At 41.6% G+C, this 144179-nt stretch overlaps 3 protein-coding genes across 3 annotated transcripts; all 3 read right to left on the reverse strand.

Annotated features, from left to right (window-relative positions):
* Positions 1-49280: 49280 nt before the first annotated feature.
* Positions 49281-80963, reverse strand: RNF212 (ring finger protein 212). The gene is made up of 12 exons (XM_019477608.2): positions 80322-80963; positions 78292-78353; positions 72835-72909; positions 70990-71046; positions 68484-68542; positions 64238-64299; positions 64076-64145; positions 61481-61526; positions 60776-60839; positions 57290-57362; positions 56797-56993; positions 49281-49994 (listed from the first exon to the last, which is right to left on the reverse strand). The coding sequence occupies exons 1-12, from the start codon at positions 80485-80487 to the stop codon at positions 49957-49959; spliced, it is 969 nt and encodes a 322-aa protein (XP_019333153.2). The 5' UTR covers positions 80488-80963; the 3' UTR covers positions 49281-49956.
* Positions 80964-88305: 7342 nt separating this feature from the next.
* LOC102566616 (transmembrane emp24 domain-containing protein 11) lies at positions 88306-99937 on the reverse strand. The gene is made up of 5 exons (XM_006267648.3): positions 95145-99937; positions 94732-94832; positions 93800-93925; positions 92149-92295; positions 88306-89647 (listed from the first exon to the last, which is right to left on the reverse strand). Exons 1-5 carry the CDS (start codon positions 95272-95274, stop codon positions 89498-89500), a joined length of 654 nt encoding a protein of 217 aa, XP_006267710.1. The 5' UTR covers positions 95275-99937; the 3' UTR covers positions 88306-89497.
* A 2331-nt stretch (positions 99938-102268) lies between these two features.
* Positions 102269-110978, reverse strand: SPON2 (spondin 2). The gene is made up of 6 exons (XM_006267647.4): positions 110804-110978; positions 109850-110075; positions 109305-109528; positions 108808-108999; positions 107282-107450; positions 102269-103400 (listed from the first exon to the last, which is right to left on the reverse strand). The coding sequence occupies exons 2-6, from the start codon at positions 110070-110072 to the stop codon at positions 103222-103224; spliced, it is 987 nt and encodes a 328-aa protein (XP_006267709.1). The 5' UTR covers positions 110073-110075; positions 110804-110978; the 3' UTR covers positions 102269-103221.
* Between the last annotated feature and the right edge of the window lie 33201 nt (positions 110979-144179).

The raw sequence follows: 144179 nt of genomic DNA on the forward strand, positions 1-144179 counted from the left end.
CAACACTCTGCATTGAAGTGCTAAAGTCTCTTTTGTGAAACTAATCTTCTGTATACTACTGTATTGTTTTCTATAGCTCAATAGAGTCCTTAAGTGGCTTATCAAAGCCTTTAGGCAGGTATTGGAATCAAGAAGAGAGCTTCAGGTTAATCACTATTGACTTTTAGGAGCAGACAGCAGCCTGAATACTAGGAAAATTGGGAATAGCCCATGGCAGAAAGGTAGGGCCTGGCATAGGGACAACAGGAAAGGAACATTAAAAGCAACCAATCTTGGCCAGAAAAATTAGCCAGGGTTTAATGTAATACCATTTTGACTTAGCTTTCTTCCTCAGTTAAGCTAAATCCAAAGCAAGATGACTCTTAGACTGTGCAATGCATGAACAGTTTGAATGACAAGGGACTACACCAATTTACACCTGATGCAATCTATTTACCGTCTTCTTTAACTTAGAACTGCCTTTATGTACACTAGGCACATAACCTGGGCACGACCTTTGAAATATCTCAGTTTATTGCAAAATGTCTTTTATCCTTACGTACCTCGCTTTTTAAACCAGCTGCATCTTTTCACCAGCTGTGGAGCTTTTCTTCAAGGCAACACTATGTCAACATGCATTGTTACATCCTCAAAACTTTGTTTCACCAACAAAAGATCAAAAGTACCAACAAGGTTTTCATTGCAACCATCAAAGAAACTTGGATTTTCTCAGTGAAAGTAGCCAGCTTCTTTCTTTATTGCCCAATGGAAAAGATAAGGGGAATTTTCTTTCTTCTGTTAGAATAAGTAAGGAACAAGAGGACAGTGGCTTGAAATGATATCTTAATCAAATCTGTTCATCTAAGAGGTTTTATTTCAAGTCTTCACCTGCATTCAGTGCTGGAAATCAATACCTCAAGCTTTTTCCCCTTCATCTTCTGCCTTTCTAACTAACAGAAGATCATTATCTTACAGAAAGACACAACTATTTTCCTCTAAAATGTTTCAATAGATCTTGATTCTGTAAAACAAGCCACTTCTCTGGCAGGCGCTCAGGTTTCTCAGAATAAGTAACCTAAATAAAAGGGTTGATAAACATTACAGCTGCTTGAATCACAATACCAGGAACAATTGAGAAGATCCAATATGTATCCAAGTAGGAGGGCTGGGTGGAACTTAGACCTCTTTTCTTTATAATACCTTCCTCTTTTACTTTACAACTTTGTTGGATTTTGCACGTGTACATCCCCCAACCACTTCCCATTAAGGAATGAACCTTTCCCAAGGTGCTTCATTTTTTGTATCAAAGCGCTGGGTTGGAGTTGGTCAGGAGTCTGGGCTGGAAACATAAGCAAAATTGGAAGTAGTTTATACCATACCTAGACCTCTGATCTGTAACCTTCCTGCTTCCTTATCCAGTGCCCCCCGTAGTTGCCAAGTGAAACAAAAGCTGCTACCTCCTGAAATAGCTCCAATCCAGGCACATCTGAGGGGCATGACCTCTTTAATTAATAACAAAATACTTGTAGGAAGCGAGACTAACAAGCTATTTTACCAGATTTCCTGCTTGCTTGGTTTGAGTGCTGCTTCTCTTTCCCTTCCTTTATTTTAGAAGTGTAAGTCCTTTGAGGCACAGACTCTCTCTTTGCAGGTTTGGGCAGTGCCCAGAACATTAGGGGTGCTGCTCTCGTGAGCAATTTAATTCATGGAAACTGTGAAGAAGATATTTACTTTGCAGTATTAGAATAGAATTCTTTCCTGTATTCCAGAAGGTGGTGGAGCAGGAGGAAGCAATAAAGAGTACTTCTAACTCCATTCTTGATAACACTTTAAATAGCACTAGATGAAAGTTTCAGTCATTGGGATTATTAACTCCAAGAAAGCAATTTGCTTGCAGAGCTGTGATAACAGAATTCTCCAATTGCAAATGGTAGGTAGGCTCTGCGGTGTTGCCTCCTGTTAGATCCTACTACAAAATAGTTCAAATAAGCACACAGTAGCTATTGAGTGGGCTCATCTACATAAGATGTGTACTACGCATAGGCTAATTAGAGTAGGTTGTGCAGTAAACATCTCACGTTTACACATACAGCTCTATTATGGTGCAGGAAACTAATTAACTCCACAGCAGGGTAGCTCTTGTATATACAAGTATGATCCTGCTGCGGAGTTTTTTCATGTGCAGCAGTGCATGTGTAGACACTGACCCAGATGGTTGGGCACAAGGGTGCTTCAGCGCAGGGGCTGCCCGCCGTCCAGCCCCACATTGAAGCATCCCTGTGCCCCAGCCAGGCTCTTCACAGCACGTTGAGCCTGGTCAGAGCAGCCCCAGGCTGACAGGCTGATCCCCTGGATCCCCTGCCAGCCAGGGCTGCTCTGACCCGGCTCAACAAGCTGCAGCCCCAGGTGCATATTCAAATGGTGCACCCAGGAGCAATAAATTTAGGCATGATATGTGCTGGAGTTTATTGCTGCTTGCTAATAAAACATGTAGATGCACACAGTGAGTATAAAATTAGTATCAGCCAGCTAATCAGATGAGCTGACAGCAGGGACAGGGCTGGGTTAAACACAAATCCAAAGTGTTTCTATTTTACTCTTTCTACATTAGAAGTGCTTACATCAAACCTGCAGCATCACTCACACGTGCTGAATTACATTTGGTGCCATGCACCTTACAATATACTCATTAATGAACTCATTTAATTACCACATTCCTACACATCACTCATATATTGTAGCAGGTGTGGTTGTACCATCCTACATACTTTCCTTATATACTGATGCCAGTCTATACTGATTCTGTCCATCTCAGAATGCTCTTAAATAAATTCCACTCTGGCGCCTTCCACTGAACTTCAGACCCGTAGGTTTTTAACTCTTACTGCTCCCAGCCTGCCTCATGGCCTACACTAGAAAGAACCCATTAGCTGCTGTTCAAAATGCTCCTGACCCTGTGCCCTGCGCTATTTCTCCTGACCCATCCTAGGCTGCGTAAGTAAGATAACTCTTGGATGCCAATCCCAACTAGCAGCACTCCTCTTCCTTTTTTGTGCAGGCACACAGCACTGCATTTTGCCCTAGAGCGAAAGCCTAGGTGGAAAGTCTCTTAAATGTCTCCTCAGTTGACCCATATAATTCTCTGCCATCTTGGTTCCTCTTTCCTTAAAGTCATATTTGGTGAACAGACTCATACTTCAGCTATTTTCTCTGCTCGCCTGATAGGTACAGCTGACCAGCAGAAGTAAAAACCAAGTGAGAAGAAATTTGTTCCAAGTGTTACAGTAACCAGGGGAGAGGGTAGAAGAATATTTTGATGTCTGTGAAAAGCTGCTTCATTACAGTAAGCTATTTCAATTATATTTTAACTGGATTCTTCCATGTATACATTTAAAATTACTTGCGTCTGAGCTTGCAGGACACAGACAATTATATTAGTGTTAAACAAAGCCTGGGCCTCTATTCCTTGAGCTTAGGAACTTGAGTGTGTTCAGAAATCAGAGAATCAAGCGCTTAATATTGCTCTGCATGCCGTCTCTTACCAAAAACCATCGAACAAATTCCTGGTGTAGTTGAAATTGCTGTAGCTGAAATTGCACCAGGGACTAATTTGACTGCTGTAGCTCACTTACAAAAAGTCATGCTACACACTCTCCTTTTGGCAGTTCCATGGAGATGACAGTGCTCTTGTACTAGCACGTGCTGTACACTCCTTTACAGAAGTATTTCACCATACATCGTAGAGAAAATATTTCTGTAGTGCTGTAAGATATAAAATATATGAAACACTCAGCTTAAAAAACAATGGGATCTATCAAAGTCAGCTCCGACAGTGACTTGCTCATTCTGCAATGCAAATGGGAGCTATTGTTTTAACACTGTGCAGGATAACTCACTTTCAAGTAGCTGGGAGCTCCAGAAGGAACAGGCCAGATCAGGTCTGAAGCTGGGGGGATTTTCAAAGAGCTATATTGACTTTAATTTACTTGCACATGTGGCAAAATGAATACTTGACCAGCTGGAAATACATAGATTGTAAAATTTGTAATTTTAGAGGATTATGGTGATATGTGGGGAGCAATTTTGGGTGGCAGTTTTGTGCAAGCCTCCTAATCTGCCCATTATTTAAAGGGAAGCCGTCTAATTCCTTGCTTCCTGTCAATGTCTTAGACATCTTCATCTTGACTTTTACCAAGTGTCCCTCCGACTCCAACATCATCTGGTCAGCCAGTGATGTTGGTCTGCATGGTCTGTCCATCCCTTTCCTGTTTCCCTTTCTGGTTTCCAAGCTTCACCATCCCATGTTCTAGTTTCCTGCTCTGTTCTTCACCTTGTTCAGTATTTATCCTTCCCTCCTACCCATTTAGAGAGTCTGATATTTGACCAGTCCACTGAAGTTCAGTGAATTGACCAGTCAAATATCCATCAATAATTGTAAAAAATTGCCAATAGGTCCAAATAATGCACAGAAAAAGCACAATTGTTCCATTAATAGGTCAAAAACAATTAAAAAATCATATTTCTGTCAACTACAAAAATATATAGTTATTTTTGTAAAATTGCTATAATCTTTGATCAGTCAAAAATATGCAGTCAATTGATAATATTTGACTGGTCAGTTGACCAGCTTGCCAACCCTATCCACTTATATGAAATGCTCTGACTATCCCATCTCACTAAACCACCTTCCTTTCCTCATTTAAGACCCTACTAAGAACTTATGTTTTCCACAATGGTCACAGAGGTGAGCAGGAAAATGGAAACACCAAGTCCATGCTATTTCTCTGCCAAATAAGCTACAAACCTCACAGGAAAGGGTTCAAGGAAAAAAAGGTTAATTACTTCTTTTATCTCTTTCAGAGCCGATGGATTCTAGAAACATGACAGCTTCTTTTACCATTTTGAAATGAATTTTCAACTACACGTTAGGGCTTACCCAAAGTAAGGAATTGAAAAAGTGATGAAACATTGTAAAGGCATAAAACTCAAGTATATCAAAGGCTTGTAATATATATCCTTCTTTCCACTTCCTGTTTTATGCTCTCTGTATTGCAGGAAAAATGTCCTGACTGAGTTTTCCAGGATCATTATTGTTTTAGGTAAAGAAGCAACTATATGGTAAGGCTGTGGGAATGAATGATTTTTTAGTTTGTTTGCCAAACCAAAACATTACAGAGAAAAATGTGGTTTAAACTGAATCAAAATATAAATAGTCCATTTTTCATCATCACCATCATCATCATAATTATTATACTATTATCATATAATCATCATACTATTATTATTATTACTACTACTGTATGTCAAATGAAATCTCCCACTCAACCCAAAATGAAATGTTTTGGGAGGCTGGACACCTGGGTCCAAGGAATGCTTAACTATATATGCAGAGAAGAACGTTACTAACCGGAGAGAATGAGAGCTCTCTCCAACACTCCCAACTATCTTATAGCACAGGGGTTAAGACACTCTTCTAGGACATGACCTGGAAGATGGGACTGAGTGTATGTTTCATAAATTTGCAGATGACACCAAGCTGAGTGGGTAGCAGACCTCTTTGAGACTATGACTGGGATTCAAAAAGGCCTGGATAAATTGAAAAGTGGTCTGAAATATATTGGTTAAAACTGAATAAGGACAAGTGTAAAATTTTGCACTGAGGAAAGAACAATCAAATGTACTGCCTAAGTTACACAGAAAAAAAAAAGATTTCAGTGTTACAGTGGACCATAAACTAAATATTGTTAGCATGAACTGAGGCATGGGTGATCATGATCAGTTCAACAGGGCATGCTAGAACAGGGCTGACCAGGAAGAGCGCCAAGGTCAAGCTAAGTATCAATCTGAGTCTGAGGTAGCAAGCCAGGGGGGCATGACAAATTTGTGGTTGATACAAACCATTGGTTATTTCAGGAGGTCCAAGCCAGGGATGGAAGTACTCAGGAACAGGCAGGACAGGAATGGAGCAATAAGGATAGGAACAGGCTGAAATGGTATCAGGAGCATAGACAGGCAAGTACTAGGCAGGGATCTAGGCAGGAGTGAGGTCCAGGTCCAGGCTAAGCAACATGCAGGCAGGAACTAGGTAGGGATACAGGTTTAGACTAGGCAAATATGCAGACAGGAATTTAGTCAAGCATCAAGGCACAGGGTCAGGGTAGGCAAGGTGCAGGTACGAACTAGGCAGGAGTGAGCAGGCATGCAGGTTAGCAGGGCTCCAGGAAGGACAGGAGATACAGCCAGGCAATCTGTTTGCTCAGACAGTAAACTGGTATCTGTATGGGGCTTATAATAAGATCTGAACATGTGAAGCCCTTTTCCTGCAGGCCCTGGGAATAACCTCCAGTTGGGGACTAGAGCTGGATCAGCCTAGATGGGCCTAGACTCATTACAACTATGAATTAACAGCGCAGTATTGTAGCACAGCATATCAGTAGCATATTGAGATGTATTACATGGAAGGTTGTATGAAAGCCACAGGACTTTGTGGCTTCAACTGGAGGACTGTGTCCCACTGCGGGCAGTACACTTCAAGACAGACATTGACAAAACTTGACAAACTCTCTCGCTGATCTCTCAGTTCTAATCCGCAAAAGGAATTTACAAAACACCTTTCACAGACGAGCCTAGGAATTTCACTTCATCAACCTACTGAGTACAAAAAATCATGGACTAAATATAGACATTGGATTTACAACACATTATAACCTGCCTAACAGCTGACTCCCCAGATAACCTCTCTACTTTTACCAGCTATATTCATCCCCCTGCCCCCAACCTGTCTCTCACCCATTGACTACCTCATTTTACATTTTCACTGACTGGCTTTCTTGCATGCATCCTGGCTTCTGGCTTCTTTACTGTTTCATCCAGGAAGAGCGCAGACCAACTGCAGACACTTCCTCAGCCTGATGAAGGGTATTTGTACCTGAAAGCTTGCAAAGAAGAATTTTTTCCAACTATTTGAGGTGGTCTAATAAAAGATATCAGATTTACCCCAAAATCTGACAAGGACAAGTAAGAAGTCCTGCACTTGGGATGAAACAATCACAGATACAAATACAGATGGGGGAAGGACTGGCTAGACTGCAGCACTGTAAAAAAAAAAAAGGGATCATAGTGGGCCATAATTTGAATATGCATCAACAGAGTGCTCTTGTTGCAGAAATGACCAATAGCATACTGTAGTAAAAGGAGTGTCATTTGCAAATAAAAGCAAGTTATTCTCTTACAATATTTGGCACTGGTGAGTACTGTGTCCAGTTTTGGGACTCTCACCTCAAGAAAAATGTGGACAACTTAGAAAGAGTCCGGCAGAGATCAACAAACAATATTAAAGGCCTACGAAGCATGACTTGTGAGACTAGGGTGAATGAACTAGGATTCTTTAGTCTACAGAAGAGAAGATTGAGCAGGTATTTGATAACAGTTCAAATACCTAAAGGGCAATTATAGAGAGGCTGGATATGGGCTTTTCTCTGTGCCTGTAGGTGACAGGACTAGCAACAATAGTCTTAAATTGTATCAAGGGAAGTTTAGGACAGATATTAGGAAGAACTTTTGCACTATGAGGGTGGTTAAGTATTGGACTAGGCAGTCTAGAGAGGTTGTGGAATATCCATCCTTGGACATTTTCAAGAGCAGGTTCGACAATAAACTTGTCTGGGATGGTTTAGGCAGGGATAATCCTGCCTAAATTTAGACTATCCTGCAGGGAGTTGGACTAGATGACCTCCTGAGGTCCTTTCAAATTATTCTATGTTGTTAGGAAAAAGGCTGGTGGTTCAACTACTTTCTGTGTCCACAGGAGACAGGAGAGAAGTTAATAATCTTTGAATTGCATGAAGGAAAAGGTAGGTTGAGGTGAGGAAAAAGAAACTATGAGCAGGTTTAAGTATTGGAACAGATTACCTACAGAGCTTGTGAATATTCCATTGCTGGAAGTTTATAAGTGCTGGGATGGGATGTTTTAGACTAGAAAGTTCCTGTCTTAAACAGAGGATTGAACTAGATTAGTGGGGGCCAAACTTTTAGCCAGATGTGCCACAAATTCAACCATACAGCTTCCCTCAGTGCCACTCCTAGCCCCTTCCCCTGCCTAAACTGTGGATCTGTTTTTTTCTCTGCTCCTCTGCTTTCTTCTCCCTGCACTGTCTGATACTGTGCTGCCTAACCCTTCCCCAATCTGTCATGTGCCACAAAGATGCTGCCTGAATCACTTGTGGCCCTTGAGCCACAGGTTGGTAATCTCTAGACCAGGTAACCACTTGAATTCTTTTCCAGCCCTAATTCTATGTTTTGACATGGCATCAAATCCCCTCTGGCAGGGTGCATCTATATGAGAAATTAAGGTGATGTGATAAACTCTGGAGCAGTTTATGCTGGAGTACAGTGCTCCCAGGCACACGTGCACCCAGGACAGCAGCACTCTGAGTCTGGGCAGAGCAGCCCTGGGCTGGCAGGGGACATAGGAACGTCAGCCCCAGGCTCCAGGTGACAGCATCAGGAGGTGGCAGGGCTGGCTGGAGTGCAGAGCCGTGTGGCTAGGCAACAGGCAGGAGTCTGGCTTCCTGCTGCCTGTGCTGACCAGGCACAATCTACAACCTCAGTCACTGGCCACATGTGTTAAGTAGCACTTAATTACTGCACTGTAAGATAGTACTGTTGAGGACAGTATTATCTTATGGTAGATTTAATTAGTTTACTGCATGTTAATATCGGCGCATGTGTAAACTGTCTACTCCACAGTAAAGTGCACATGTAGATGCACTGGCAGAGGCAGGAACTGAACCTGTGTTTCTCCATATATTGGGTGAGTGAGTACCCTGATTACTGGGCTGTTGGATAAAAGGCAGTATTGGCTCCTCCTCCTCCAGCAGCTTACTGAAGCTAGTCCCAAACATATTTCCTCCAACTGAAAGCTCTAGTAGAGAAGTATTTTTATCCCCCAATATATGGGGTATTTACCTGCAAATCTTCTTTGACATTAGGAGCTGAATGGGCTCTTGGCCTCATGCCCCACATCCATGTTTTGTTGGAACCCTCTACACTTCTGAAGAATTCCAGTCCTTTGAACTACCCGTCAGTGCTTTACACACAGCCTAGGAACCAGGCACTTGGACTCATCTCAAATGTTCCATGTCTGATTTTATGTTGAGCAGGAAGTGCAGAGCTGCCTAACATCTCAAGAAATGAAAGCATGAATAAACACACATGCATACACATAAAACCTAAGAAAGAGAATTTTCCTAATTCAAATGGAGAAGTGGAGCTCCCATGAGATGTGTTCTCTAAAAATGTAAACCATTTCCCTAAAGTTCAGTGGATTCCAGCTCTTCAAGACTTAAAAACTTAAGGGATGACTTAAAGGAAAGAAATATTCTCCTTTCATTTCAAAAAGGAAATATTCTGGAAAAAGTAGTCATCTTGTAAGGAAACCAAATGGAAATATCATGTCACTCACCAAGTACCCAGAGGTAGAAGTCTTGAGTAATTTACTAGCGTGAATGCTGCACCTGTGGTTGCTAATCAGCTTCAAAACATACATAAAAAGTACAAATAGATGATTAGGCCGTCTTGGAGAAAGGCAAAGGTAAACAGCAAATGAAGCTTTCAAGAAAAATCAAAGTCTTCACAAAACATATTACATATGTACTACAAAAGGGCCTCTATGAACTACACAATATGAACAGTAATTAATAATGAACTGGGAAAAAAGCTTTAATAGCTTGATAAATGAAATGCAAACACAGATGTCCAGATGCACTAGTTCCAAATGAATACTATTCCAAAAACAAAACAAAACAAAAAAAAACAAATGGCTGGAACAGATATTCCTTTTGTCCTTTAAAAGGAGAGATTTTTTTTTTCCCTGTAAGGAAAGGGCTAGTTACATAAAAGCACTTAGGATATTTCTATACAAATTCTTAGCTGCAACTCTGAGAATTATCCTCAACCAGCCCTAGCCACATGAGCCATTCTTCCCCTATCACATTTTACCGCCCACACAAAAGCCGCATGCTATGCTTCCTGTTCCTTGATTAGAGTCCTTGTAGGAATCAATATGAAGGCCAATATTTTTTTTTTTCTTGGTGCTTCGCAGTAAGTATAGGCAATAGAGAGAAAAAAATGAGATACAGAAGGGCTGGAAACTGTGCGATTGTTGATGATGGACTTCTTGTATTTGCAGCCTACAGTACCAGGGAAGTTGCAAACATTCAGAATGAAGGAGATGGCTAGAAAGCAAGGCTTGGCCTCTGCACTGCTTCCAAGGCTAGGCTGGCTTTCTGCCAGGAGTCAAACTTAAGGATTTTTAGATCTGATGGTTACTGATGCCCTTAAGATTGACCCTCATTAGTAATATAGACATGCCTTCAATTTAGGGTGAACATACGTCCTGGTTTGGCTGGGACAGTTCCGGATTCCATAGGCCGTTCCTGGCTGGTTGGTCAAAAGTCCCGGGCCAGAGACCAGCGGGTAGAAGAAGAAGCGTGGTGTGCCGGGCAGACAAGTGGGCAGGCAGTGCTGCTGTTGTATGGGAGAAAGAAATGTAGGGACTTCAGATATAGCATCTTAGTTAGGGTGACTATATATCTACCTGCCTTGCTTCTGTACAGAGGCAGCAGTGCCTGCCTGCCCACCTGCCTGGCACACCATGCCGCTCCATCTCCTCACTGGAGTCTGGCCCAGGACTTTTGACCAGCTGGCTGGGACTGGCCTATGGAATCTGGGACCATCCCAGCCAGACTGGGATGTATGGTCACCCTGCCTCAGATGCCATTGTCCACAAATTAGTTCCACAAACCCTTGTTCACTTGTCACCTAATCCTGAAATTGCCTAAATTCTATATCCACTTAAGCAATGGGGGAAGACATTTTATAGTTTTTGGTAATTCTTGCAGTGTAAGAAAGACAGATACATGCAGCCATTGCGTTGCAATCTGGCTCCCCTCCAGGGACTGTGCAATCTTTATTACAGCCCCCCCTCATATAGCCTGTCTAGTGGGTGTAGAGGACCAGGACTCAGTGATCATTTAACAATTATCCTCCAAAAGACCTCATGTATTACCTTTATTTATGCTGCTACATCTGTTAAACTGAAATATGAAGGTGGTTTCCAAGTTTTTGTACAAGTTTAGTATTCACAAAAGTTGCTGGATTGGATGACTCAGAAAATCATGGAACCAGGTCCTGGCATTAAGTATTCAACTGCACTGAGGACAGTGGTGTTAACCGCATTTATAGCAAACAGGGAATTTCTGTCTTCAGAAAAAGTGCAATGGGACAGCTGCAACATAACCCTCCTCACATTGTTACATCTCCATGGCCCAACCTTGACCAGAACAGACTATTTCTAAGGGCAGTAGGGTCCTCACTCTTCAATAACTCAGCCGAGACTGCCAAAAAGTGTCAACTATGTAATGTGAACACCAATTAAATGAGAACTGAATTGAAGCAACTCAGCTTTATTTCCCATATCCTGCTAAATAGCCATTAAATAACAAAAGCTTTCACTGACTATCAGGCAAGGTTGAACTTGACACAGAAACTGAGAGGGAAGCAATTCTGAATCGTGGTACCAATCCCCTGACTCATATTGTTTAAAAAAGAAATCAATTATTGGCTTGGTCAAGACATTACAGCAAATCCACGGGACAACTGGATAAATGTTGATCTCTCATCTCTGCCAGAACCACTTTTTTTTCCTTAAAAAGTACACCTCCATTGTGTGCAAGAATCTATCATTCTGGAGATTCTCTCATGGGTCCCATTGTGCAGGTTGGAGAGTCTCAAATACAATATCTCAGTCACTGGGAGTTGCAGATGTTCAGAAACAATCAAGATCTCACCTAAGGTCATAGAATAGTCTTGAAGGAGCTAATGAATCCCAGTACTTACAGAAATGCCCTATAGGATTGAATACGGATAAAAATCAAAACCATTCTTTAGAAACTGCTGTAAAAGCAACAAGATTTAATAGAGAAAAAATCCTTTCTATAGGAAGATTTAAAAATTCTATAGAAAGTATGCTATTCTCCATTAATTCCCATTGCATGATTTAGACAGTCTCCAGAATTTAACAGTTATATCCAAGGTGGGGAATTCTACAGATTAATTAATAACATTCTTTAACAAATATATTGCTTGCAATTTATTTCTATAAAATTAACACACACTTCCTTTCTTTGACCAAACAACATTTATGTTAGTTACTAGAGGAAAAGAAAATTTGTGAAAGAAAATTAGGGGAGGAGCTTTAAAAAGAAGATTAATTTAGATTAATCTATTTGGCTACTAGTACAAGTGAAAAGCAGACGGTGTAGGGGGAAAAGCTACACCCTGCTAAAATATCAGTTTAAAAGAAATCATAGAGAAAATAAACTACATATATTCATTACGACGACTGAAAACATACAAGATGTTTCTTAATGTGACAAGGGTCTCAGGCCACAAATACTATCACCGTGCAGTGATATCATTTTTAGTTCTATCTTCATTTAGCCTAGTTTAGGGATTTATTACCATTTTGGAATGGGTCAATCATCTCACATCAGCATGAAATGGCTGTCTTCTGCTGTACACAAAAAGAGCTTTTGTTCATTTTTTTTTTTGTTCCTTGATCAGAGTGGGTGCATTTAGGTGGATGTGATAAGAATACCCCTAGATGCCTTAAATATTTGATAAGGCTTTACTTTCCGTGGCTGGAAAATGGAGAGAAGGGGTACTGGTTCGTTTTCTTTGCTTTCAGGCTGCATCTGAGGAAAAAAATCTCCAAAATAGTTGTCAACCATGACAGTGGAAATGGTGTGTAGGTGTGCATACATATGCGCTTATAGATGTGCAGTAGGAGGTCTTGGCCCCATAAAGAGGCAGGTGCTTCTAAACAGTTTCCAGATGGCACTAAACAGTACATTTTATCTATCATACATAGAGAAAGTGAATCTGTCATTCAGGTAATTCATATAGGGTTCCCTTTCACAGTCCTGGGATCATATAATGGTAAGAAACCCACCAAGCAAAGTATCTGATTTCTATCAATTACAGTGGAATTTTATTTCAGTTCTGTTGAAACAGTGGCGCATTTCAAGTGAGGGAATGAAAAAGCTGGCAATCTGTTCTGATTAAAGTGCAAAGTAATTTGCTGTGCCTTGTCATTCAGATAAGGACAGAGGACCAAATCCAGTCCTGGTGTAAGTGGATACCACTTCTATTGACTTGAATAAATGCGTGTGATTTAGGAAGAGTAGAGCCTGTGTGGAAGTAGGTGAATGCTTCTGAGTAGATAAGGACTTTGGAGATAGCATCTGAGCGAAGGAGTGTGGAAACCACTCAGTGTGAGTGATGCTGCTTTGTTCATTTGGGGGGGGGGGAACAAGTAGGCTTTATGTGCACAAAGGAAGAAAAAAAGACCGGAAACAAAGCAACAACCGTGTATTCAAAATAATTCTACCACTCACATCTAGCCTCTTATTGTCCAAACAAAAAAAAAGATATGAAGATATACCACCAAGTTAGTAAGCAGGCAAACATTTCCCCAAGTTACACAACTAAAAACAAAATTATTTCTGAATTATTACAGAATCTTGAGTTTCCTTTTCTTTGCCTCAATCAAGTAGTCAAAACCTCATGGCTCAGAAGAGTAGCTAGGCTTTATAATGCATAGTCATACAATGAGGTTCATAAGGTAGTGCTCTGAGCTGTTAGTGATAGTCTGAATCATAATACTACTTAGTACTGGAATGCATGGTGTGAGGTTCCAAGAAGCTTACAAATAAACCTGTAAGACAGATACAGGAGTTGGAGGAAGAAAATGGCAGCAACAAGGAGGGAGAAGCGAGAAGAAACTGATGGAAATTTGCTTGAAGGAAAAGACTAAAAAGAGGAAGGAGGGCAAATCTAGAAGTGTCAGGAGTGGAAAATCCACTGCTCCCACCTTGCTCATTTGGGGATGATTCAGTGGGGAAGGAATTTAAAAAAAGGGCTGAGTGACAAACTGCAGAGGCAGCACAGAAGAGGTGATCCTATTTTCAACAGAGCCAGGAGGAGGGGTGAGTTAAGGGAAGGTCCACTGAGACAGAAGAAATAGAGAGAGGTAGAAAAGAGGGAGAGACAGGGATGGGTGTGAATTTACGCCAGAAAACAGAGGATAAAACATGGTTAATGCAAAAAAAACCATAGTGACATGAGTGGGGACCCAGGAGAGAAGGGATAGGAAGGTGACAGAAGGTATTCAGAAGCAACAGTAATGGGAAAAATATAAAAAATTAGACTAGAAAAAGCAAAGTGGAGATGGCACTGAAGGAGGGAGAAATGAAAGGACAGGGAGATGAAGCTTGCAGGAGGGAGGAAGTAGGAGAGGATGCGATGACAGAGAAGTCTTGTGATTAGCATCAGTGAAAGTCCTGGCAGTATATTTGTAAATAGTATTAGAACAACAGAAAATAACAAAATCATCCATGAACGCTGCAACAGACCATCAAAATGGGAAACTGAACTGTAAAACAACGATATGATGGGTTAAAACAGGTCATCAGTCAACTAAATTGCTAGAAAAATGTATTAATTTTGAAAACACAAAAGCTCATTAAAGGTTGTTCCTAAGTAAGAATTGTAGGAAAATAGCTTGGTTTTGTTTTAATGAAGTAGTCCCAGGGAGCCTTTCATAACATGTTACAATTTTATAAAATAGAAATGTTGTAAGAATATCCAAAATAGAAATTTACACAAAATATAGTGCCTTTTATTTGCATGTGGTCTAAATGATTATGTGCAATATTTGGCCATCTCCACAATAACTGCCATATTATAGTTAAAGCAACATGATTCCTTTGTTTGGCCAGGAAAAGACTATCTTAAGATAATCAAAAATTCATGTAAGATATTCTAAAATTAGGCCCCTACACACACCTCTTTGCCAAACAAAACAGGAGAAAATATTTGCCTTTGACAAGAATATTGATCTATAAAATGTTTCTTTCCCCCCCGGTTACCCATTTGATTTTCTTCCAACCATCCCTGCCTAACTCACTCTTTCTTATGCTTTCAAGGGAATTAAAGCTGCCTTTAGGATGTTGTATCTCAGAACTTAACTGTTGGTAGATTTGTCCTGATTTTCATTTACACTATAGCCCTTTGCAGCCCTCTAGCAATATAAAAGGTTTTTAAGGTCCCTTTAAGCATTGCCAAAACAATGTCTAGATGCCTTTGTGCAAATGAAATATGAAGATGTAGGGCTTTATATTCAACTTCTTTCAAAATGGGCAAAACTCCTTATTTTTGCATAACCCCTCACTTACACAGATGCAGAAGTCAAACTTTAAAAAGAGTTTTCCCTTGTTATAGGTGTCTACCCACCTAAAGAGAATCCTGATGCTTCAAATGGGGAATATTGCTGGAATCAGTGGTGTCTCCAAAGGAAAAATTTGTATGCGTGGGATGCAAGGAGCCTGATTCACCGATACTCTCCAGCTGCTAATAGTGATGGAAAGAACCTATAAATCTGGTTTAAAAACTTAAGGTTTGGGATTACTGTAGCAGCATAAAGAACCTGGAATGTACCAGTGAGTCTGGCACCCACTGTAGCAATGTTATAAAAGCTAATTTAAACCAGCTGCTGCCTCTGTACATTACTATCAGCCACCCTATATCCCTTTACACACTGTTAGGCCTTTATCTCTCCTGAGAAGAAATTCCACAATTCTCCCACTCTTAGGCCCAAGCATGGGCTCCAGCATCCTGTATCATGCTTATTCTTGCCTGGTAGCTCTAAGCTCAATCACGTATAGTTCTGCCCTTCAAGGGTGCATCCAGACGAGTGTGCACATGCCTCTTGCAGCTTCTCAAAGCCCTTTGAGAAGCTGCAAGAGGCACGTGCAAGAACAAAAAAGCGTTCCCCGCAGCGCAGGGGCAAAATTAGACCCCTGGATATCCAGGGGTCAAAAAATACCCCAGGGGAAAAAAGCAGGGCAGGGCACGGTCCAGAAAAAAGCAGGGGCACACATGGAAGTAGTGCTGCATAAAGGCCAACTCTGTAGCCACAGCCCACTGGCAGCTGGCAAAGAGGGCAGATGTCTTTACTGACTGTGCAGTCTGCTTTTGGGTCTGGTAGGTGTGCAGCAGGCCACAGCCAGGCAGCAGCCCCCACTGCCAGACGGCTGCAGTGGGTAGAGGGTGCAGGGAACAATCAGGGCTGCTTCAACAGTCCAGCTGGCACAAGGGGTAGTGTCCCCAGGTATTTGACTGGGTCCCAGAAACTCCTGAGAGTGAGTAGCCCTGAGCTACTTGCAGGGCAGCTTTTTGTACTGATGGAGCTAGGATAGGGCAGCTTTTTCTACTGCTGGGGACAGCACAGGTGCTGGCCCTGGGCTCTAGCTCCCCCTGGCTGCAGATCCAGGAGGAGTCAGGCAGGGTTATTTTGCACCAACTGGTACAACTTACACCACACCAAAGTCCATGTCTGGGCACATGCGCCAAGGCAAAAAAGCCCCAGCTCAAATTTGTACTGCTTCTATTTGAGCTGCTTCAAGAGCATGTGCCTGCTTGTGTAGATGCGCCCCAGGAGTCTAGGACAAGATTTACAAAGGATTGTTCTTTCAGCAGTAAAAACAAACCATTCAAAAAAAAAAAAAAAAAAAGAAAGCATTTTTAAACAACAAACTTTCTATATATGTCCCTCCTGTCAAAAGTCCTAACATCCCATTATGACAAACTACATAAGGTTACCTCCAACAGACATCCCATGTGTTGGAGTCTTATTTCCATCACCAGCTCTTCTACTTCAGAGAAAAAGTCCTCTAAATTCTGCTACACTTCTTGTCTACTCATGTGTAGCACATCCTGCCCATTCCTCATCAAAATAGGATTTGACAGAAGCAGTATCATTATTATGGCTAGGGACAGACATTACACATAAACCAGTTTAAATGATCAGAAACTGGTTTAAACCTGTAACAGAACAGATATTCAGTGCACATAAACCACTTTGAAAGTGGCTGAAACCGGTTTGAGATAAACGTGGCTGAATTTAGTATCAGACTTAATTGATTTGAATCAAACATGTTTATGCAATGTCTGTCCCAGGCCTCTTCCTGGTTTAAGTTAAATCAGAGGAGTCCTCCCAGCATCCCAGCATGCTCTCTGCTCCAGAGAGCTGGGCTGGCCACTCCCCTCTGCTCCCTGGCTGCCTCTCTGGCAGAGACTGCACGTACAGCAGGGTCTGCCTGGCTTCCTCCTGCTCTCCGTCTCCCCCTCACAAACTACCTCCTCTCTGCCTTATACAGACACCTCTCAGAATTAGCTAGCAGACCACATGCTGGCTATGATCCATGCTGTGGGAGATGGGACAAAGGCAGACAGGCAGCTTCGGCTTAGGACTTTTTGGAGCCAATCAACAGGTAGCTGGTAATGTCCCTCAGTTCCTTCCTTGGACAAGCTGTTTAAGAAGAACTTGAATTAATGGAGAGAGGCTGTTGTTTCTTAATGAACTGATAAGCACTCTGTTATCACCTCCCTGCTGGTCTGCTCAGGAGTGGAGTGAGGGGTCCACTCCTCAATCAGAGCATCCTTCCATGGCCTAGCCACTCCCCCGCTCAGCTTAGCACTCTGGAAGGGAAGGGAGGGCTTCTCTAGAGTCCCTGGCTTCCAGCCTGAGCCACTGCAGGCATGTGCTAGCATTTCTTCAGTCCAGAGGGGATGTCTGCATAGCTACAAACTGCTTCAGCCTAGCCAGGTTAGACTAACCTGCAAAGATTGAATCAATTCAGGCTCAGGCTTTTTGAATGTCTGAACCTAGCCCAGAACTAAGAATTGTAGTACTGCCTTTTAACTACTCTGAATTGTTTGCCAAGAGTGTAGTTCCTTGAGGCATTCTTCTCCCTGCATATAGTTCAGAATGACCTCTACTGAGTTATACTGATATAATTCTACATTAAGTATCCCAGTAACTGGGCCAATGTACAGTATCAAAACATCAGAGGAGAGTTTCAAATATATCACAGTAACATTTTAATATTGATCTTATAGTGACATGTCTAGACATGAATCAGTTTGTTTAAACAGGAAAGTTTCTTACATTTTGATTTATTTGAATTTTTAAGATGACCAAAATGGGCTTATCTTGAGCCCTTGATAGTGGTTTAAAATGCGTAATAGCAATAAAGGCAACCATACAGCAGTAGCTGACCAAACATGACATCACTGGTTCTCATCTGGGGTGCCACAGAATTCCATGTGGCACCCCTGGTACTGTGACAACCTGCCAGGGGTGCCACAACACTGGTGCTGCTACTGTAGGGAGAAACTTGTGGTCCAGTTTTCTGGAGCATGTCAGAGCTGAACCAGGAAGAGCTACAGCAGAAGCTGGGGGCCTCCCTGAACAATGCAATGCAGGCTAGCTCGCCTTTTAGCTGCAGCTACTTTTCAGTTTGACTGCGATGTGCCTCCTGAAGATTCAGGCATGCGGCGCAGTTTTACCTCTCAGCAGCTGCACTGATGGTGCTGTGGCACCCCCCTGGCCTCCCCTCTTCCTCTTCCCTCCTCTTGGTCCTCATGTTCTTTTGCCAACCTCATGACCCTCCAGCCCCTCAGTGCCCCCATGTGCTGCATGTGCAGCCTAGCACCTCATCCCTGCTGGATGGGCTGACATACCCACATTCTATCCATTAGGAGTTGAGGGGGGGGTGGCCCTGAGGAACTAAGGGAGGAACTTACCCCAATGGTTACCAATCCCCAGTGATCCGAGCCATACGTGGGGACTCCTCTACTGCACTGGTAGCAAATGTATGTTACACCAGGCAGAGCAGAAGTGGTGTGTAGTAGGTTGCTGCCTCAGGGCCTTTTCAGCTGGACTTTTGCTCCTTCCCCAAGCATCTCTCATGTAGCCTCATTCGTGTGCAATCTTTAAACCTGCTGACCTTTGCTGCCTGCAGTGCCTTCCAGCCTGCCCCAGTCACACAGTCTGTCATCAGTCAAAGTAAGCAGACCAAAATTTTACTGCATTGGAGCCTGGGATGGATCTGTTGTGGCCTCAGCCTTCCTTCCTCAGGCTTGTCCTCCTCACAGCCCACAGGTCTCTTGCCTCTAATGCTTCTCCTCCACCACCTCCTGCTGGGGTTTTTGTTTCCTTCCCACAGCTGCCGTTCTTTAGTCTAATTAGCTGCCTTCCCATAAGGGGACAGGAAACTCAAAGCGTGAATATTATATAATAATGTAATGTAATATAACATAATATCAGTTCATAACATATTTAATAAGAAGAGAAGTATAATATTGTATAATATTGTATTATAGTTTTGTTTTTTTCAATGGGGTGCTGCTAAATTCTGAGAAGTTTTAGAGGGATGCCTTCAGTCTAAAAAGGTTGAGAACCACTGCCAAAAGAAGAAATAAGGAAGAACAGCCCACACTTATACATTGTCTCTCAGGCCTTATATATTGCCCCTCACACATCTTCTCCCTGAATCTTTTCTCCTTCATCTCTAAAATATCAGCCTTACAAGAATGATTAACTTTGCATGATCTATCAGACCTGTGGCGGGCCAGTAGGGGGCACTCCTACGTTGAGCCGCCCACCTCCCTGCGCCCGACCACCTTCCAGGCTACGAGTGCCTCCCTCAGGGTGCCTCCCGTCCGGCCGAACTCGTATAGCCCCGTAGGTATGGTAAAGGCAGACTTGGCTATGGCATCTGTTCCCACATCCGGAGCTGGGCTTCCTGCTCTATAAGATCCCGTCCCACCAGGATGGGGACTGCAGCCCCTTCCAGTACCCCCATTTCCAGGTACGTTGCACAGTCGTTCCACACGACGGGGGCACGGAATACCGGTACCTTCAGGGGTGTGGACCCCACTCCTTGAATAGTGAGGGTCTTTCCCAGGATTATGTCTGCAGGCGAGACCAGGTTGGAATTAATTAGTGTCACACTGGCCCCCGTGTCCAGTTCCCCCACAAGGGTCCTCTTCTTCACCGTGATCATGGTCCGGTGGGGGGCCATCACCTCCTCTGAGTTTGTGATCCTGTAGCAACAGACACTCTCCTCAGAGTGGCTCCGGCCCTCCCCCTCATTGCTCATGGCTGTCGCACGCCTGACAGGCTTGGGTCTATTGCTTAGCTTTGGGCAGTTGGGCTTGATGTGGCCCTGCTCCCCGCAGTTATAGCACCCCCTCTTTTCCGAATTGGGTGGTTTGTCCGAATCTGGGGCCGCCTTGTGCTCTGCAGGAGGTGGCCCTCTTTCCCCTTTTTGACCTGGGCCTCCCTTCCCCCCTCTTTGGAACCCTTTTTGCTCCTTCCCAAAGTAGGGAGGCTTCTCGCGGTTTAGCAACAGTCGGTCTGCAATTTCTGTGGCCTCGTGAACATTTTTGGGGTCCCTGTCCCTGACCAGGGTCTTAACCTCTCTCGGACAGCAATAATAGAATTGTTCCAGCACCAGGAGCTGGCGTGACTTTTCTGCAGTGTCAGCCTTGGCTTCGGCTAACCATTTAATGTATGTGTCCTCCAACAGGACCCCAAAATCAGTCAATGACTTTCCAGGTTGTGGTACCGCATTCCGGAATTTCTTCCGAAAATACTCTGGTCCTAACTGGAACCTTTTAGACACTGCAACTTTGAAGGCATTATAGTCATCAGCTGCGTCTGAGGGCAGGCTGTTCAGGACCACCGCCATGTCACCCTCTTCCAGCACAGACAGGTACATCATGAGCTTTTCCTCCGGCACCTTACACCGCTGGGCTTGTCTTTCGAAATTGCTTAGGAACACTGCAGAATCGTCTCCCTCTCGGTAGCGAGTGAAGGCAGAGACGTCCAGTTTGGGGGGTTCCCCGGATGCTTGTGGAGGGTTCACGTTTCCCCCAATGGTCTGCAAATGGAGCTGAGCATCAAGCTTTTTCTGATTCATAGATTCATAGATTCATAGATGTTAGGGTCGGAAGGGACCTCAATAGATCATCAAGTCCGACCCCCTGCATAAGCAGGAAAGAGTGCTGGGTCTAAATGACCCCAGCTAGATACTCGTCTAACCTCCTCTTGAAGACCCCCAGGGTAGGGGAGAGCACCACCTCCCTTGGGAGCCCGTTCCAGACCTTGGCCACTCGAACTGTGAAGAAGTTCTTCCTAAGGTCCAGTCTAAATCTGCTCTCTGCTAGCTTGTGGCCATTGTTTCTTGTAACCCCCGGGGGCGCCTTGGTGAATAAATCCTCACCAATTCCCTTCTGTGCCCCCGTGATGAACTTATAGGCAGCCACAAGGTTGCCTCTCAACCTTCTCTTGCGGAGGCTGAAAAGGTCCAGTTTCTCTAGTCTCTCCTCGTAGGGCTTGGTCTGCAGGTCCTTGACCATACGAGTTGCCCTTCGCTGTACCCTCTCCAGGTTATCCGCATCCTTCTTGAAGTGTGGCGCCCAGAATTGCACGCAGTACTCCAACTGCGGTCTGACCAACGCCCTATAGAGGGGAAGTATCACCTCCCTGGACCTATTTGTCATGCATCTGCTGATGCACGATAAAGTGCCATTGGCTTTTCTGATGGCTTCGTCACACTGCCGGCTCATGTTCAACTTGGAGTCCACTAGGACTCCAAGATCCCTTTCCACCTCCGTGCCACCCAGCAGGTCATTCCCTAGGCTGTAGGTGTGCTGGACATTTTTCCTCCCTAAGTGCAGCACTTTGCATTTCTCCTTGTTGAACTGCATCCTGTTGTTTTCTGCCCACTTGTGCAACCTATCCAGGTCTGCCTGCAGCTGTTCCCTGCCCTCCGGCGTGTCCACTTCTCCCCATAGCTTTGTGTCATCTGCAAACTTGGACAGAGTACATTTCACTCCCACGTCCAAGTCGCTGATGAAGACATTAAAGAGTATCGGTCCAAGGACCGAGCCCTGCGGGACCCCACTGCCCACACCCTTCCAGGTCGAGACCGACCCCTCTACCACGACTCTTTGGGTGCGACCCTCTAGCCAATTCGCCACCCACCGGACTGTGCAGTCATCCACATTACAGCCTCTTAATTTGTTCACCAGTATGGGGTGGGATACCGTATCGAAGGCCTTCCTGAAGTCCAGGTATACGACATCCACCCCTCCTCCTGTGTCCAGGCGTTTCGTAACCTGGTCATAGAAAGAGACTAGGTTGGTCAGGCACGATCTGCCCGCCACAAACCCATGCTGGTTTCCCCTCAGCATAATTTGGCCTGCCGGGCTCTCACAAATGTGAGCCTTGATAATTTTTTCAAATACTTTACCAAGGATGGAGGTGAGACTGACCGGCCTATAGTTGCCCGGGTCCTCCTTCCTCCCCTTTTTGAAAATGGGGACCACATTAGCCCTTTTCCAGTCCTCCGGGACTTGGCCTGTGCGCCACGAGCATTCGAATATTCCCGCCAGTGGCTCTGCAATGACGTCGGCCAGTGCCTTCAGCACCCTGGGATGGAGCCCATCCGGGCCTGCCGACTTAAAGGCATCCAGTTCTTCCAAGTGACTCTGCACCACCTCAGGATCTACGCATGGAAGTCTGGCGCCTTGCTGCTGCCTCTCTACAACCCCAGTGAGAGACTTGTCGTGCCCCTCGCTTAGGAACACTGAGGCAAAGAACTCGTTGAGGAGTTCAGCCTTGTCCCCTCTATCTGTCACCAATTGCTTCTGCCCATTTAGCAGGGGTCCTATTCCTCCCTGGGCCTTCCTTTTACTCCCTATGTATCTAAAAAACAATTTCTTGTTGTCCTTTACTTGGGTTGCCATCCTCAGCTCCATGGTAGCTTTGGCCTGTCTAACTGCCTCCCTACAAGCACGAGCAGAGGAGGTATATTCATCTTTAGTGATCTCACCCTGTTTCCACTTTCTATGTGCTCCCCTTTTGGCCCTTAGGCTGCCCTGGATTTCTCTGGTCAGCCATGGAAGCCTCCTGGCCCCTTTCCCTCTTTTGCCTCGCTCGGGGATCGTCTTGCTTTGTGCCCAAAGGATCGTTTCCTTTAGGCACAGCCACCCTTCTTGGGCACCCATCCCATCAAAACTCCTACTCTGCAGTGCTTCCTTGACTAATCGCCTGAGTGCAATGAGATCAGCTTTCCTAAAGTCTAGCACTTTCACCCTACTAGTTACCTTTCCCACTCGCCGTCTTATGTTGAATTCTATCATAAGGTGATCACTGTCTCCCAGATAGCTACCGATTTGGAGGTCCCCTATCATGTCATTTCCCGTTGCCAATACCAGATCCAGTATGGCATTCCCCCTAGTGGGACCATGCACCTCCTGTGTCAGGTGGAGGTCCTGTACACAAGTTAGAAACCTGCGTGAGGGATGGGACCTTGCTGTCTGCGTCTCCCAGCAGATGTCCGGGTAGTTTAGGTCCCCCATGACTACCGCCTCTTTAGCTTTTATGGTCTCCGAGAGTTGCCTCAGGAGCCCCGCATCTATTTCTTCCCCTTGGTGTGGGGGTCTGTAACAGACCCCTACCACCAAATCCCTTTCTCCTTGCCCCCCATGTAGCCTAACCCACAATCCTTCTACTTCCTCAGCCTCGGATTCTGTCTTGATGAGGGTTGATGTATATTGCTCACTGACATAAAGTGCAACCCCCCCCCCCTTTCTTCCCCAACCTGTCCTTTCTGTACAATCTATAGCCCTCAATATGTACCGCCCAGTCATGGGATGAATCCCACCAGGTCTCTGTTAGCCCCACTAAGTCATAGGTGTTTAGTGCAAGCAGGAGCGCTAGTTCATCCTGCTTGTTCCCCATGCTCCTAGCATTAGTATATAGGCACTTGAGCCCTGCGACTGGCGCCTTTGCTGCCCCCCTGCTCCCAGTCCCATGGGGCCCATTGTTTCTTACCTTCTTGTTCCTTACCTGTTCTGTTGTGCTGGCCTCCCCATGGCTTTCAGGTTCCCAATGTTCTCCTTCTTCAGGCTGGGCTGTCCTTGTGGGTGCCACATGGTTTGGTGGTCCACAGCTTCCCCTGCCCTCGTACTCCCCTCCCCCCGACGAGCCTAGTTTAAAGCCCGCCGGAGGAGATCCGCCAACCTAGAAGAAAACACACGCTTACCTTTGGGGGACAGGTGAAGCCCATCCCAGCTGAGCATGTCCCTCGTCGTGATGTGCGGGTCATGGTCCAGGAAGCCGAAGCCTGCCTCGAGACACCACTGCCGAAGCCGCCAGTTGGTCTCTCTGATGCAGTTCTCCTGCCGTCTTCCTCGTCCGGTCACTGGTAGGATGGAAGAGAAAACCACCTGGGCACCGAACTCCTTCAGCACGCCGCCCAGAGCACAGTAGTCCGCCATCAAGTGATCGGGGGTTCTCCTGGCCGCATCATTAGTACCCACATGGACTAGGACCATGGGGTAATAATCGGTGGGCTTGATCCTGGCCTGGATTACCTCCGTCACATCCCGAATCTTTGCTCCAGGGAGGCAGCATACCTCTCGTGCCGAGGGGTCCTGGCGACAGATGAGTCCTTCCGTACCTCTCAGGATGGAGTCTCCTATGACGAGCACTCATCGCCTCTGCTCGAGCTTCTGCTCGAGCTCCATCTGCATCCTCTTTTCCTGGGCTTCCAGCTCCAGCCTTTTCTCCTCCAGCCGTCGTTGTTCCTTCTTTTCTTCCCGTTGTTCCCTTTCACGCTGAGCCTCGAGCTCCAGCCTTTTCAATTCTATCTGCTCCTTCTCGCGCTGGGCCTCCAGCCGTCATTGTTCCTTCTTTTCTTCCCACTCCAACTTCCTCTCTTCCAGCTCCATCCTTTTCATCTCTCTCTCATGGAGTCTCTGTTGCTCGCTCTCGGAGAATGATCTCCCAGCAGCCTCCGGGCTTGGCGAGCGGGAGTGTGGTCCTGGGTCAGGCCTAGGACTTGATGAGCGTGAAGCTGACGCTGGTCTTGACTCACTGGTACACAAGAGTTTAACCAGCTCATCCTTCTTTAGCCTTCCTGTTGCGTGAAGGCCTCTCTCTTTTGCCAGTTCCTTCAGTTCGGGCACAGTCATCCGGACATACTCGTCCGCCATCCTGACTCTCTACCCTATCCAGTCGACCCGACGTCAAATTAGAAATTGTTTGCTCAAGGGATTTCAGTGACTCTATTCCTTTCCCCAAATTATGCCTCCAATACAGCAGGGTATTTGGATCCCACCTCTGTCACCACGTGTGGCGGGCCAGTAGGGGGCGCTCCTACGTTGAGCTGCCCACCTCCCTGCACCCGACCACCTTCCAGGCTATGAGTGCCTCCCTCAGGGTGCCTCCCGTCCGGCCGACCCCTTCCCTGGAGCACACCCGCTAGCCTGGGGTTCCCGCTGCCACCATCCAAGGCTCTGGACTCACTTCTGGCTCTGCGCACCTTGGAAAACGCAGACCTGATCGTCCAATGGGTACTAGACCCAATACAAGCCCTTGGGGCACTTCCCCAAGTCAGGGGCTTATTAGGAAGCCTCCCTTAGTCCACAGACCTAAGGGGCCTCCTTGGCATAATTTAGACCCACCCCTCAATAAGTCTCCCGCACCGGTCACAAGGGAGAACTTTATTGATTACAGGGGGTAGGGCGGAAACAGGGTAAAAGGTAGAGCAATATCATAGAAATATTACAGGAATATCAAAGGAATCCCATAGAGCAAACCAGGGTGGCTGAGGTAGCCGTTTAAACACGCATCTGAGTTACTGAAGCTAAATATCTAATCGGATCTCGAGTAGCTTACTCACTCGCATCATCCAGAGGTGGTTGTTGTATCCTCTGGAGGCAGGGCACTCTTGGAGCATGCGGTGATGAGGAGAGAGCCAGGTTCAGATTCACCTGGATGACTGCATGGCTAATGGCTACCTTCTTCTTGGACCAAGCCCTTAAATAACCTCTCTGACCTCAGCAGCCCGGTCCAATCGAAGCTGCCAATACTGGCTACAAACCGACCAATCTCCCATAGCATCTCTGGTTACCTGGGCCCGCGCAGGGCCGGGTCTTTCCCCCCTGCCCAGGTGACTAGAGCATCTGCCTCCCAGGTGCCAGGCCTTTGTCATGCAGACCAGGTGGGAGATCCCCACTCTGAGGGATTCAACAGCAGCCTTCCAGGCTGGCTGGGACAGATCTCTGGAGAGGGGCACCGACGGTGGCATTTCTGCCACAAGACCAAGGGGAGGAACGAGCTCCAGCAGCATGGGGCTCTAACACAGAAAATCCTGGTAGTAGCATTTTTCCCATTTCTCAAGATGAACATGAGCCTGCAATGTGATGCTGCAGCTAGTAAAGCAACCAACAAGCTGGCTTGCATCCATAGATGCTTCTCAAGCAAATCTCGGGACGTCATTCTCCCCCTGTACTCGGCCTTAGTGAGGCCGCAGCTGGAGTACTGTGTCCAGTTTTGGGCTCCACAATTCAAAAAGGATGTGGAGAAGCTTGAGAGAGTCCAGAGAAGAGCCACGCACATGATCAGAGGTCAGGGAAGCAGACCCTATGATGACATGCTGAGAGCCCTGGGGCTTTTTAGCCTGGAAAAGCACAGGCTCAGGGGTGATCTGATGGCCACCTACAAGTTTATCAGGGGTGACCACCAGTATCTGGGGGAACGTTTGTTCACCAGAGCACCCCAAGGGATGACGAGGTCGAATGGTCACAAACTACTACAAGATTGTTTCAGGCTGGACATAAGGAAGAATTTCTTTACTGTCCGAGCCCCCAAGGTCTGGAACAGCCTGCCACTGGAGGTGGTTCAAGCGCCTACATTGAACACCTTCAAGATGAAACTGGATGCTCATCTTGCTGGGATCCTATGACCCCAGCTGACTTCCTGCCTTTTGGGCAGGGAGCTGGACTCGATGATCTTCCGAGGTCCCTTCCAGCCCTAATGTCTATGAAATCTATGAAATCTTTTATTTTCTATTTCTGAACACATCAGATCTACCAGTTATAATAGGTATAAATGCATTTATATAACTCTAACAAATAATTGTTAGAGTTACAACTCCACAAATAATTGGTTTAATGTTCATACAAATTTCACTATGTAAACTAGCTTTCAAAAATCTGTAAGAATTGGATAGTGGCCAATTAATCAACACTTTCTGCTATCTTTAGTATTCAAGGAAAGTCATTGGTCTCAAATGCTTTTCCCAGTAAAATTATGTCAGATTTCTAGGTAGGTGTCTTTATTTTTCTTTCTCTGTAATACTGACACTTGAAGGCACAGATTTTCTAAGGCTATTACTTCCCAGGCTTTCTTAAATGAATAAGTTGATTGTGAGAGTTACATCTCTTACTTCACCTTAAAATGTTGTTTCTTAATGCAACTAACAAATGGGTAATCAGTTAACACATTTATACAGTACAGAATTATCAGGAAAATTCAACAAATACATTCATGAGTTATCTGACAGGTAATAAACTGGTCATTTTTGTGAAGTTCCTGACCTCTGTCTTAATTTATATATGAAGAAACCCAATTCTTTGTAATACTCTCTTTAGTTTTTGTCTATACAATACCTTGACTATGTTTAATTTTAAGAATTATTATCTTTCACTGGCAGAGGATTTTAACAGGTTTTTTTTTCATGAATGTGTGGCGCACATGCTAAAGCCACAGATTCTTTCCCGATCCACATACTTCATTTTTGCACCTACATCCCTGTCCAGCTGGTTTCATTAATGTTCATCTTTCCTCTATAAAACAGCTTATCCCAGTTAACAAGAAGACTATTCAATGCTGCAACAGTTTTAATTTCCAAACTGTTTTGGAATATGGCCTCAAGTTCAATTAATTGCAAGGGTCTAGTCTTGAAGCAAGAGACACAGGGAGCTGACGCAAGTGACATTTTGTTGTGCAGTCGATCACTGAAAGTGCTGTATAGCTGTGCGCTTACAGGAGAGCATGACTACAGAGTGTTTTAAGGGCCCAGTTCCATGACAATCTGGATCCTCATTATATCAGGGTTCAGATGAAGGCACTCCAAAGCAGAGCACCTTCATTAACTTGTGTCAGCACACACCGGGAGCAGGGATGGGCTCCAATCCACCTGTCCCACCCTGCAGTGCCATCCGGGCAACCCTCAGACCCAGCTCCCTCCACTCCCTTCCCATTCTGAAGATAGCTCCGGGGTTGTGAGGGAGGAAGAGTGGAGCTAGGGGAGAGTGGCTGCAGACTCACAGCTGCTTAAACTGCAGCTCAATCCCCCAAATCCTGGGACCCAACAGCGCATGTCTGTTGGGTTCAGGGGATTGCTGTAACTCATGGCACTTCCTGTGAAGTGCCATGAGTTATAGGAGGGAGCTGTACTTCTGTCTGTGCCCACAGGCTCTTGTAAGGTTTTCACTGGCAAGAAAAGTTTTCAGTTACTTGACAAAGCTGTCATAGCTTTTATTGGAATAGCCCTAATCTTATTGGATTAGTTTTTGTGACCCCTTTGTCCCTATGGGTTCTTTGTTTATATTCTTCTCCAAACACTAATTCTTTTAGTACTGCTCCCACCCTCCTTGCCCCTTCCTCTGCCTCCTCTCCTCCCACCTTTTGAATTCAATTCACTCAGCCCACTTTATACACTACTCTATGCTATCCTTCCAGAGCATCTGATGCAGTGAACTCAAGTTTATGAAAGCTTGTGCTCTCTATATATCTTAGTTAGTCTATAAGGTGAATATCTACTTTACCTTCTTCTTTATGTTGACATGAACATGATTTTGTTCAAGACAAAGAAGGAAAGACGTGAGAGTTGCAAATTTAGGAGCAGTTCTAAATCTTGAAGTTTTCTCTATCTCCTTACTGTTTTGTGGCAGCATTGTACATATTTTTGAAAGATCCCATACACTTGTACAGAGGCACATCTTGTTGGATGATCTGCCATCAAACCGAAATTTCCCATAAATATGAAGTAAACCATTCCACACAAGAGAACAAAGCACATGCACAATTACAGCAATGTGTTTCTTACATTTTTTGGCAAATTACAGGGATCTGGTTATCAAATTTATGATGTTCTGCTCCTGTAATAAATAATCTGTGAAGCCATTACAACTGTGTTTCTCGTATGTCATTAACTATGGACAGACTGAACACATGTGCAAGAATAACTTCCTTCACAAGCCAGACACTGTATATCAAACTTCAGGGCTTTCAGTATTGCCTGTTTATAATATTCATAGAGCCCAGGGAAATTGAAAGTGTGCTGTATGTTTGAGACCTATAAAAACTCGGTCCAGTTCTCAAAATCTGAAATAAGTTCTCCTCTAAACATATTCATTTGAGTTTTAATACTTTTTAACATCAGACCTAAACTTGAATATTTGCTAACCACTTGTAATTGGCCCCTAAACCAACTTGATTTGCATAAAGCTGCGTATATTAGCATAATATGTTTATAGGGACTTCCACCTTCTTCCTAAATGCCACATAATTCTATGACCCTCCAGCCTCATATATGCCATTTCCTAGACCCACAAGAGTTAGTTATGAATCTGCACATTAAAGTATAGATTTTCAGCCTTTAATCAGATTTACATTCATTAGCCACGATATCAACTTGGTACCCCCATAAATTATCAAGAAAGCCAAACAGCAGAAAATCAGGGCACAAACAGATTAAACAATTTGCCCAAGGTTACACTGGAAATCAGTAGTAAAGCCAGGCATTGAAACCAGATTGCTCAAGTCCCAGCACAGTACATAAAACAATCCTTCCGCTCAGCAATAAATACTGATACTTTGCAAATATTCATGTATTTAACCCAAGAAAAATATTTCTCTGTCTGCCAGTGAACAGCATGACTCACAGCAAACCCCCCCCCCCCCCCAAAAAAAAAAAAAACCAAACAAAAAAAACCAACCAGGAAAATTGCACTCTGAGCAAACACTGGTCAACTTCTCTCTACCATGTTACCAGGGATCCTTCAAAGCTGCATTTCATCTTCAAGAAAAATGTGCATTCTCACCTGCCCCCATTAAGGTGTGCATTTTCATTTTTGTGAATATTTTTATCCAGCTCTCTTTTTTTACCAAGTTGGGGAAAGAAACTTCTGTGATTATACAAGCCATTTAAAAGCATAGTGCTTACCAAATAATCCCTTGCTACATCAATCCAACTGTTTTCTTTGGAGGGAAAGAAACATTTTTGCAAGTATAACAAATGACATACGAAATGATAAAACTGCCCATTGGGTAAATGAAAGATCTCCTTTTTTCTCAGAAACATGTAGCTAACAAGTCTAATGTGATGCTCTGCACTATGCCAGATATATTTGGAAGTTATCCCAAGTATCATTTTGAAACTCTCCCTATTCAAAAGTTTTGGCAACTTTTTCATTGATACAAAAGCTATAGCAAATTTTAATGAGTTTTGCTCTGCCAGGAAGTGACAGAGGCAGTCCAGACCACCTTTTTACATTGTCCCGATTTAATCTAATAATGTAAAGCAAACTTACTGTAATCAGTCTTGTTTTACCACTGTCATTGTCTTGCATGGAATAAGCAGAGGATCATATCCCATCACAGGGACAATTCCACTGAAATCAATAGGGTTAAATCAAACATAAATTTGACTCGAGGCCTTTTGGCCAGGAAAAAAACCCAGGAATAACATAACTCCATATGCAATGGATACAGCTAGACATTGGCAAAGCTTATATTTTTTCTTCAAATATATGTTTCAAGCTGAGAATTAACTACAGGTGTTGTGAAGATGGCTGGAATCTGAATGGAATCAAAATGTCTGGGATAACAGCAAGTGACTCAAACATATAGCAGGTAAAGAAGAACAAACAAGAAACTAGCTTCCTTTCCAGAAAGCCCCATGCAATTTTACATCCTTTCCCCACATTTTCTCCAGAGTAAAACTTTCTATTGTACAAACACACCACAGGCATGGGGACCAGGCATCTCATGTTCCCACCATTTTCTAACATGTTCCAGTCTTGATTTGCAGAGACTACTACAACTTAATGGGTTCACTCAAACTTTTGATTGTTGAGAATGCTGGTACGGGTGCCAGCTTCAGCTATGGCTTTTGTGCTGTGTCTGTCTGCATTAGGAACTGGATTGAGGCCACTAAGGCATTTCTCATAGGCCCCTGAGCAGCTGTTAAAGTTATACCTTTTGATCACAGACAAACAATGTTACATACTAATAGAAATAGCCGCTGGAACATCTTGTTACCCAGGATTTTTACAGTCCTTTGACCAAGATTGCCAGTAGAAAAAATATGTTTGGTCCTTAAGCAATGATGTAGGCTAGCTCATAAATATATGTCCAAATATTACTTTTCAAGCAAGAAAAATTCATAGCCCTACTATGTTCCACTAAATTAAAGGTTTTAATATTCATGGTATGACTAGTACAATCTTTGATAGTCAGATAGACAGCCCCCACACCCACCCCTTCCAGATCTGCTGCTCTGTTTTCTGCTCCCTGTCTTATCTGCCACAGTGCTGCCTGTCCCCTCCCCAATGTGCCATCTACCACACACAAGAACTGTCTGTGCCACTTCTCATACACATGCCATAGGTTGGCCACTCATTGTTTAGAGGGAGCCTGAGGGCATACCCAAGCACCACTCTCAGAGTCTCTGATCCAAGAGATTTTAAACATCTGATCATCTATTGGTTTGTATGCAATGGTCCAAGAGATTTTAAACATCTGATTATCTATTGGTTTGTATGCAATGGTTCAAAGACCACAAACAGGAATGTACTGAGAACATTGGCACATTTAGTCTCTCACTGTTAAGGACTATTATATCAATATACTCACATTGCCCCTCCATCACACGTGTTATTCCTAGCATAACTAACTCTAGTTAGGTCAATGGAGTTATCTCAGCCTTTCAGCCAGCATTATTTAGATCAGAGTATGGCCTATGGCTGTGAGTTTACTCAGGGTCTGCTATTAAAATCTGCCCTTTTAACTACTAGAAAGATAGACACAGATCATTCTGGCTTGTAGAAGGAAGTAGTCTGACTTGATATATAAATATACTGGTATTCCAGTCTTTCCATATGGCAAAGAATATCTATTCTGCTTTCTGATCAGACAATTTTGACACTGTGAACATTTTTGACAAAGGCAGTCTTCCTTGTATCCCTTATTCTTAACTGTCAGTATGGAACTAAGCTGGGACATAAATAAATATAACCAGCATTTCCTGTTTCTTTAATGACCAACTTCATAAAGACTTATTGGATTAATGTTGCATGACAATTTGAAAAATGGGACAAATGGCCAGGATTTGGGGTGGGAAAGTAATTTTATGTGAGCTTTGTGTAGAAGGGTGGGGAAATAAATGCATGATGGACCAGCATTTGGTCTGCTAGTAGTTAGAAAGGGAACATGTTACTCGTACACTACAGTGAAAAACTTCAGTAACACAGAAATGAATCAGGTCCTTTTTACGTATGATGGGCTATACCCTCAGCTGGCATGAATCAGAGAAGCTCCAGAAGCTTCAGGTTAGCTGTTCTGATTAATAATAGCTAAGGATCTGGCTCTTTATTTTGTATTTAGAGGTCAAAGCAGACATCAGAAATTGTCCCAAGGTGGATTCTACAGTGTGATTCTCTGATAAACAGATGACTAATGGTCTCTAATTTTCACCTTTTGTCCAGTTTGCTTATGTTATCAGTTTGCCTGATAAGTGCTGGGAACTATTTCACAATAAATAAGCCACTTTTGTGTGGTTTGTTTTGTCCCAGACTACAAGGTCTCCCTTGCATTATGATAACAGAATGCCTTTTGCAACAGATGACATTTAATATCTAGAACAACACAGCCATGAATACAAGAAATATAGTACCTACCACACGGCTAAAGGGTGCTACTGAAATGAAATTGGTCCCATGTGCCAGCTTTGCAAAAAAGAACACTTTGTTTCTGCTTGGCCTTGGCAAGCTTTTAACCCTGGCTAATTTAACATTTAAGCTACACTAGCTGTCTCAGATCCGTACTGCTAAAGCCAGCTGAATATGCCAAAAACTACAAAGAGAGAAAGCTTTTGCCTAAATAAATAATACTGACTGTCACTTTGTATCAAGGCTTAATCCTGTTAATGAGCTACAGGTGGAGCAATTTCCCGGACTGAATACATTTTTTCAGGGAGCATTATTACTTTATATATTGTATGCTGATCTTCATAAGACATATGCTGAAACCTATGCTTCAGTCTTACTCAGCAATTCATATTTACCTTATGTTTTTATTCAAAAGACATATATCTAACCATGCATTTTTATTGTAGATGGGTCAAGAGGATACTATTCCAGTTTTTGTTAAGATTTCACATGTATAATAGATTTGGGTTCAAAATGAACTAGAGCTCAGGTTCAGGTTCCTTGTTATCAACATCTTGTAAACTATTCCCATGAGATTTTAGCATAAATTGTAGCAATCGTGCAAAATCAGCTGATCTTATTCATTCCTGCCACGCTGAATTCTGGAAATCTTACTGGCCATCCATTCTTACACAATTTCTTCTGCATTTTGTGTGGATCTGAGAAAACAGACTCCTTTCAGTTTGGGGTTTGGCCTGGAGCGAAGACATGTGGATTCAAACCCAAATTTCCATGCACAAATAGAAAATTCCTCAAGAACTGATTCTGTGGAGAGGATCCCCATCCATCCTGTTTTTAAACAGAACATATTAGACTAAACTAGCAATTTGAAAATGAGCATTGGTAGGTAAGTAACAGTATTTAATCTAGTTAAATCCCAATTTGCATTAGCATATGATCATGAACTTAGATACGACGTGTGGTGTGTGATGAAACTTGTGTGTGTTGTAATCTGCCCTTTCTCCAGGGCTGTTCAATCTTTATTCTTGTCCCTGTCATATAGCCCTCTGGTCTTTTCTAGTAAGTCTGCAAGATCGGGGCTCTATATGACTATAAAAGGATGCCCCTTTCAGAAAAAAAAAAACTATTTACTTTAATAATACATTGTTTTTATTAAATAAAATAAAAGCTTTTTTAAATAAAGCTTCTAGTGGCTCAGAGACGGAGTGATTATATTAGTTCTTTTTTTTCAGTACACAAATTTTCTTCCCTGTTATGTGGGTTCAACTCCCACTGAAATCATATGCTCCATGACACTTTGTCTGTCTAAATTACCTTTGCTTGTTGGGGGGAAAGGTGACAGAGACAAAAATAGACAGAAACACTAAGAGAGATTTTCTGACCAGCTCATAGAGAAGACTGGAGAATCTGAAGCACATGAAACACCCATCCACTAACTTTCTCAACACAAATTTTGAGTTTCCAACCAAATTAATTATTTTTCAAATGAAAACCAATGTTTATTTTCTCTCTGTTTTGCTATTTGGTTTATTGATGAAACATCAAAAAAAAAGTCTGCATACAGGTAATTGTTTCCAAAAATAAAAAAAAACACCAAACAAACAATCCTTTAAAACTCCAGTCTATCAATTGTAAACCATTTTCAGGGGAGAAAAAATATAAAATCAAACCAAATCCTATTGAGTGGAACTGGGCACCTAACTTGTTTGGCTGCTTTGAAAATCACAGCCACAATTAATTTCTTTTAAAGCACTGCATTTAATTTTGAAACTAAATATTGTAACAAGTGATTTTTTTTTTAATTAAAAAATATTGGAGTTACGTGACATAAATATTTATGATGGAACAGGACCCAAAGTACTGTATATACCTGGTACCTCACCGTAATCTAATTTTCTTGTTTCTGTACTAAATCATGTTGTCAACGTTATAGTAGATTGTACTGCTTTTAGTACCCAATATTACTAAAAGAGTAGAATTAGGATTATTGGAAAGATTTCAGAGGTAAGCCCCACTAGCTGCCAAACATTATTTGTTACCTTTTTTGTTATAAGAAACTGTTTGCCAAAACTCTGTTCATTTATAAAACTTTCTGGCAATATGTATGCATAAATATTTTTATAAACACCAAGCCTGATGTGTTCTTAGATGCTGCTAGCACTGACTCCATTGGTTCACTTATAAATGACCTCTACAGAAATTGTGTTTGTTTCTATATTATAGAATTTATATAGGAAAAAAAAATATTTTTACTTTCATATAAATTTACCCACAGAACCTCTGCCCAGAGAAGTCACATTCAGTAAAATTTGCCCTTTTGCAAAAGGCCTGAATTGACTGGAAGAAAGCTAACATGGTACCCATTTTTAAGAAAGGGAAGAAGGATGACCCTACAAACTATAAACCAGTTGGTCTGACCTCGGTCCTGGGAAAAAGCATTGAAAAAATTGTCAAGGAGGCCATCAATCATAAGCTCGTAACTGGTGGGGTATTGAGAAGCAACCAGCACAGCTTTGTCAAGGGGAGGTCATGCCTAACAAACCTAGTCATAAAAAGACACCAGATAACTAACCAGCTGGACTTGGGACATGAGGTTGACACCATCTACCTAGACTTTGATACTGTTTCCCATGAGATTCTCTCAATTAAGTTGGAGGGTAGTGGCCTAGACCAGTCTACAGTGAGGTGGGTTGGCAACTGGCTCAGAGGCCAGTCCCAGAAAGTAGTAATCAATGGGATGGCCTCATCCTGGAGGGCCGTCTCCACTGGTGTCCCCCAGGGATCAGTGCTCGGGCCCGTGCTCTTTAACATCTTTATCAATGGATGAGGAAGTAGAATGCACAATGATTAAGTTTGCAGATGATACCAAGCTGTGGGGAAATGCGGGCACATTTGAGGACAGGGTAAGGATGACTTTGGCAGACTGATCCTATCGGCTGAATGCAATCAGATGAGGTTCAATAGGGACAAGTGCTGGGTCCTTCACCTGGCTAGGAAGAACCTTCACCATAACTATATGGTAGGTGGTGGCTCACTGGCTGGCACAGCATCTGAAAGGAACCTGGGGGTGACAATCGACCAGAGGATGAATATGAGCCAACAGTGTGATGAAGTTGCCAGCAAGGCAAATAGGACTCTGGCATGCATCAGCCAATGCATTGCCCATAGATCCAGAGAGGTGCTCCTCCCCCTTTATTCAGCATTGGTGAAGCCACAGCTGGAGTACTGTGTCCAGTTCTGGGCACTGCACTTCAAGAAGGATGTGGATATGCTCAAAAGGGTACAGAGAAGGGCAGCCTGTATAGTTAGGGGCCTGGAGGATAGGCTCTATGAGGAGAGACTTTGGGAACTGGGTTTGTTCAGTCTGAGTAAGAGAAGACTGAGAAGCGACTTGATAGCCACCTACAAGTATGTCAGGGGTGAACACCAAGATCTAGAGGAGCAACTCTTCAGAAAGGCACCCCTTTGGAGGATGAGGTCCAATGGGCACAAGCTAGTTGAGGACAAATTTTGGCTAGACATAAAGAAAGACTTCTTTTCTGTAAGGACATCTAAAATCTGGAACACATTCCCAGCAGAGGTGGTGGAGTCACCATCCCTGGAGGTGTTCAAGAGGAGGCTGGACAAGCACCTTGTTGATCTCATTTGAGCCCAATTACCTCCTGCCCATGGCAGGGGATTGGACTTGATGATCTTACAGATCCCTTCTGGTCTTTCTATGCTTCTACTTTAATCTATATTTTGCTGGAGTGAGGGGGATTTAGTTGTGCTTTGGCCAGGTGCTGGTCCTCTTTATTTGAGGAAATTCCATCTAGGTCTTTATAAATATCAGCTGACACATATATCCATTGATCTAGCTATGGTTATTTGTATCATATGAGGATTTACCTCTAAATGTAAAATAGAATAACTTAAGTGTTTGATTTTGTATTTTTTATAAAACAAAAATAGAAAATAAATATAGAGTGCCACAGAAAACTGGATAAAATATAAAATATATAATGGATGATCAGTGGGAAGATATACAAGTAGTGTAGTGATAGCTCATTTAAACTGATCTTTGACACAATATGCCATTAGACATGAAATGTTTAATGAATTGAATGCTGTTAAGTAATAATTCCGATAAAATGGAACACTGATTAGTGCTTTGTAGAAAAACTTTAAACCAGGCTACTTAAACTTTTGGGTTTTGATTCATGATCTTAATTAAACTTTTTGGAAACAAGCTATATTTATGAATTTTGGAAACTAAATGAAACACAGCAGAGGGTAATCTAGTTTACTGCCTAACCAAAACTATTACTCTTTTAACTGTTCTGACATGCACAACTACGTCTAATAAAAACTGTTCCCTCCCTGACTTTTTTTCGCTCCAACTTTCTGTTGCCATTTTAACAACCAATCTAAAATACTTACAATTACCTCAACAACACATTTCAAAGCCTCATTTTCTGATCCGTTTTCCTTCAATTTATTTTCAAGAGGATTTTTACTGTATGAGTTACATTTCAACTGGCAGGCAAGCTTTCAACCTATTGGCATGTGTGTGTATATATTTGTAGTGTTTACTTTACAGCTTACGAGTTCATGTATAATGTTTGTTCCTCTGTCACCAATTACTGAAGTCAGATTGTTTTCAATAAGAAAATATTTTAGAAAAATAAAATTGACACAAATAAAAGGTGACTACATTGTAAATTATTGAAATGTTTGCATGTATACTATGTATGAAGTCATCTTTTGGTCTGGCATATAATACTAGAATGGGTGATATTTTTTTACTGGCTAAATGTTACAAGTGTTAGTAAAGGACTTAAAAAACTGATCTTGAGTCCTGGAAAAGGAAGGGATTTGGTCATCACAATGCAGGACTGCAAAGGTAAAGCATCAGGCATGGGAATGATGCTCCACCTCTCCCAGATCTCCATAAAGACAGCAAAAAGCCACCCAGTTTTGAGGTTCGTGAGACAGCAAATTCCTTACAGCAGTAAAATTAGTGAATCTACTTAACATTCACAACCCAGATCCATATTATTATTACTAAAGGTCTGCCATGTGAACAGAGAGTTGTTTTGCCATTGGCATGTCCCTTGAATGCCTAACCTAATTTCAAGTTGACTCCAGTATACACGTTGGAGCAAGTGAAAGCATACCTGCAGTGGTCAGTTGTGTGGTGTGTAAGCAGACCACATAACGCATACAGCTCCAGAGGTATGAATACTAGTCTTATTTGGAACTCAACTCATGCCAAAAGTTTTCCCAGTTGATGCAGCCACTAACTATAAATTAGTAGTTGGTCATTCACTCCTTTTTTAGCTGTTGGCTACAAAAATGGATGTGCCTTAACCAGGTGAACTTAAGGGGGCTGATAGGTTTAGGATGACCTTGGTATGTCCAATAGTAGAGAAGGATGGGAATGAAGAGAAAAAAATTAAATAGCACTGTATGCATGTTTCCAGGAAAAAGGTTTCCTTATATTTCATTCACATACTTTCTACAGGAACAATAGCATAACTAGAGGTGGGAGGGTGAGGCACCAGTTCTGGGTACAGATGTAGAAGGGGCACAAGAATGGCAGCCACTATGCTGCAAGCTCTGCCACTGCTCTGAGACTGGAAAACTTGCTTGTCATGCTGCTGCACAAAAGGCAGAAGAAAAGAGCAAACATCAAGAAAAGAGTAATGAAAAGCCATATTGTCTGAATGCATTAATTTGTTTTTAGGTATATTGTCTGAATGCATTCATTATGTCTCCTTTCAAAGACCACTATGCCCAAGAACTATCACTGGTATGTGACTTTCTGCACCAGTAACTTAACAGTGAAAAGACATCACAAGGATACGAAGTCCTATCATACAACAGTGCTAGCAGCCAATAACCCATGATGTTGGAATTGTAAGTGCAACAAAAGCAGAGAATGAGAAGGAAGGAAAAAAATTGGCAGAGTATTCCTCTTCCTCAAATACACAGATGAGAAGACAGTCTGAGTCTTAGAAAAATATGCACAATGAAGTACAGTATTCAAAATGTTAGTACATGCCATGCTGACAGTTTGCTGATTCACACTTAACTAATCTGTGCACCCCATAATTTACACACACAACATTAGTGGTCTCCTGCCACAGCTCAGAAAAGATTTAATAAGAGCGCTGTAGTGCCATAGCCTAAGTAAAACATTTTGCTTTTCCAAAATATGCTACATAATATTGATTGGTATGCTATAAAATATTGTGAAGAATGGAAATTAAACTAAAATTGTGAAATAGAGTACTAAGTCCAATATGTTTGTAAGAATATTGCCTTGCCTTTAACCCTTTATTAATTTGCAAAATTCACCATTAGCATGATTTAGCAAGATTCAACTTGGGAAGATGGAAACCCTCATTCCAGAGTTTCACTTAACAAGAGGATATTTAGTGTTTTCAGGTAAACCTCTCCATTTTCTTTCCCACCTTTCAAAAGTGTAATTCCACTGGACTGCAGCGGGTGCCACGCTCAACTGAAGGGCAGATGAAAACCAAAAAGTGATTTAGCTACATTTTCAGATCCAATATATTACATTTTCAGTAAAATGCTGTGCCCTGCTGTAAGCCTTCCCTGGGGACAGGTCTACACATGCTTCCTGTAGTGAACAAATCCACTCCCAATGGGTGCAGTGGGGGGAAGCTCCAGGCTCCCCTATGGTGCTTGCTCGGGGACTGGCAGGGAGCATGTGGCAGGTACCCATGCACATGGGGCCAGAAGAGTTTTGCAGGCTGCAGCGGCAGCTGTCTCCTTGCTCCATACACATTGGGAGGGGTCCTGATGTGCAGGCGGCTGGGAGACATTTGCTGCTACATAGCTCTCTTGGTCCCCTGCACATGGGGACAAGCCCCATGCCTTGCAAGGCTTCCCTGAGCAGATAGGGCTAACTGGGAGCCAGCCCACTTCTGGGGCAGCTCCCACCAGCTCAGGTCTGGGCAGGGATTTCCCTGAGCAGCCAGGGGCTGGCCAGGAGCTGTCCTGCTTCTGGGACAGTTCCCAGTCAGCTCTGGGCTGTGCAGGGATTTCCCCAGGTAGCTGGGGGCTGGCTAGGGGCTGTCCCAAATGGGCCAGCCCCCGGCCTGTCCTCAGCAGTGCAGGGAAGCTAAGAACTCCCCAGCCCCAGTGCTGCTCCCTTTCCTGTGCCTACAACTAAAAACACAAAACAACAACAGTAAATAAAAAAGTTGCATTTATCCTGTGCTGGTCATATTTGGTCTCTGGGGTTTGCCCTCCAGGCTGTGGTCCTGGTGCCCCAGTCACCCTGCCCTGGGTGCAGTCTGATCACAGAGCATTGGCTGGGTATGGGAAGCCCTCCCAGGGACCACACCATCCACATGTCCCTGCCAGTAAGTGCCTGTCCTTCATGCCAGAGAGACCTCCTGCACAGCTGCTCCTGGCTGTTCTTGACTCCCTCTCTTGCAGGGCCAGGCCCTTCTGCCCTGCCCAGGGGGCCAGGCTTCCAATTGCTCGCAGCTGGGGGCACTCCCCCTGCTGGGACTGTTTACCATAGTTGTGCCCACCATGCCAGGTTCTGGCCGGCTGGTGCAGCCATGGTGTAGTTATGTCTGTTTCTGCGCAGGGGGTTGAATCCGTCCCGGGATGGAGGCAACACAGATGTGATCCTCCCTGCAGTAATGGGGCCCTGCCCCATTACACAGTCCTACAACATGAAACAGCAGAAGTACTGACCACTGTAAATTGCACTCAAGTAATCACCGAAACCAACCCTCACTCTCTTTGTCTCTTTCTCACTCTAATTAAAGCACCACAGCATCATGTGCATTAAGCTTCTGCACGTTGAACAATGGCTGTGAGGCACTAACTAAATCTCATTTGATGAGCTTTAGTTAAAGCATCCCAGCAGCTATGTTTAAACCCGCAGGGTCCTGTACATGTGACACCGCAACGATGCTAGAGCGTTCTAATTAGAACGTGAAGCAGACTCAATTAATCTAATTGGATGCCAGAGCGTTCTAATTAGAATGCATCGGAGAATGTGCATAGGCACCCATAATTCTCTGAGGATAAGAGCATTTCAAATAGTTAGACAAAGACTGTCTTCTAACCCAAGTTCATCTGCCTGTGTCATCTCTTTTAGGAACTTGCCTGTGGCCAGTAAATTTGAGGGAAGCCATAATTATTCCCTGGTCTTATAAGGTGGAGATGAACAATGGGTAGAGCTTTATTAGGAAGTGACTTCTCTTTCAGTCTCTTCAGAAGCCATCTGGGAGTAGAGGCACATCATACCGCTTATCAGGTACGGTGTTTTCATCTCTTCTGACTTCTTTCTAGTTTTGGTGTGTTGGGAAAGAAACAAAAATAGAGCTCTGTCAAAGGAACCGCAGAAAGAGGGAACTTGTGAGCTGCACCACTTCGGGACTGAGGGAGATTGAATTCTACCTGAGAAAGGAAGACTGTGGATTGAAGAGCAGAAGTCTAAGAAACAGGCTCTGCATCTTGGGAGATAGTGGGGGCAGGGGCCAAGTCAGCAGCAGAGGCTGAGCTCACAGCTTCAGCAGCTGCTGTTCTTGTGCTTTCTCTAGGTGGATGTCTGGGGCCAATGTGCTGGTCACATGCTGCTCATTAGGCTACTGTTGAAGTGTCAAAAAGTACTGCACCCTGATTAGTTGCCACTGTCTTGTCAATCACAAGAAACGAGTTCTGATTGGCAGAATCTGAGGTACAGAGATAAGCAGTAGCAATTTGACCGTTTAATTGGCTTGACTGTACAAAATGTTACTTGGCAAGTGAAACGGCTACGTCTTAACAGACTAAACATTTGCCTGCTGCAGACTTCCCTTGTGTTACAAAGTAATAAACAGGAGGAAGGATACCTTATATGGTATAAGAGTGTCATCCTGCAAGACAGATAAGGGAGAGAACTACAAAGTAAGTTGGCGCAGATACTGCAAACATGAGAATATGCTTAGCATATGCATATATGGTATATATTAGTTCATGTTGTGATCTTCTGGTTTGTTATAAAATCAGTACTGTTGTTTTTATTGATGGCTGTGTTTATATGCATATAAACATAGGCATCCTGGAACTCCTCACAAAATGAAAATTTAAGCTCTTTTGATAACTCCCATCAAATACGGAGGAAATCTCCATAACAGTTCTTGCAGAGATTTCTCTTCACTTTGTTCTATTGGAGCAAACGTGCATCTCCTAAGATTCCTGCGAAGCCTAAGTCCAGACTGGCTCTGTAACATCTCTGACCCTGCTCCAGTATAGTCATATAGCTAAGCCTCGTGCAGCTTGCAGCTATTCCTGGGAAAGGGAACATCTTTTAAAGGAAGATTTTCAGGGGTAGAAAAATTAGATAGACTCTGTATTCTCATTCTGTAAGTCATCCTGTGTTGGTATTATAGGGAACAACCAACTGAGCTTACAGAAATGACCCCAAACCACCCCCCCACACCACATACACACATCTGCAGACGACACAAATCCCTTTACATTGGTAAAGGTTCTGTACCTTGAATGTAGTTAACAGTTCTCCTGGGGATATGCAAACAAGAACAGAATCAAGCTTTTGTAATGGAGAAAAATTAGATTTAGGAACATGGGACTGGAAGGGTCCTCTTGGACATTGAGTCCAATGTCCTGTTTTGTCAGGCAGTCGTCAACAAAAGGAACTCCCCCCAAATCACCACTTTAAACTGTCACATAGAGCTACAGGGCACAAAACTAGGAACACCAAGAATATCCTGTTACATGCCATAAACAAAAGCAGGAGAGATCAGAGCACAACTAATACCATTCCATTGCAATACCAGGAAAGTGATCATTAATAATTTGTTAGTAAAGTAAGCAAATATATTTTGCATACATACAAAGCAGATCTGTTGGTTCAGAAAACAAGGTTAGAGGTCTGTACAAATCGATTTAGGTACACACACATTCTGATAAGCTTGCACCTTCCTGTCACCAAATATTTGTGCCACTTTTTGTTTGCAACTGAGAGTATGTGAAGGGGTATGAGACTGTTGTATTTCTTGGTTCCTTCTGTTACAGGAAAGTCCATGTAGTGGCACCAGAGGATCTGTTCCCTGATCCCAACAATCACGCCTTCTGCCATGCCACATGTGCATGGCAGGATGTGCAGTTTTGAGATTGGGGATCAGATCCCAGACACACCACTGCTACTTAGCACAGATTAAGCCCAATAATTCAATATGAAATCCAAATGAATTTGGATGAAGACCGGGCCATGCTTCAAACATCTTATCTACCTTGCATCCACTAGCAGGTGGAAGACAGCACTGTGCAGAATGCTTGCTACATCCCTTTTAAAAATAATTAGTAGTGCTACTTTGCAGTGTGTTCCCAACTGTCCCTGGCATACATTCAGCTCCCTATGTCCTGCGGAGGATAATTCACCCAGTACAGTGCATCTTCAGATATACCCAGTTGAAACAGACAACTCAAAATTAAAAGAACCCAGCTTAAACCTTTTGTAGAAGTTTTATTTATATTTTCTGGAAATACATTATAAAGAGCTGAAATTATGGAAATGTAAATAGAAAGTCGGGGGGGGGAAACTTAGGGGTCATTCAGTCTGATCTTGTACATTTTTAAAGACTGTACACTATATCATTCCCACCAACATCTTATCTCATGTGTTCTTGAATATCCTGTGATGATGCCTTGACCCCATCCCTCGGGAGTCTATTTCATTGCCAAATTACTCTAACTGTTAAGAATGTTTCCCTTTATATCTAGCCTAAATTATTTTTGTCCTTCTGGCCACTGCATTTTTCCCTGCAAATTACCAATTTTCTGCTTCCATTAATACTATTACTTTTACAGTATATGTAGAATACACTCTGGCTGCATCCACACATGGAGGCATGTGTGGTTTGTAGCACCACAGGCCTCTTTGTGGTGCCACAAATGGCACATGTTGCAAGTTAAACCATGTGCAGCACTGCTAATTTGCAGTGGAGGGGCAAAATTTGCTACCAGGATTTCTTGGTAGCAAAATAACACTGGAAAAAAGGGGGTGCAAAGCACACAAAAATAGCATGCACTGGGACAAACATGAAGTCCCTGTGCTAAATAGAGCAGCAGGATGGGGCTCAGTGTGCCTGAAGATGAGGCAGCAGGAAGCCCTAGGCTAGCTGCTGCTGTCACCACATGTTTCGGCATGGGGGCTCACTGTGTGCCTCAGTACCTAGCCCTTGCACTGAGGCACGCTCTGCCCCAGCGAGTCATTCCACTTCATGGCTGGCTGGGGCCAGTGTGCATCAATGCAGGGGCTATGCAGCATGCAGAGATCCCCAGCTGGGATCCAGGAGGAGCTGGACACGGGAGGTTTGCCCACAGTGGGACAATGTGTCCCACAACAAAGGGCATGTGCTGCAATATAAAGTAGCTGCACAAATTTGTACCACTAGTGTGTGAGCCCCTGATCGTCTGGAGATAGCCTCTGAGTTCTTTTTCCAACTACAGATTTAGTTCCTTCTTTCTAAATTCAAATCCTTGTATCCTTTAGTTTCTTCTCTGTATTTTCTATTACTTTTGCACAATTCCTAAATTACTGGGACCAAAACAGTTTATATCTTTTATATCAGCATACATCCACAAGCATACATGTATGCACTCAGGCGTGCGCGCACACACACGAAAGAAAAAAATTCTGATGACTAAATTACTCTGTATAAAGGTAATCTAGCACCCTCTGGTGTATCATTGCTGTATTGCAGATTTCATTTGAGACAAAGGTGAGTAATATCACTGATGCAAAAATATTCAGTATGGATATGCAGATGTATGAGAAGAATTTTTGGCCCGTTGTATACACTGTTTTACAGAGAACATCTTTCTTTCTTATACTTTGCCTCCATTTTGTTTTATTTTGTTCCTTTTAAGAAACTTCCCTTTATGTATTCCTATCATTTTTGGGGGTTGTATAAAACATAGAAGATACCCAATTTAAGACACTTTTATGTCTTTAAGGCACATGTTAATTCTGGTTTTTTTAAATTCAACTTCTAGATATTAGTCAGTGTTGTAAATTCAAATATTTTGAAACATTTTTTTAAAATTTCACAAAACTTATTGCAGTGGTTCTCAAACTTTTTAGACTCAAAGCACCACTTGTAAAATGTTAGCCCTTAGTTTTCATTTGATTTTTGACTTGAGAAAGATAATAGAGCAATTTCTTCTGTTACAGTGAACTCAGAAAGACCACAACAGGTTGATATGCTTTTAACACTATGGATTCCTATGTGAAATCTATGCCTTTGTCTTGTGAATCATGTGTGCACACCTAACAGTGCTAACATTGCATGGCACCCTGCAACACCCCTGAAAGGATCTCAAGGCACCCCATGGGGTCTCATCACTGTGTTTGAAAATCACTGACTTAGTTATTATCTGACTTAGTTATAATCATTGCTCGATTAATTTGTGTGCACAATTTATGTGTTTGTGTCTTCAGCTGCAGGAGCTCAGTAGAAATATTTCATAATTTAGAACTATTTTGGTCAATTCTGTTTCTTAAATCAAGGAAAACTAGATTATCCTCTCCTAGGTCTTAAATTTATAATCACTACAGTAGGCCCTCAAAGCTGTGGGTTTTAGGGTTTTTTTCCCCTCAGGGTTAGGCTGTCAGACACAAGGTAGACTGGATAATAAGAACAAAAGAATCATCATACAGCATCCTATCTCTGAAACTGGCAAGTAGTAAATACCTTTAGAGGAATAGTATACAAACAGGATATGCCTAGAGAAGTCCAGCCTCCACCATACCTACCCTGCCATCGACCATCATGAGTTTAGGGATGCAAGACGATACGTTCCTTGCTGTTCTGTTCAATAGCTCCCAGTGGACCTGTCCTCCATTAAATTGTTTAATCCTTTTTTGCACCTAGCTATACTATCTGCCTCTATAACCCCCTGTGGCAGCAAGTTCCACAAGTTAACTATGCACTGTACAAAAGAGTGTATCCTCTTGTTTGTTTTATACCTGGTAACTTCAATAAGTACTCCCTACTTTTTTGTATTCTGGGACTTTGTGAATAATTTGTTCCTTATTCACTTCATGCATGCCCTTCATGATTTCATAGGCCCTATCATATCCCCACTTAGCTTTCCAAACTGAAGATCCTTTTGGTAGCCCCTGGTATGGCAGTTGCTCCATACCTCTGATCAATATTTGTTGCCCTTTGCTCCACCTTTTCTAATTCCATGACATCCCTTTGCGAAGTAGAGACCAGAACTGCACAACATTCAAAGTGTGAGTGCACAACATAAAATTGGGGTTGTTGGTTGTGTTCTATGCCTGAAGAAGGGTTTCATGTTCAAAAGCTTGCAAGGAACAATTGTTCCAACTATTTAGTTGGTCTAATAAAAGATATCACATTTACCCAAAGAAACTTGTCTAACATGAGCTTATGCTGTGGCATATTTTTTTTCCATTTTTTTCCCCGGTGCCTTCTGAATGATACCCAACATTATATTAGTGGGATTGGAACATTGGGTTACAAGAAACCCCCCGGGGGTTACAAGAAATCCCCCGGGGGTTACAAGAATCCCCTGGGGGTTACAAGAAAGCCCCCGGGGGTTACAAGAAAGCCCCCGGGGGTTACAAGAAACAATGGCCACAAGCTAGCAGAGAGCAGATTTAGACTGGACATTAGGAAGAACTTCTTCACAGTTCGAGTGGCCAAGGTCTGGAACGGGCTCCCAAGGGAGGTGGTGCTCTCCCCTACCCTGGGGGCCTTCAAGAGGAGGTTAGACGAGTATCTAGCTGGGGTCATTTAGACCCAGCACTCTTTCCTGCTTATGCAGGGGGTCGGACTTGATGATCTATTGAGGTCCCTTCCGACCCTAACATCTATGAATCTATGAATCTATGAATTGTTATAACTGTGATGGTCCAGGAAATGTGTGTGAAGCAAAGAGTTTTTTTGGTGATATCTTTTATTGGACCAACTATATAGCTGGCAGAGATGCTAGTCAAGTGTTATTGTTCTTGCAACATTTGCTTCTTGAAACATTTATTTGGCTTTTTGGGTCATTGCTGCACACTGAGCTGATGTTTTTAGAGATGCGCTGGTTGCCCACTGCCCCTTTTTTGCCCATTTATTTAGCCTGATGAACCTTTGACCAACTTCCAGTATTAAGTAATTTGCAGCATAAGCTTAAAAGAATACAAATACCCCTTTCTATGTCCAATCAACTGAGCATGGCTACAGGTGCAACTAAAGTGAAGATACAAACTTCGAGGCTTATTGCTCCAGAGTTTATTGGTCCCGGACATGCCATTTGAATGTGTGCCCGGGACTGCAGCACATTGAGCTGGGTCAGAGCAGCTTCACCTGGCAGGGGGCCCCCAGGGTCAGCTTGCCAGCCCGAGGCTTCTCCCCCGGGCACAATGTGCAGTGGAAGGGCTGACTGGAGCACAAGGTAGGTCCAATAGAGGGCTAGCTGCAGGCAGCCTCTGCACTGAAGCATCATGTGCCCCAGCCAACCAGGTTAGCATCTACACGTGCACTACTGTGGAGTAAAAAACTCAAGCAGTCAGACAGTACTTCTACAAGTACTACCCTGCTGCAGAGTTAATTAGTTTATTCCAGCCTAATAGAGACACATATGTAGACGTGTGCCGTTTACTGAGGAGCTAATTCATCTACTCCACAGTAAATGTCTAATGTAGACCAGCTTTGTATACTGATGAAAAGTGCTTGGGAAAAGAAAGGTATTATTTTTACTAATATTCCTTCAAATGCTCCTTCCCAGGCTTCACCTCCCAAAAGCCCTATTCCAAAGAGAGTTTTGAACTGAAAATGTGAAGTACCAGAGACTCCCATGAAGTCTGCCAGGGGCTTCCGTATTGCTATTGTTTTTACATAGAAGGCAGGTAGACTACATTGCTAGGCAACACTATAAAATCCTAAAATAAACAAAATGCTAGGAAATCAGGATTATTTTTCCAGTGCAGGATTTTTGGTGCAGAATGACCCATTTTTATTAAATAAATTTCTGTTTAGAAACAGCATTAAGATTCAGAAATAAAAGTCAATCAAACTCTAAATTCAAAAAGTGTGCATAAACAGCCTTATAGGAGCTGCCATCCAGGAAAGGAGGAGGGAAGAAGGACTTTGGTCTTCCTCCCCCAAATTCCTCATGCTGTGTGAACTTTATTAGAAATGGAGCATTATAAATCAGAAGTAGGATCTACGGCTCCTATTCAAAGGACAGCACAGAGAGAGACAGAACCAGCTTAGCTGAATCACAGTTTATTTTTGCTATGAAATGGTAAAATGGTTATTTTCCTCCTCAGCCATTCTGTTCCCAGGATGAATTTAGAGACACATCTGCTTATTTTAATGATAGCAGTAAGTTTAACTACTTTTAATTACTGTCAGCTCTGTAGAGCTAATAGCGCTAGAAGAATGAACTGGATTCTTTCCCGGTGTGTACAACATCAAACAAACTATTAAGTGAATTTCACTTGTATGGCCCACTGTGCAATCTCATGCAGTTCAAATCGTATTTTCAGTTATGCAAGTCCAAAGACAGTAATAGAATTCAAAAAAACGATTGATGGCAAAAATTACTTTTCAGGAACCATAAATAAACTCATTCCTTTAGATCTTGGGGTGAGTTTGCAAAGAAATGAGAAAATAAATCTTTTGCTCATAATCTGAACAAGCTTGATATGGAAAATTTTGAGAGTCAAAGGATGCGTCTACATGAGATGCTGACTGCGCAGTAGCCCAAGACTACTGTGCAGTATCGCTGTGTAGCAGAAACTGTGACACGACGTGACACTACTGTGCAGTAATCTCAGGCTAGTGCACAGTCAGTGTCACAAAAACCCCGTTTGTTGGCACTACTGCACAGTAACTTGGGTTACTGCAGTCATTTAGTACCTGTTTATACAAGTTTAGTACTAATACAGGTACTAAATGAGTAACAAGTGTGCAGTCAGCATCTCATGTAGATGAGGCCAAACAGTATCAAAAGTTCTTGATTACTTTTTTTTTTCATTTCATGTTTGAAAGCTTTTATAACTATTCTTGAGTTTGGAAGTTAGGAAATTGTTTTTTTTCTATAATCTTTTGTTTTCATATGTTCATAACTTCCTAAATGTTTCTATTCTTAAGTAAAACAAAACAAAGCAAAATACAAATGTATGAGCATGTCTACAAGTAAATAGCTGAAATTATGAATCTTGAAACTTGTTACAGACATTTAAGTCCCATCTGGATTCACAAATTAGGTATTTATCCACCTTGCTACTGCAGTATCCAACGCAGTGGGCATTCTCACAGTGCATGGATGGGTAAGATCACACCTTACCCAAAACATAGGCAGAAGGAGGAGGTAATGGATTCAGAAAAAAATATTTCAGATGAAGTAAAATAGTGTATTCAATATAAAATTGTGTGTCACAGTTTGGGATTGACTTCCTTTACTTTTTAGGTTTTTTAATTAAATTTAGAAAAGCATGTAATTTTTTTGTTTCTCAAAACATCATTTTGAAATGAAAAAGAGCACTTTATAATTAACAATGTAAATATTAAATGTTCTTGCTTTTCCAATTTTTCCAAGTATTATTTAATTTTGTTTGTGTTTTGTGGGATTTTTGAGCTGAAATTATTCACCCAATTTGAATCAAATTATGAATGGTTCCAGGCAATCAGGAAATGCAATTTTAATGAATAAAATATTTTACAAAAATAATTTGTTGAATTCTGGATCCAAAAACAAGGTTGGAGTCTCATAAGAACTGTAGTTCTCATACTGAAATCAAATGGGATTTGCAGTTTTGATTTATCCCCATCTCTAATACGGAACATGCATTATAGTGTCCAGATGCACAACCATTTAAACACAGATGCAATAGGCAGCTACATGCACAGCTATTTCAGCATTTCAAAAGATTTATTAGCACTTACAAACAAAGATATTTAAAAGAAGTACTTATTACATATATAATTATATTTAGTCTGAATGCCTCGTTACAAAAGGCCAAATGTTTCTTCAATAAATTCTAAGAACAGCAAAACTTTTCCCGCATTAGTATTTAAAACTATTGTGGGTATTAATTAACAATATTGGTCATATCTTAAAGAATGCTTTCATTAAGCTGTATAATTTGTAATCTTATTCTAGTCTGATGTGTATAGAAATTACATGTTCTGTTTGAGATTGCTAAACCGGTGGAGGACTTCTCCAGCTGCTTACCAAACAATATAGATTTCAGCCACGTGCTTATCTTTCTACAGAATGTCCTCCAAGATTAGTAGATCCTAAAAAAATGGAAAAATTAAAAATAGAAACACATAAATATTTCTAAATAAAATTGAAGTACTTCTGCATTCTTTTGTTTAAATAATTTTGGAAATGCATTCTATTAAGAAAAATAAAAATAAGAGAGCTGAAAATAAAAAAAAATCATAAATATAGAAAAAACAACATAAAGGGACTTGTGAATTTTAGCAAAGGTGTTTCTGTGTATGCAAGTGCAAACATGGTAAGTGATTTTACAAAATACTTGGCAATAATCATGTCTTTGGAAAACAGGAATGACCCCCATAATTAGAATTAGCATCTACTTATATAAAAGAAATTAGGACCTGATTCTATCCTAGTGTAAATCCAAAATTAGCGTATGACTCCACATTCTGGTTACAGTGAATTTATAAGAGCGTGATTGAAATCAGATCTTTGTCACTGTAGCTGAAGATTAAGATAGCTACTCATTATTATTAACCCTAGTTTTCTACCACATCCTCACAATTTTTTCAAAATGTGTCGTGCTTCTGTACTAGTCAGAGTCAGCCTTAGGGAAAATGACACCCTTGGGGAACTTGTATTTTGGCATCTCCCCCACCACCACCACCACAGTGCAGAGGTCTCTGTGCCCCACTGTGGGATACCTGTCCCTGCCCCTGCCCCTTGATAAAGGTCCTAGACTCATGCGAGGACCTAGAGCGGAAGGTAGCAGCAAGATGTATTTCTCCACCAGCTGTGCCTGTTGCACTCCCTGGCAGAGGAGATCACCTGGGCAGCTCAGCAGCACCCACAGGCCAGACACCTGCAGAGCACTGGCCCACACCACAATACTGTGGTGGCTCCTTGGTGGTCTGAGTCTGACTCTGCATCCCTGTAGGCTTAGGCATACCCCTGCAGCTGGGCTGCACCCAAAGGAACAGGCAGGCAGTGCTCAGCTTGGGCTAAGCCTCGTACCATGCTGCCCCACTGCCTTTGTCCCCTGGCCCCACCTGGATGCTACCTTCAGCTCCAGGCTCCCCCCAGACCAGCAGCAACCCTGTGGCTGTAGGCCTATGTGGGCAGTAGGAAAGAGCTGGTGCCTGGTGCACAGCAATGAGCATTGCAGGAAGCCACAGTCCCCTTCCTCCCCGCAGGGGCCAGCAGGAAAAGAGAAAGCACAAGGGGTACTGCCCAGGAAAGCAGCACAGGGGTCGGAGAAGGGCTGTGGAATGATTCATGCTGGGAGAGCCCTCAGTGCTCCCGGCTCCATCCCCACTTCTCCACAGCTCCAGGTGGCAGTTACCTTAAGTGCCACCATTGAGCAGGGAAGAGCAGGGAGGGAAGGGGCTGGTAGCATATTGGTGGGGGCCACTGCAATTGGAGACCTCCCTCCCCTATCTTCAGGTCAAAAGCAACTCGACTGCAGGCTCATGTCCCACAATCCCTGCACAGTTGCAGGTGTCACCAGAAATTGCACCCAGGGATCCCCAGACTATATGTGTATGGGTGCACATGTGTATGTCTGTGTGTGGTGCCCTCCTGACCATAATACCCTGGGCAGTCACCCAAGTTGCCTACCCCTGAGGGCGGCTCTGATACCAGTTTATATATCAGATCATGGGTGAAGGAAAACATTTCTGAAAAATTTGGAGTAAAATTTAAAGGACTTTCTCAGCATATGAGTTCAAAGTTAAGGTCAGTTTAATTTTTTGGGACAGTTTTTTCACCCCCCCCCCCCCCCCCCCACTACTTGACTTCCAATTCCAAACTGTTCTGGTCATGTGATTCTTAGATAATGAAGTGACTTTTAATAGCACTGAGATGGAAGGTTTGTAAGTTCTGACTAGCATTTTAGTTTTGTTGTACATAATAATGTTGTCCTTTGCGATATACACTTCCTGGTGTCAAGAATTTATCTTCCCCAAAGACTATTACCTTGACCACATGGATACACCAAATATACAAAAAATTCACTAAATGAGCTGGCTTTCATGCAGCTGCCCCTGCAGCAATAATTAAACTACAGATTCCAGAATACACAACAGTAAGTGCTCATAAGTACTATAAGATCCCTTTAATCAAAATTTATAGGGAACATAAGACAAGGAATTTCTATAAAGTATACATTTTATATTTATCATAAAATATAAACAATATAAATATTTATATAAGACTAAATTGTGTTAATGTAAAATCTGTTTCTCTTTTCTTGCATTTTCTCTTCTTTCATTTTTTATTCTTTACGTCTTTGTTTGGTCTCATCCTGTCCCACACAATCCATCAGAGATTCGCTTTTCATAGAATCATAGAAAAGTCGGGCTGGCAGGGACCTTCATAGGTCATCTAGTCCAATCTCTTGCCTGAGGCACAATCATCCTTATCCAAACCGCCCTATACAAATCCATTGTCTAACCTCTTAGTAAAACTACACAGTCAACCTGGACGCAAAACGCTTTAGTGGCAACCAAGACATACACCCTAACCCGCAAAGGGTAAAGCAAGGGGACCACAACAGGCAAAGACCTGTTGCTGTAAAGCTTGTTAAAAACCACTTGAGAGATTCCAGGAAAAGGGACACACCTCTTTCTACAGAGGAAGGCAAAGCCCTCTGCAGTCCATACCAATCTGAGCATGGGGTGAAGTTTCTTCCTGACTGCAAATATTGTTCTAATGCTGAATGAAGGGACAAGACCCTCTAACCAGTAACCTACAGCTTTAAGTTCCAGTCAAAATTCCCAGCTTTAGTTGTAGCCAATGCCCAGTGCTTCTGAGAGAGACTTGAAAAAAAGCAAAACCCTGATACACATATAGCAGCTTGAGGTGGCAGGGGGTGGGATTCTCTCCTGGCCCTAGGCAGCAACCGGCAAAGTTCAGAAGCATGGGGAAATAGCCATAGCAGAACATGAGCTACGCCTAGATCATCCATGACCAGTGGCTGTCCAGTCTCTCCTCAAACACCTCCAGTGATGAGTCGACAGCTTCCCTAGGCATCTATTCCATTGCCACATGGTTCTAACAGTAAAGAAGTTGTTTGTTTGTTTTTCCTGGTAGCCAGTCTAAACTTATTTTGCTGCAACTTCAAGCCATTAGTCTGTATCCTACTCTGCACCAGGAGAAAAGAGGTGGCTTATGGCAGCCTTTCAAATATTTGAAGACTGGCATATGTCCCCTCTTAAGCTTGGTTTCCTTAAACTGGTCATGCCTGGCTCCTTCAGCTTTCTCTTCATATAACTTGCCTTCCAAGCCCATTTCTTTTTTTTTCTCTTTCTTTTTTTTTTGAGAGGAAATTTCTTGCTCTCATTCTTTTTCTTTATATCCATTCTAAATTTCATTTTTTGCTCAAATTCTCTATCTTACATTGTCCATTCTCCTTTCATCAATTCTATCACCCTTGCTTTATCATACTCAGTCCTGTGTGTACTCTTTTTTCCTCTCTTCTCCACTTACATATTGCTTCCCTTCCATAATCACCCTTTCTTTTCCTACAGAACACCCCAATTTCTTTATTCCCTTGGTGTCCCCAGGACTCTTCAACAGCCAGGAAACCCTCTTTCTATCCTAGATTCTCTCAAGTTCATTGTTCCAGGTTCACAGCTGAAATTCACCCCCATCTTCTCAGACCTGCCATTTAGCCCCTTTTAGTTCCCTTATTCTCCCTGATCCTCTAGTTCATCCTTCTCTACTACATTTATACCTGTAATTGGTTCGTTCCTCTTCCCCTGATCCCTAAAACCATAGCTAGGGAACCCCTAATTTCTCTTTTCCTTCCCTGGCCTTTATTACAAGTGAGGCCTTGGAAGAAGAGAAACTTCCATGTGGCAGGCTGGCCAGTGGGCTCACCAGCAGCCTGATTTGTTAACTTGAGTCTGAAATGGCTCAGACTAATTGGTGGGGCTAACCCAGGAGCAGGGTGAAGAAGAGGACCTGCGGGGGAACTAACCCCTCAGGCTTTCCTATTGGTTCATTTTCAATCTGGGGCAGAGAATCCAGAAGGGGTAAACACCAACATGCCCAAACACCCACATAGGTGGCTTTGACAAGGGAAGATGAAGAAAGGCTGAAGAAGAGCTGGTGGAGCCGACCAGTGGGGCAGAGCAGTTGCCCCAGAAGCACTCTGAAGATGCCATGGCCTAGCTATGGAAGGAGCCACAGTGTCAGTGAATGGGTCAGTGCACAGAGGGTCCGGGAACTGTTGGGATCTCAGTGGCTGCACGAGGCAGCATGGGTCTCCAGCCCTGCACGAGACAACAGGAACCCTCAATGCATGGATTGGTGCACAGGGCTGGAGTGTTGGGACCTCAGTGGCTGCACAAGGTAGCATGGGTACCCAACCTCGCATGAGGCAGGAGCCCTCAGTGCACATGTCAGTGCACAGGGCTGGGGAGCTGAGCTGAAGGAACCTCGAAGGCTGCATGATGCAACACCGGTCCCCAACCCTGCAAGCGGCAGAGGTCCCACGCTGCATGGATCAGTGCACAGGGCTAGGAGAGCTGAAGAAACCCCCATGGCTGCATGGGGCAGTGCAGGCCAACATCCCTGTAGGTGGCAGAGGCTCTGGGGCACCGGAGGTGCTCCATCTGAGGGAAAACAACCATCAGCATACATACAGGCTTGGTGGTGACAGCCTGACTTGCACCATGGCTGGGAGTAATGATTGACCATCGCACGAATATGAGCCACCAGTGTGAGGCAGTGGTCAGCAGGGAATATAACATGCTGGCATGCATCAACTGATGCATCTTGTGTAGAACTAAGGAAGTGATACTCCCACTGTGCTCTGCACTGGTGTGACGGTAGTTGGAGTACTGTGTCCAGTTTTGAGTACCACTCTTTAACAAGGATGTGGAAAAACTTGAGAGGGTCCAGAGAAGAGCCGCCCATATGATCAGGGACTTGCAAGGTGAGCCATACAAGGAAAGGCTGAAAGACCTGAGCCTCTTTAGCCTAAAGAAGAGAAGGTTGAGAGGGGACTTGATAGCAGCTTACTGCTATATCAGAGGAGTGCATCAGGAGCTTGGTGAACAACTGTTCACTAGGGCATCCCCAGCGAAGACCAGGACCAATGGATACAAACTCCTAAAAGGTCACTTCAGGCTTAATACAAGGAAAAAACTCCTTCACAGTCAGGGTGTCCAGACTGGAATAAACTCCCTGCAGAGGTGGTGCAATCACCTACCATAGAGGTTTTCAAGAGGAGACTAGACAGTCACCTTGCTGGGGTCACTTAACCCCAGTTGTCTTCCTGCCTAGAGCGGGAGGGCTGGACCCGATGATCTGCAAGGTCCCTTCCAGCCTCTAACAATGTATGCATCTATGAGAGTGTGTAGGCCCTGGTAGTTGCATGAGGCAGCTTATGCGTTTCCACTGCAAGCAGTTGCTGTTAGCATTGTCCCTTAGGGGTTACCTGTTTTCCCTTTGTGTATTACTTCTCCATGCAGTGTGATTACTGTGCTTTTGTTGATTCCAGATGTAACTGTTAAGATTTATGTAATCGTTTAAGGTTTCCCTAGGTCCATATATATGCAGGGTGGGTTGTAAGTTGTATTTTTCCTTGTGAATTTATTTAATTCAATATTGTATTATAAGATGTTTACATATTGCCTTGTTCTGTTGGCTACTTGGTCAGCAGCTAAAATGCTGTGGAGGATCTTGTGATTATCACTTTGGATTTAAGTGGCTGCTATGCCGATGTGTGGCTTTGTATTTCTGAAACCTTGTTTATGTACTCTAACCATTGTTTACTTATTGTTGGGTCCCATTTAGTGAACCATTGCTTAACCTGGTGCCACTGTTGCTTGTTCACTTGCCAGCAGCCTGCGCGGCTTGGGAGTGTAGAGGCTATACCCTAATAAGAAGCCCACTGGGAGTCAAGGTTTACATTGATAAAGTGCCTCTGTCTGTTATATCCACTTTATTTCTGCCTGTGTATTTGAGTAATAAGATTTACTGCTTTAGTATTATAAATTTTAAATAGTTCTTGGAAATATGTATATGTTTAATAAGTTTTATGGGTCCTAAAAATAAAGTTCTGTAAATAGTTAAATTCTACTGGGTCACCACAGCCTCTGCTCTGCTCTGCTCTGCTCTGCTCTGCTCTGCTCTGCAAGGGAGGAAGGTGAATTGGCTTAGGCTAAGCAGCCACACTGCCATGGCGCACACACATACCTCCTAACATCCCTTCAATTGAAGAGGGAAGACCAGCCATGTACCACCCAGTTACATTTATAATGCCACTAAGCATGTCAGGGATAATGAGGGTGCCAGCTGAAGATGGACCATGCAGAGCCTCATGTTGCTCAGCATCTAAGACCACAGTAACAACTCAAATTCAAGAGTACACTATGAAGACTAAACTGCAGCCAACTAGAAGCACTCACTCTTGATTATGTCTATGTGATACATCTGCAATTTCTTCCAGATGTTTACAGCTTTACAAGGGATTAACTAGGCAAAAACAGAACTGGCAACAGAAAAAAAGTTTCCATAACAATAGTTTTTACCAAACTAGGATTTTGCCTAAAAGTAAGTCTTAATGTTATTAGATTTAAAGTGTTTTCTAAATCTTTATTAAAATATAAGAACACGACCTAAAGCAAGAGCAGTATTTTCAGGTACACTGGATATTGTGTAGAATGATGAGGCCACATATCATCCAGAAACACTAAACTCCTTTATAGCATATGTATACATGTTGTATTTACAGCATACCCCACATTTTCTAAAACTGTATCTTGTGCACTGCACGATTTGTTTCTTTAAACTCTAGTAATTAATTTGTATTCTACACTAAGTGTACTTCTAAAAATAAATAATTCATTTTTCACTGATTTTACTTACCTAGACGTTGCCTCTGCAGAAGACTGGCGATGGTGATTGGTGGTCTTGTTACAGATGACTGTGAGGAAGGTGGTGTAAATGGATACAGCTGAGGAGTTCTGGAACTGGGAGTATCCCACATGCCCAGCCTACTACTCTGTGATCCATAAGTAGGAGTAAAGGAACATCCATTATATGGTATTCTTAGTGGTGTTGACCTATTAATGAAGTTAAAAGGTTGACAGAATTTGAGACTATTATAATCCTTCAATAGATTTCGAAAACAGTTAAAGAAATTGTCAAAGCTCGTATTTTAATGGAAAGTTCTATAAACTAATCTGCACTAAATTATAGTCATCTTGCAAAATAGATTGTCTTCTTTAGAAAGATAACATACAAATACAGTCTTTGGACTGCATGGATACAGATTTATTATGAAGCCAGTCCAAATTTAGATTTCACTTTCTTTTCAAAAGTTGTAGCACCTCGAAAAGCACGAGCCGCATTTAGTTACCTTACAGAGCCTGGTATGCTATTCTGACTTGCTGCTAGTCCATCTGATTGAGAACCTTTGTGGGAAACACTACCTATAACAAATTATAAGTTTAAATACAGTATTAAATATTAGGTACATTTTATTTAAGGCATCATTTTGGAAACAAAGGGAAGAATTTAGCTGACAATTTGACTCAAATTCATCATCTGGTTATTCCAGATAAACTGTGGTGGAAAACCCTGCTGACAGAAATGTAAGGAGGTGGCCACAGCTCCTCTTATAGGAGCATTATATATATTAAGGGTCAACATAGCCATAGAAGTGCTAGATAAGAAGTGGGCACATCTACAATGTTTATTTATATTTTTCTACAGGAACAGCTACAATTCCCCAAAAGGACTGAAATCTCTCCTATCTTTTGTGCAGAACTCCAAAAAGCATATAAGGATTTTTGTGGGTGATATTTTTTACTGGACCAGTGGTACAGTGATACCCTAAAGTTTGGCTATTTCTCACCCAACTATATAGTTAGTCTAATAAAAGACCTTTGCTTCTCCCATTTTTCCTGGACCATCACAGCTACAATAACCCCCCAATGCTCCCATAAAGGTGAAACCAATTCCTGAATTTCTCATAAGTGAAACCTTCAAAAACTACCTGGTGTAAGATGGTTTACTTTGCACCTTTCCTGCAACAATTATTCTCTATTTGGTCCAACATCTATAGTAGGTTTTTTCCCTTCTCTTATTCATAAAATATCATTGAGCTGCTTCAATTCTGCAGTTATTATTCCACCCATCATTTCTTAAAAAAACTCTTTTTAATATGTCAAGAAATGGCTCATTGTTCTGATCTTCAGTTTTGTAACACTATACCAGTGTTACCAGCTTGTTTGGACTCCCTAGGATTTGTCCACTGGAAGCATCTGTTTTCTTTGGGCTTGAATCTTCAGCATGCTGAGCACTTAATTATATTAAAGTTGTACTCACAATATTGATACATACTTTGAATGTTTGTTTATATTTAAGCACCATGAAAAAATGTTTATCTTAGACTGTGAGTATTTTGTGATTTGTAAGTTTAAAAGCAAAAACAAAAGCATAAGAGGATATAAGTATTTAAATCAGATACAAAATAGATGATAAAATATTTATGGCTTACTGAGAAATGGGAGAGAAATGTATGTATATTACATTTACAAAGAATGTGTATTGCATACAAACCAATAAAGAACTGAAGAATCTGGTCTTTACCTTTGAAAAACTAAACATGTACAGGTTTCCCTCACTTTATGCTGTACATGTGTTCCTGGAAAACAGCACATAACTCAATTTCACATAAAAGGAACCCACTTTACAATGTAACAAATAGGGATACGTGCCAAGACTTTGACTGTACTGACCCCAGACCCATTTCTCCCACTTTTACAAGACAATTTTGGTACTCACCAACAGCAGACAGTGCACACAAGCACAAGGCACTATCATGAGGATGGCAACTACAGAAACACATGTTGCAGACAACAAGCGAGGAGCACAAATCCACAAAGGAGACTATATTTCGGTGCACATCACTCCCGCAATGCACCACACAAAGCAGCTGACCGTGGGCTTCCACCACACTGATCACGTAAGAGTAAATTTACCTCACATATAACAAATTTTTGGTATCAAAAGGGTCATCACATAAGAGCAAATTTGCATGTACAGAACCCGCATAAAGCGAGGAAAACCTGTACTTAACATTCAGCAGGGGAGGAACCCATTGAAGCACTGGGGTGTTGATCCCTGCTCCAGCTCACTGAACCACTTAAAAGGGCTGGAGTAGTGTAAAGGGGCCATAAGAGCTTAGGTTAGGAATTGTAGAAGCCTGCCATAAGGTTCTCTCTTGAGCATCTCCCCGTGAGCACTGATGTAGGAGCATCCTGTGCCTAGCCAAGGGTCAAAGAAGCATATTATTAATGAGGTGCAGCATGCAGATTCAAGGAAGTGCTGCAACCTATAGAAAAATTCAGGGTGGTTGTTGTAACACAGTGGGCCTTCCAGGGTTGTCTAATGTATGTCAGAGGTTTTGCTTAACTTCCAAAATAGTACAGTATTTTGTGTAAATAGTCAACATAGCAAATCCCTGGTATCCTCACCCTACCCTTGTGCTGTAAGCGATGATCTCCAATGAAATGGAAATATTTGGTTCCCATTCTGGACCATCTTTGTTTTGTCTTACTTTTAGGCAGAAAGTTGTCTTGATGATATCAACTTGTACTGACAGGTTCAAGAAAGGCATGAGCTTTCATAGGCAACAGACTCCTTTTTCAGCTGCTATTATTTATTATCATCTGATGAAGTAGGCAGCTGTCTACAAAAGCTCATGCCTCTCTGAACCAGTTCTCCTAGGCTATCATCTAAAAAAGTAAATTGTTGTCTACAAAAGCTTATTCCTCTATGGACCTGTTAGTCTCTAAGGTGACACCCTGCTCTACATTCTGCTGACTTCAGATTAATGCAGCTAACCACCTCTCTGGTCTTAGTTTTAGTTTCATTACCTCTGCCCCCCTACTTCAGATGTTTAAAATAAACTTTGTGTTTAATAAATAATACTCTAATCAAATAAAACATCAGTGTTAACCCTCTGTTATACACCACAATTAAATCACATCTGTTCCTGACACGACATTAATCAAATTGTTGTGCAGCCATTAACAGTGGTTCTTCAGCTAACATTATTCAGGTTATAGGAGAAGAGGACAGAGCAGACACTTTTTTCATTCATGTTTATTTACTGTTTCCTCCTCACTGGACTGACCTTTACATGATACCTTCCTTCCTAGCTGTGAGCAAAAAAGGACTCTATGAAGCAATTAATGTCTATTTAGCAAATCACTTAAAAAATTAAAAGATAATAAATTACTGTATTTTCTCAACACAGCTCAAATTAAAATACACACATTATTTTAGAAAGTCAGAATGAAAAAAAAAAAACCATAATTTTTCCAGAGTTATGGATGCATAGAACAGGGGCAGAAACTAAGTTTCTGCTGACTTATCCTCACTTTTCTGCTTAGTTAAAAGGTGGAAACTTAGCTGCTACTAAAGCATGGAGTCCATGGGTGGGTCTATGATTTTGAAAAGCTCTGAAGAGTCTCCAGGGCTGTGAAATAGGAGAAGAGAGATCAGAAGCAGTTAGCGGTTAGAAAAATTGTCCCAAGAAAGGTTAACTTGATTAGTAGGACACCAAGAGCATAACAAGGACAGACAACTGTTAACATGTGCAGAGTGAAGAGCAAGGAGTTATTAAATCAACTGAATCCCACAGCTGTCTGAATAGTAATGTCACACTGACTGAACTGTGGGGTAGTAACTCAAACCAGGGTATTTCTGCTGTGGGCAGATTAGCTTCCCAGTTTATGACACAGCTTGAGGGGAGGGAAGGGAGGCTATGTTTTGGGGGGGACAGTGCATGTGATATATAAGTAAATATGATATGACTATTGTGGAATTTACTTACCCATACGTCCACCTTGAGGAGGGCTTATCAATGACAATCTTGCTGGACCAGTCACTGTCTCAAGCTAAAGGCATGGAATATTATTAATAATAGAGAAAAATGTGTTTTTTATTTCATTAAGGTATTTCAGAAAGTCAGTTATAATGCTTTTATAAAGCATGAAAGTAAAACATTTTAAATACTTTGATTCATAGATGTTTGAGTCAGAAGGGACCTCAGTAGATCATCAAGTCCAACCCCCTGCCCTGGGCAGGAAAGAGCATTGGGGTCACATGACCCCAGCCAAGTGCATGTCTAGCTTCCTCTCAAAGACCCTCAAGGAAGGGGAGAGCACCACCTCCCTTGGAAGCCAATTCTAAATTCTGGCAACCCTTACCATAAAGAAGTTCTTCCTAATGCCCAACCTAAATCTGCTCTCTCAGTTTGTGGCTGTTGTTCCTAGTCACTCCAAGGGGTGCCCTGGTAAACAGAGCATCTCCTATTCCTTGCTGGACCCCACCCCGCCTATGAATTTATATTGTTCAAATGTCAATCTCACTCTTAAAAATAACTTCATACATATCAGTATCTGTTATCTAGCATTCATGACATTAGAATACAGGGCAGGACACTGACTTTATTTTTACAAATAAATCTTTACAAAGAAACTTTTACCCCAACCAGGATATAGAAAAACTGAGTTTTATATATGTAAAATGAACTCACTTTCTTCACTGGGAAAGGTACAGGATCAATCTCCATCTCCTCCCCCCTGGGAATAGAAATCAAAATATATATGTATATTATGGGAAATATATTAAAATCAAATAAATGTATTGAAAATGAAAAATATTTGTCATATTTGTCACAGTACTGTGCAATAGCACCAGCGCACGGCTTTTCAGTGATGCTAACTGTGCAGTAGTCAAATATTACTGTGCAGTAGGGCTGTGCAAAGCTTCAGTCGCTGATTCAATTTAGAGGAAATTTGACCCGATTTGGAGGCTGAATCTCCGAATCCAAATTGAATCAGGAGACCCATTAATCTCTCCGAATTGAATCATAGATTTCATAGACATTAGGGCTGGAAGGGACCTCAGAAGATCATCGAGTCCAGCCCCCAAGGGGCAGGAAATTAGCTGAAGTCATAGGATCCCAGCAAGATAAGCATTCAATTTACTCTTGAAGGTGTTCAGTGTAGGTGCTTGAACCACCTCCGGTGGCAGGCTGTTCCAGACCTTGGGGGCTCAGACAGTAAAGAAATTCTTCCTTATGTCCAGCCTGAATTGGTCTTGCAGCAGTTTGTAACTGCTTGACCTCGTCATCCCTTGGGGTGCTCTGGTGAACAAACGTCCCCCCAGATACTGGTGGTCACCCCTGATAAACTTATAGGTGGCCATCAGATCACCCCTGAGCCTGAGCTTTTCCAGGCTAAAGAGCCCCATGGCTCTCAGTCTGTCGTCGTAAGGTCTCTTTTCCTGACCTCTGATCATGTGCATGGTTCTTCTCTGGACTCTCTCAAGTTTCTCCACATCTTTTTTGAATTGTGAGGCCCAAAACTGGACATAGTACTCCAGCTGCGGCCTCACCAAGGCCCAGTACAAGGGGAGAATGACGTCCCAGGATTTGCTTGAAAAGCATTATCTTGTGGTCAAAGATGACCCCCAAGTCTCTTTCTTCCGTAGTGCTAGCCAGTGTAGCACTGCTGAGCCTGTAAGGATGCTGCAGGTTTTTCCTCCCAAGGTGGAGAACATGGCATTTTTCAGTGTTAAACACCATCAGGTTCTCATCCGCCCATTTGCTAAGCCCGTCCAGGTCAGCCTGGATCGCCCTCCTGTCTTCTCGTGTGGATGCTTTGCCCCAAAGTTTGGTGTGATCGGCTAACTTGGCCAGTCCACTTCTGACTCCAATTTCCACATCATTAATGAAGATGTTGAACAATATGGGTCCAAGGACAGAGCCTTGGGGGACCCCACTGGTCACAGGGCACCATGACAATTGACTTCCATTAATTACTACCCTCTGGGTCCGACCACAGAGCCAATTTCCCAGCCAGCGGATTGTGGTGGACCCAAGGCCACAATAGGCCAGTTTCACCAAGAGGTGATCATGGGATACCAGATTGAAGGCTTTTTTGAAGTCAAGATATATGACATCAATCTCTTCTCCCTTGTCCAGGTGATAGGTCACCTGGTGGCAGAAGGAAATGAGACTGGTCAAGCAAGACCTATCCGCAACAAAACTATGCTGGTTATCCCTCAAGATGTTGGCATCAGCCAGTCCATTAAGGATGGCCTCTTTAATAAACTTTTCTAAGATCTTCCCCAGGATAGAGGTCAAGCTGATAGGCCTATAGTTTGCTGGATCCACTTTCCTCCCTTTCTTGAAGATAGGCACCACGTTGGACTTCTTCCATTCTTCAGGCACTACACAAGAGTGCCAAGAGTTTTCAAAGATCCGTGTCAGTGGCTAGGCTATGATGCTCACCAGCTCCTTGAGTACCCTGGGGTGTAGATTGTCAGGGCCGGCTGACTTGAAGGTATCCAGCCTCTCAAGGTGTTCCTTCACGAGGTCAGCATTGATGGAGGGCAGGAGATCTCCCTCACCTGGACCTCCCTGTCCTGTAGTGGGCAGAGGCGTCCCATGAGACTGATGAAAGACCGATGCAAAGCATCCATTTAATAGGTTGGCTTTTTCCTCGGTGCTAGTTGTCAGTTGTCCCATCTGGTTCAGCAGGGGTCCAATGTTGCCCTTGATTTTCCTCCGGCTCCCCACATATTTGAAAGCCTCTGATTTGATTCAGAGAGATTCGGAGAGATTCAGTGCTTCGGACATTAAAATAGTAAATAGTAACCAAGGGCCAAATTCTATTCTGTGCAATCCCACTGATGGGAAACAGGTAAGAATTATGACCTTGATTCAGTAATATTTAGGCATGTGCTTTACTTTAAATGTATTTTCCTACTGAGATTAACAGAATTATTTTTGCATTTAATGTTAGGTATGTGCTTTAAGACATTACTGAATTGAGGCTTATTCCAGGAAAATAGTAATATTTACTGCTTAGTTGGAATCACAGAATGAATGCACTGATCACTGCAAAGGGTCTAATTTCTTCTCCTTTATTTCACTATAGAGGGGAAACTAGATGTCAAAATTAGAAAATGCATTGTTATTGATATTTGGATTCACCACCAAAAGGATACACATTCAACTTAAGAAATAGGTACGTGTAAATTTAAAAGACATTGGATAAGTGATAATTGCAAATCTTTTACCAGTCTTAAAATTTATACTGAAAATTAATGGATCTATACCTACATTTCAGAGGTTGATGGGTGATTGAGATGAAGAGAGTATGAAGAAAATGCATTCTGTTTTGCTGAAGAAACTAAAGTAATTAATAAACCAAAGGTAAGAGCACTGTTACTATCAGTGATTTTGCATTTTATATTTAATATTTTAAAACAGTATTTCTCTTACTAGCAACTGGATTTCTACGTGGAGCGGACACTGATGGTCTAGCAGTTTGTTGAGGTCTGATACTAAATTCAAAATAAAAAGGAAGACAGAATATAGAGTAAACAAAAAAGTTTGCTTAATTAAGTAGTTTCTAATTATCAAAATTCAGTTACCTATCTATAGTTACCTATCTATAGTTCTTATTATAATACTTCAGTTCCCCATAAGACAAAGAAATACATATAGTTAGCTATAAATAATATCATATGTGTGTAGCACCCACACGCACATTTAGTTGCTGTATATTGTGTTTTTATGTGGGCAAGATGGCCCTCTCACATGGAAAGCTGGGGCCTGTGTCTAGGTAAAATATGTAAAACCCTCTGGCCTCACTGGGCAGAGGAAGCAGGGGATTCTTCAGGCAGAATAAGAGAAAGATTTCAGTGTGGCACTCCCTGATTGGACAAGGCCAGGGTGATGCCATGCAAACAGAGAACAGTTAAGAAGCTCTAAAATGTATAAGCACTCACCATCTCATAAGTAAACTAGCATTTGTTTCTACACGTGTGTCATCAGCAAGAAGAATATCAGGGAAAGTGTGGGTCCCTTACTGAATAGGGGAGGCAACCTAGTGTCAGATGATGCGGAAAAGGCTGAAGTATTCAATGCCTTTTCCGCCTCAGTCTTCACAGGCAAGGTCAGCTCCCACACTACTGCACCAAGCAACACAGTTTAGGGAGAAGGTGAGCAGCCAACAGTGGTTAAAGAACAGATCTGGGACTTTTTAGAGAAGCTTAGATGTGTCAAAGTCCCTGGCTCCCACAATGCATCAAAGGTTGCTGAGGGAGCTGGCTGATGTGATTGCAGAGTCACTGGTCATTACCTCTGAAAACTTGTGGTGGTTGGGAGAAGTCCTGGATGATTGGAAAAGAGCAAATATAGTGCCCATCTTGAAGAAAGTGGAAGAGGAGGATTCAAGGTACTACAGACTGATCAGCCTCACCCCAGTTCCTGCAAAAAAATTACAGAGCAGGTCCTCAAGGAATCTCTTTTCAAGCACTTGTAGAAGAAGGTGATTAGGAACAGTCAGCATGGATTTACCAAGGACAAGTCCTGACTGACCAACCTGATTGTCTTCTGTGATTAAATGACTGGCTCTGTGGGTATGGAGACACCACCAGCGGAGGTGATACATCTCGATTTTAGCAAGGTCTCCAACAACATTTTCACTAGCATACGAAGGAAGTATGGGTTGGGTGAACGGACTGTAGAGTGGATAGAAAACTGGTAATTAGTCTCAAAAGGAGCCCACCAACACCAATGACTCAATGTCTGGTTAGCAGCTGGTAGGGTCTACTTAGCAACAGGGGTTGGTCCTAGGACTGGTTTTGTTAAATATCTTTATCAACAACTTGGAAGATGGGATGGCATGGACCCTCGGCAAGTTTTCAGATGATGCCAACCCGGGGCGGGTAGTAGATATGCTGGAGGGTAGGGTTGGGATTCAGAGAGATCTTGTCAAATTGGAGGACTGAACCAAAAGAAATCTCATGATGTTTAGTAAGGAGAAATGCAAAGTCCTTCTTAGGATGGAATAATCCTATGCACCGGTATGGGCTGGGAGTTGGCTAGCTAAGCAGCAGCTCTTCAGAAAAGGACCTGGGGGTCACAGTGAACAAGAAGCTGAGTATGAACCAACAGTGTGCCCTTTTTGTGATGAAGGATAACAGCATACTTGCTTGCATTAGTAGGACCATTGCCAGCAGATCAAGGGAAGTGATTATTCCCCTCTATTCAGCACTGGTGAGGCCACATCTGGAGTACTGTGCTCAGTTTTGAGGCCCCCACTACAGAAAGGATGTGGACAAATTGGAGAGAGTCCTGTAGAGGACAATGAAAATGGTGAGGGGGTGGGGCATGTGACTTCTGAGGAGAGGCTGAGAGAACTGCATTTATTTAGTCTGGAGAAGAGAAGACTGAGAAGAGATTAATATCAGCCTTCAACTACCTGAAGGGTGGTTCCAAAGAGGAGGGAGGTAGACCTTTCTCAGTGGTGGCAGATGACAGAACAAGGAGTAACGGTCTCAAGTTGGAGCAAGGGAAGTTTAGGTTAGATATTAGGAAAAACTTTCTCACTAGGAGGGTAGTAAAGCCCTGGAATTGGAATTGGTATTGGCAATTTAATACTGATCTGATGTAATTCACAGTTAATCATTTAACTTAACAACATAAAAAGGGATCTGATCTTAAATTCTTTAAATTTCCCAGGAATCGGAACTTGTGGTAGAGGTGATATCTTTTGTTAGATCAACTAGATTTTTTTGCAAAAAAACTTTAAATTTCCCATCGAATTATTTGCCATAAATTCTACCTTGTTCTGAGAGTGAACAATGCAATAGCTTGCTGCAGAATCTCCATAACAAATCAAACTTCAAGTTTCTAAGCCTTACTATTTTTTTATATCAGAATTTAAAGAGAGAAAGAGACATAAATTCTCTAAATAGACTTTTGCCTGGCAATCAAACTCCTTGGCATACCTCAAAACTCCTGATATTCAAATTCATATTCTATCTATCACTTCAGAAACTCACCTGAAATTATTGCAAAATAATATAGTCTGGACACTTTCCTTTATACCAAATTATATTTTTTAATAAGGGGGGAAAATGTCACTAATCCAGGTTAAAACAAAACTTATTTCTTAATGATTAGAACCATTATATAAATAGACTTGCTGGGGCCAAGTTCAGATGTGGTTATAGAAAAAAAAATCAACTTTCCTTTCCTTCATTAATGCAGTAATGACCAAAGGTGAAACTCCATTTAATTTATTATTTGCTTGTTTTTAGCTACCAAATGCATGCACAGTGCTTTAGTATAGTCTCAACTGGTTATTAGAATAATGTTCTGCACTTTGATGCAAAGAAAAAGGGATTTTAATAAGGTATCCTTCTGCACCCAAATAAATCTTATTTTCTTACGCACATAATATGACATTCTTATGCCACACACATTGTTTTTTATTGGAATAAAGACACAAAAGTTTGGATGTTCCAGGTTTAGAAATCCTGCAAATTCACTTTTTTCAAATTTATACCATGTCCCAAGAAATCACAATGCATGTCTGAAAGTTTGCTGACTGAATGAATGCAAAACTACTCTGTCAGCATGTTAAGGCTAGTAAATATTGCTGAGACTGCTCTTCTTGCACTAATTTCAACCAATTTAGCAATAATGTGGTATATACTGCAAATCTGCAAGCAGAATACATGATGATTCATCTGGCTTTGAATGCCATATTGCTGCAACTAAGACAGAAGAATGTGCTAATATCCCAGCAAAGTTCTCCAGGGTGTCTCTCTAGAAGCAGAGAAAGTCACAGTTCCCTGCTTACAGAAATGGGCCTCCAGCAATTTCTGAGAACCCTGGAAATTGCTGGGGGCATATCTCTGCTAACAGGGAACACACTGCCTATCAACCCGCAAGATCAACGGGCAGGACAATGGGTGAAAGGGAAACTGGCATGACATCAGAAAACATTTTGGTAAAGCTAAAAAACATAGTGGGTCCATTTACACACAAATACAGAACATGGAATAAAAAAACCAAATAAAAGTAGAATTTCTTGCATTAATTTAAACTCTATACATTCATTTTAGACCAAGGGTAGACAAAATGGCAGATCCAGCTGGCGGTCAGACTTAATTGCCCAGCAGCCCTTGTCTGTTGCTTCACTTGATTTCCATAGGGACCCCAGGAGCAGCAGGGCTGTGACAGCATAGGGCCAGGGTTTCCATGGAGATTTACCAAAGAAGTTCTGGCAGGGCATGCAGCTGGGTGGGGAGCTGCTCTGGGACCAGGGCTGAGATTTTGTGGTGGTGACAATGTGGTTTAGAGCTGGGGCAGGGCCATGATCTGCTGCTGCACACCTCTGCCTGGGGTGTGCAGGCAGTGGATTAGAGCTCTGCCCTAGCTCTGGTCTGCACTGTCACTGCCACAAGATCCTGGCCCTGGCCCCAGAGCAGCTCCTCACCCAGCAACACACCTGCCAGCACTGTTTGGACAGGTCTCCATGGAAACCTTTGCCCTGCACCCTGGTCTCCCATGGAAGCCAGCTGCAGCAACATGGGCAGAGGCTGCTGAGAAATGGAATTTGCCGCAAGTATGATCTCGCCCGTGGACCAGACTTTGCCTGCCTGTTTTAGATTTAAATTATTTGGAAATACTCTTTGTAATCAAAGTATTGTTGCTATGTGAAGCCTCTTACCATTGTGCTGGATGTATTTGTTGCATTGCCTTCTTTAGAGATTCTTCCAACTTTGCAATCTGCATAACATATTCCAAGATGTAATACAGTTCAGTTAGTTTAATATACAAAGTGATTGTCAAACACCTAATTTTATAAAGAAGTTATTGGTTATGTCTCGGTTATTTATTTTTAGATATTATACCCATGTCAGTATATTATGTGCCATATATACCATATTCCATATACCATATTTCAATATACTATAACATGCCCAGCAGGTAAACTGGGAGGGAAGGGGAGGGGGGGCAGATCAAGGCCCCAGTGGTCAGGTAGGAAATGGAGCGGGGCATTATCCAGGGGCATGGAGGCTCCCATTTCTGTGTGCACCACGGTGGAGGCCCTGGGGGTATGTCCCCCTGATCTGCGCAAGGGGTGGAGACAGCTGCCACTGCATGCTTGGCTTTGTGCCCCACTACCTCAAGAGCCATGCAACACCATGTGTGTCCCACCAAGGGGCTGGCGGGGGGTGTGGCACAGCCCAGCAGCAGCAGGCACATGGTGTTGCACTGCTCCTGGACCAACTAGAAGCACACAGATCAGGGGGCATGTGCCCCCTGGGCCTCCGCCAGGGTGTGCACAGTGGTGGGACCCCCCCCCCCCCACGCCCCTGGACGAGCAGCCCTAGATCCAACTGTCCCACCCTAGCCTGGCCAGGTCCCCATTCATCCCTGCCCCTGCCCCACTCCCTCACCACGAGGGCCTTGATCTAACCTCCACGCTCCTTCCCCGTCGGAGTAGAATGGTACTTGCCATTGTGTAGTATGAATTTTTGCATATTAGTTATTATGTTTAAATGATAATAGTATTGAATTAATCAACCTCTATGATTGTATGAACTACTAAAACGCCATTTTGTGCTTTTCCCTGCTTGACATGAATAGATGAACTTCTTATGCTCTGTGTACGTGAGTGTCTGTATGAGAGGGTGAAAGAATGGTAACTATTTGCATGAAAACAGAAGAAGATTTAACTGATTGTGTAAGCAACAAGGCACCATTGTATAAGTTACCAGACAGTAAGCTAATTCATGGATGGCTGAAAAACTCATCTGTGATCAGGTGCAAAGAAGATAGTTAAAAAAAGGAATTTTGCACATCCTGTCATTTGAACTACACAATACTTCAAGGTAGAGATACCAACTACAATTCTTCAAAGGCACAATACTTCAAGGCAAAGATCAAACTGATATACCAACTCTGAAATAACCAACTTTACTAAAATTACCTCATCGAAGATACCAACTTTACTGTACTGACCTCAAGTTGAGATAACCAGAAGAAACAATCTCTAAAGACTGAGCATGGAAAAATCCCAATGCTGAACAAAGAGTTGAAATCTCTGTAAGCGAGATGCAGACAAGCCAAGATGGGTAATCCACTCTCTGCAACCTCATGGAGCACAGGCATGCATGTCTGTTCTTCCCCCACTTCTATCACCCTCAATAAGCCTGGACCTGGCCATCCAGTGCTAATATCGAGTAACATCTGCTGGTAACTATGACAATTGGAATCAATGGAAGTGGAGCAGGGAGAGATGGCACATCAGTGATTTATAAGCACCTGTTCCCTGCAGCTGTGCATCGCTTGTGGAGTGATGTCATAGGCCCGCGCCCAGAGCCAGATAAAAGGGAAGGAGTGGAGCCATGCAGAGAGGGAGGGCAGAGCACTGTGGCTGCAATAGACCCCAATATGTTGGATCCAGGAAGGAACTTAGCTGGATCCCTAGCCTGGAAACCCAGAGGGGTTTCCAGCCACCTCATGACCCAGGATCATTTGGAGGGAGACTCCTTGTGGATCCTGGCACCCACTATGTAGTGCTAGCTCTAGTCTCCCCCAATGCTCTAGCTCTTTGACAGATCTATTTGTCATCCCACTCTACTCATAACACCTGTACTTGTTCCTAGTACAGGATTCTGTCCTTTCCCCAATCCCTCATTCAATATTGTTTCCCCATACAACTGCCTCCTGGCAGTACCTGTTCTGTTCCAAGTCACTATCAATATGCCTGCCATCCCAGACTCCTTGCTCAGCCAATCCTAGCTCTTTTTCCTACTTCTCATCCTTCAGTGCCAGGCTCAAATTTTTTATCTTTTCTCTGGCATTTAGATCAGGCAGCTTCCTCCTCTATGCTGCCTGCATGCCAACTTGGGGTTACTGATACCAAAAGATGGGGCCAAAGCATTAGAACTTTGCAAAGAAGAAATTTCAAGAACGAACCTGTATAAAACAAATGCAAAAAGAATTACCCCATTTTGGCTGTAATCTTCCCAAAGAATGTACTGTAATGCCGACACGCAGCATGAAACAATTCAGCCTATACAGTTACAACTGAATGAAAAAGATCTTATAATTGGAAGGGTCAGGCAACCTTAATAACAGGAATCAGCTTCCCTAAATCAGCTTCTAAATAAAAGCCAAAACAATAAGACAAACAAAACAAGCAAGCAAAATCTCAGAAATCAAACCTTTCCTCTGTAGTATGCTAATAACCTTCTTCTGTGTCTTTCTTGAAATTCTGAAATCTAAAAATAAATTGTGGGTAGTAGCATTATTAGTGCATTTGTTATAGTAATTTCTATAATATCAACAAACAGAAGCAGAAGAAAAATGTTTGATGCAACTCACATTCTTTTTTATAAAAGTTCATTACAGCCTTTAGGTATAGATCCCAGGGAGATCTATACATCCAGGTCAGCATCAAGGAAACAGCTAAGTATTACCACATCTATATGTTTGAATTTTGTCTCATCTACCCAGTAGCTAGTAAAGTTATTTTACTGAATCTTTTTTAAGACTGTTTGACATTAAGCAAGAGAAAAAAAGAGGGGCAGTTTGCCTACAGTGTTTGAAAGCCATGAATTTATTCAGAAGAGAGATAAGCACACACACATACATACACAAAATCAATGGCAATATAAAATGTATTGTGTCTTATTGTCAAGTATAACTTGTCTTATAAAATATTTAGTTAATTTAAAAAAAGAAGGATTGCAAAACACAGCGGGTGATTATGACATTAGTATATAGTAAGTACCTCCCGCTGAACTCCTCAGTATAATCTCCAACTACTTGGAAAGAGGTATAATTTGGCAAATTTGAAAAAGTAGCAAGTTATAAACTCACACGTCAGGTTATTAATTTTATTTCTACACTTGATTAAACACATTATGCATTTTACAGCATCTGGAAAGCTTAGCTATAACTACAATGATTTCATTCTGCTTGCTACAGAGTATTTTTTTTCCCAGGACTCTTGGAGAGGCAGTAAAAAGAAACATAACCTTGCAGTTAATTTCATAATTTCTATTTATTAAAATAAACTTTCAGTCCAGGCTTGGCAAATACAATTGTGCAACTGATTATGAGCTTAGGATGTGGTCTGTGGCCTGCAGGTCAGAGGTATGAGAGTAAGAGAGGGAGTAAGAGAAACTGCTGATTGATCATTTCAGCTGGAAGAGAAATGAGCAAGCCAGATGTTAGCTGATTTTGGATGTGTCAAAGTGTGGCATGAGGTGTGAAACTTCAGTGACAGGGAAACAAATGCTTGGGAACATGTTAAAGTGTGATTAATAAACAGATTGTGAATATAAAATAGAGGAAAAGAAAGGAATATCCTGTACAATAAAATCCAGACTGCCAGTATCTATTCCACACTACCCAGCTATGTGACATGCCGTAAATAAATAGGTAAATAATTTTATAAGGAAAAATCTAGACAGTCCTTTTTTAACTTACATAATTAGGAATAAATTTCACGTTGTACACATACATACTTTATTCATCTAGTCTACACTTACAAACTTCTGTGAGTTTTTACATACTATTATTTTATTCTCTCCCTTAAAGTTTAATTTTTTGCCATAATTTGTTATGACCATAGTGATTTAAATCGCCTTGTTTAGATTTACGATAGATCTAATATTCTATACCTTTTTTTGCATTGACAAATATTTGTTCATTATTAAAATGACCATAGTGGTAGTCAGTAACACATTTGAGAAACAATAGCAGCCCTCATGGGGAATTTATAAATTTCTAAGCATCTCTGAACTGAGGACTCAAAAAAGCAAAAGGGGAAAATGATCTAGTCATACAATTTTGCCATTTACATTGAAGCCAATGGGAACTGATGAGTACATTTACAGATCAGTTCAAAGACAGAAATATATAAAATCCTTTAAAGACAAAAGACAACCAATTTTACAAAGGAAATCTCAGCTTCTAGGAAAAAAAATAAAAGCACAAAGTATCTGGATTCTGACTGACAGATGGAACTCAAATCTTATAAACCATTTTTTCACTAGACTCACCTGGGTAATTTCTCTTGAGTATTTCTTGCACAACATTTCTACTCCCATAAACAGTGATTGAATATCGGTATTTGTCTACAGAAAAACAAACAAACTAATATTACCAAAATTAGTATTGATATTTGGAAAAGGTTTAAATACAGCATTGTTTAAAATCGTTAGATAAGTTAGAAAGTGATTATCTTGTTTTTGGATATTTCATCAATTGTGTATTTGTAAACTGATACATAGATAAAAATTAATCCAATACCATCTAGCTGTGTAACTGTTTCAAATTAAAGCAGTATTAGGTCATCTCAGTGCTGGATAGCTGACTTCAATTTTCCTATATAAGAAAACAAAGTTTCATTGAACAGTAGCCATTATAATAATAAAACAGAGTATGTGTCTTCAAGATATATTTAAAAGGACAGGCTATAAACTCTGTTCATGGGTATAGCGAAAAAACAAAGACACTAAATTAAATTCATAGGAGAAATATACTAAAGATGTAAAAGCCATTTAGAGGTTCATTCTTAGGTCAAAAATGTTAAAAATAAGAGTTTGTAACAAATGTTCAAATTATGAATTATTGCACAGAGCACTATTGGTGTTAACATCATATCTTAAAATAATAAACAATGAGCCCTTGCTTCGGCAATGTACTTAAACTATTCTGAAATAATCGCTTAATGACCTGTATGAACACCACATTTTTTCTGCTGATCCTTAATCATCATTATAATTTAGGCCTGTGTGAGTTGGCAGTAATCTGATCTGGCTTTGGATCCAGCCACTTTGGATGGCAGCAATCCTTTCCAGAGCTCCGGACTGGGTTTCCACCTCAATCCCGCCGAAGTGTTTCCGAAGCTTTGGAGCAGCCGCGGAGATCCAGTCATAGGGTATAATGGGAAATCAATGAAATATCTATTACTTTGTTTTTTCGTCTGATTTGGATGAAACATACCGGGATGGTAGCCTCTGCTGAGAGCATGAAACCTGCCAAGTTTCAAGGAGATCGGTGCAGGGGCTTGGGGGGAACTGCCCCTCAAGCTGCAGACAAGCAAAACTCGTGCCATGGGTGACAGTGTGTGTGTTAAGGCGCAGTGGGGTGACAGCTGCAGGGATGGTGGCCTCTGCTGTGACGCCTGCCAGCTGTCAAGGAGCTCGGTTCAGGGGGGTTCTGGGGCCCTGCATCCCTAGCTGCTGACAGACAAAACTCATGCCAAGACTGTGTCTGTCTTGGGGCAGTTGATTGTCTGTATTGATTCTTTCCTCTCCTTACCCTGGTTTTGTAGGTGCTAATTGATGCTCGTTAAGTCATTATGTAGTAGCTAGGTCCTGTGTATTGAGATGGTCCCTGAGTCCCTGGTCCCTGAGTGAATCATGATTGATTGATTGGTAACTGGGAACACAGCAGCTTAGCAGCCAGGCCTGCAGCTGTCTCCCCCCTCCCGGCCCCAAGACAGTCAGTCCCACAAGCACCCAGGCACGAGTTTTGCTTGTCCTCAGCTTGAGGGGCAGTTCCCCCCAAACCTCTGCACTGATAGTCTTGAAACTTGGCAGGCTTTATGGCCTCAGTAAGAGTTATCACCCCTGCAGTTTTCACCCTGCTATGTTTTAACATTTAGACATGACATGAGTCTTGTTTTCAAGAATTTGGGGTGCTGTTCCCCCCACAAACCCCTGCATGGATCTTCTTGAAACTTGGCAGGCTTCATTCTCTCTGCAGTGTCTACCATTCCTGAAAATTTCATCTAAATCAGACAAAAACCAACAAAGTTATAGCTATGTTATTTTTTGCCCCAATATACCCTATGGCCAGATCTCTGAGGCAGCTCCGAAACTCTTCGGAAGCTCCGAACCGCTTCAGGAAGCCGAACGAGGTCAGCGCTTCAACCCAGATGTGCTGCTTCGGACTGCAAAGCATCTGAAGCTTCTCCAAATCCAAAGCTCTGTCCGAAGCCTCACACAGCCCTATTATAATTTACTTGTTTATTTAAACAAAGCTTGCAAATCACTGTTAAGTGCCTTCCTAAAAGATACAGTAGTTTCTTAAATTCCTGTCCTCTAGAAGAGTAACAGTTTCTAATAAAACAACGGTTTTTTTATTAGTAGCTCAGCTATTCCATTCGCAGACTCCTTAAAAAGCTTGATTTAGATTGTATCAAGTTTTGATGACATATTACAAATGAATATTGAAATCCTGGTCTCACAAAAATCAATAGTAAAACTCCCTTGATCAATAACATAGTGAAGAGGGGGGTGACCAGAAAGGTTGTGCAAAAAAGGCAGCAGCTGAGCTGCCAGAATTGCTACCGCTACGTCCGTGCTAGCACAGTTGCTAATACTGCCCTGTGCATGGCTGCTACATGGGGCACCCAAGCATCCAGTTATGCTTCTGCCCTTGATAGCAATGGAGACAGAATTCACTGTAACTTATTATTAGCTTGTTCCAAATCATCTTCTTTTCCACTACAGCCCATTTTTGCAGCAGTGTAACACTGTGTTAAGCCTCAGCTCTGTATTCTTGAGCAACCCTGGCACAGGATGCAGTCTGTCTGACTCACAAAGGACTCACCCCCCTCCCTCCCCTCCTCTACCTAAACAAAACTGATTAAAATGCAGTGAGAGACGCACCTAAAACTCTCTAGATAAGGGTGATAAGAGTGAACAACTGCCCTAGGTCTCATTTACATCCGAGATGGAACCAGATGACCATTCATTTACATGAGAGATGGAAAACAGAAAGCCTGAAGCAGAGATTGCAGTGAATTCTGGGATCAGAGAAGCAGGAGAGCGCTGCATGATGGGGAATCTGTGCTTCCAATGTTAATCAACCCATGTTCACACACACCCAGCTCAGCATTTATCAGACCAGTTCTAATCTGGATTTGCTAAGGACTCCCCCCCCCCCCCCCCCCCCAGACACACACACACAGCTCTAAGTTTAATAGGCATCTCGGGCCGTACATTCCCCGGTCCCACTATGGGAGGCCTATTTAAACTTGATTGACTAAAACTCGGTTGCCGGGTTAGGGAATGCTGAGGCAAGAGACCGAGTCAGAGGGGGTATGGGCAACATTTGAACAATGGTTAAGGGTTCATCACAGCATCCAGCCTGCTGGAGCCCTAATCCCAGGTGTTGTCGTATCTTTCCCAAGACGACTGGTGGGAGTCCTCTCCACAAAAGGTTATGAGCACCCCAATAATTGCTTTAAGTCTTTTAAAAGACTATAGTAAGATCTGGAAAAGTCATGCTAAGCTGAGGCTTGTGCACAAGTAAAAATCCCAAATCCTGATGCTGCAAGCTATCTATTGTTCCTGAAGAAACCATGAGATATCCCATCAGTATATCTGCCATCCATAGGAATTTCAAGCTGGCTCCCAAGTATTTGGGTTACTCCCTAATCTTAAGTGTTTCCTGATTATCAATCAGTTTCCTGAGATGGTCCAAACCAGATAACCCCTTGTCGATAGAAAAGACAATGATTTACACTACTGAGGGTGCTTCAAAGCAGCTGAACTGAGGGCATAAAAATCTGTAAGTGTGTGTGCTTAAAAAAGGAGAAGAGAGAAAAAGAAGAAGCAGGAGGAAAGAGGGAGAAAAGGAAAGAAGAAGAAAACTCCTGTGCTGACACCATCCCCTGTCATTCTTGGGACGCTGGAAGAACAGATCATCTCTCTCTTCGAGGATTGTGCTACAGACTGTACCTGTCAGCTTTGCAGCCTGCGTACCGTGGACTAGGTGAGATTCCCAGCATTCTCTCTCGTCTGTCTAGGCATAAACTTCTGAACCTGCACTGTATTAGTTAAGCTTGAGCTAAGTTTCCCCAAATACTTAGTGAAACCAGAATATTATTGTCATTGTTTGTGTTTGTTTTTCTTTTGCATGTCTATTACTACTAGTACTATTATATATTTCATATGCTTAGCAATAAATAACTTTTATAGTCAAACTGGTAGTAATTGGGTATATTTTTCCTTCTCTGCTTCTCTTTCCTCTCGTGCTCTGCAGCAACGCTTCTTTTACCTATGCTAAAGATCCCTGTGAAGCCTAGATTATTGTGGGGTTTGCTCATCAAGAGGCCAAAGATTGGGACGTGCTGAGTTTGAAACACATAAGGGGATCAGCTTGTACAGGCTGATTGACCCAGTTTGACTCAGACGTGCCCTTATGAACTGAATGCTGGCCCATGAGGGTGTCAGCTGGACACCCAGCCGGATTCAGAGGGATTCTGTTTACCTGTGTGCTTGTGTTTGACTGCATTTTATTGTTGCTCTTATGAACTGATTCTTGGCATATGAGGGTGTCAGCCTGTCCATGCTGATCAGCCTGGCCAGGTCAGGCGTGTCACGTTAGTGTGTGTGTGTTTGTGTGTATGACTGATTTGGTGACTGGAGGAACCCAGTCCCATTGAGATTGAGTCCTGCAAGATAGCTCCACTGGGGGTGAGGGCTTGCAGAAGGGAGAAATACAGCTCCATATAGTAACACAGGCAGCACATTGACAGAATCACCAAGACCCTAGAAACTATCCTTTAATAAATGAGCACACCCCAAAGTAATGGGCAAATTTGGTAACAACTGACTTCAACCTTTGCTCCAGCATGTCTTACCAAGGCTGCCTTTTTTAATGATCACAACCTCCCAGATGGGCTCGTGGCAACAGTTTTGGATCCACTGTGAATGCTCACTACAATCCCCTTACCTGAATGGAAATTACATGTGTAACCTCACTGGCAAGTCAGTCAGTCAGGGAGCAAAAGTAATGTGCTTCCATAGATACCATTTAACTAAGGAAAAGAAGTTGCATGGCTTGGAGGAGGAAAGATTAATTTTTCTGGCACCTTCTTAATACAAGAATGGAATGAGGGTTGTCCAGTTCTTTGGTGAAATGAAAAAAAAAATCCCAATAAATGTTCCTGTGCAATCCTCCAGCACAACTGAAGGTAATGCTGGGGGTAGGAAACAGCATATTTTTTTTAAGAAAGTGAAAAATATTTCCAGCACACACATAAACCGTTGAAGCTGTGCATGATGACAAGTACAGGGAGTACAAGGACGACAGTAAGTCATGCAAGCTGTGCATTTTTACTGGGGTGTACAGATAATCCAATCCCAGTATAATGAACTGTAAACCATAGGAGGAAAGAATTAATTGATTTGAGGTCTGGTCATGAGCAGGGTCTTTGTATTTTTGACAGCAGTCAGCAAACTTCTGTCATAACCAACAACCAGTTTCTTGAAGGTCCATAAAGTCTTGAAACCTCAGATACCTACATATAGTTGTTTGAAGTAGTACATGAATATATGCCCTGTATAGTTAAAAGAAAAAAAAAAAGCATCTGTGTCTGCTACTAATAAATATCCATGGTGCAAATGACAGACAGAACGAAAGTGTTTTGTGTCATAATTCTGGTATAAAAAAACCAACTAATAATGCAATTGCTACTAATACTAAAGCCTTAAATTTACCTGTTTTGAAAGAAATATTGTACGGCAAGCAGCTCTGCAGATCAAACATTCATTATCTTTGCCTGTAAGACAAATATGGATATAAAGTATAAGTCTTATTGAATGGCAGTTGTATTTATATATCATAGAGATTAGTTTGGTGCTTAGACTTTTGGTTCAAAGCTTATGCCAGGAACTGAAGGATGTCCATACTTTGCAAATAAAGGGATATAAAGGATTTGATTTTCCAGAATGTAAACACGTGATTGTACGGGGGGAAAATGTGCAGTGGGAACCAGGTCTGAATTCTGCAATTGTCTATCTATCATGTGAGCAACTATACACCAGTAGTCCAATTGAAATCAATTGTCTATTGATTTCAGTGGGGCTACTCCAGTGCTTAAATTTAAATGCATAGTGAAATCCTTTGATGGAGCAGACAATCAGAAGTATAACTGTTTAAAATGCCTTTGGCTTAACTTTGCTCGCATTCAAGTCTGTAGGTAAAATATGTAAAATTTGGACTTTAGTAGAAACCACCCCAGGATTTTTGCCATTAACTTCAACTGACTTAAACTTTTATTCCTGAACATCATGTCCTCCTCATTTTCTAAAATACATTTTAGCTTTTGCAAAAACACTAACAATCATTATAAATATTTACCCCAAACCATAATATTGATACATATGTGTGTATGCATGCATGTTTGTGTGTGTAAATGTGTGTGTGTGTGTCTGGATATATCTTCCTTGTTAAATAGGCATATCTTGTTAAAAAATGCAGCGCTGTTAAGTTTTGATTAATGTTTATAAACAACTTTGGAGATGAAAACCTAAATTGATATTATTGTGATTACTGTTTGAGTTACAGCAGATTTTCTTTGCAGGAAGGGCAGTCTGATTCACAGTAAGTTGAGCTTCCCACATTGATTTGTATATATATTCAGAGTGGGATGTTTACTGTGATTCTTGTTTGAGTTTTCATTGCATGCAGCATTTAAGGAGAGAGAGCAGCTGCAGGTCACCTTTTTGGATTCTGCAAGCTGTGTTTAAGCAAAAGGGCTGCACTTCATCTACTTTTTGTTAACTAATTCCACTGCCAATACTAGTTAATTCCTGAAGATTTCTTTTAAAATTAAAAATACAAATTGTGTTTTTTCCATAGGCCCTGAAGAAAACCAGATCTGTTGAAGTGACTTTGCAGTTAGACAGAGAAAGGGAAGAACTGCCATATTTGGTGTCTGACATTCATAGGAACCCTGGAGAAATCTCCTGTCTCCTGTCTCTCTCTCATATTTCAAATTAAAGTATAACTCATACAGCTCTCAAATCTTTGCTACATTTACAGAAACACAATGTGAAGTCCTAAAATGCTGCTTCTATTCCCCTGCTTTTAGGGGTCCTGAAATATTCAAATGGTCACAACTTGAAGAAGTGAAATGTCATAATAATCAAGAGTTTTAAAATGTCTGTAACAACTAGGAAAGCTAGATAACACATCTCCTATACTTTGAAACCTGTTCTGAAATCCATGGACAAATGGAGAGGGGAGAAAAAGCCTTTCAAAATGAGGGAGACCTCTCATTTTATCTCCGTGGGCATACCCGTCTAGACTCCGACATATTAAAATCTCAAGTTCTACCAAAGTCTAAGACCTGTTTCCAAGGTCTCACAGCTTTGTACGCACTGTAGTATTTAAAGCCAAAAGAAGGATTTCTTAAATGGCATTTTATTTTAATTACAACCGCAAGGCTTATTCCAGAGTAAAAAAGTGGGGAGATGAGTAGGAAACACTCAGGCTTTTATCGGTTTTCTATACTGAGAAATAGGACCTGGATTTAAGATCTTATGCTCACGTAAAAGGGGCAGTGGGTGAAATTTGTGGTACTGAAAGCCCCGGGCAGCTACGGGATGCTCCTTCCAGCGACCCGATTCCTTCCTGTCCCACAACCATTTGCAAATTATGGCCTGAGGAAAATAAAACTCATGAGGTGACTTTGACAGACTGAAACCTGCACAGAGCGCACGGCCTGAGCCCCTGAGTGCATTACCTTTCCGGAGACAAAGCTCACAGAAAACATGGCCGCAGTTGGTGAGGCCGAACCTGGGGGTTGCCTTTTGGGGCTGTCGGAAACACGCATTGCAAAACACCGGGACTGCCATGTTGGTTGGGCCGCTGAGGAAGTAACACATCGAAAGAGCCCAAACAAGATGCATGCGCTCTCTCCTCCCGGTTTTGGAGCTGCTGCAGGCAGCGATGGCCGCCGGCGAGATGGCCCCAGCCCTAGCAGAGCAGCGGCCGCTTGAGGTGTCAACTGAGGGGCAGGTATGAGGGGAGGGAAGCTCAGGGGGTTTCCATGCTGCCTCCCCACACTTAGGGACATGAGTGTGTGAGGGGGATTTCCTCTCCGCACCCCCTCAGCGGGGCAGTGTGTGTGGCGCTCACTCCCCTCACTGCGGATGGGAGGCTGCAAGGGGTCCCCCCGCCATGGCACAGACAAGTGTGTGAGGAGACGTCAGCTCGCCCACGTGTCCATCACCCTCCCAGGGCCTCCCCACAAAAAGGAGGTGAGCTTGGGAGAGGAGCAGGGGTGAGAGGGGGAGATGGACTGCCAGCCGGCTGTTGGTTCAAGGGCTGTTCATAACACCTGGAACCGCCCCGTCTCCTCGGGGTGCCAGCGCGGTGTGCGCATTTCTACGTGGTAACTGGCAGAGCGCCCGGCAACAAGGAGGGGCAGGCGGCGGGGACGGAGCGCCACCACCCACCGCCCCGCGTCCCGCCGCCACGCGCAACACCCCCTGCTTTGTGTACACCTGACACACTCACACGCACAGCCACATGCCACACCCACCCAACCACACACACACACACACACCCAACACACAGAGCCACAAACCACAGAGCCACATGCCACACACACACCCAGCCACATACTGTACACACACATACCACCCACCCATCCACATGCCAAATACACACACCAAGCCACTAACCACACACACAGCCACACACTACACCCACCCTGCTACACACCACACACCCACACCCAACCATATGCCACACACACCTCCAGTCACATGCCACCCCTTCCCCCCCACACAGTCACATGCCACACACACAGCCACATGCCAAACACAAACACCCAGCTACACACACACAGCCACACACCACCCACTCAGCCACATGCCACAGCCACAGCCACATGCCAAACACAAACACAAACACCCAGCTACACACACACACACACACACACACACACACACACACAGAGCCACACAGCACCCACCCACCCAGCCACATGACACACACACACACAGCCACATGCCATACTCACCCACACTCCCCCACCCACACACCACACACATACAGCCACACACCACCCACCCACCAAGGTGCATGCCACACACACCCAGCCACATGCCACACCCACCCACAGACCCCACCCACCCAGCCACACATGAAACACACACACCCAGCTACACACCACACACCCACACACCTAGCCACACACCACCCCCACCCACACACCCAGCCACACACCCACACATACAACCACATACCATACCCACCCAGCCGCACACCACACACACACACGTACACACCAAATACACACACCCACCAAGCCACACACCACAAACACACACACACACACACACACATACCTAGCCGCATGCCACACACACACACCCAACCACACACCACACACACATCCAGTCACATGCCACACTGACCCCCCCACACAACTACTCACATACCACACCCACCCACAAACACACACACAGCCACATGCCCCGCACCCACCCAGGCACATGCCAAACACACACACCCAGCCACACACCATACACACACACAGCCACCAACCAAGCAACACACCACACACACACACACACACACACACACATGTGCCCAGCCACATGCCACACACACATCCAGTCACATGCCACCCCCCCATACACACACACATTCAGTCACATGCCATACACACACACACACCCAGCCACAGGCCAAACACACAGAGCCACAAACCACACACACACCCAGGCACACACCACACACACACACACCACCCACCCAGCCACATGCCAAACACACACAATCACACACAACACACACACACAGCCACATGCCACACACACATCCAGCCACACACCCACCACACACACACACACACACACCACCCACCCAGCCACTAACCACACACACACCCACCCTGCTACACGCCACACACACACACTGCCAACCACACACACCTCCAATCACATGCCACCACCACACACAGTCACATACCATACACACACACACCCAGCCACACACCAAACACAAACACACACACCCAGCCACACACATACCCACACAGCACACTCCCAGCCACACGCCATACCGACCCACACTCTCCCACCCACCAGCCACACACCACACACACACACACACACACACACACAGAGTCACATGCCACATGCAGCCACACACCCAGCCACATGCCACCCACTCAGCCACACACGAAACACATACACCCAGGTACACACCACACACCCACCCAACCAGCCACATGCCATACCCACCCAGCCACACACCACACACACACACACACACACAAGTACACGCCAAATACACACACCCAGCCACACACACACACACAGCCACACCCACCAAGCCACACGCACACACACACACATATACCTAGCCACATGCCACACACACAACCAGTATCATGCCACACACACACCCAACCACACACCACACACGCATCCAGTCACATGCCACCCCCCCACATCCCCCCAGTCACATACCACACACACACCCAGCCACATGCCACCCACCCACCCAGGCACACACCAAACACACACACCCAGCCACACACCACACACACACACACACACACACACACACACACACAGAGCCACCCACCAAGCCACACACCACACAGAGATACATACACAAGGCACCCCCCCATGCACAGTCACATGTCATAAACACATCCAGTCACATGCCACCACCCCTCCCCCACACACACAGCCACATGCTACCCACCCACCCAGGCACACACCAAACACACACACCCAGCCACATGTCACACCCACCCAGCCACCCACCAAGTGACACAAACCCACCCATCCACCCAGCCACATGTGCAACTCTTAACAGAAACTGAGCATACAAGTCCTGATTTTGTTCATACAGGACAGACAGACCAGTAACCACATATTGACACACTAACGGCTAAATGAATTTGGCTTTACATGTGCAAGTGGTGCATATATAACCACACAGCTGCAGTTTTTGGCACTTCTTGTACAGTGTAGAATTTCATTCCTCCCTATGGCTCAATAATAATTTCCCTGAGTTTATATTTGCAGTAAGTAAAATATAGGATGAGAAAAAAGAGGGTGGCCTTTCAACCTTTAGCTTCGTAGTTTGGGCATTTCACCAGGAAAGGTGGTTTTCTAGGCCCCTAGAGGGGGTTTTAACCTATAGGTCCTACTTCCCAGAAAAGTGCTTTAACACCAGTCTAGGGGCTAAATATTAGGAGGTTCTTCACTGGAAACTGGTCCTCTACACCTGGTGTTTACTAGTCATAGGATACAATGGAAAACTGGTTCTGAAAAAGGTGGTGCTCTTATATGCAGCATATTCTGTGCAACTGTATCCTCCCGAGACTGTTCTTGTGCGAGTCTGAGGGTGAGACTGAGCCTGAGTTTGTGACAGAGTGTCTGAAGAATAGTGATGAGAAGATGTGTGAGAAAGAGAGATACTGGTAAGACAACCGATCCTGAAAAGGACAACAGTCGTTCTGGCTGGCTGGTGAACTAGGTTTTCCAGAAGCCTTCAGTCCTGAGCGTGGTGCACCCGCAGCAGTGTGGCAGCTCACAGACTTCAGGTTCAGTCCCCTCTGTTCAAGCTCAACTGCAAGTTATCAGCCCTCCCTTGCTTCCAGACAGATCTCTCAGATATAGCTCTCCAGGATTCATTCTCTTTTTCCTGACCCGATTGTTAAATTAAGGTATTTTGGGGGTTCAGTTACAACTGATTAATAGGCTGTGCTAGTGGCTCTAATTGGATTGCTGTATTATAGTTTTTAATGTTGTATATAATCAATTCCGGTTATTGTAAATTTGGTTGTTGCTGCTTATCTGTTCTAATACAAGTTTTTAAATTGTCTTCAGTGTGCTTGTCATTTTTGGTGATAGTCTTTAAAGACACAAGTGTGGCCACAGTTGAGGTTGCATTTTGTATGGTGTTAGGCCCCCAGTAGACCCTTGGGTGACAATAATTAATTATGGCTACTTACTGGTTGGATAGGCTACTGCTCCCCATAGGCCTTGAAAGATTCTTAAACCTCATTACATATTACCAAATCCTAGAGATATTAATAATACTAAGTTAAGTATAAAAAATTATCAAAACATTATCAACTGATTATTAAATCAACAGTGGAAACAAACTAGTCTCAATCTTGGATTGGAGCTAAATTAATACTAACATTAATAGTATTAATGACACTTATTGATCTATATTTAACTTTAAGAGGGAATCTGTCCATTTGGTTATTAGTATTTTAATACAATCAACCAGTGTAATAGTTTAAAACTAGGTAAGCAGTTTATAGTTAACTATAGGTTATACTTAACTAAAGTAGCTATAAAGCTTCTTCCTTAATTTTCATTTTTAAGTAGACATTTACCTATCAAAAGAGACACTGTAATATGGATTTTAACAGAACACTCTACAACAAGTAATTTAACAAGTTTTCTTTACCAGAAATTACAAACAACATTTCCAAAGGCTCACAACCCTGCTCTGCCTTCTTCCTGACTATTAAACAGAGAACCACTTCACTGAGCACTATATGAGATTTTATTGAGATCTGTTTAAATTGGAGAACTTTTCCTCCTGGCCATACTTTCACTTTAACACCCTAAAAGTAAATGAAACAAAATCTCTCTCTGAAGATGGACAGAAGACAGACAGACAGAAAAAAAAGGCAGGCAGACAGAAAGTATAATAATACATATAAGATCTGCAAACACTTTGGCTCTCACTATCTTCTGGAGGTGGAATAAGGAGCCAAATGGCAAAGAAAAGTAAATTTTCCTTGCAGCCGGGGATGTTTATAGTATAATGTACAATATAATAATCAACATCTACAATATCCTGTTTGTGGAAATTATGACCACCTTCAAGATAATCAGTTAGGTTATTTTTACACTGCTGTCACAGGAGGAAACTAACCACTTGACACCTTATCCATCTTTTCATGAACATTTTGCAGCCCTCACTGAGTTCCATGATACCAGCGCGACATTGCTAGCAATACACACGCTAGCCACTTTAAAGCTAGTTCAAGTATCGCTACTCTGGACTGCAGTGTAGACATGTCCTTAAAGAGGTTGGAAAATCAGTCTTCCTTCAGATGACATGTTGACTCCTAGTATGAAACATCTTGGCATGATTCTTATAGTTTAAGAATTATGCATACTCTGCCTTTCAGTACCTCCCTTCTCAGTGTTTGGATAAATCATGCAGGAGGCCCACATTGATGCTATGCAGCTGAGTCCAATCAAGTTTGAATTTGGTCATCTTGAGGGAAGTCCTCTTTAAGCAGCAGTTTAAAAATTCAGTATTTCCCATCTCACAAACTTTGTCTTCCCCAGAAATGTAAACAAACACAGCAATATAGGCCACTTATATAGGTCACACAATTTTAAAAGACATTATGGGCCAGACATTTATAGGTCTTGAGGCACTGAAGATGGAGACAGTTGCCTAGTGGCATTTAGGAACATACCAAAGAAGTGTCCTTTGACTCTTAAAAATCTTACTGTATACTACTTGTTTATAGGAAATTCAATATAAAAATCTTATAAACTAATAGGAAAAATTCCTCCTTTTAAGGTCATTCAAACATGCATTCATGCAGAAAAAAAAATTCATAAAAATTCATGCATAACAATTTGGTTTTAAGATTACTTTTATCATCTCTATTCTTTTTCGCTGTCATTTTAAAAACAATGAATCATTCTTATTTTTCTTGAAAAGCAGGCAGTTTTTATAACCTTCCTATTTTGGAACTGAGTTATAGTTCATATGGCTTATCTTCTGACATTTTAATCGTGCTGAAAATTTTCTTTAAAGTTCACCGTGATAAAATCCATTGGAAATACAGAACATTACATTGTAAATATGGTTTATACTGTCATACAAACTATTCTTATCACAGAAGGAAAGGGGAAATAAGGTAGGAAGTGAGGAAATATCCATTTGCTGTGATAGGAGGCTGCATAGATTGTATTCCTCTATTGCTTTCAAATCAAGTTTTCTACAGCCTATAAATAAAGCTTGTCAAATTAAATTACAGAAGCAACACTCTCAACTCATTTGCTAATCCAGTTTGAGGGGACTACATGATTAGATCATAGAAACAGCTCCTGATAAAGCCAGTATTTTCAGTGCTAACAAATAAGAGTCATGGTTTCTTAATTAAAGGAAAAATAGCTGTCCAACAAAGAAACATACTAAGTTGAAACTATGAATATTCTTACATATATATAGCCAAAGATTGCCAGGAAATCCATTCAGTTCCATTGGATAATATTTTTCACACGTGACAATTTACAGAACTATTCAGCATTATTTGCCAAGAAAACAGAAACTAGAGGAACACTAAAACATGTCTGCAAGACAGAAAAAGGGATGAACAGATGATTAAATGAATGACTAATTTTTAGGGGCCAGATTGCTGAAACTGAGTAATATTTTTCCTCATAGAAGGGTCATATAATTTCATAAGTGCGTTTATCAAAACACGGCCTTTAGTAATGACCTTTATTAAATTACATTTGGTAAGATGAACTCTTTCATTGTTTTGAGCTACTCGCAAAAGCTCAGTAATAACTGCTATGCAGTACTCTGTAACCATCATTGATTTTTATCATAATTATTACATGCATCTATAAAGCATCCAACAACAGCCTTTTGGCAGAACACCTAATCATATTATTAACCCAAGATCACTCTTTTCTTATGAAAAGATAGGGGTCTATAATCATGGGTTCTGGTGCCTATCTGCCTACCCCAAGGGACCCATACCTTATGTTAAGCAATCATTTGATTAAATACACAAATAGCCTTGGAAGCAGGAACCAGAACTCTGAACTCCCCCTTTCACATGGATTCCCTAATTGCTAAGGTACAGAGCCATGCTCTCTACTGTTCCCTTTCCCTGGGGTCCCTAACTGCTAAATTGCAGAAGCATGCTCTATCCCTTTCTCTCGCCCAGTGAATCTTCATTCTTTGTTGCATAGAGGACACCTTCCACAGGACTGATTGTGGGTACCCCATTCAAAAGTCTATAACATTCTCCTGGGAAGCAAGAAATAGAAGTTATAACTTCCTGAGGATGGAGTTAAATCAAGATCTACTGAATGGTGGATAAATGCACTAATTTACCAGGGTTTTATATAAAGGTGGGCACCAATGCTAACACTACTGCCTGTTTTATTTTGAAAGAAAGTGACCAAATGTTTGTGAGGTGCCTAATCCTGCATATATCCATTTGGCAGAGCACACCACCAGATCAGGTTACTTGGGCCTGTTTCTAGATCCTTCCATCTAGTTGGGTTTACTTGCTAATCTGCTCAGGTTGCAGCAGTTCTGGGAATGCATGGAAGGAGAATGGGACAGGCACATGGACCTTTGAAGTCAAACAGATGCACTTTGTGACCCAAGTTCTGAGAGGGTAGAGGGGGAACCAAGATTGTGATTTTGCCCAAGTAAATGGGAAGGTAGACACAAGATTCTTTTGTGAGTTTGGTGGCAGAGCAAGAGAAGGGAATAGGAGGGAATGAGTGAAGTTTAAGAAGATTACAGGCAGTCCTTGCACTTACAGCGGGTTACGTTCTTGGAAAAGATGCTGTAAATCAAATCGATGCAAGTCAAATCTGATTTTCCCATAGAAACGATGTTATAATAGAGGGTTATGTTCCTGACCAAGGGCCGATGCCCAACTTTTTACAGAAATGACCATAAACACCATATTTAAATCAACTATTTAATTTTATTTAATCAGAAGGTGAAGGAACACCTTCACCAGGGTGGACTGGATACTGAATATACTGAAATACTGAATACTGTATATAACTAAGCACTAAGCACATCAGGAAGCAGACTGAATATAACTAAGCACTAAGCACTAATCACCAAGCACTAAGCACATCAGAATAGATCAAAGAATACAACTTAGAAGAATACCAGAAACTTATGGAAGTAGGAGCATGCTGGAGCACATGAAGAAGCAGACTGACGTACAGTGCCGTAAGCATGAGGATCCAGAGCCATAAGTAATAATGTGGGCATAAATGTCAGCGCATTGCAAGTGCAGATCGCCACAAGTCAGAACGACGTAAGTCGAGGACTGCCTGTATATTGCTAATTCTTCCCCTGACCACGGACAGTTTATCCACTTACTAAGTTTTATTTTACTGTTTTTCTTATCAGAGAATGTGATTTTGCCAATCAGAAAATTGTTTAATATCAGCTCTTTATGTACCATATTTCACGGTATATCAGGTGACATGGTGTATAGGTTGACCCACAGCTTTCCAATTGGAAAGGTAAAGATTTTCATAGGCGTGGTATACAACTTGGGGCCAGGCTCAGCTGCTGCAGCCCCATCCCCTGCGAGTAGTGCTGCCAGTGCCGCTCACAAAGGATGGGGCCACACCAGCTGAGCCCAGCTGAGCCCATCCCTATCGCCATTCCCATCTCTGCCTTCTTCCCCAACCCCTGTAAGTAGCGCCGAGCTCAGTGCCATTCACAGGGGATGGGGACAGGGACAGGCTTGGTGCTGGACTGGCAGCACTGCTTGCAGGGGATAGGGCTACTCCAGTTGAGTACTGAACCCAGCCCTGTCCCCGTCCCCTTCCCTGTCCCCTGTGAGCAACACTGTGCTCATCAATGTTCACAGGGGATGGGGCCAGACTCAGCACTTGGCTGGCGTGGCCGCATCCACTGCAAACAGTGTCAGAATGGTGTATAAGTTGAGTTTGATTTTTCATACACAAAAATTGACCTTCAAAACCTGACTTACACACCGTGAAATATTGTAAAAATGAAGGTATAAAAATATCAGATATCTGCATGGTTTTTTTTATTTAGTGTTTGATTAATTTAGCTATTTTCCCCTGTGTGTTGTATAATGTAGATGTGGGACTGTTTCTTATATTTATTTTAAACAAGCTTTTTAGCTATAAAGAAATCTTTAAGACATTTGATTTGCCAAATGCCAACCAAGATAAGGATTAATGTCTGTACAAAAGCCCACCACAGAATATTGCTGTTGGTTTGTTCACTTGTCAGTCGAAAGTATTCTTCACGTTGCTGTTGAGAACAGAGAAAATGCATATTATCTTTTAAAATAATATACGTACTTCATACTTATACCTATGTATTCTCTCCCCATAGGCTAGAGAAAATAAGCAAGTCTTATACAATGTTTCATTCATTTACCTTCTTTTTTTTTAACCTGAGAAATTGGTAGTTACCATAGTTTAGTTGGAGTAGAGTTGGAGTAGCCATGATAACATTTTGTTAATATTTTTATGATAACATTTTGTTAATATTTTTTATTGGACCAACTGAATAGATGGAAGAGATATTAGACAAGCTTTGGGGCACAACATTGCTCTTCTTCAGCTTACAGTGCAGTTTTTAGTTATTGCAGGATAAGAACAGGAGCACAAACAGTTATAACAGCTGGCAGTACTGTATGTTAGGTCCCTATCCCTTTTGATCCATGCTAATGTGTTTGTTCAACTATACCCTTAAATACCTAAGCCTCTATCCCTTTTCTCTCCTGGAATTTCACACCCAGCAGCTTTGTATGACCTGGACCTTTTGCAGGTACCAGATTGAAGTATCTTACATATGCCCTGCACTCTCATTATTGCAGAGCCCATAATCTGCATGAATGTCATCAGGATCAAGTTCTAAATATTTTATTGGGCTTCCTTACTTACTTTCTGCTATATCTTAAAGCATTTTTCTAGGAGGACAAATCAGAACAAACTATAAAAGTCCAGTCCTATTCAATTTAACAAGTTATACGTGTTGTAGGCACAAAGACTTCAATAAATATAGAATGCATTCCTACATTGCAATCTCTCTCTGAGGGATGTGTTCTTTTGATAGATGCATATACACTCTGATTCTACAAAAGTTCATGTATGTGAAGTTACTCAAACCTGTGTTTTCAGCATTGGGACTTATGCAGTAGAGTAATGGGGAGGAGTGGGGGTAACCAGGGCAGCAGCCCAGGTTCTGACATGGGGTAATGAGTGCAAAAATAACAGCTGCTACTACTGAGAGCTGACTGCAGCCTGGCAGCCACTGGATTCTCAAATTAGCTTTATAAACATTGCAACTTGTATTATATATTTATAGCTAGATTTTTAAAGTATTTTTACATCACATAGGTAAGTGGCTCCCATCACAACCCAGACATAAGCAATGAAAAACAGCTGCCCTTCCTTGGTACCCCCCCCTTTGTGAGCAAAGGGGTGCAGAAGACACAGAGTGGGCATAAGCATTGAGTAGACTGAGTGGGGAAATCAACTGCCACCACAGGATCCAGAGGGCTGCAGTGGCACAATTATGCCTGCCCCCCACTCTTTGATTCCTGATCCACCCAAACGTTAAAGCCAACTTCCTAGGAGGCGGAGTGGCATTTCTACTCAGGCAGTGGTAAAGCAGGTCAACTGACTTCATGACTCTTTATAATCTACCTAATTCCTGGTAATCTCTCTTCACAGATGTTAACAATCCTTTCTCCTCTTTAATGGTCTGGATGTTCCATTAATCAAGCTATTTTTTCTTCTACAATTTCGCTGTCTGTTAGCCATTCCTGGTAATCTCTCTTTCCTGTTTCAAAGCTCTGCAGACTGTTTTTAGTTCTAGTTAAAAACCTAAACTCAGGTGTGGTAATTTTAGCTCAGGTGTACATTAACTCGGGTGTAGAAGTGAGTAAAAGTGAAGTGCTGTATGTACTGGATGCACTAGATTTTGTATTATGAATCAGAATAAGAGGTGTACACTTAATGACTACAGGATTAATAAAACATACTTTTTTATTATTTCTGCCTAGTTTGTAGTGCTTTGTTAAACCTAATTTATAATCTAGTGAATTAGTGAACACTATATAATAGTGTTATATTTAGTTTTGCTTTGATCTTAAACTGAATAATATAGTTCTGGGCCACTGCATATTAGGAAATCTTCTGGTTTCTCATTAACTGCAGAAAAATACAGGTGTCAAACCCCATTTTTCAAAATCCTAGATCTGCCCATAGTCACCAGAGAGAAGGAGATGAGGAGGGGAGAAATGACTGTGAGGCAAACCATCCCTTCCTTGATTTCTGCTTAGGATGATACATCACCATCCCATGCTCTGGGATGTTCAATCTTATTTCATATGTTTAATCCTATATTCTAAATGTTTAATCTTGTTTGTCTGAAAATAATGCAAGGATCTGTTGGGTTCTTTGAGGTAAAAAGTAGAAGCAGATGGAAGGATTTTGCTCTTTCTTTCCAAAACAAATTCACCTCTGGCGTGGAGAATTAATTATTAATTCAGAGCTTTCATACTGTATTTTACTTTACAGCTTCAGAGTGTTTGACCAGCAGTTATTAATACATATCTTAAATTTTAATTCGTGCTGTAAATAATAGGACCAATTTGGCTAAGAATTAATAGTGTTTTAATGTAATTTGGTTTTTACATTAAACAATACATTTGTAAAAAATACCAATAGTATGTCATATAACATAAATCCAGATTCTTATCTGCATTTTTCTGTCTTATTTCTGTTAGGGAATATACATACCCTCTGATAGTTTTGTTCTTTGGATATGTGATGAATTTGCTCAATTAGATGTTCAACTCTAAAGTTAGCTTCATTAACTTTGTCCTTGGCTTGAGCAATGACTTCATCAATAAGATGCTCTCCAACTCTAATGTCCAAATGGATACGCTATGAACACAATTAAAAACACTATTATTCCATTGATTTATAATCTTCACATTTTAGAAAGTTCTTAACAAACAAAATGAGGGAAAAAAATGTAAACTTCCCTCTAAAATCATATTTTTACTTATATATAAGTGTGCTTACTAAAAAGAGAATCAGACCTAGCATTTAAAATTCAAGTGATACATCTTTAAATTAAGTATTCACATGTTCTTACACCTTCCAGTTAGCAAGTGCTAACTTTAAGGAATGTAAAGTTGTTGTTAAAGTTAGCACATGTTGCCAGAAGTTGCATGCTTGGACTTAAAATCCTCTGTAACATGCACAGGTCTCACCTGCAGCAAGAGGGCTGGTGAACAGGAGCATGGCTAAGAACTGACAAGTCATCTGTGTGCCTGCCCTGCTTGCTGTCTGTATAGCATCAACACCCCTCCCACCCTATTGCATGTGCAAGTGTACACACACACTCACCATGTCCCCGAACTTGCCTTTGGCCCCAAAGCGGCACAACTGGGGCACCGGGGCAGTAACGACAGTGTACCACCACACAAGCGGCAATGGGAGTGTGTGTGCATGTTGCTGCAGCCACTGGCAGCAGAGGTGAGGAGGGCTCTCTGCCATCCCATGTTGTCAGAGATGCACCCCTCTGCCTCCCATAATAGATTATGTTTAGAATCTATTTACATTTATATTGAAATGTAATTTATAGATTTATAATACTATGATAAATTATATGATATAATTTACTTGCCATGGAATTTTCAAACATTATACAGTATATGCCTCTCTGACAATTAGTGGTGAGGGGTGGGGCTGCTAGGAAATGTCTCAGAAATCAGTTCTTTGTGCCATGACCAAGCCACAAAAATTGCATGTCAAACTGCAAATTAAGTAGACCCCTACTAATAGATAAGTAATGTTTTGCAACAGCATTTGTGTTAACTAATCCTTCCCCATATGACTATTTTTATCAAATGGGTTGTTCATCCTATGGATCAGGGCCTTGAAGTATTAAATATTCAAAGTGCTGTACTAGTATTAGTACCAGTTTTAAATTAGCTGTGGCATGACTCCTTGAAAATGAAAAGAAAGTCTTTCATCATGTTAATTCTCACTTTATCTTGTTCATACCCTAAGAAACAGCATGTATTGGATAAAGAGTCATCTGCCACCTTCAAGGTATGCCATTAAAACCAGATTATTTTAGGTATAAGCAGTGAGTGAGTACAGTAAAAATAATGCAGGATGTTCTGTGTGAGGTTGTGGGAGGAGACCTTGAATTCAGAAGATTAAAAGGTTTACTTGTGTGGAACTGCTTGCCAGATCTGAGGTTAATACTGAACATATGAATTCAGTGACATATTTCCATAATCCCTTCACTCTTGCAATTAATTGTGCTCCAACAGTTCTGCACTATATGCACAGTTGTCCCACAGTTATTTCAAACCTGGCAGTTTAGTTGATATAAATGTTATCATGAAATAAAACATTTAAGCTGTTTGCTTACCAGTTTACTTCCACCAAAGGAAATAAGCCTTGTGGAGTTAGACTGCAAACAAATACTATGCTCTCCAGATATATGGGATGTAAAGGAGAATCTTCCCTGTGGTCCATACAGTTTTGACAGCAATACCTATAATGTAAGTATTAAGCAAATTTGGTATTCATTTTTGTCTTATGGACAGCAGTATAAAGAATTTTATTTTATTTAAGCTTCTGAAGACATTGGGTTAACCTGAATTTCAGATGTGATTCAGAGAAGGAAAAGCAGAATAACCTATATCTAAGCTGAAGGTAGAAAACCCATGTACAGTACAGTGCATTAAGGCTGTAATTTTCAAAAACACGTTAAAAGTTTGGTTTCTAAGGCCTTATTTAGGCATATCAATAAATGGCTTCACTTTCAAAAACACAGAGCACTCAGTGGCAATGCAGGTAATTGCTGTGAATTGCTGCTGGCTGCATCTTACTTAACTTGCTTTTGGAGGGAGGGACTAATTTTGGATAATCATTATTTTTCCAAATACAGCTCCTTACTTTGCTATGTGGCTTCAGTAGTCAATGTGCAATCTTTTATTCTAAAATGTTTTCTCAACAGGTTTTGAATATTGTATGAAGACAAGTTTTTTCCAAATCCAACAGTAATGTAAACAGATTAATCCAAGATTTAAAAATCAGGCTTCTATATCCATAGTTAGGTACATAAATAAAATATTTGATTGCAAACTCTTGTATAACCTGTTGCTGCTATCATTTTTACTGACAACCAATATATACCTAGCCCTTTTGAACACCAAACTATTCAAACTGCTTAAGGGTTTGGAAGCCTTAATTTTAGACTGTTTTTTAATATTGTCCGTTTCTTTTTGATAGTAGAAGTTTGAAGCACCAAGGGTCAGTACAAAAATCTGTAAAACCTTTCATAAGTAACACTTTTACCTCCTCAGTAGGAGTTGTGATGGTCACATACATTCCCAAGCCAGGAGCAGATTCAAGAAATGTTTGTTCATTTATATCCCATTTTTGTACCATGTAACTCCCTGTGTGGTAGACAATAGATACAAATCTGTTAAGTACAAATATTAGTCTACTATGTAGCTTTATGTTTTTTATTTCAAACCAAGTTACTATGTACATGCAAAACAAAATTAATTATGACATTTCATACACCTAATTACAATCTTTCCAGTTCAATGCATAATGTTGCAGAATAAAAAGGGATATACTTTTTGGTGCCCTCCTTTCCATCTTCTAATTCACAGTGTTTCATAGCAGGTATATGTATTAGAAAATCATAGGTAAATATTTTAAGTTTTAAGCAAATTGATAATTAGATAGCAACATCTACCCACCAATTACCAAGGTTTCACTTGGAATGTCTTCTATTATACATTTCTCCTCTCTTTCCCCAGAGTGAAAATAAAAAGGCTGTGAAAGAGCAATCCAGAAGCAAAAAAGAAATCCTATCAGTTGGTTCTTCATGATTTTGATATACTCTAATTGTTCTTCTTTTGGAAAGAATTAGTTGCAAGTGATTATAGCCCCTTCCTTGTTTGGTGTCTAATCAGTGTGATGGGGTTTTTTTTTGTGGGGAGGGAGAGGGGAGGGCAGGAAGAATGTGAGAAAAGACAGCTGGTAGTTACACATATATAAATAACTGCAGCATGTTCTACAGAATGTGATAACAAGAGAGAGATTATTTGTAAAGTCTTTCCTAGCATGAAAGCATCAAACATATTATTTTGCAGGAATACAAGAATAAAAGATTGGAAGAGATCTCTTGGGATCTCCTTATTACAGGTGACTACATCATATCATCCTTTCATAAACTTGTCAAGTTCCAGCTTAACCCTTAGTTAACTCTTTTTGCCCTTGCTATTCTCACTGAAAGACTGTTTCAGAGTCTTCTCTGATTAAATAGAAAGCTACTTTCTAGCCTATATTTGCTCACGGCCAGTTTATATCTTGTTATTCTTAAGCCAGCTCAGAAGTACTAGGTATATGAAATGCTTTGAGAGTTAAATATACATAAACAATATCAACTATTGAGAACAGTGGGTTTGAAGCTACACATGTGCTTCAATGTGCAGTAGCCTATTTTACTGTGCATTAGTGTGTTACAGCAAAAACCGTGCTAATGCACTAATGAACAGTAAAATTAGGCTACTGAGCATTAAGCATCACTTAAAAAGCAAGTGCTTTCACTACTGAGCATTAGAGTAGCATAACGCGTATTTGGTTAGTACCTCACATTAGAGGTACTAAATTTAATGCTCAGTAGCAAAAGCACATTAATGAACATATAGACACATGCAGTGATTGTCAACTGGGGTACCACAGCACCCTTGATGCTGTAAAATCTTTTGAAGGGTTGGTTCTGTGCAGTATTAGCACTGACAGGTGTGCAGGCACCTACACACGATTCACAAGATAAACCCAGAGATTTCAAATAGATATCCATATTATCAATAACATTCTGACCTGTTGTGGTTTTTCTGAGTTCTTTGCAATAGTAGAATTGCTGCATTATTTTTCCATAGTAAAAAAATGAATGGAAACTAAGAGGTGGCATTTTCTCCAGGGTGCCTTGAGTCTAACAAGTGGTACCTTGAGTCTAGAACTGTTGAGAAAAACACTAATTTAAAAGGACTAAAGGGAATACAAAGGGGAAACTGCAATACAATACAGTACAAAGGGGAAACAAAAAAATAAAATAACCTGAAATACTAAAATATTTAAACATTAATAGAAAGATATATAGAAGACATTTTTCCTAATAATATTTGAACTGTTTCTGATAATGTATATTTTATCCTCTAAAAAAGTAACTATCATACAACCCAAGGAACTATATATTTTCATATAGTTATATTTTGGTCCATGCTGTCATGATTATATTCTGGTTGCCTCATAAATATACCATCAGTTAATATAAATGTGGTGGGCTTGCCTATCTTTGCCCGGTTCCTTGGGCTTAGAGATTGCCAAAGCAATTGGTGGGGCAAACCCACCAATCAGAGACCAGCAGGGGAGGAGCATTGGGAGGACTCTGCCCTGCCACTACATTGGGGCAAGGCAAGGAGCGGACCTAATTGAAGACTGTGCTTCACCTCCCCCTGATTGGCCAGTCTTCAATCTTGGGGCAGAGCCCCAAAAGGATATATAAGGAGCTGAGTGCACAGCATGCAGAGGAAATGAGGAGGATGGAGAAGAAAGAAAAAGCCGGGGCTGAGGAAGAGCTGGGAAAGAGCTACCCAGGAGGTGTTTCCAGTTACCCTGAAGAGCCAAAAGACTCCACTGTTGGACAGAAGTGGCAGGCAGCTGCGTCCCCAAACCATCATCATGAGACAGCACAGTGAGCTGGCAGGCATCACTGCACAGAGGGTCTTCTAGGGACTGGGACCTTGGGAGCCACTCGAGGTGGTTCAGGTCTCCAATGCAGGCACAAGGCTGAATGGTGCAGGCATCACTAAACAGAGGGTCTGAGAGGGACCTGGACCTTGGGAGCTGCTCGAGGTGGCTTGGGTTTCCAACCCCAGCATGAGGCCAGCACTGGTGCAGACGCTGCTGCATGGTGAGCCGCTGTCAGGCCAAGGGCCCTTGGAAAGGGCAGGGGCAATTCAGGCCACATTCCCTGCTGCCAGGTGCGAGGGCCTGTGGGCTGCACAGGCTCCACAGTGCGGTAGGCCTGTACTGGAGCCCCAGCCCTGGGCATGCATGAGGCAGCCTGCTGAGAAGGCCAAGCTATCCAGATGTGTGAACAAGCCATGCACCCAATGCGGGGACTGAGACAGAGCACCCACTGTAGGAGCTGTCATAACCCAAGGGTATGATTTTGTGTGTGCTTCGGCACTGCAGAATTATTTCCCGCCACGAGGAGCTTTCTTTGCATGGTGCAATTCTCAGTTGCATGGAGAAAACCCCGGTGCAAAGGAGTTCCCGCCACTCGCATGCAAATTTGTGTCCCACTATTGACTGTTTCTAAATTATTCCCACGTGGCGGCTAGTGATTGGCCTGCTAGCCATATAAGACGCTTGAGCGGTTTCCACCCATGTTGGAGGAGGAGGACTTCACATCCATCTCGTGAAGAACTCTAAGCGCTGCGGAGCCTAACGAACCCAGCAAGAAGGATATAGAGGCCTGATCAACCTCTAGCCTCTCCCCGTCACCGAAACGCTATCCCTCGACGAACCCCTTCCCTGCACACTCAGTCCACGGAGCCTAACAAGCTTTGTGTGTGTGTATCCAGAGCTCTGCCCGAGTTATTTCAAGAGGCTCGAGTTTTCTACGGGTCTTGTTTGTACAAGTTTTGTAACTGCAACTTAAGCAAAGTTTTCTTCTGCCTGCACCGTGACCATCTACGGTGTAAGTAAAATAATCTTTAATCAACCGCTACGTGTCCGTGCCTAATTCTAGTTCGTCGTGCCTGCTTTCCCCGACCCACGTGTCAGGGCTGCTGGCCACAGCCCTCTGCGCGCCCCCGAAAGCCTCGGACCGCTCCCGGCCCGCACAGGAGCCACTTGCTTAGCTGTGGACAAAACACCGGGAACCCTTGCTGGACCCTACTCGCTGGGAAGCGTGAGTTCTTGGGCAAGGGGTTTCCCACCAGGGAGGGACACAGGGACACAGTGGATAGCCCCATCAGAGGGGGTTTATGCTAGAGAGAGAGAGAGACTCCTCTAGAAGGGGGTGTGGGGGGCGGTATTTGGGATTTTGGAGTGTTTATTAATTGCTTGCTGCATCTTATATTTTGGAACGTTTATTAACTGTTTATTGTGCTTTATATTTTGGGGTGCTTACCCATCAATTGTTGGGACATACTTTCCCTCTGGGGATCCATGGGTGAGGTATCTTTCATGAGTCTTAGGGACTGCTGTTTTGTTATTTGCTGACTTGAATATATTATATGTAAATATTTATCTTTATCACCTATTCAGTTTATTCTATTCCCTCCCCTTTTATTCTGCACCTGAATAAGCCATGTACATAGTTAAGATATTGTGACCTGGTCTTCCTCTACAGAGACACCGGTAAGGGGAAGCTATGAGTAAGCTGCAGTTTCCATCTCCAGCATGTATGCCCTGCTGACCCTCCCCTTCTGTTGGAGAGGGGAGTACACACTCTGGTAAACCCGGGTTACATAAACAGAGCTTATGTTGCTACATAAATAAAGGGACCAAGAATTTTAGAATTTAGAAGGAAAAAATCTGTTTGTGTTACAGATCAACAATAGGACCAACAACTGTGGAGTACATGTTTTCTGAGTTTGTATGCTTTGCTACGTCCTTGTGACTTTTGAAAGTTACTTGTGTGATTTTGGTAACCCTCTGGGAAGCCAAACAATCCCAATGTGTGAGGTTTTAAAAATTAATTTAGTAAAGATGCTTCAGTCACCAATAAGAATGCTACCATGACCAGAATGTAGTGTGCAATATTCACACCAGTCAGTGTTACTGGTATATAAAATTACAATTAAGCTATATACAGAAAGAACCAATTTAGGTTCTTTAGATTACTGTACACTGCTGTTCAGCTCAGCTAGTTTCCTCAGGGACAGCAACACGGTAGCAGAGCTTCCGGCAACTGAACTAGCTTCTTCCAAGCCCAGGTATCTTTGCACAGTATTTGTGTGATATCAACATTACTTCAAGGGACTAAAAATGCCTATTTTCCAGGAAAGTAAGACTTTCCATCTGCTATATAGAATAATTCCAAGGAATTTAATTTTTTCCAGAGAAATTAAGAATATTGGCATGCTACCACATGAGTGAATGAAGAAAATATCACAGAGCCCCATCCACCGCCCAATGAAATCAGCTGAATGATTCCCATTAAATTCTGGAGTAGACTTTACTATTCACAAATGAAGTGACAGCAAGGCTTCTCTAGGTAGGCTGGGAAAAAATGTTGGACTTTTTCTATTCCTAAGTATTCCAGGCATCTTCTGTTTGTTCAGCATTTTCATGTCTGGCATAAAGGAAAGTTCTTTGTTTTGAGGGCCAATTGTCTTGTCAATTCATTTCTATAGATTCTTATCCTGTGCTCATAACTGTAGCCTGTATGTGCTTGCTTGCCTGTAATGCAATAAGCAACACGTCAAACAACTATTTCATGTATCTTTTCTCCTCCTTTCCCTAGAAGGAGACATGCACATAGAAGAGTGTTCAGTTTGGGGTTTTAAAATGTGTATATATACACTCACTGTTATAGGTTTATATAAGAAGTCAAGGTCAAAGAAATTCACTTTGTGTTTAGAATGGGAAGTGGTGAGGTCTGTGATAGTCTTTAGTTCTTACACAAGTTCATTCCACAGACTTGGGCCAGCCATAAAGAAACTTCTGTTTTCTGTGCACACAAGCTTTATCTTTCTTGTATGAAGCCTAGTTGTGCCAGAGAACCAAAGTTTTCCACCATAAGTCTTCATTCCAGAAATTTTGTCAGTCTTTTTGATACCTATGATCCAAGGTATTGAAGAGTCAGCATGCTGAGCAGGCAGTAACCTAGAGCTAGCCAATAGGAAATGATCAGAAAATGGTGTTTCTAAAATCCTGCCTCCTGTTCAAGGAACAAGAGACCTAGATTCAATTTTTCTCTCAGCCTGGGGTGTTTAAACCAATATCCTGCACCACCCAATGAAGCATTTCAACCAGTAGACAACAACGGGCTATATAATGTGAAAAACATAAACCAAGTCTTGGGAACAGAACCGAGGCCTTCCTTCCACTCAGGTAAAATTCCTTAACACCCAGCAACAATGTAGTCATATTCCGTCTTGACTTCCTCTCTCTGGCCTATTGAATCTTGCATGCTTTTATATGCAGTGATACAGCTTCAACAGCGTTGTGGAGAGTACCTAAGTGAAAAAATGTCTATAGCCTGGTGCTTAACACCCTTTCCAGATTGGTGGGAGATATATGTTTTAACCCTCCTTATACTGAGGACAGAATTTAATCCTGATCTCCTATTTCCTGGATGAGTGGTGCCACTATCTCCAATGTTTTAAAACAGGGGAGACCAACCAGCAGCATGAGTGCTATAAGTGGCACAGGCAACCTCTGTGTGTGGTGTGTGGCATGTCATATGCATGGGGCAAGAAGCAGAAAGCAGAACAGCTGATTGGGCTGGGGAAGAAGATCAGAGTGGCCAAAAAAGTTGTGTTAAATGATCTAGTTTTAAATGATCTAGTCCAGGTCTTTAAATCTATCCAGCCTCAGGTTTGCCTAGGCTTGATGCATTCCAGAATGAACAGCAGCCCCACACTGAAGCTCTGTATTAGGTGCCTAACTCCAGAAAGGGACAGATTTCAGACACCTCCCTGTCTGAAACATCTCCTGTTGGTTAGCTCTGAGTGGCTTCCCCCTTAGGATGCAAGATGTCTGGATACCGTTTTAAGGAACCCATACATTGTATAGGGATATTAGATGCTTAATGCAGGGTTCTGATATCTCTCCAAAGACCTGACCCCTAAAAATCTAGCCATTACATCATCTATCTTTTAGGTACCAAAGTTCTTTTCTTTGGATATTGTCTGAGGGTAGTTCTGGTCATGCACAGAAACAGAACACTAGAGTTAAGTGGAGTTACAATCAAACAGGATTAGCCAGATCAGATCATAGTTTGGACTTGCATCTCAGTTCCATCTAGGTACTTAACTCTTTTATTGGGTCTAGCCTTTGACCTGTGGAGGAGTCAAAATTCTAGACCCAGTCCTGGCCAGCATTAGGGGGTCATATGGGAAGCAACATCTGCCCTTGCAGTAATACAGCAATTTCTTGGAACAGGATGGCTCAGTGAGATGGGGTAACAGGAAATGAAAATTAAGGGAGTAGAAGATGGAAAGAATCAGGATACAGAGAAGCAAAAAGTATACTTCATGTAGTTGCTTCAATAAATGTTCAAGATTTTTTGATGCCATAATAATGGAGGTGATATTGTGTAAATACCTACATAACTGGATCAAAAAGAAAAGAAAACAGAAAATAAGGAAAAGCTACTATAAATAGATAATGAAAAGAATGGGAAAGGAGGGCAGATGAACTAAGCACAGAACATGGAAAAAGCTAATACACAAGATTATTTTTTCTAAAATAAGTGTGTGTAAGAGAAGGTGAAATAATAAAAATATAGACACAAAGAGCTTGGAAAAATAGATGTGACAATAAGTGAAATGGGAAGAGAACAGTAAGGAGGCATGTTAGAATCTGAAGAATATGAGACGGCTAGAAAAATGGTTAGAAATTGTTTTATATATTTATCCTATTTTCAGGACTTACCAGGATCCTTCTGAGTCTTATAAAAGTATAAAACTTAAAAGTTTCTACTGATAAAAAGAAAGCCATGAGCCCCCCTTGGTGCACAATAATGGTTTTTATAGCTGTCATGTTTCAGAAGAAATGCACCCTACCCAAGACTATTTCTTTGTTACCTGCACCTGTAGTGTATAGTGGATGTGAAAACACACAACTCACAGAAAAGTTATCTTCTGAACTTTTATAGTTCAAAATGCTTTTCCAATTTTATAAACAAACACTATAAAACAAAGACCAGTTCTGTCTTTTTTTTTTTTACAACCATTTAGGTAACTGAATAATTAAACTTGCTGTCTAGAACAGTTCCTGGAATATTATGTTTTGCAATGTCAGGCATAATACAATTTTGCTTTATTTAAAAAACACATCTATAATGTTCGTTTCCCCTCCCCAAGGTTTGTAACAGGTTCTCCATCAGTATTCACAATTAAGCTTTTATGGCTGAATGGTTTTTTAGGCATCAAAAACAACAAAACAAACAAAAACACCCCAAAAAACAAAACTTCCTGCTCTCCATGTATAAGATGACACAATTACCCAAACCATACTACATCATCTGGTTACTCTGATTTATACAAGAGTTTTCTGAAGGAGTGTGCTAAAATAAACATGATTACAAAGAAGTCAACATAAATGCCAATAAATTATAATAAAACATAATTTAAAGCAACATAATTAGCATTATAGGTATAAATAAACAATTAAAAATCCTAATATTTAAAAGAGAGATTGTGTTATTTTACATTTTCTTTTCAAAAGATTTTTTTGACATAAGTGAACTTCATGTAATATGTTCAAAAATCTTCCTTTCCGCCACTAGAGGGTACTGCAAGAATTTACACAGTATTTATAGGAAGGATTTTTTTTTCTTTTTTTGGTCTGTAAATGATAGAGTACAGTTGACATACTAAAATGTTGGAATCTAAAAAAAGTCTTAATTTCAAACAAAAGAATACATCATTCAGTCTAAGAAACCTTTTCAGTAAAATAGTAGAACATACCTGAATTATGAGGAATATTCACTGAGATGTAGTATACATTCAGCTAAATCTATCCTACATTTAAATTATCTAAAGTATTATCTGTTTGGGTTTTTTTAATTCCATTGGAAAGGAGATTTCAGACACAATTTTCTGGTTCACATTCTGCTGCTTCATCCAAGTTTGGACAGGGACTTCCATTATTGGCTGGTTGAAGAAGTATGAAACGAGTTCTGATTTTTGTCCCTGGCTTTCCACAACGACCTCTGCAAAGACCCCAGGAAGACCACAGAGAAACCTCACAATCCAGTGGTGTTTCTGGAACATAACCAATAAAGATATGAGTTGATAAAATGTGTGCTTAAGACAAACAGCTGCCAAACATGAAATTATTATCAAATTTTCCTTTCTTATACAAAAATAAGGCCAGTGTTTGTTCTGATACATTAAAAACTTACTATTGGTTATATTGCAGATGTTATTAATAATGAACTACTTATATATACAGAACTAAAATGATTTGAATTTTACATTCCTTTAATAAAAGCCATATGTTGTCTAGTAAATAAAAAGCATCTGTTTTGGCTCCTGAATATGCAGATATGATTATTCCAGTCTAGAGGTTGTTTGAGGTACTGCACTGGATATAGTATTATACTTATTTAATTGAAAATTTTAAATATCCCTGCCTTAGAATAGCAAGCTTAAAATGAGCATACTCTGAAAACAGCACTGCATTTTACTGTCATGTTCACAACTTATTTGCCTTTCCTTGGCTTACCAGGATTAAAGTTCATATCTAGTTCTTTTATACTATTTGGCACTGTTCGTTGCCTGAATAGTCTTCCTATAGTTTTCATATCAACTTCTATTGAACTGCTTTTCCATTCTTCATGAATAAAGAAAATTTTATTTTGGCTAAATCTTCCTGAATTTATTTTTTACAAGGAAGAGGTAAAGAGTCTTGTATATACAAACACTTCCCGTTGTTAATAAAATATACTTTATAACTAAAAGCTTTTTAAGACTAAAAGCTTTTTAATGCATTTTTAATTAACTGCAACCAAATGAATAAGAAACTCTGTAAAATAATTTTGATAACTTATAACTACATTATAAATACTGCAAAGAAAAATGCAGCAACCCATTCCCTGACAGAGTGGATGAAAACATAGCTTTGAGGCACCTCGCCTAAGCAAACTGCCTACAGAGCTGTACTGTGTACTGAAGACTTCTATGGGATGTCAGGGGACAAATGGCTGGTAGAGGGAATTCATGGGCAGTTGAACAGCTTTATGGTGTGATGACTGTGTGGCTGTCTTGAATAAAATGCTGCTTTTCTAAAGCTCCTCCTCACAGTGGCGGTGCACCATGGTCTACCCTAATCATGGATCTCCATAGTCCTGAAGAGGATAAGGGCATGATTTCACTTGTGGCAATTAAATTTTTCCTTTTATACCAGGAATCAGTTTCTTACATTGGAGACGTTAGTGGCTGATAAACTGGGCACATCTGACTAGTAACATCCAATAAATGTTGTGCTTACAAAGGATTGCTTAAATGGAATATGTGCTGCTCTAATTTTACATCGTCTCTGGTCCTGTTCACATTTTAGGAGGCTCAACACATTATTTTTAATAAAAACAAACAAACCATATGCATGCATTTTGGCTAAACATTAACTATCTCGTTACATGCATTAAGAGGTAGTTAGCTATGTTGGTCTGAAACCAGGCAAAAGGTAGAGCAGGGTGATACCTTCAAAACCAGTTGGTTCAGAAATACATGACCTTCCTCATCAGATGCTATGAATGGACTTGCAAAGTCCCTAAGGAGCTACCCTGCCCTTCCTTCTGCATTATGTGTATTGAAAATGTATTATATAACCAGGTGAAGTCTGGTACTATTTTAAAAAGTGGGGGCCAACCTTTCTGGCAGGCATGCCACAAATTAGCCCGGCACCCTCTCCAAGTGCCACTCTGATCCCCTTCTCATGCCCAGTCTGCTGCTCTGCTTTCTGCTCCCTACCAGATTTGTTGCTTTGCTTTCTGCCCTCTCTGCCACTGCACTGCCTGTCTCCTTTCTGATCTGTCATGTGCCACACAGAGAGGCTGCCCTTACTACTTGTGTCATGACACAGGTTAGCCACCCCTGATTTAAAGCATCCAAAACAGACGCCCAATTCTGGAATACTTGGTGGGCTGGTTAAGCGTGTTAATTCAGAAGCTTAATTTAGAATGCTAGTCTAGCAATTGTTTCATATTTATGAGGGAAATTATATGAAATAAATATTTTTTTAAGAACCCTTTAGTAGATGGCTTCCTACTTGGGATAGAATCAACCAATATATTTTAGGGTAGAGAGCTGAGCCACAAGAGCAAAGGTACCATACATCATGCATTTCTCCCAAAGATGAATAAAAAGGCCCCAATTCAGAAAGCCTTTAAGCATGTTCTTTAAGCCTATCCCTAATCATGAAAGCACCCTTCCTGAGTTGAGGAAAAAATAAGTAATTCTCTCTCAAATGTTACAGGAAATGGGGATTACTCCAAATGTTTGTAGACAAGCTTCTTTGGATAGATGTGATATCTTTTATTAGACCAACTAAACAACTGAAAAAATTGTTCTTTGCAGGCTTTTGGGCACAAACGACCGTCAGGCATAGAGAGAATCTACACCTGAAGCAGGCTGTTTGTGCCAGAAAGCTTGCAAAGAACAATTTTTCCAATTATTTAGTTGGTCTAATAAAAAAGATATCACATCTACCCAAAGAACCTTGTCTGCCTATGTCCTCAGACCAACACGGCTACAACCAACAACTCCAAATGTTTGTGCCACTCTGGTAGAATGGCACATGATCAGCTCCTGTTTACTAATCATAATACATTTAACAGAATATTCTAACTCAGGTACAAATCTATTCATACATATTTGCCATCCGTTACTTAACTGTGAAGAGGGTGACTTTTTGAGTAGCTCACATCGTAGTCTAAGCTCCTAGCACAGAGCTGGGAGAATTAAATCCTTAATTTGAGTCTGAAGAAATTGATATGTGTTTAAAACACGGCTGCTGCTACATGGAAGCTCAGGGGCATAGCCCACTGTTCTTCCCCGTTCAGTTTTATGCCCTGAAGTCCTTCTCTTACTCATAACTGTCCCTCCTTGTGATCCGTTCCGAAAGTCACCACACAGGTGTGTACAGTATACTGGCAAGGGTACTTTGCCATCTGCCCATTTTCTTCTGTTCAGAGAGCGATTTTGAGCCTTGAAAGTTGTCTATAAAACAGACTTGATACCATGATCTAAACTTTTTTTACATTAGCACTAGCTCTTACTGACAGTCAGTCCTGGGGTGGGACAAGTTTGTTTGGAATTAAAACTTGGCTCCATTTGAGCATTTCAGTAAAAGTCTGACATTTTTTATCAAGTATCTTGTTCTGTAGATGTCAGCTGCCATCATAATTATGTCCCAGTCGGTTAGATGAACTTTGTCTTTTATTTCACATCATTACCAATATGGTTTCTTAACAAGATGAAAACAGGCATGACAGTTCCTTTGTGCCATTCTCATGTAAAAACTAAGGAGCATGTGTTTTAAAATCTGCACAGGATTTGGGGAGTTGCAATTCTGACAGAGTATCCCTTCTTCAACATATGCCTGGCAGCTCTGTATACATTTTCTAGTTTGAATCAGCTGTGCTATGGACCTAATTCAAACCTGTGGACATGAATAGTCTCTTCCTCCACTTTTTTCAGGCACCCTCTTCTGATAGTAACTTCTTTCTCATTCTCAGATGTAGTCTCTGTTTCCTGTCATAAATGGCCCAGTTCTTATGGTGCTTATTCTAATGTTATGCTGGTGCATTGCTATTTACTTCATAGGAATTATTGCTGATATATACAGGGATAAGTTCTAGCAGACCCAGAAATCATAGGAATAGTAAGTGCTGTCACACAGAAAAGGATTACAGAGAAAAGTATGGAATGTCTCTTCTTTGGTTTCAACCCATTTCCATGTCACAATCCTATATGTAAGAGAAAGAGTTGCCACTATGAGGAGATAGAATATTTTGCTAATTTGTGTTTCTCTATCAAATGGCCTTCCCAGTTGCATGCATTTTCTGCAGGTTTGTTTCTTTCCTTGCTTCATAGTGAATGGGGACAAAAGCACCTAACTTATCCAAATACTATCCACTTACCTGAGACTGAATCATCTATTTCATTGCCTTTTCTATTCAGTTTAGAAACAGGAACACCCCGTTGATTTTTCTTAAGTTTCACCAGGGTTACACGAGCAATCGGTGGCAAATTTTTTAACTTGGGATAATAAAACGAGTTTGCTGGATGACTTGGAGAGGAACAAGTGATCTATGAAATTAAAAAAAAAAGAAGTTTAGAGAAATAGTGTTACCATGTTATTAGGAAGAAGAGAATTTTAAAACTAATTTTCATGTCTTATTAATACTTCTTGGCGAGTAACATTCATTCAGGGGTATTCAGCCCTTATGTACTCCAAACTCACAAACCAGCTAATTTCTTATCATTAACATAATCTCCTAGTCCAGGAGTAGGCAACCCCTGGCATGAGTGCCAGAGGGTGGCATGCAAAAGCATTTTGCTTGACACATGCGCCTCGGAGCAGATGGCAAGGAAGGGGGCATGGGCTGCGCTGGCACAACAAAGATCAAGCCCCTTGCAGTTCCCCAGCCACCCGTCCCTGGCATGCCAACATCTTACAAATGGAAGCTGCAGGTGTTTTTGGCACTGCACAAAAACAATGCCAACCCCTGCCCTAGTCCCTTGTGGAAAGGACTGAAGGATTGGCATTACCCAAGAAACAGTGGCACTTGTAAAGGAGGGAGGCAGAGGTTGAAGGAAGAGACCAGGGGAGTACAAGACTATCAACTGGAAATGGTGGGTGGTGCTATGCCTGATGGGGAACTTCTATACAGGAAGTCTGAAGAGCTGCATTTCCGGTTCTGTGCCCATTTTCCTGCTGCCACTAATACTACTTTGATCCAGGACTGTGAAGTTGTTGTTTGGGTGCTGACCATTTTACGGTGTGGGGTTGAGCTACTGTTCCTCCCTACCATTAAAATGCTTCCTGAAGAGAGTAGTATGAAGTAGATGGTGTGTAGAGTAGGCTAAGAAGAGGTGAAAAAAGAAGAGGTCAGTAGCAGCAGAGAAATGCTTGAGCAAAGCTGTCCTTCCTTTCCCAAACTGAGATTCCCTACCACAGATAAGTGTCTAGCACAACGAGTACACTGGGTCTTCCCTGCTTTATTTTATGAAAGCATGAAAACCAATTAAATATTATGTATAGGACTATGCAGTTCATCCGGTATAAGGGATCACCCACAAGAATTTTTGCTTCTCATATTTCCTAGACCATCACAACAACAAGCTCACCTCAACACCATTAAACATTTATTTGTTCTACAGCAATTATTTAAAAATGAGTGTACAAATGTATTATGATCCCAGATACAAAAATTAATTTAATGAAATGGCTTTGCAAAACAAATGCTAAGTGATATCACCATGGAGTTGCTACCTATGTCACAAGTCCAAATACAGCCCCAGAATTCCCAAATACTGAAATAATTTATTCAAGAAAAAATGTATATCCTGCAATTCCAAGACAAGTTTTACTTTAAGAAAAGAAATCATATATCATTTTGGTAGGGCATAATTCAGCATATAGAAGCAACAGATATGAACTTACCTCTGTAACAGTGTCCTGGGGAATAGTGGCAAAATTTGGTGAGGAAAATGTGAAGCCACTGTCGGTTCCAGCATCATATGGAAAAAGATCTACTGATACTTCTTCTTTCCACCGATTTCCTTCACATAGATTTAGACTGTCTATCCCCACAAACCAATCAGGGCTTGGCACAATTCGTACAACAAATGAAACCTATAGATTAAAATAAAAACTTAATTAAAAAAACTGACAAAGCATGTCTTGTCCTTGTGTCGTCAAGCCTGGGAGTCTCAGAATTGACCCCTTAGGTGACAGTGTTTAGGATCATACTTTTTTTTAGCGTTTCTAAAAGGAAATATGCCAGTGAGTTTTTTTAGTATTGAATTTGCTTAGAGTTCCTTAAACTGGTGGATTCTATTAGCAAGTCTTTGGCTTTCTTGTGTATTTGGCATTTTGCCTGTCACTGGTAGAAAATAAACCAGTCAGAGCCCCTTAAAATGAAAATGTAAAACACTTACTAACTGATGCCTTGAATGAACTTCTAATTCAGTAGATGTTTCTCCTGTACCAGTAGAAACAGCAGGAGCGGAGAAGATCCCATGTACACTTTGGATTCTTTCCCCAGCTTCCTCTATTTCCTTCATTAAAACCCATGCTTCACCTTTTTCAGCAAAATCACGTATGCCATTGCTGGCATATTCATTCTTTTTCCACATGTTGTAGTCAGAACTATGGGTGACACCTAATGAAGGGAATACATTGTGCACTGTAAAAGTCTGCTTTAGATTGTCTTAATTCCTGCAGTTTTTCTGTTTTTATTCTGAGGTGGAACAATATGCGTATCAACATTCAGAATATGCTAAAATATTTAACCTATTACTGTTTACTTCGGCTGTAGCCAATTGGAAACAGAAGTCAACTGGAAACAGCTGTAGATTTTTGTAAGCGTTCTGGATACGGCAAGTCCTGTAAATTATGTTTTATTTCTAAAGCTGCTTTAGTTCTTACTTATCCTTTATTAAAAGAAAATATGAACAAAAATTCAATGTCTATTTTTACTTACCTAGCACTGATGACCACTGGGCTGGAGGCCTATACAGGGGATACTGCTTAGGGAAAGCAGTCTGACTCCATTTCCCTGTAAAGACTACGCTGTATTTAGCAAGCTCCTCTGCTGTGCAAATAGACTCATCACCCACAGGCAGACAGCTGGCACAGCCCAGAATTGTTAAAAGCAGTGTCCAGATAACTTTACAGGAGCTGTAGACAAGCATCAGCTTTTCCATTTCCTTACACATGGAAAGAAGAAATATGTTAGCCTTATTAGTCACTATAGATTCAAAACCGAGTAACTATAACCAATGAAATTTAAGACAGCATAGGTTTTGAGCAAAAAACAAAATACACATCTAAAACATTAAAAAACTTATTGCTCCCAAGAACATTATTATAAAATTTCCAGATTTGAAGTTTCCATACAGTATGCTACAAATCTGTAATTCTACCTCCTACAAGTGTTTCTAATGGGAAAAAATAAAAATAAGTCGAACTTGTTCACGGTAATACATTTGAAGAAATCTGTTTCTTATTTTCTTTTAAAATCTTATTAGAATCACATCTTGAATTAATTAGACTAGCAAATGTTTCTGTGGAAAACATTAATGGTATATTTATTCTTTTAAAGATTAAATTGCATGTGACTTTGCCAAGAGACATGATTTATTTTAAATTTGTGTTCTAAAAATTCTGCTTCATGGCACAACATTTAAAGTCAAATACTTTTCAAACTTAATTAATTGCTTTGCTGTCACATTTTGTACAAAAAACATTTGAAAATTAACATAGTCATTGCAAATACTCTTGCATCAGACTGTTAAACTCAAGCAGTTGCTTAAAATAATAACTTTTAAAACTTGCTTTTACATGCTTTTGTCCTTTGAGAAAAATTTGTGAACATATTTGAAACACTAATAGCTGTATAATACATTCATTTATTAAAAGAGTTGTGAATACTCACTAAATATTTCCTCTGGAGCACTGATAGGATAAGAGCACCTGCTTTTGCTGGCAGCTGAGCTGTTCTGCAAGAGGACAGTAGGAGTCTTGCTATTTATGCCTGAAGAGGGTCCCTTTGGTCCAACAATTATTGTAACATTTAGACTTTCCAATTTAAAAAAACGCATGTCATACTCTTGCTTACAGTTTTTGGATGCACTGTCGGAGTCTCTGTATGCCAGTTGGTTCAGGCTCTTTTTAGGAAACTGTGATGCCAAGTAGGCAAAGCGTGCTTTTTAGAAGTACCTTAGCTTATTACCAAGTTTTGTGGTAACTGTACTTTGGTCTTATTAATGCCTTTAAGCAACACAAATAAATGGGTTCCAACACTGAAGTAGCTTTGGTGGATCTGCTTTGAATGAAAAGCATGTTTTCTTGTAAGTTTTATTGTCTGACAGATGCTGCCTCCAAACATTTAGAGAGATCTCTCACTGTTATACAGCATATGTGCATTTTCAACTAAGAAGGTAGAAGCAGCTAAGGAAGTCAAGAGAAAGAAAGTAAAAATAGGAAGTCACACACACTCACCCAGATCGTGTCTCCGAGAAATATGAATTAATTTTAAACAGTACAGTGTATGTGTTTGCATTCTACAGTCCTGTACACTGTATAATGAAAGGGCTCTGTAACTTTGTGGTTTATTTGGAAATAGTGGGTTTTGGAAACTGAGATTTTTTTTAGCTCTTTGCTCTTCAGAGTAAAAATGGTAGGTAAAATCTTTTTAATAGAGTTAAATGTATTTTGTAGTAAAGTAGATATATTCGCATCACTAGAAGTATTTTTTTTTCATATTTTTTTGTGAACAGATATATTGTGGTGCATTTTAATTCTTTTCCCACAACCTTTCCAAATGCCCATAGGGAAAGACGGCTTTGTGGCATGTCAGTAAAGTTAACAAAACCTCGTGTGGCTGATCAAGAAAGGGAGTTCAAGAGTCAAGAATACAACATGAAGAATGTCTTGTGAAGAGTCCCTCCTATTTAGATTCTGGGATTTTCTACCCAAGCATTTTCACTGATCGTGAATGTAATGTTATAGTAAGAGGAAGAAGTAAGCAATTTTATGGTCGTAACCTCCCCAACCACTATAAAGACACATGTTGTGCTCTGCATCTACATTCCAGGAAGAGCTGGAAGACAGCAAGCTTTGACTTAATGGTGCTCCTAAACAAAGGACAGGCTGTCCCTCCCACAGAAAATCCACAGAAGAGGGCACGCTAGGAAAAAAGATCTATCTGGATAGATTTAAGGAATATCACTGGACTCTAGCGTGCTATGTGCATGCCCATTCACTTTCCTCCACCCTCTTGTAGCAACTTTGGCTGCTCTCCAGGAATATAGATGCTACCATGTGGATGGACTTTGATGAAAAGTTAACACATGTGAACATTTTTTTCAGTTTATCACGAAGTCCATTTGGGAATGATAAATGCATCACACAACTCTCTTCCTTCACATGTAGGCTTACCATTGATGGCAAGCGTCTCAGAGGAAACTTCCACATGAGAACTGCAGACACCAATGGGAAAGCTTCCAGCTACCATTTAAACCTCTTCTAGACTGGGATTTTCATTAAAGGATGCCATTAAGTCAATATTTTAGCCATGTTTTTTTGTTTGTGTCAGTGTTTGTTACCTTCACAGTTACTGAGTTAAACCTTCAAATGCCAAACCATACTATTATGTTTCCAGGGGTTACTTTAGAATAAAACAAAGCAATTAGGGCTGGATCCAGCACATTTAGTTTTTCAAGCTACATGGCAGACTCTCTCATTCCAAGGAAAAATGGGCCTCAAGACTAACACTAAAGCCAAGACATACCCCCAAACCAACTACACAACCCTAGTACTATGACTGCAAGTCACGAATGTAGAAGCAGAGTGCAGTGTGCATCTTTATAATGGTTTGGGAGGTTGCTACCAGAAAATCGCTTGCTTCTCTCTCTTACTATAACTAGGAAGAGAACATCACTCTGTTCCCTGTGCTTCATGATTCCCATTTCTTGGGACTATCAAACATTTTTCCTCCAAAATCTGCAGGGAAAGGTAGATAATCCAGTCCTAGATCTACTGCTCTGCTCTCTGGCCATTGTGAAAGTCAGAGCACAACTGAGACAGTTTTTGGGGGGAATATATCAAATGAGCTTGTTGTTGGAAAGAGTTGTAAGGAGACTCCTCGTGTGCTAGAGAGAGTTGTAAGTGGATCCCTTCCAGTAGCATAACTAGGGGTAGGTGAGAGGGGTATCTGCTCTCAGTGCCAAGTTGGAGAGAGGCCAGTTTTTACCTCCCATCCCCATGGAGTGCACGCTCCAGCAGGATACCCATGCTGGGAACTCCAAACCAATTCCTTGCTGCTGTTTTAATAGCAACAGTGGGGGCAAGGAAAGCATGTGGCAGCAGCAGACATCACTCAGTCAGGGACTACTTAGGAGTTCCCAGCATGGGTAATGCCCCCAACCCTGGCAATCTCAAAACTGCATGTGCCCCCAACTCCCCTGCAGGGTTTGCCCCAGGTGCCAGTTCTGCTTGTTATGCCATTGACTCCTTTCCATTATTTTCCATCTCCCCAACACTCTACTTTGCAGAGCATGCCTGGTAATTACTAGGCATACTTAAGTTTCTGCCTTGAGCCAACATGTGCTATGAAGGAGACTGACAGAAGAGTTAAATTCTTCAGGACTTATGATTCCTTTATGACTCCCGTTAGCATTGCTGTATAGTGAAAGCATCACCCAAACAAAAATAGAGCTTCTTCAAATAGTGATGCCTTAACGGTTTTCTCTGTAGCTGAAGAAAACATAGGAAAATTCATCCAGCATTAGGTTGTCAGGAGAGTCTACTGACTTGGAGTCTTGGTCTCATTTCTCTGGATGCAAATCAGGCTAGGCAAAATCACTCTCTATCATCTTGTAGGTGTAGCTCAAAACACCTAATTCAGTATACCACAGTGGCAGAGAGAGGTAGATGTCCACTCAGTGAATTACTGTTCGTGGCTGGAAAACCACATGTAGCAAGTTTCTGTGGCTCAGCAGCTGGGGAAGAAAATTTCTGTGAGGTAACAGCCTATGCTTGCATTCCTTCTTTGGCTTTTATGTCCAATCAAAGAAAATCTGAAACCACATGGAAAACTTAAAAAAAATAATCTCCCATTTAGAAATCCTTTTGCCTTTACATAGTATTTTGTTGTGGATTTTTCCATCCCTCTTTTGCATAAAAATATTGTTTTAACCAATGTCTCTTCAAGCAAAAGGAAGGAAGGGACGATTAAGCCTAAGGAACACAAGTTCCCTAAGGTGCTTCACTTTGGAGCGGCTTTATCTGATACCTCATTAGATGACAGTTAATTTGTCACATGATTGGCCACTTCTAAAGCACTCTGCAGCCTCCCATGTGTGTCACGCATGGCTGTAGAGCATTTTCAGGGGGCAGATCACACAACAAAGGTAACTTCTGTCTGCACACATTAACTGTAACACGACAGTTAGTCCCTGTAAAATGGAACAGCCAGCCCTGTTGAGAGCCCAGCTGCACGTATTCGGATAATGAGGGAGTCTCTCGGGGAAGGTTTGAAACCCCAGGGCAGAGAGCACAAAGGTGGCAAATGGTGAGGGGACAGTTTGCAAGCAGGAGGCCATCTGGGAACAAAACAAGTTTGCTACCAAGGAGGAGCCAGGCTGCTGTGCTGGGGTCAGAGCCAAAGGGCTCCCTCCTAATTCCCAGAATAGGGCAGAAGGGTTCGGTTTTATTTATTTGTTGGTCAAAGACTGTGCTTAGGACTGATTGAAGAGCTCCTCAGGGAGCAAAACCCTGAGGTTTCTGCAGGCAAGGCAACCCATTTACAGTAACTAATATCATGTCAATTCTTTAATGTTCAATATAAATATGACAAAATGTTTGGTGGGACCAATTTAAGGCCACTTCTTCCCTTAGTTATACAGCTGCAGAGAACATCAAACGGGAGCATGCCCACCTCTCATCAATGGGAGCTGAATCTATGTCACTGAAGGCATAATTGTGCCCTGTAGATGGTAAGCAACATGACTGACAAAATTAGCTATGACTACTCTGCTACATTATGAAAATAAGGGAAGAGAGATTAAATTTATGTTGCTATTTTTCAGGTTAGTTTTCCTGCAAGTGTCCAACAGCAATAGCACCAGGAGCCTGTGTATGCATTTTTACCCATATTCCTGAATTATTGCCACATATTAAAGATTTACAAAAACAATCTCAATTTTGCTGCTAAAAAATGTGTGCTTGTATCCTACAACATATGCAAGCTGTTTTAATAAGACTATAAATATCTTACCTTTCTTTGTCTTCTAACAGAAACATAAAATTGTATTACTTAAGAGGGATTATATGCCCATACCTTTTCTTGAAGTTACCATGGATACACATACTATTATGGATACTCAACAATGCTGAAAGCTTTATATTGAATCTGAGTCCTTCCAGTTTAAGTTGTAAAACCTCAATAACAGTGTGGTAAGTATCAGAATATTTTTATTATAAAAAATGATTGGGTAGTATTTGGGCCTGCTGTGAAGCACAGAGTTTAAAAAGAAGAATGAAGAGTTTCCCCACAACTGAACGCTGGAGCAGGAGAGAGGGTAGCCAAGTCATTTTGTGTACATGGGCAAATTATTTTGTGAATGATTGTGAAGGGGGCTCCTCTTGCTAAGTAATGACTGTTAAATTTCCACACCCCTGGACTTCATAAAAAAACCTTCGTCTCACCTTGGTATTTGCAAATACCAAATACTCAGCTATATAGCTTAGAGAACATCAAATGGGAGCATGTTCAACTTTGCAGCAGTCACCTTGATCAACAAACAGCATCAGTCCCTTAGAGCATGTCTTAAGCATCAACCATCAGGCTTCATCCAGAGACATGACATTTTTCTAGGAGAATTTGTAACAGGAAACTGGGGCAGGATTTCCTGTTGTCTTTCTAGACAACCAGAACTTGGTGGTGATGGAAAGGGCAGTTTTTCCATTGAATTCATCATTCTGGCAATCATGGCTCTGGGAGCAGAGCCAGCCTTCGCGACATGGCCGTTAATCTGTGGAGTGACTGCTCCATAATGTTGATGCAATCAACTGTATAACAAGCATGACCTAGCAGACCTCTGAACTCAGTTGGACATTTAGATGATCTGAAGACTAAGGTTAAAGCTTACAGAGCTGAGTCAGTCACCTATGGGGCACTTGTGCCATGACTTTAAATATGCTTTGTTTGAATAATTACAGAAAGAACAGTATTCTGTACAGTTCACTAAAAACAGAAAAAACACTTGGCTAGAATTCAGGTGGTATTGCACTATAACCTGGATAAAATATTCTGGATCTGGGTAGAATATTCTCAAAATACTGTACATGCAGACAATGGAAAATGGGTCTAAAGATGAAATCATTACTTCACATCCCTCATCCCTAGGTAGGTCTAAGCAAACAGTTTGGTATAAAAACCCTTATATGCATTTCAATATGGTAGCTTTCAAGTTCAATGAACCTTCATGAAGAGGTTAATTGGTTGGAGTTTCAGCTGCATCATTTTGCATTTTTAAAGAGTATCATTTTCTTTGTTTGGTTTTCATGCCTCTTCTCACATGCGCTTGCTAATGGCTTTTCCGTCCTTTCTAATCCTCGTACGTTGTTAAATTTGCTAGCTGAGTTTAAGGCAGAAATATAATTTCATAAAGTGCATGAAAAATAAGACACTGAAAAAGAGTCTGAAGTAAAATGACTCTCTGGTTAGAGATATCTGAGGTAGAAATAATACAATGAATCATCTAGATAAAACTTGCTGCAGTTAAGATATTTTTGTAAGAAATATGTTTCATCTTCCAGAAATGTCAGTGTTGACTTGGAGAGCGGCTTTAGGGAGATTTTTCTTTTTTTGTTTGTTTTTTGGCCACTGAACTTCTGTCACAGAGATATTGGGGCATTTTATAACACTACCAACGGAATTAAATATGCAATTAAGTAAAAAATTTTACTTCCTAAATTTAATTTAGTATTAGCTATTAGGGCTGTGCACTGGGGGCGGGAGTCAGCCCAACTGGGCTGACTTCCGCCTCCAGCGCAATCTAGCACTGGGGATGGAGCATTAGCCCAACTGGGCTGACTCCCTGCGCTGTCAGATCTTGCGCTAGGGATGGGAAGTCAGCCCAGCTGGACTGACTTCCCAGCCCCAACCCCAGGCCCCAGTTCTATGGTCGAAACATTTGTTTTGAAATGTTTCGACTAGCCTCATTTTGTTTTGAGGCTATTTTGACAGCCTTTGTTTTGCTTTGATTTTGCTGTTTTGACCTTGAAATAAGTCGAAAAAGTGTTGAAATGAAATAGCCGGTGAAATTTTTGCACAGTCCTATTAGCTATAGGTACAAACAGGTACACCAGTTGTATCAATATCAAAGGATACAAGCTGTTAAAATGCAATTGTTACATCTGTGCCATTCTGTAGTGACACAAACATGGCAAAACATCTCCAACTTTATCCCAGCTTTATTTCGGTCAAATTAGGATAAATTAGGTGTCTTGTATTCTTACAGAATTATGCAGACATAACAGATCACAACAGCTAATGTGCACCCCTGAGCAGCAGCTCCCACACCCCACCTCACCCCACTTTTACAGTGGCTAAAACGTGTATTTGTCCATAATCCCTCTCTTATGTCTGTCCACTGTCTTTGGCAATGCTCCAAAGAGTACCAAATCATTTCAATACTTCTTATCTACTCATCACCATGGTGCACATTATCATCTCGTGTTTTACAAAATAATTAAATTGCTGCTGTCACATTTTTAAAAGAAAATCTTAAGTCTACCTACATAATAGATGGATTATTATAAACATCAAACCTGTATTTCATAATTTAATAAGGTACTGCAAAATATCAATTATCTCTTTCCTAGGCTGCATCATATATCCTGAGATCAAACCCATGCATTCAAAGCAGTGCTATTCAACATTGCCGCCATGTTTCTCCTGGACTCAAGCTCAATGTAAAATAAAAGGACAACCCTGAGTACAGGGGCTGAGCCACTAACAGAAAGTCCATGTATTTTTCCCAGTAGACCCATGGAGATTTGTGATAATGGTAACACAGCTGTAAACTATACTATTACATTTCTCTTAGGCCCCTTCCACATGGCAATTCCCCTGAAAAAAATGTTTGTGGGGGTTTCTTTCTCAGAGAATGGCATAGTTAGGGAGTCTGATGTGCCAAGGTGATATTAGGGCTTGATATCATTAGTGTCTCTTGAGAGAAGGCCACGAACTTTAGGAGGGTCTCAGAATCTGCTTTGTTTTCTGAGATGAATTTTGTTCTGTGCAGGTTATGATTTGTGGGAAATTTTATAAGGAAAATTTTGCAGACCATTCCTCATACTAGTACTCTCCCAAAGGTATTTCCATGGGAAAGGATGACAAGGGCACTTAAACATGCTGTAAGATCAATTCCTATTAAATCTATGTTCTTGAAAAGCAATATCCTACCATACTGGCATATTCTGCTGATGGAATATCCATCACTACTAAGACATTTAAAACCAAATGAAACAAAGCCTTGGAGCATATTCTATCAGGGGAATAATGAACACTACAAGAATCAGGAAACTTTGTATTTTGAAGGTTCATATTTGGAGGTGTAATGTGTCAGATATATATATATATATATCTGACATCCCAGCTTATTTTACATACACAGTAAATTTGGCCCAATCCAAATTGAGAAAGTTAGAAAATGCTGAACAAAGAGAGAGCAACTGAATAAGGCAGAGGATGAAATATAAATTCTGCAACATTAGATATTCGATAGCATGAGAAAACCTTAGAAGTAGTAAAGAACAGGAATAACTATAATATTTCATAAAAGAAAGTAAATTGAATTGTTTCTGATCTTATTCCAATATCTCAAAACTAAAACAAAGAACTCACACTTTTCCAGAAAGAATTTATTAAGGAAAATGTTCCAGCAGCCCTGTGATTCCCAATAAAACTCAAGGGAGGGGAGAACTCATTTTTTCTAGGTCATTACTTCTGTCAGGCATTTACTGCTGAAAGTGAAATCTGAAGAGAGAGAGAAAAAAAAACAATAAAAGCATGATTCTGAAAGAAAGAGGAAATAGGGACTCTCTTAAAAAGGTGGGCTGTATAATTCTTTGTAACTAAGTATTATATGACTGTGTATTTGTTAAGCATCAACAATCATGAGAGCTGATTTAATTCTGATTTTGATTTTAAAATAGGATTGTTTGTCTACTGCATGGAGAAGAATTGAATTCACCAAAAAGATTTGTTTATAATGAATTCTTCTGCACTATTTTACATATTAATTATAAGCTAAATGTAAATTGATGTTAACTCGAATTCTATAAACTCACATGGCTCAGTGCTGCTCTTTTCCCATGTGTTCTTCCTTCTGCATCATCCCTGAATCAATGTTAATTATGGTTCTAAGAGCTGGATCAGATCCTAAATTCAATTGCACCAGAAAAAATATAGTCTAACTACAGTAGACTTACTCCTGGATTACACTGGTATAATGGTGATCAGAATCTGACCCTCCTGCTTTTAAATGATATACAAAACTAGGTCCTGACTTCCTTGGCCGATAGAAATCCCATAGTCCTGACCAAATTTCAATTTGTCCTTCTCAGTTCCCCCTGAAGAATTCATTAAATAGAATATTTAACATTAAATAGTTCCTTACCTACCCTGTTGTGCAATGTTGCTGTGCACGGTTACACTGTTACTACATTTCTTTCTAAAGGTAACTTCCTTTGAAAGGTTGAGCAATCCTTACCATGGGTGTTGGGAAAACCTACCTAGCAAATGTTTGGAAACCACTTTGAAATCATTGAATGAAAAACATTACAAAAAAAACAGAGCAATATCTATGAGTTTTAGAGCTAAATCTCACTTCCCAAACTTCACTGCACTTCCCAAACTCTCCCTTCCTACATAGAGAATTTCTGATCCACAAGTGGCTTGCCACAGAGTGCAAAGACTAAACATTATTTCATTTTGTGTCACTAAATGGTACATAAGCAGCCATGTAAATCCAGTTTTTGGTACTTAACCCCATTTTGGGATACTATTTTGCTCTGAGGAGAAATAGATTCCTCTGCAGGTATACCAGATGGAAGCAAAAATGAAGAAGGTCTTCCCACATTTTAGCCCAATAAGCTAGTGGTTAGGTCATTTAACCAGGAAGTGGAAGACCCAGGTTCCAAGCCTCTGTTCCCAATATGGCAGGAACTTTCCCAGTACTGTATGTCCAATTAAACACAAGGTGTAATGGGCCAGCATCAATGGGCCACAAGGTGTAATGGGCCAGCATCAAGGGGAGGGATGGAGAGGACAGGGCTCTTGAATATAGGTCTCCTCCTCACTGGGCAAGTGTCTGAATCACTAAACTACTGGCCTAAAAGATGGGAGTGCTGCCCTTCTCCTCTAGCATTTAACACCTGTTGGCTGTGGTTTGTGCCTAGCAACAATTTTGGGATTGCCTGGCCTTGCATATGTCCCTGGCTGATTCTGTTTCCCCATGCAGCTCCCACCTGCAAAACAGAGCCCAAATGAATAGGGTTGTGCGAGGCTTCAGACAGAGCTTTGGATCCGGAGAAGCTTCGGACACTTCGGGGTCCAAAGCAGCATGTGCGGATTGAAGCGCTGGCTTCGTTAGGCTTGCCAAAGCGGGTTGGAGCTTCCAAAGTGCTTCAGAGCCACCTCGGAGATCTGGCCATAGGGTATAATGGGGAAAAAATAAAATATCTATAGCTTTGTTGTTTTTTGTCCAACTTGGATGAAATTTTCAGGTGTGGTAGACTCTGCAGAGAGCATGAAGTCTGACAAGTTTCAAGAACATAGGTTTAGGAGTTAGAGGGGAACTGAACCTCAAATTCTTGAAAGCCAAACTCATGTCGCGTCATGAGCAAAACTCATGTTACACCCCCTGTGGTGTAACACGTAGACGTGACAGAAGTTTGGCTTTCAAGAATTTGGGGCACAGTTCCCCCAAAACCCCTGAACTGATCTTCTTGAAACTTGGCTGTCTCTGTGGCATCACCAGGGGCCATCATCCCTGCAGTTTTCACACCCCTGTGGTGTAACACACAACCATGACATGAGTTTGGCTTTCAAGAATTTGGAGTATAGTTTCCCCCAAATCCATTCACTGATCTTCTTGAAACTTGGCAAATTTCATGCTCTCAGCAGAGGCTACCATCCCTGCATGTTTTATTCAAATCGAACAAAAAACAACAAAGTTATAGATATTTCATTGATTCCCCCATTATACCCTATGGCCGGCTCTCCAAGGTAGCTCCGAAGCTTCGGAGCCTCTTGGGCCAGATTGAGGCAGAAACCCAGTCCAAAGCTGTGGATCAGATCCCTGACATCTGATGAGGCCGGTTGGATCACTGCCGACTCACACAGGCCTACTAATGAACATGATTAGTACAGTTGCGCAGGCAATGCTGAATTGCAAACTGTGAGGAAGTGCCAAAAAACTGCAGTTACTTAACTACATGCATGGCACTTGGGTATTTAAAATGAGGCAGGATTTAGTCCTTACTATTTAATGAAAAATTGCTAAGGATGGGTGTGCACAAGAACTAGGGGGAAAGACTTGAGCTATAATTTGCTCTTCTCTTCCTCCGCTCTTCTCTACCCAACCATCTAGGTAGACCATAAAGGCTAGGGACAAATATTTAAAAAGCCTGAGCCTGAGCCTGAATTGATTCAATCTTTGCAGGTTAGTCTAACCTACCTAGTTTGAATCAGTTTGCAACTGCACTGACATTCTTCCTGGACTGAAGGCGGGGGGGATGCGGGGTGGGGGAGGTGGAGGGTTAGAGCATCCCTCTGTCTCTTTGACAGTGCTGAGATGAGGGGGTCATGGCCAGGCCCTGGCAGGTGTGACAGATAAAAAGTGTGCCTGTGTGATAAAGATGCTTCCTGAATGCTCTATGAAGATTAGATCAAGTGTTTTTCTGTATTTGTTTAGATATTAAGCTGTATGTTGTTGCTAAAAGCCTAATTAAAATTTAAGATGTAGTGAGGCCTTGTATAAAGTAAGGCCTAGTAAATTTAGCAATGCCTTGAAGTAGTAAGGCCCTGTGGCGTAGTTAAAATTACCTTATCAAAGGAATGCAAGGCTTGTACTGCTAATTGGTCAGTCTAAGGACAGTTGAAGTAAAAGGAATCTGAGTGGTTGTACATTATCAGAACCATTCAGAAGCTTTAAATTGGCTGGAATATCTGGAAACGATTCAGAAGGAAGATACAGCTCTGTGAAAAGGATTAGTTATCTGTTGCCTGGATCAGTGGGCCCGTGGACCTCGAGGAGCCCAAGGACTGCATTCCAGAGTCCTTCCTGGTACCCCTCAGACAGCGCTGTTCAGGGACGCCTGACTTTGCTGAACTTTGTGGAAAAAGAAGCTTGCTGTGTATCAGGCATCAGAGGGGACTGCCAATAAGTTGCCAATGCAAATTGCTTTTGTCTGTCATGGTTTGTCTTGTTACCACGCATAGTTGTGTTTTTGTTAAGTCAATAAATCTTTCTTACCTTTCTACCCCCGACCACACTCTCAATCCCGAACCCTCCACAGGCAGCTGGGACAGGCAGGAAACTATGATTAGGGAGGGGTGTAAACCCCCAGCATGCCTGCACCTTCCCAGGCTTTTCCATGCCATGCTCACTGCTCAAGGGGTGGGAGTGTTGCTAGCCCCCAGCCCCGGACTAGCACTCTGAGGGAAAGGGGGTGTGTGCAGTGCATGCATAAATCTCCCCTCCCTGCTTCTTCATACAGTCTGCAAACCTGACAGGTGAGGGAGCCAGCAGGGAGCTGATAACACAATGTTTATCAGCCCATCAAGACAACAAAAGCCTCTCTCATTAGTTCAAGGTCTTCTTAAGCAGCTTTTTCCAAGGAAGGAAGAAACAGAGGAGCATTACCAGCTGACCTGCTCATTAGGTCCAAAAAGCCCTAAGTGGACACTGTTCTGTCTGCCTGTCCCGGTGAAATGGGAGACACAAATACACCTCTCAGCATTAGCTAGCATACCACATGCCTAGGGTCCGTGGTGCTGGGGTCCGCACTGTGGGAGATGGCGGGGGAGGGGGAATCCCTGATGGAGCAGGAAGCTGCAGCTGGCAGAGAGAAGCCAGGCAGACTCTGCTGTGCCTGCAGTCTCCTTTGGAGCTCTGTGTCCCAGCCACCTGTGGAGGGTTCGGGATTGAGAGTATGGTCGGGGGTAGAAAGGTAAGCAAGGTTTATTGACTTAACAAAAACACAACTACGCATAGTAACAAGACAAACAATGACAGACAAGAACAATTCATGTCGGCAACTTATCAGCAGTCCCCCTCTGATGCCTGATGAACAACAAGTTTCTCTTTCCACAAAGTTTAGCAAAGTCAGGCGTCCCCAATCAGCGCTGTCTGAGAGGTACCAGGAAGAACCCTGGAGTTCAGTCCTTGGGCTCCTCAAGATCCATGGGCCCGCTGATCCAGGCCAGCAGCTAACTAATCCTTTTCACAGAGCTGTATCTTCCTTCAGAATGATTTCCGGATGTTTTAGCCCATTTATAGATTTTGAACGGTACTGATAACTTACAGCCACTCAGATTATTTTTTTTACTTCAATTGTCCTTAGACTGACCAATAGCAGTGCAAGACTTGCATTCTTTTTGATAAGGTTAATTTTAACTACGCCACACGGCCTTACTACTTCAAGGCCTTGCTAAATTTACTAGGTCTTACTTTATACAAGGCCTGACTACATCTTAAACTTTAATTAGGCTCTTAGCAATAACATATAGCTTAATATCTAAACAGATGACAGAAAAACACTTGGTCTAATCTTCATAGAGCCTTCAGCAAGCACCTTTATCACATAGACATAATTTTCAGCTGTCATGGCTCTGTCTAGGGAGCAGGGGGGTATGGCCAGCCCTGTTCTCTGGAGCAGACAACACAGCACAGCACAGCCAAGCCAAGGGTAGCAAAGCATGGGATGCTGGGGGACTCTGGTTTAACTTAAGCCAAGAAGGTGTCTGGGACAGACATTGCATAAACCAGTATAACCCAAATCATTAAGTCTGATACTGCATTCAACCAGGTTTATATTAATCAAGTTTCAGACATTTTGGTACTGGTTTATATAGACTGAATTAATGTTCTGTTAAAGGTTCAAACATGTTTTTGATCATGTAAACTGGTTTATGTGTAATGTCTATCCCTAGCCAATAAGTATCAAAATCCAAGGAATGTAATATGGCGTACCTTTGGTATTCAGCTGCATGTACAATAATGCCCAATGGCCAGCAAGTTGAAGTTTTGAGTTTAAAGGTATAACATTACACAATTAACACAGTTAACAACTAAATGAGTAGCCTAGTTTTAAGGAATACTGAAAACTCCAGCTCTGAAACTGAGGTGCTGGGAGCACAGGAAAAGTAGCACCAGGTATTTTGCTTTTTACTAAGGTACAAGTATCTTGAAGGGACAAATGCCATTTATTTTTACCTTCGGAACAAACACATCTTGCTGAAAAATATTCTGATAATATTTTAAAAACTAAACAATAAAATCAATGCCTCTATAGCACAGCATGAAAGATCTTAACCTTCTTCTTTAAGTGTGTGGAAAGTCTGCCTTTTTGGAGACTCCTTCCTCCTTGTAATAGGCTGGCTGTCACCACAAAATATTCCACTGAACTCATTCTCTTCTCTCTGCGTGTCCTACTTTTCCCTTTGGCTATTTTGAAAACTACGTCAGCACTTGCTTTCCCAGCTGCCCCAATTCAGAGGCCAATACCTTTAAACTGTATTAAGGCTGATTTTGGCAATTCTTTTGGCAAAGCATCTTTCAGCAGACTAGAAGCGAAAGTATCTTTACATTTTTTCCCCAACTACTCTTCTGGAGTGGTATAGCAGAAATACTAGGACACAAACACTGAAATAATCAGGTTCTACAGTTCCACAGACAACAGTATAATAATTTTTGCACTAATATCTATTCCAGCATTTAATGCAATGAAAAGACACAGTTACACGTCTTGGCAGCAAAGTAGCCCTTTCCTGGTTCTCAAGAAGTAGAGTCAGTTCTTAGAGCTTCCTGTATTAACTATGCTTCCTACAAGTTTGTTTGTTTTTTTGCCACAATACAATTAATTAAAGTGACATTTATGGCTGTGAAAGTAACAGTGCGCCAAATTCACTCAATCACAAATTAATTTATGTAGCTAAAACTTGATACGCTATGTCACACAGTTGAGCTTAGCACCACAAAAAGGCCCCTGTAATATGGAATTATTTACGTGCTTCCTTTGCCATACCTCTTGGTAGGTCCACCAACATTTGGAAGTCAAGCAGGCAGAATAAATCTAACTCACTCGTTGCAAACCAGTCTTTAGGTATCAGACAACTTTCCATCATCTGCAACCTCTTTGGATTTAGCACAAACTGGATTTACATAGGGATTAGAAACAGCAAAGTTGTAGGCAGCTTTGCAAAGTAGCAATGTGGGCCCAATTTCAACTTTCCTATAGGTAGATAAGATTTCAGATCCTACTCGCTCCATTGCATAACACAGCCTGTCATTCTGCGCATGTTCAGAAGATATTCACCCCAGCCATTTACTCTTTGTAACATTCCTACTAATCCAGGAAAGAGAATGAACCTTGCGTATGTTCCTGAAATGTTAATTGTAGGAAAAACATAATTAACAAGTTTCTGACACTGGAGGAGGAGGGTGGCCCTCCCACCTTCTAGCCCAATAACCTAGTGGTTGGGCAATTGTCCAGGAAGTTGAGGATCCAGTTTCCAGGCCCTGCATCCAGAAGGGGTGTGAACCTACATCTACTTCCCAGCAAAGTGCCCTAACCAGCAGACCATAAACTAGCAGGGCCAACGGACCTGTCCACTGAGCTTGTTGAAGCTTGTCCATTGGGCTGCCAAGAGAACAAGATACTATCTTATCTTGCAAACAACATACACCTTTCCCCCCTCAAAAAAATAGCTGCTAGAAATAGTATTGTGCATTATATGCAAGAAATACAGTAAGAGCAGTTTCTGCTGCTCACCAGGAAAAAATGAAAGTTAAATCTGCACATAATTCATAGAAAGCAGAACAATTAGCAGGCTCAGCTTCCTAGGTGCTGCTACTCAGTTAGTTATGGCAAGAAATAATCTTTTTTGTCTTCATTCTGCCTTTCATAAATAATGTGAGTATCTTATTCTGGGTGCATGCAGACATTTGGGGAGATTAGGGGGAGGTTAGATTGCATAATGGCCACCCAATCTAACTTAGTTTGCCCATGTGCAGACCTTACACTTACATTCCTAGTTAGGTCAATCTAAGTGTAAACTGCACAGAAGTTCCAGGAAGGTTAGATCAGTCAAAAAATCACTGTCCTGATCTAAGTTAACCCTGCCTCCAATGTAGTCTAATTTAGATCAGGTTGGCTATTTTTAGACTGACTTAACTGTCCTGAACTTCTGTACAGTTTCCAGCACAACCCCAGAGCTTGTAAAGCTCAGCTGCTGGCCCCTGCCCTGGGGCTGCACTTTTCCAAACCACCTCCCCACCCCCATTTCCCCAAGGCATAACTGTGTTGCACAACTCCAAAGTTGGCAACAAAAGCTCCCCACCTAACCCTGGAGGTGTCTCAACTCACTAGGTGCTTCCCAGTTTGAATGTAAAGTTCCTAGACACCTGCAGTTCTGTCTCTGTCCATGCCCAGAACTGCCCCAGGCTCAGCAGCTTAGCACCTGCCACCCATCTAAGACTAATCAGAAACTAGGATTGAAGCATCTTTGTATACAAGTCCCCTGATGCTTCAAGGACACCTGATACACGCTAACAGTTGCAGCCATTTAGTTTTAATGAAGTGCTGGTGCCCACCTTTTGCATGATAATCTAGTGATTAAAGCACTTATCAAGGAAATAGAACGCCAGGTGCCCACAATTTCCCCAGTGGACCTGGCTCTTAATCTGAGAGAAACCTTGAAGGGAAGTTTAGGTTAGATATTAGGAAGAATTTTCTCACTAGGAGGGTAGTAAAACACTGGATCAGGTTACCCAGAGAGGTGGTAGAAGCTCCATCCTTGGGAGTTTTCAAAACCTGGCCAGACAAAGCTTTGGCTGGGATGATCTAGTTGGGGCGGGTCCTGCTTTGAGCAGTTTGGGCTAGATGTGACCTCCTGAGGTCCCTTCCAGTCCTAATTTTCTCTGATTCTGTAAGATCCACCAAGATGTACATCTGATGTCAAAAAGTAACAGTGCTTCCTCTTTGTTTACCTTTCCCTAATCTGAAATGTGATTGAGGGAATCTAGGATACTGGCTGCAGAGGAGGATGGTTATTATTCATCTAGCTTTTCTACCGGTTTGTTGCAATGATTGGAAACTAGACAAGGTTCCTGGCACTGTGCCGTCTTTTCTTTAATTCTGGCCAGAGTTCTGCACGTTTGAAAGTAGCAGGCAGATTTCTCTATTTGTCTAAAGTATACCTTAGTCCCCATCATCATACATGTAAATACACTTATCCTCACAGTTTACCTGTGAGGAAGTACTTGAGTCCCATTTTACTAATATGGAACTGAATCGTAGACACTAATGACCAGATTCATAAAAGTATTTACACACCAAACTCTCATTAACTTTAAGTAAGAATTAATTGTCTAAATACTTTTCAGCGTCTTACCTAAGTTCACATGGGAAGTCTTTGCCAAAACAGGTTCTTGAACCTAGATACCTCAGATCCTAGCCCCTCCTTGGTCCTTCCTCTCATTCCTTCCCTGTCCAAAAGCTGGTTGGCATGATAATAAGATGGCCCTATTATTAAAAGGGTGACAAAGCAATAATAAATGCCAAACTTGGAAAAGACTGGCCTTCAGCAACCTTTTTTTCCCCTCTCCTTGAGAAAGAAAGCAATCTGGCCCAGCACTAGGAAAAGAATGATAACACAGTTAATATAGCACCCAAATCTGGGAGCCTTCAAGAATTTAATGAAAGGATTTGTTTAAAACTTGGAAAAAATTAGATATGCCAAACTGACTAATTTTCTAGGAAATGTTTTAAGATTAAACAAAGTAAAATATGAGTTTAATTATCAATTATAAGGAAAGAGCATGCACTTTTTACTTTAAAATACATTTTTTATGAGACAGGACTAGTGTGGAATATTGGCTTTGAATCTTGTAAATCACACGACAGGCTACACTAATAAGGCAGATGGAAGGCATATTAACTACTGTACTTATCCTAAAAGGATATCTTAGGTGTTCTGTAGCTTTCAGAGAGTAATATACAATGCTAAAGGGAAACAAGAGTAAAATAATTTTTAAATCCCATCTCCCCTAATTCATTCATTCCGACTAGCAGGCTCCGGAGAGACTTATAATAATATCAGAAATCATCATGGCAATAACATCTGGAAAGTCTCTAGAAGCAGATTAATTTTCTAGAGTTGATGTAAGAGTATCTCCCAAGTTAGCCATAATATTTTGTGCAAGTCATCGTTAGTCCTAGTCTCTGCAGGAAAAGTATATTCAAATACTTGTAGAAAGCCAGGAGTTTATATTTAGCACTGGGAAGGTGTAGGTTAAAGAAAGCTTTCTATTAAGAGGTGTAATTAGAAAAATACAGACTTCTAGTAATGGCTACTGGGATCATAGCTGCAGGCTTACAAACAAAAAAACAAAAGGAAATTTATATTAAAAAGAGGGAAATTACTATTTTCTTTAAAAAATGATATTTTGTATTCATACACTGAAGAACTACACTATGCTTTTCATTTAAGTATTTCCAGCATCTGCTGTTTGTATCCTGAGTGTCTCAAATCCTGGCATGGTATTCTGGTGCATGAAAAGGTTATTAATGCAATGATGTGCACTCTTTTTTTATTCCAGCTATGCTTTGCTTTGTTGAACTCCCCTGAGTCGCTGCTAACATATATCCATTCTTTCAGTGTATCAACATAACAAATATGCCTAAAGAAGGGAGAGAAAAATAACGACACACATCCAGCTGCAGAGACCTCATGGTCAGCTGCTTGATTTTCAAAGGTGAAAGAAAAAGAGGCTCAATTATGTGCCTACATTATGAACTCGGCTGTTTGTGGAATGTATAACATTATAGGATGATGTAATATAAACCATTATTTAGGTTAAACAGCTTGGCTTGCTAACATGGTATCTCATATAAATGGATTACATACTCCTTGTAAGCTGTCAGAAAATTAGTGCGACAACATGCGTTAATTTGATAAAATGAAATAATAAACATTGTCAGCTAGCAAGACATGGGGTTTGCATTTCTTTAGGCATTCTCTCAGAGGCAGTTCTCCTCCAGTTATCTTGGGGCAAGATCCAGAAATGCACCTGAGGTGCCTCCAATTTAGTCTCCATAAAGCATAAAAACTGGGGGCGCCTATACACGTGCCCAATGCCTGCTCTGACGTGTTATAATTAGAACACATCAGATCAGACTTGAGTCTGCCTGAGCGTGCTAATTAGATACTCCAGCAGCCCTGGCATCACATGTATTCATTGTCCCCATACTTCAAAATGGTGTCAGGGGCGCTTTAACTAAAGCTCGTTGAATGAGCTTTAGTTAACGTGCCCCTGCCATTTTGAAACATGGGATGCTGAATACACAAAGTGCTGCAGGCACATTAATTAGAGTGACTCCTGAGAGCCTCTCTAATTAAAATGCCCCCATCCACACCCCTCTAATTAAAGTGCCCCCTTCGCACGTCTCAAGGTGGAAAACACCAGCTTTCACTCATTTTCTGACTATGGAAAAATAAATGACCCCAGTAGAATGTTTTTTGACACTGGATTCCTATTTGAAATGTTTGGGTTTATCTTGTGAATTGTGTATGTGTTTGCACACATAACAGTAGGGTGACCATACATTCCAGCTTAGCCAAGACAGTCCTGGACTTCAGAGGCCAGTCCCAGTTGGCCAGCAAAAATGAAAATGAGCATCCCAGTTGTGGGGCATCGGCCAGGGAGGTGGAGCAGCAGCAGCTGTGAAAGAGGAAGCCCCAGCAGGCAGCAAAATTGCTCTAATAGGTTAGTTTGATTAGTGGACTGACCATTAAAAAGGGGATTGTTAACATCTGTGAAGAAAACAATGGGCCATTAACGAGCCATTTACTCCTTTGGTGCCCGAATAGTAATATCAGTGGTGTCCTGCCTCCACCACTGCCTGCAGCAGCCCGGAGGGGCCGGCAGGGAGGGGGGGGCGGGCAGATCCCAGAGTCCTCTTCTGTGGGTAGGTGTCTAATTGAGCGGGCTCACTCTTTTAAATTTGCATTTAGAGGAGGAAGAGGAAGAGGAGGTCCTGCTGGTGCCATCCATCTTTTACATAATAGTTGAGCAGCTGGAGAACTCACACCAGGTGTGGAAGATTTGGGTTCTAGGCTCCCTTGATCCTAAAGGGATTCAGACCTCTATCTACCATTTCCCATTGGGCGAAAATGAGAAACACTTTTGGGAGCAAGAACTGGAATCCAGGTTTCCTCCCTCTCAGCTGAACATCTTTGGCCTAGAAATCTTTGAACAAGATTTTCAAAGATATTTAGCCACCTAAACACATAGGTAGGGATTCCAATGGGAGTTTGGTATCTAAAGTACTTAGGCACTATTTAAAATATCACTTGGCATCTCCTTTCATATTAAGTGCCTGATTGCTTCCTCATGGTGCCTCCATTCTACATCCTTAAAATGGATGCCCTACCCCACTGGGTATTGTAAGGATAATCAACTCAAAGATTTGGAGGCATACCCCCAGAATAATGGAGGCTATATACATAACTCAGACAGTTAAATTTTACTTTCACAAATCAAGGTTAAATGAAGGCCAAAGCTTTGCATACATGATTTGCAAATGCAGTTATGCTAATTATATGTACTAATTAGGTGATCAGCTGCAGGTCTGACTTTTGATAATAAGTCCTAATGTGACTTGCTAATCAATGGCACATCAGGGAATAGAACCTAGTATTTCCGACTTCTGGTCCTGTTCTCTAATCGCTAAACCAAACTATTTCCAAAATGCAGCCCTACATTTCAAAGGGTTCTCTCTTTGCTGACCATTATACTCTGTGTTGTCAGAACATTTTTTTTAACAGCTTCATAAACTTCTAATGCCAGAAGGGACCACTGTGATCATTTATTCTAACTCCTACATAACATAGGCCATAGAATTTCACACTGATGCCTGTAGCAAAGGAATTTTTTCTTCCCTACTCCATTTAGTGAACACTATCAAATTCAATAATTTGTGGTTGAATTACAGAATATCTTTTCAAATGACGTACATCTTAATCTAATGACTCAAAGTGATGATAAATTTGTTACTTTCTTGGTAAGCAGTTTCAATTATGAGTTACCCTCATTATATTATGATGCTTAAGAAAGAGGTCAAGTTAACACTACTAAAAGAAAGTCTCTGAATTCCATTTTGAACACTATAACTTCAGCTTCCAACCACTTGATCTTACTATGTCTTTATCTACTAGACTACACAACACACAATATCAGAATTTATTGTTGTAGTACAAGGGAGAAGATGAGAGAGAACAACCCCCATGTGAAAGCTGTTAGCTGCATTTTTTAATACCCTGCTGGAACATGCTCAGACACTAGGCTGATAAGGGCAGTATAGGAACCAGAATGCAGTAGAGTACTATACAATACAATATATTATAATGCAATAAAAGACAATACAATATTACTATCCTAGCTTTACCTATTGCTCTCCGGTTACCTACTTTATTGACCAATATATTTCAGGTAACATATTTTTAAAACATGTTTAAAAATAAGAGGATTTTGTAAGAAAACTTAAAATGTGCTAAAAGCACAGTTTTTAAAATGGACAATCCCTCTATTTTAACAGCTCAAAACCACTGAAAAAATACAAGTCAATGTAAATTTCATTCTGCAACACAGTGTGTGGCTGTCAGCTGCTTCTTTGGTTTTCGCGAACACATCATAAAATCATCTTAACAACTGGGATTCCCAGCAATTAGCCTACTGGAGTAAATACAGCTGTCAAAACTAAATGGTATATGATGGAGATTTTCATAGCCAGTAAATTATTAACCCACCAATGGATGATGTGTTAGAATTAATAAAATAGAAGAAGTATGGTGTTGAAACTGTAAAAATAATATCCAGTGTGGGATGAATTTGAAGTAGTATGGAGAATTAAACTTTTTTTGTGACGGCTTTTACATTTACAGGTTGTATATAAAGATGATACTGTTTAACATGAACCCCGGGTGCCCTCAGAGGTTGGGGGGGGGCATGGCGACCGCCCACAGGAAGCAGTGGCAGTGGCAGCAGTGGAGGTGTGGTGGCAGCAAGTGGGGAGTTCCCACAGGCAGCCACGGCGGTGTTGGAAGTGGGGGTGGTGGCGAGTGCTGACCAGAAGTCAGTGACCACCTGCAGATGCTGCCAGCTGTGTTGGCACCAGCAAGCGGTGATCAGGGACCGCCTGCAGATGCAGTGTCGGCAGTGTAGGGGGTGGCGAGCAGTGACCGCCTGCAGATGCCTGCCGCAGCGTCAGCAGCACTTTTTGCAGAGGGTGCATGTGCACCCCCTACACATCACTAATGCTGCTTAAAAATATTCCTATTAAACTGGAGACTTGGGAATTCAACATACAGAAGAGACAAAAAAAAGCTGTTTCCTTCTCTGTGTACAATACTGTAATATGTATCATTCATAGGCCATACTACAAAAAAAAAAAAATAAAAAATCAAAAACTGTGAGACAGTCCAGCTTTTGGGTACAGTATTTTGTTGATAAAAATACCAAGGTTATTAATAATGATACATAAAAACAATAAACATAAATTCAGTGGATTGTAGCACAGCTATGATTGTGTGTCTATTTCTCATGTAAAGCACAGCTTTACCTTAAGGGGGAAAAACAGTAAGATGTTTCTCATTAGAAAACCACATGGTCATTGCCACAGCTGCAGCTCTGGCTTCATTTCAGAGCTTGAACTCCCAAGGGTCACAGTACAGAATAGTTATAGCTAGCATAGCACAAAAGTTATCACCTCCTAAATACAAACTGGAATATCTCGACAGGAAGAAAAATAAGTTTGGTTTCTTCACTAGTAGAGAACCTTTACTGGAGCAAAACTAAATAGAATAGTATATACTTAAACCACTGTTAAACAGACCAAATTAAAAAACCAAAATAGAACTTTTCAATAACTTTGAAAATCTCTGAATTTCCATTCATTCCTATAGCAGGGTGCATTTTACATTCATCAGTCTATCTAATTTCCACCGGGGGATCTAACATGATTACATATTTTATCAGCAAAATGTCAGCTCCTACTGAGAAATGGTTACAAATATTTAGTTCTTTTGAATATATAGATTATACACACACATAGCCTTATGTTTCCCATATGAAAAATGGTGGAATCAACATTATAAGTTATAGACCCATATAATAAACTGCATTTATCATGAACTTTTAACCTCACCTGCACTTTTCCTACTTATTCCTTCTGGGAGTACTAGGAACATAAGCAGCTTTCAGACAGTAGAAAACCTCCGTTGGTGGAGAGTCCCATGGGGCTAAACTTGAAAGTGATTTGCAAAGGAAAAATAACTGGCTCCCAACCACCACCACCCCTCCTGCTGTTGTAACACATAAAAGAGCTTGAAAGATATTTGTGCTTCTTTTTCACACCTAAAGAAGCTTCCCTCTTTCATGCCATATCTGTCCATGGATGCAGGCTGTAGTCAAGAACTAGTCTCCTCAAGCATAATGGAACTTTTCAACCACAATGGTAAATTAGTTTATGTTTTCAGGTGCTAGTCCAAGACTAATTACCACAGGAAAGGAGGGTTCATAAACCTCCTCTGCTTTCTGCTTCTAGCGGCAAGGTGTGATTTTTTAGCCTTTCTTTCCCTAACAGATTTATGAACTAACATGGAAATTGAATAAATAAATAAAGGCATGATATGCTCATGCAATGAGAAAAAGAAGGAAATCACTGGACCAATATTAGTCATATGACTTCATTCATTACCAGAAGGTGCTCAGTTACTATCATGATGTGTGTGGGGAGGGGTGGGGGTGAAGTGCGTGTGCGCGTGTGTGTGTGAAGCAGTGATTTTCAATCAGGGTGCAGTGGCTCACTAGGGTGCCTTGACATCCTTTCAAGGGAGCTGACAGGTGCCATGCAATGTTAGCACTGTTAGCTGGGCACATATGATTCACAAGATAAATGCAGAGATTGAAATAGGAATCCAGAGTGTTATAAACCCTCTGACCTGTTGCGGTCTCTCTGGCTAAGTACAGGCATTCAGAAGGTCTAAGCCAGAATAGATTCAATCTTTGCATGTTAGTCTAAACTGCATAGATTGAACCAATAAGCAGATGAACAGACATTCACTTTTGATTCTAGAAATGCAGCCACATGCCTGCAATGGCCCAGGCCAGAAGCTGGAGGGTGCTAGAGCCCACCTCCCTGCTCTGCTGGAGCAGACAGATTGCATCTGGAGGGGACCTGGGACAGAAGTTCAATAAACCAATTTACCTAAATCAGTCAAGTCTGGTATTACATCCATCCAGATTTATCTTAAACCAGTTTCGGCCATTTTGAAGGCAGTCTATAGTGCGCTGAATTTCTGTTGTGTTAGAGATTTGACCTGGTTTCTCATAATTTATACCAGTTTATGTGTAATTTCTGTCCTTATCCTTAGTGAAAAGATGACTTATCATGGGACAAAAATTGGAACATGGAGGGGAGTCTTAGTTACATTATTTAAAACTGCTTTTTATTTAGTAAAAATACCTATATAATTCCAATGCTTAATTAACATTTAGGGCTGCTTGCAGATGTTAAAACAAAAAACAAACAAAAAACAAACACAAAAAACGTCCTTTACCAAAAGAAACAACACATTACTTCAAGCTGGCTCCACAGCATCTGTATAGATCAGACCCTTCAGCAGGGCCTTTTGGCACTTTTATTTACAGCTCAGTCAACCTGCTATCAGATAAAAGCACCAAAAAAGCCCCCTAAAGTGCCTGATCTATACAGATGTCCAGCAAGCTGGGTCCAACTAACATACTGCCTCTTTTTGCCATTTTGTGCTGGGCTCGACATGGGAGAGCACAGTTTCTAAAGTAAATTGCCATTTTTTTTTTATGTCTGCAAGCAACCTAGGGGAAGATATGCTTGTTAAAGATTCATTATCCCTATTTTTCAATCACAGTGTGAGAACTAGCTGTAGATATCAGACATTGTGCAGATCCTCCAGCCAAACCAGGAAAGACCAGTATTTGATATTTCTAGTATTTTTCCAATTAAAAATGAACAAAAAATATTTTAATGTAAAAAAAATCTTTACTGTAATGTAAGACAAAAATGAATGTATACAGTATAATGCAATAAGGTAATGTAACTGTAATATGATAATATAAATATTTTAATGTAAAATATGTATTGTATATCTAAAACCATTTTAATGTAATATAAAAATATGTTATTATAAAAATATAACAAAGGTATGAGCCCATTTTAAAATAAATCCTCTGTAAGACACCTGCTAAACTGCCTTCTCTCAATTAAAAACCTCAGAAGAAGCAACAATAATTCTAGAAGTAAATTAAATAGTTCAATATTGGTGGTATCAGCTGACTCGGGCCAATTAGTTACCAAATTATGCACATGTAGTTAGTCACAACACCAGATGGGATATTTCCTTTCTCAGTCCACTATAGTACTACATGAACCATTTAAGGGGAGCATCTGCTGATGGTTATTGGAAGTGCTGACTTTGGAGTGAGTGACTCAGCCATACAGGGCTCATCTACACATCGCAATATGGTGATGTAGCTATGGCACTGTGATTTAGTACTTCCTTGTGGAAGTACTAAAGCATGGTGCAGTATGGGCAGTTTCTGCGTGGTGCATAGGTAGATTTCATGGCTACGTCACCATAGTGGCTCGCTATACCCAGCGAGTGCATTGCTATGGCGACACACATGATCGCTATGTTGCTGTAGCATGCAATATGGTGACATAGCGTGTCACTACATCACTGTAGGGCAACGGGTAGACGTACCCAGAATAAACAGAAGTAGCACAGGTCCACCTCCCCTCAGGGCTCTGTGCAAAGGTTTAGTTTCATGCCCCTACACTTTGCTAGACAACTAGAGTAAAACAGGATTTTAATGCAACACAAGGCCCTAACTAGCTTTCTGCCCCAGGCAATTACATAACTTTAACTGCCCTAATATCTTCCCAGAGCAAACATAGTAGGCTTCAGTAGAATAGCACATAAGCATGACAGTGATTGCAATGACAAACCTGTACTAGATGACATAGGATCATAAAATATTAAAATAACTCTAAATAGCTCAAAACGATCAACTTTTTAAAGACATGTCTTGAGAAGCAAAACATTTCTATAGAATGATCCAGCAATTGATGCTGTATTTGCTGCTTTGTCTTCCCCTTTTCCATTTCTATAACCAGTTTTCAGGGTTGCCCACACTACCACCATAATACATTTTGTCCTGTTTTGCTAACACCTACAGGTTTGGTTCTTTATAAGATTGAATTAGTCATACCCAAGTTTGAGCCTCCTAAAACCATCAACAGATGCTCCTCCTGAATAAGCTGACGCTGTGCTATAATGGACTGACAAAGGAGATGCTACATCTGGTGTTATGACTAAGCACTTAGGCAGAACTTGGCAATTAAGAGACAGCAGGACAGAATCAGGTCTTCATTTCACTTGAAACAATTGTGTACACTGAACTAACTGAGATAAGAGCTTGGCCTAGAAAAAAGGAATTTCAAAGAATGTGAAATTACTCTTAGACAGTTGTAATGATTGTTGCCTTGTCAAATATAACCATAAGGAACATTCAAATTGGTCATACATCACTGCTTCTTATTTTAAATGCAAAAACAGCAGTGAGAAAGTGATCTTGTATAAGATGTTTGACCACTGAAATAGTTGACAGAATACTTTTAAAAGCCCAGTAGAAAATAGAAGGTGCAAAGAGAGAATGGAAGGGAAAGGATTTATTTGCAATCTCTTTCAGTTATTTCAAATAATGATGCCATGCTATTTCTTCCTTTTATTTCATTTGCTCCTTTATCAGTGTGTACAGTAATTTACTGCTGCATGAGTTTGTAGGAAAATATCACTGTTTTCCCTCTAAATATCTCCCAGTATGGTCTTTTTCTATAAATCCTGGGAGATTCCTAGTGATGGCATAACTGTTAACAACTACAGAAAGTGATATGGAAAAGCTCCATTTCTTCTGCATATTAAAATTACAGTTGTCAGCTTTTAGTGCCTCAGATGTCTTTTACCCCCGTAAAAGTTACAGAATGAGCTAAAGCTTTCCCTCCAGGTATCTCACCGGGATGCTGTGATGCACAGATTTACATCCAGCAAAGCTCTCTAAGAGTAAAATATCCTTTTAGACATACTTAATGCGTCATAATAACTGCAAATTTATTGTGTCAGGCATTAAGCATGTTCTCCTTCCTTTATGCCTAGAGCAAAGAGAAGACATCACCATTACCATAAGAATGTTACACTGTATGAACAGACACATATAATTTGTAGTGTGCACTTCAATCACTTCTGTTATTTTTTTACTGATGTAATTGTAAAATATGTTCCTTTTACAAGCATAAATGAGAAAGGAACAGATGGTGAGAGCTTAATTTAGAGTAATTTGTCCATTAAAATATGCTATGTTGCCAATGATTCTTCATTATAACTATATCTCATTACGAGGGATCTCTGCTTTGTTGGGATAGACTGAAAGGTATTGGGCCTTTAGGAAAAGTTTATAATCTTAGGAAATTAACTACAGAAAAGTTCATGACAGCAGCGTGCCTCTATATTTGATATCTGAGGGGAAAAAACAAGACAAACAAAAGACTAACCTAAGCTTTATTATCCTTTCTAGCTTCCCAAAGTTGCTAAACAGAAAGAATAGTCACATGGAGAAGCAAAGGTAACATAGCATGTAAAATTATCTCTGTAAAATTCTCAGAAACTATTGCTGACCCTTACATATTTTTCAGCAAGGAATAGTTGTTTTTTTAATATATAATATAATATAATTTATAATAAATGTTACAGTATAAAAAGTATAGGCTATTTAAAAGAACATATAAAATAGATTTGATTCGTTTTAGTTATTGTAACATTTTATACTTTTAGATATTAATGTAAGTTGTCTATGTCCCCAGTAAAGGTGTGGATGGCCTTTCGTGATATAACAATGAAGATGCAGGTTTTTTCTTTGTGTAAATATACCTTGCAATCTTAGCAATCTGCATTGAGACCAATGTTAGATAGTTATTAATGACCTGGGAAAAGGGACAAGCAATAAAGCAACATCATTTAGGTTAATGAAGACTAAAGAAGAATGTGAGGTACTGCAGAAAGGACCTAGCAAAGCTAATAAAAATGGCAGATGAAACTAAATGCTGATAAAGACACATATAAGAAAGAATAATTTAAATTGTTTCACCCCAGATATAGATGCCTAGGGTAATATGAATAGATAAGTGAACACATCTGCTCAAATGTTTATATAACATAGTGATCCCTAGCAGGATGTAGAGATGTAGATGGAATGGTACAGGAAAATAATACTAAGGATATTTTAATGTCTCTATATAAATTAGCAACCCTCCTCAGTTGGAGTAGTATGTTCAGAGCTGGTTACTGCATCTCAAAAAGAGAACGGCGGGGACAATGACTAAAGCCATGACAAAGGCTGCTGTATGATGACAACATTATGATTATTTAAATGTAGGGAGGATACAAATGCAATTGAAACACAAAAAAGATATTAAATAATTAATTGTTTAGAGAAGGCAAAGCTGGCAATCCTAATTATTTCCTCATATACTAGAACAAGGGTGTATGCAATAAATTAAAAGGTGATAAAGGGGGATACTGTTCCATTGCAGAACTCATTCCCATAAGATACCTCTGAGGCTAAAAGTTAGAAAGATTTGCAGTCGGATTAAACATTGTAAATATGCACATGATACTAAAAGAAGTTACACTAAAATTATACTAAAAATAGGATGATAGAAAAGTAGGACTAGAAGGGAGCTTACAAGGTCATCTAGTCCAGTCCCCTGCTCAAAGTAGGACCATAACAGCCAAATATAAAGGATATAGAATCCGTAGTATGTAAAACAGAGTATATTCACAAATTAGTCACTGAGAGGTAACAGAAGGCAGGAATTTACTGATCACCAGGCACTCTGCAGCACTTGCCTATTTAAATGTTTCTATTGTGCATTAGAAGAAAACTAAGCAACGGTAGTTGAGCCCCTGTGAGTCCTACGTTGCTCCCACTGATAGGATTGGCTCTTCAGAAAATGCAGTTAGAGTGTCTTTCTTTGAAAGCATAGCTTCTGGGGGAAGAGGCATTACTGGTGCCAGCCACATTTTACAAACCAGCCTAGTCCTTAGAACATGTCCCCAGAAAGTGGGAATTCCTCAGCCTGTGGGAATTCATACCCAGCTTTCTGTGACAATGTCCTACCCATGAAGCTCTAGGCAATTCTAAGTGGGAACTCTCTCCAGTCCCCTTTTGAAGCTAGGACACTGTGCGGAAAGAGTGAAGACTCTTTGGGCAGAGAGGCACATAAGAAGGAACCTAACTCTGCTCCTTGAACTGTTTACATTGTTGACATTAGGACAGTCTGTGATTCAAAACCAGAAATGATCTTGGCAGCAGGGACAAGAACTCAGCTATCTACCCTTCCAGGAAGTACCTTCATCATAGGTCCATGGGGTGAGGCTCCCCACCTTATTATCTTTCCAGACCCATAATACTTGCACTTTTTGCTGTCAGTATGGGTGGAGGATGCCCCCAACCTGTTGTATAGACGGCAGTTAAGGACTCTCCCGGGAGTTGGGAGATGTATGTTTAAGTCCCGTCAGACTGCAGAGAGCTGACAATACAAATCTCACACTTTTTCATTGGGTGCTCTAACCATTAGACTAGTGGTTCTCAATCTTTTTGGACTCGAAGCACCCCTCACTGGACTCAAGGCACCCTCACTGGGTGATCTGAGTGGCACCCAATTTCAAAAACTAATGTATATATTAGAGAGCTTACTTCCTTGTAGAGGGGCCGGGGAATGGGGGCTGGGGATCAGCCAGGCAGAGGCAAGCCTAAGTCTGTACTTACCTGCTTACATCCTCATACCTTGCTTATCTCCTCACATTTTCTGGCACCCTTCAAGGGATCTCACAGCATCCCAGTTGAGAATCACTGCATTAAGCTATTGTGCCAAAGGTGCAGCAACCATGGCATGTGTTTTTGATTACTGGTGCTGCACTTTATACTGAATTCAATGCTGTCAGTGTGCATTTGGTATCTACCTTCTGGGATGGGATACATAAGGAACAGCCCTGAGTTAGTCACCCCTGTAAGGTAAGGTGGAAGATAAAACATACCCCATGTTCAATGTTTCCTGTTGGTTAACTGTACTTGCCCCTGCCCAACTCAGTACCTAGGCACTTTGGTTCACGCTCTGAGGTTTTATTCTTTGAATTTTGGGGACTTATCACGGCTAACCTATCAGTTATATTCAGGAGCTCCTGGTCAGAGTTTCCAAAGGCAGCCCTGTCCTGTCTAAATATTTTCAAAGAGGCTTTCGCATCATCTTGCAACACACAATGCAAAATGACTAAGGAAATTCCAAACTTCTAAGGCAGTTTACAGTGGAGATAAGATATTCCCAAACAGGGCTACTGGTAGTTATGTGAAGCCTGCATGGCTAGAAACATCACAATACTGGCTTTATGCTGCATGATTAAGTTATTCTGCCTTTCCAAATGATTCTGAAAATTGTAAAAAAGTAATATGTGATTTAGAAACTCAGACATAAACTCAGACAATGCTGATGTCTAGAGGGAAAATAAAAGGAAAACCCCAGAAGGACAGCCAAAAGTCTGTGCTAAGGATATGACACTGAACACATTTCTTTTCAGATTCCATCGGTAATAAAAGCCTCATCACCATTTCTGTGTAAAACTGGAGAAGATAAAGCCTTAGAAAGACGTACTTTAAGGAAAGCCTCTCCATTGAAAAAGGTGAACTAAGACAACACTATAGGGTTTTCTTCCTCTAATTAACTACGCTTGCTACATTCTGTAAGAGTCAACCCTTTGCCAAAGCTTGACCAACTATGTTCTACTGTTCCCCACTGCTTCTATATGTGTTTTAATAAGCCATACTTCTTAAAGACTTCTAGATATATCCTACCAGTTTTGCCAAGTATTTACCCAGTTACAGAAATCCAGTGTGGGCATTGCAACCTGGTTATGAATTATGACAATATTTTACAAATATTTTCATTTTCATATGGACTCTAAGTGCATATTAGCATGGACTCTGGGCAGATAAAACATGGCTAGATCTTGATGAATAGAGCAAAAAGAGCTGGGTATTGCTACAAATAAAAACTACAAGTCTCTTTTCTTTTTATTAAAAATACTATTTTAATACAATAGGTAGAAGAACTTATTTTTGAACAGGGCTGTCCAACTTCAAAGTGACTGGGGGCTGCATGCTTCATTGTTTGGGCTGCACACTGTGCAGGCCCCCACCCTGCACTTTGTCCCATGACCCCAATGTAAGAATTACCCCACTGTAGCATGGGCAGCACAAGCACACCCACCATAGAAGAAGTGCAAGCCCCAGCCCTGCATCATGTGAGTCCCCCTGCTGCTGCTGGGTGAAGCAGATCCCCTCAGCCCCCTTCTCTCACCAGGTGGGCAAGTCCCCCTCATCACTACTGCATGAGCCACCCAAAACCTCCCCCTTGTCCAGCACTGCCATGCAGGCAGACTAAGCCTCCCCCACTCCAGATATGCAGTAGGTTTCCCAAGCCACCTCCAGCCTTGCTGCCTTGCCCTGGCCACTGTTGCAAAAACAGGATCAAGTTGGGAGAGGTAGTCAGGCAGGAGCCTGTGGGCTGCATGTCAACCCCTTGCAGGCTGCCAGTTCAACAGCCCTGTTTTAGGATATTCAAGATAAGCAAAAGTGTCACCAAGGACTTGAAAATACAGGACAGATAGGTATGCCTACCCTACAGACTGCACAATCCTATACAGACATGCAGGCAAGCTTTAAACACGTTATTGTATTGTTCTAATGAAAAGACGCTCTTGTTGTTTTTTAGAAGAACCATAAAAACACACATTCCACTTTTATGCAAGGTCATCCTATAATGGGACCCCCATTCCGGTCTTGACTTTAGTACTTGTTGTATTTTTGTGCATGGAGTAAAAATCCCAAATCAGACTTTTTTCAGTGCAGTTTTTATTTTAGTATTTTAAGTGCATCTCACCCTTTGGATCCTTATCTTGTTTATTTGATTCTTCTGTGGGGCCATAAGCAGCTCAAGATCTTTTGCTATCAACTTATACTGATGGGTGTGGAGAAAACTTACTTGAGTCAGGGGAGAGGCAGCGGGATGCCACGCCAGCAGCCGATCACAGCAAAAGTGAAACCACAGTGGCTGGAGCTGCCACAGGCAAAGATCAAAGGAAAACCTCGCGGCGGAGCTGGAAGGAGCCAGGAACAGCTCCTGTGTCTGCCTAGGCATGCTTGATAAAAGTGTGCCGGGGCGACTAGCCAGGCAGACACCCGGCACCAAGATAAAAGGCCCAGGAGGAAGCCGGGGGGGGGGGGGGAATGGACCAGAAGCAGTGTCACCAACCAGCCTGGAGGGACCAGAGCACCCGAGCAATCCTGGTGAGGGGGCTCCTTCAGAAGGGGAACATGAAGGGAACACTGGGCCAGTGAGTGCCCAAGGAGTTGCTCAGGGGGCCGACGTGGACTGAGGTTGGCAGCAGTAGTGACTGGGACACCGGTGGATACAATGGGGATGGAACCCTGATGCAGACAACAGGTGGCAGGTACCGAACCCAGGGAGGAAACAACGTGTCAAGGGGGGCTGAAGCCCAGACAGAGTCAGACGTCGCTTAAGCTGAGAGCAAAGAGTGGCCGCGGGGGCCACTCAGTATGCGTATCACCAGTAGCCAATGACCACAGCCCCTAAGAAACTGAGTGCCAGGGAGGGTCAGAGCATCGACCCTGATGGACAACATCATGGTTGGCATTAGGCGGGGTGTAGGGGAGGTGGAGCCCTGAGAAGAAATAACCACGAGAACGACCAATGGAAAGTACGAGGGGAGGCAGGACCAGACATCATCCTCCTGATAGGAAACTACTTACCATCAAAGACGTGGCCGGAGAGACCCCTGGGGAACTAACCTGAGGCCATACCCAATAGCCTGGCTGTGCAGCCCAAAAAGCCACGGCAAGATTCGAGAAGAACCCAAACGTGTGACGCTCAGGGGAGAGGCACGGAAGGTAACAATGGGGAAAAAATTGTGGGAAAATACTGTTCAAGTTGAACCTGAAAATATGGAGGTAGTTTATATGCAGTGTCAAGTTACAATTGGAACAACATGGTAGCTCAGGCACCTGGAAGCAGGTTCAGTATGACAGCATGAAACTCTGTGCAGGTTAATTTATCCTGTCAAGGGACCATTATGGTCTTGCAATCTAGCCTCCTGAAAAATACAGGGCATAGGTTTCTACCCAGTGGGTGCATCTAAACATGCGCCCAACTCTGCAGTTGTTACTGTGCAATCCTGGCAGTGCATGGGTCATTTCCAAACCTACTGTGCAGTAGCATTGGTGTTACAGTTCGTGCCCACTGTCACGTCACCATAGCTTGTCATTATGGCAATGTAACATCTTATGTAAATGTGCCTAGTGATTTATTAATTTAATTCAACAGCCTTTTGCAAGGCTATCTAGCATGTCCGATAGGAAGATATTCAGTCCGGATTGAAAGATTCCAAGCAATGAAGAATTTGCCTGCACCTTTGTATCTGTTCCATGCTCCCCAATAAAAAGTTGCATCTTACCTTCAGTCTGAATGTTGCAGATGTCTGCTTTCTGTGATTGGCTCTAGGAGACAATGACATAATGAGACCCAATCACAGAAAGCAGACATCTGTGGATATCACTAGATTACTCTGTACATGCTTGTAAACTGTGGCTAAGTATAATAAAGAACACTTGCCTTGTTACAGGGAGAAGGCTGCAGCAAGAGTGAATAAGCTGAAACCACAAAGGTCAAAGCCTAGGCAGACCTAACTTGTCAGGCCAGGCAGCTCTACAGAGAAATTTTGGCAGAGTGACACCCGTAAGGCATGCATGAAGCTAAGGGGGAGGCAGGAGACCACAAGTAAAACC

This window comes from Alligator mississippiensis, chromosome 2 (assembly GCF_030867095.1).
Source record: "Alligator mississippiensis isolate rAllMis1 chromosome 2, rAllMis1, whole genome shotgun sequence".
In the NCBI taxonomy this organism is placed as follows: Eukaryota; Metazoa; Chordata; order Crocodylia; family Alligatoridae; genus Alligator; species Alligator mississippiensis.

Excerpts from the sequence above, each read along its gene's own strand:
- SPON2 (XM_006267647.4), bottom strand. The coding sequence starts at position 110,072 with ATGGAAAAGCTGATGCTTGTCTACAGCTCCTGTAAAGTTATCTGGACA. Across the intron at positions 109,000-109,304 it reads TTCATTCAAGGCATCAGTTA|GTTTCATTTGTTGTACGAAT; the intron begins GTAAGTGTTTTA and ends TTTAATCTATAG. Across the intron at positions 103,401-107,281 it reads AATAGATGATTCAGTCTCAG|AAACACCACTGGATTGTGAG; the intron begins GTAAGTGGATAG and ends GTTATGTTCCAG.
- LOC102566616 (XM_006267648.3), bottom strand. The coding sequence starts at position 95,274 with ATGAAGAACCAACTGATAGGATTTCTTTTTTGCTTCTGGATTGCTCTT. Across the intron at positions 94,833-95,144 it reads AAGTGAAACCTTGGTAATTG|GGAGTTACATGGTACAAAAA; the intron begins GTGGGTAGATGT and ends TCTACCACACAG. Across the intron at positions 93,926-94,731 it reads TCACAACTCCTACTGAGGAG|GTATTGCTGTCAAAACTGTA; the intron begins GTAAAAGTGTTA and ends CTTACATTATAG.
- RNF212 (XM_019477608.2), bottom strand. The coding sequence starts at position 80,487 with ATGCATCTTGTTTGGGCTCTTTCGATGTGTTACTTCCTCAGCGGCCCA. Across the intron at positions 72,910-78,291 it reads CAATATTTCTTTCAAAACAG|ACAAATACCGATATTCAATC; the intron begins GTAAATTTAAGG and ends GTTTTTCTGTAG. Across the intron at positions 60,840-61,480 it reads TACCTTTCCCAGTGAAGAAA|CTTGAGACAGTGACTGGTCC; the intron begins GTGAGTTCATTT and ends CCATGCCTTTAG.